This window comes from Rhinopithecus roxellana, chromosome 10 (assembly GCF_007565055.1).
Source record: "Rhinopithecus roxellana isolate Shanxi Qingling chromosome 10, ASM756505v1, whole genome shotgun sequence".
Taxonomy (NCBI): Eukaryota; Metazoa; Chordata; class Mammalia; order Primates; family Cercopithecidae; genus Rhinopithecus; species Rhinopithecus roxellana.
Genome location: NC_044558.1, coordinates 42015875 through 42135176, shown reverse-complemented (window position 1 = coordinate 42135176; position 119302 = coordinate 42015875). Strand labels below are relative to the sequence as shown.

The window sequence follows — 119302 nt, the reverse complement described above, 5'->3', positions numbered from 1 at the left end:
ACCCAGCTGATTTTTTGTGTTTTTAGTGGAGACGGGGTTTCACCCTGTTAGCCAGGATGGTCTCGATCTGCTGACCTCGTGATCTACCCGCCTCGGCCTCCCTAAGTGCTGGGATTACAGGCGTGAGCCATCGCGCCCGGCCCAACTTTTCTTTGAGGTAAACTCTTAATCTGTGTTTTCATTGAATTTAATCTCCATCTATTCTGTCTCTTTTTAAATCTTGGAAATGTAAAAAGGAGTTACAGTGTTTTACAATTAATACTCTTAACTATTACCTTAGAAACCTTACAAGTGTTTGCAGGCTTGTCTGAATCTATTAGTGAGCCTTAACATTGTGATTTGTAAGACTAAAATTTTTTTTTTCAAAAAAAATAAATCTGACAGCCTGGGCAACATAGACCCCATCTCTAAAAAAAAAAAAAAAATGTTTTTTTAATTAGCTGGGCATGGTGGTGCATGTCTGTACCTGTAGTCCCAGCTATTCAGGAGGATTGTTTGATCTCAGGAGATGGAGGATACAGAGAACTGTGTTTGCGCCACCGCACTCCCGCCACGGCAACAGAGTGAGACCCTGTCTTAGAAAAAAACAAAAGTAAGTCTGTTCTATTTGTTACAGTGCATCAATACATTTGATTTTCCTTTTTTTTTTTTTTTGAGACTGAGTTTCGCTCTTGTTGCCCAGGCTGGAGTGCAATGGTGCGATCTCGGCTAACCACAACCTCTGCCTCCCGGGTTCAAGCGATTCTCCTGCCTCAGCCTCCCGAATAGCTGGGATTATAAGCATGCATCACCACGCCTGGCTAATTTTGTATTTTTTGGTAGAGATGGGGTTTCTCCATGTTGGTTAGGCTGGTCTCGAACTCCCAACCTCAGGTGATCTGGCCTCAGCCTCCCAAAGTGCCGGGATTACAGGTGTGAGCCACCGCACCCAGCCTAATCAATACATTTGATATTTCAAGAATACATGAGAGAAGAAAGGTAGATTGAGAACAGAACTAAACTTTTTATATGTTTCCTTGACTATTGGGAGGAAAACGGATGAGTCTGTGTTGGGATACCTGTTGAAACAAGACTACTAAACAGATTAATCAACTAATTCCTTAGGCTTGACATTAGTTTATCTTTGTATTTTTGTACAAGTGAAAGTGCTTATTGCTAAAGTGAAAGTGCTTATTGCTAAATAGGTCTGTATTCTAAATGCTGCCATTTTTTTAAAAAAGTATTCCATGTTACACATATTTTAAACTTGCTTCCTTAAAACATCCCTGTTGGTGGCCTGTAGGTTACTGACCTTTATCCAAAATTAGGGATATCTACCTGATTTTTGTATCTAAGAATCAGTAAATCCATTCAGTATTGTCTACCGTGTTTCAGGTGCTGTTTACAATATCAGAGGTACAGCAGGGATTTTCTGCCCACATGGGGAAAACACACAGCAAATGAACAAAGCTCTGTTGGTAACGGTTTGTTAAACTTTCTAGGAGCTTTCCATTGGAGAAAATTGTAATGATTGAAAAGTGAGCTATCATTTTTCATAAATTTTTTTATTCATAGATACTCTAATTTTTCTGATTTCTCCAAAAGGGTATGAAGACAGTTTTTACTATGTTTTACTGTGAACCTAGTTTAACTTGACTTTCCTTACAGACCCACATAAATGAGACAATTATCCAAATTCAACATTTGGGTCAAAATGCAGGGTTTTTTTCTGAAAACTAAACAGCACATACATATATTACAGGATTTTTATGTGAATAATCACTTAAGTCAGGTTTCAGTTTTTAAATAGGCAGAGATCAAAAGCCTCTAATGTTTTTGTCAGCTGTCATTATTACCCGTTCAAATTTCTATTTATAGTCTGGTAGTTATGTCCCCTGTGAGCACTGATTTCAGAACAGGAAATTCTATTACTGTCAAACTCTTTAATGTGCAGTGCAGTAGGTTTGGAGCAGAGGGGAGTAGGAAGGAGTAAACGATATAGTAAATCCAGTCTCTGGCCTGGCATGGTGGCTCACACCTGGAATCCCAACACTTCAGGAGGCCGAGATGGGTGGACCACTGGAAGCCAGGAGTTCGAGACAAGCCTGGCCAACATGGTGAAACCCCATCTCTACTAAAAATACAAAAATTAGATGGGCATGGTGGTGTGTGCCTATTAATCCCAGCTACTCAGGAGGCTGAGGCAGGAGAATCACTTGAACCTGGGAGGCCAAGATTGCAGTGAGCTGAGAACACACCACTGCACTCCAGCATGGGCAACAGAGACTCTTTGCAAAAAAAAAAAAAAAAAAAAAAAATCCAGTCTCTGCTGGCAAGTCAATGATGGGAAAGACCAGTCAAATAAACTATCAAATCTAGTAACTTGTCTAACCATAGGTGGCTCTTGTTCCATTATCCATACTAAAACAAGTGACCCGTAGTAAAAATTGCATTTTGTAAAATACATGGACCGTTTGATTTATATTCCCAACTGTTATATCTAGTTGATTATTAACAGGTCAGTGTCAGATTTCCTGAGCAAATCAACAAATGAAAAACTATGTGGCTGGCAGAAAAAAATAAGTGCATGTGGTGGTGCTTTCCTGTAATCCCAGCTGCTTGGGAGGCTGAGGCAGGAGGAACTCTTGAGCCCCAGTGGTTTGAGGCCAACATAGGGAGACCCTGTCTCTTAGAAGAAAGTATCTTTCCCTACTGGAAATGGAATAGAATCGGATGGGTATGGTACAGCAGGTAGTTGTGGGGAGCCCTCTACTGTTCTAAATGAGACTAATAGTAAATGTTACATAACTGAAGCAACAGATTTGCCAGATGTGTGAAAGATAACCCAGAGAGGGGTAATGGTAGAGCCAGGATTAACACGGCCAGTTTGTCAGCTACCTCTGAACATGTATTTTCAGTGCACAGTCAGATTTGAATGGTTGGATGTTGGAGTTATTCACATATTGGAGGCAACTGAAACCATGAGTGTGAATGAAATTATTTTCATAAGAATTACATGGGTTAAAAATAGTAATAAAAAGGAAAGCCTGGCCTAAACAGGCTTGGGATGGGGAGAAGGGTTGGAATACAAAAGATTGCTATTACAAAGACATGGGCAGAGAACAAGGCAAATAGCTGAGCAGCAATTGAGAATACAGCATCTTTTATGGCAAAGGGCAAAATACTATTGTTCCTCTTCTAGTATGCTATAAACCAGCAGTAATTTTATGCTCTAAAATGCTTCATTATTTTTATCTCTCTGTATATACTTGGTGGTGAATTTGCTACAAATATAAGGAGATGATGGGATAGTTTTTGGAAATACCATCCTCTAATTAGTACCAGGTCTATGTATATCTGCAGCAACTATAAAGTCTGTTGCAGAGCCAGTATTGGCAAACTTTAAAATTCAGCTGTAACAAGATAAGTCCTTTTTTTTTTTCTTTTTTTTTTTTGAGACGGAGTCTCGCTGTCTCACCCAGGCTGGACTGCAGTGTCGCGATCTCAGTTCACTGCAACCTCCACCTCCCAGGTTCAAGCAGTTCTCTGCTTCAGCCTCCCAGGTAGCTGGGATTACAGGCACCTGCCACCACACCCAGCTGATTTTCCTACTTTTGGTAGAGACGGGGTTTCACTGTCTTAGCCAGGCTGGTCTTGAACTCCTGACCTCGTGATCCACCGGCCTCAGCCTCCCAAAGTGCTGGGATTACAGGCATGAGCCACCATGCCCGGCAAGTCATTTTTCAAATATATGCCTTTGCAGTATTTCTCTACTTCCCCAGTAATGTAAACTTCATTTTCTCTCAGTTTTCATAAGTGGTATTTTGTTGCTTTACCCAACATATTAGGGAGAAAATTCTTTTTAATTGGATTCTCATATGTTGATCTATTTCTATTGTTTTCTAAAAAAAAAAAGTGTCCTAGTTTAAAAGTATGTATTAGTTTCCTAGGGCTGCTGTAACAAATTATCACAAATTTGGTGGCTTAAAGCAACAGAAATGTACTCTTTCACAGTTTTGAAGGTCGAAGGCCAAAATCAAAGTGTTAGGGTGTACTCCTAGAGGCCACATCATTATGACACATCACATGTGCCTCCATCTTTGTATCTCCTCCTCTGTCTAATATTTCTTTTACAAGGACAATTGATTTGACATTTAGGGTTTACCCACATACTTCAGGATAATCTTATCTCAAAATGCTTAATCACATCCGCAAAGACACTTTTTTCAAATCAAGTTAACAGAAGTTTGGGGGTTGGGATGTGGACATATCTTTGGGAGCCATTAATAACCTACCAAAACATTGTAACAAATTTTCAGTACCAAAGACTAGTATGGGTCTGCTCCAGGGTAACTCAAAACATTCTGAACTGAATCAGCAGACCCTCAGGTCTCCCTAGAGAGATCCTGAGGACTTAGGAAAGCCCCAGAATTAAGCTACTCTACAAGGATTCCGAGGGAAGTCTGGGATCAGGTGAGACTTTAATGAGTCCATCAAAGGTTTAGTATGGACTAGTTCTACAATTCCAGAAGCAACACACTAGGCATGGAATACTGTTAACCATTGTCATCCCACAGAATTACCATCTACTTGTGTCAGTATATATTCTGCCTACTCTACACATTTTATATTTATCAATGATGACAGAAACGTCCTCTCTTTTACTTAGATCTAATAGGAATATAACAAACGTATTTTCTTTGTTTTTCATTTTCAGACATATCTAGAGGGTTTTCTCTTCATCTCACCCATTACACTTTTAATCAGACACATGCGATTCATATGAGAGAAAAGTAGTGTTTCTGAGACCAAATAGTGGTGTTTATAAGATTTTGCTTCTGCACTGAATTCAATGTTTTATTTACTGCTTGGTAATTTTGTTTTTGTTTTTTAAGAAATGGGAGGAGTGTCATATCTAGAGGTACATAAAAAAAAGAAGTGGGAGGAATGGACAGGCACAGAATTAAATGATAAAAACTCATCTCGTTGGAATGAAGTACATTGAACATTTGAGGAAGTTAAGAGATTAATTCAACTCAACGGGTTTTGGGGTTTTTATATGTGTTAGTACATTCAGCATTAGGGTTGGGTTTCTTGTCTCTGTAATCACTTCTCAAAAATGAATTTGGGCTTCTCCAGATAGCCTTTTTATCCATTTATTATTTCAAGTAACGGTATAAGGAAATTGTAACCATTTGTGTGCTTTACATGTTTAAGATACAGACTTACAGTTTCCAGAAGTCGATTCAGTCATTCTCTATCAGAGCTGTTGTGGAAAAAGTTCTCGCTTCACTTACTCATTCCTTTGCATTTTCCAACTTTAGTAAAGCATGACTTCATGCCTTGGATCATACAGGATTTCAACTGGAGATTTATAGTCTATTTTGTTAGAATAAAAAGCAATAATACTTCCTGAAATACATCTTGAGCTCCTTGCAGAAGCTGAACTATCTGGTAATTACTATTTAGCAAATAGCTACCAGCTAGCTCTTAATTTTTCAGAAATAAGAGGACATCATTGGCCACTATCATACCACTAATTTTATTCCACCAATGCTTTCACAGAGGATGTCACCAAAGAAAGAAGTGGCGCCCACTACCCCACCCCCATCCTTCCACTCTGAACCAGTACAAGATATTCTCATGGTCAGGGCATTCTCTCCTTGGCAGGATGTAGTTGATGACATATGCAGAATTAATGACTTGGTTGCCCTAGGCCCCCTGCCAAGGCTTTTGTTCAAGGGAGGGTAAAGAGGACAGGTCTCAGGATGTCATCCAAACAGGACGGATACAGAATGCCAACCAGGTTAGCCCTGGCAAGTTAAGACATTTTACAGTGCCACTACCTACCTCCATACTGTCAGAGGAGCCAGTTGCACAGTGTTGATCTCCCTAAGACTATTATAACAAGGAAGGGGTTTTTTTCTTAGCCCAGTTACTACTAAAACTCACTCAGAGGAGCAAGTGGAATTTGTCACAGTTGGCCCAACTGCTTTATCTCACTTTGAAAAAGAAAAGTTACAAATTCTAATAAGCAAAAGATATTCTGTGACCAGGTCTCCCTGACCTGCACAAAATAAACTCTACATGAGTTAAACCAAAACAGATTTAATGTCTAACCTTAAATCTAGTTTGACATTAACTTCTTTTCCAAAGAGAAATAATCTCAACAATCTGAAATCATCCCTATGCAGACTTTCTCGGCTCTTCTTTTCTGCCATCCTATGAATCACAAATAGAAGTTTAAGAAAGCTGTCATGTAGGCTCCCCAAATTCAATTAAAATGGGGAATGATGAAAGAATAAGAAAAACCAGCAAATGATAGCTTACTTATTCAGTCATTTGGCTTGATACAGCTTGAAAGTGACATTTCTAGATTAAAGAACTGATAAGCTCTGATAGTTGAGAAATAATAATACTAGTTATGTCTTGGACACCCTAAGATGTGCCACCATTGCTCTAAGCACGTTACATGTGTTGTTTAACCCTCACAACAATGCTATGAAATAGGGGCTGAGTCTCCTAATAAAGTTAATGAATGCATTATATCAAAAGAATGAAATTTTAAATACAGATACTGGAAAATAAAATTATTTTTGATGTATTATAAATGAATACCTTGAAAGCTCAAAAAAAATCTATTCGAAGTATTCAGGAGCTTAGGGAAGTAGCTGCATATAAGATAAGCACGCCAAAAATCAATAGCGTTTCTTTGTATTTATAAAAAATACCGAGAAGTTGATATGATAGTAAACACGACAGACAAAAACTAAATGCCTTAAGGTATAAGGTTAGGCCGGGCGCGGTGGCTCAAGCCTGTAATCCCAGCACTTTGGGAGGCCGAGACGGGCGGATCACGAGGTCAGGAGATCGAGACCATCCTGGCTAACACGGTGAAACCCCGTCTCTACTAAAAAATACAAAAAACTAGCCGGGCGAGGTGGCGCGCGCCTGTAGTCCCAGCTACTCGGGAGGCTGAGGCAGGAGAATGGCGTAAACCCGGGAGGCGGAGCTTGCAGTGAGCTGAGATCCGGCCAGTGCACTCCAGCCTGGGCGACAGAGCGAAACTCCGTCTCAAAAAAAAAAAAAAAAAAAAAAAAAAAAGGTATAAGGTTAAGAAAGAACTATTATAAAATCTTATTGAAGGACATAAGTCAAGATCTGAATAAATACATTGAATGGGAAGATAATATCATAAAAATATCAATTCCCCCAAATTAGCATGTTAATGTATAATGATTACAATTTAAATTTCAACTGGGTGAGGTTTTGTTTTTGTTTTTGTTTTTTTAATAGACTGGATATTGGTCTTGAACTCCTGGGCTCAAGCAATCCTCCCATCTTGGCCTCCCAAAGTGCTGGAATTATAAGCATGAGCCACCATGCCAGGCTTGGGTGAGGTTTTGAAATTGAAATTAAGCAAAATGGGCCGGGCGTGGTGGCTCATGCCTGTAATCCCAGCACTTTGGGAGGCTGAGGCGAGTGGATCACCTGAGATCAGGAGTTTGAGACCAGCCTGGCCAACATGAGCAAATCTCCATCTCAAGAAAAAGAAAAAAGAAAAGAAATTAAGCAAAATGATCTTCAAGTGAAAGAAGAAATGACAATGATTAACCAGTAGAGTAGAACTAGTCCAGAACTAGATTCCAGTATATGACAAGTTTATATATGACAAAAATATATTATTTTATTTTATTTTATTTTACTTTATTTTATTTTTGAGACAGAGTTTCACTCTTGTTGCCTAAACTGGAGTGTAATGGCATGATCTTGGCTCACCACAACCTCCGCCTCCCGGGTTCAAGTGATTCTCCTGCCTCAGCCTCCCAAGTAGCTGGGATTACAGGCATGCATCACCACGCCTGGGCTAATTTTGTATTTTCAGTAGAGATGGGGTTTCTCCATGTTGGTCAGGCTGGTTGTGAACTCCCAACCTCAGGTCATCTGCCCGCTTTGGCCTCCCAAAGTACTGGGATTACAGGTGTGAGCCACCATGCCCGGCTGACAAAAATATATTTCAGTAGAAAATAATATCAGTAAAATGCTAGCACAACTAACTATCCGTCTAAAGACAATAAAAGTTCAACCCCTATATCATGCAAAAAGCACTTTCCAGATATATTGAAATTTTTTCAACCTATAAAGTAAAACAATACAAGTCTTAGAAGAAAATCTAAGAGACTGGAAATCTAGAGATAGGGCAGAGCTTCCTAGTCAATTTTTAAAACTCAAGCTATATTTAAAATATATACTTCAAGTAAATAACAAATGTATGTGTGTGTGTGTACATACAGATGCTTCTCAGCTTACAATGGGGTTATGTCCCAATAAGCCCATCATAAGTAAAAAATGTAAGTTGAAAATGCATTTAATACCCTGATAAATCCATCACAAAGCTGAAAAAGTAAGTCAGGGACTATATATATAAATTTAAAATTTGACAAAATATATTGCAAAGTCAAATTTGCGAAAGTATAACACAGATAAAAAAACTATTCACAGCCGGGCGCAGTGGCTCACGCCTATAATCCCAACGCTTTGGGAGGCCAAGACGGGTGGATCACCTGAGGTCAGGAGATTGAGACCAGCCTGGCCAATGTGGAAAAACCCCATCTCTACTAAAAATACAAAATTAGCTGGGTGTGGTCGCACATGCCTATAATCCTAGCTACTCAGGAGGCTGAGGCAGGAGAATCGCTTGAACCCAGGAGGCAGAAGTTGTAGGGAGCCAAGATCGTGCCACTGCACTCCAGCCTAGGCAACAAGAATGAGACTCCATCTCAAAAAAAAAAAAAAAATAAAAGATAAACTATTCAAAAGAAAAATGGTTGAAAGATATATAACTAGGCAATTCAGATAAGAACAAATCCAAATGGCCCATCATCATAAAAAGATGCTCTAGGCCGGGCGCGGTGGCTCAAGCCTGTAATCCCAGCACTTTGGGAGGCCGAGACGGGCGGATCACGAGGTCAGGAGATCGAAACCATCCTGGCTAACACGGTGAAACCCCGTCTCTACTAAAAATACAAAAAAATTAGCTGGGCGAGGTGGCGGGCGCCTGTAGTCCCAGCTACTGGGAGGCTGAGGCAGGAGAATGGCGTGAACCCGGGAGGCGGAGCTTGCAGTGAGCTGAGATCCGGCCACTGCACTCCAGCCTGGGGGCAGAGCGATACTCTGTCTCAAAAAAAAAAAAAAAAAAAAAAAAGATGCTCTAACTGTAGCCAGAGAAATACAAATCAAAGTACCAACAAGCCCAACACATGGACGAAAACTGCAGCGAACACTACAGTCCCAGAAGAGGTAAAAGGCAAGAAATGAATCATTTCTTGCCGATGGAAATGTGCATTGTAGAGCTGACATCTATTCAAATTAAATATGCATATTTGACCTTAATTCTACTACTTATATCTACACCAAAGAAATGAAAGGACATATACACAAGATTATTTATTGCCATACTCTAGAAGGAAAAACAGAGTGCATGCCCATCAATAGAATAATTGAATAAATTATGATTCATGCATAATATAGAACATTATGCATTCATTTAAAAATGAGTTTGATGTCTAAAGGTTGACTTAGAGGGATTCCCATGCAAAGTGAACAAAACAGAATACAGAGAAGGATGTATGTGAGGGATGCCTGTGGGTTCCTGGGAAAGGAGCTGAAGAAAGGAACTGAAGGATATTTACCAAGTTGTTAATATGCATTCCCTGATATGGTGATATAGAAGTAAGGGTGAGGAAGTGAAGGATCTAAGTAGGTGGAAGAAGAAAAGAAAAAGTACAACAGTGGGAGAAAAAACAGGATGACTCTTCTATACCCCTTTCTATACATAGGGATACAGAAGAGTTACTTGTCAGTAACAAGTAAATAACATTTTCTGGAATATAAAAAAAAAGCTATATGAATGTCATCATTTTATGTGAAATATAATTGTAAATACATGGGAGGATAATATGCATTAATAAAAATTATTGTGCTGGCAACAGTATCATGGATGACTGTATTATTTCCTTTTCCTTAACATTGTTATGCTATCTTTGAGTAGAATTAATTTTAGAAATTTAAAAATAATTGTCATTATACTTAAACCTTATATTTAAACAAGAAAATAATTCAAAAAACCAAAGTTTAAGTTTCTTTAATTACCTGAAATTCAGCCTTTTTACACAGCTAGAGAACTTCAGTTGATCTTGTGAAGGACAAAGAAGCAGAAGGACTTCTCTAGGATGTTGGGTTTCCTAAAAATTAAACTCAATCATTTAAAATTGCAAATAGGTAGGCAGGATGGATTTTGAAGCACAGATTTCCCAAATGCCCTTTTTGCAGCAGATTCAGCTTCCAAACAAGTTTCAAGGGCAATGTTCATGATAGACACAACTTTTTCTTAGCATTATATTGCACTGCCAACACATATTCCATCATTTTATGCTTTTCAATGCACTTCCATTTATAAAAGCTGCATAGTTTGCTCTTATATGCCAATATGTTTATAGCTTAAAATATACTTGAAATATTTTAAGTCAGTTTGTGCTCTTGATTTATGAACATTTATACACTACATTTTCCATTATTAAAATAACACCTTGGCTAGGTGTAGTGGCTCATGCGTATAATCCCAGTACTTTGGGAGGCTGAGGCAAGAGGATCACTTGAGCCCAGGAATTCAAGACTAGCCTGGGCAATATAGGGAGACTCTAGCTCTATAAAAAGTTTAAAAATTAGCTGGACATGGGGGCACACACCTGTGGTTCAAGCCATCCAGGAGGCTGAGCCCAGGAGATCAAAGCTGCAGTGAGACATGATCGCACCACTGTAGTCCAGCCTGGGCAACAGAGCAAGACCCTGTCTCAAAAAAAAAAAAAAAAAAAATTTAAAGACATCTTGAATATTCTGTTGTTTTTAAAGAGCAGATTCATGGATCACAGATGCATGATGCATCTTCTTAAAGATACATTATCATAGATCCTCTAAGTAGAAGATATTAGCTTATAGACAAAGATTATGTGTATATATATATATATATATATATATATAGTAACTGATTATCCATTCAAATTTTTAATTATTTGTTACATTGTTTTCAAAAAGTTATTTATTCAGATAATGATGTCTGTTTGTTTTCTCTGTATTTTCAGACCCACCCCACCTCACCCCCACGCTCCTTCACTTCATTCAGGATGTGAATAGCACATGCCTTCCATCTTCAGACGAACACTGAGGCCTGGATGATGATCTGCATTAGCTAGATAGAACCTACTGAAAGCTAAAAGCCTTTTTCTGTGTCTTAGCAGCACAGAAGCCACTCCTCCTTCCCCCCAATGTTTGTGCAAGCCCTAGAGTAGAGGAGACAGCCCCTGTGATGTGTGAGGTTGAATTTCCTGCCCTCAACCCATCAAATCAGGCAGAATGAGGGCTCAGTCAGAACTACAGCTACAAAAGAGAAACATTTTTATGTGACTTTTCTTGCCTGCTCAAATTTTGGGGTTAAGGTTCATGCCAGCTACATTCTTAGCATAATAAAATATAAACAGAGTATAAATTGTTCTATTTAGAGAAAACAGCAAAACAATGCCCTCCCAAGGGCCCCAATAAATCACTCATCAGAAACGTGGTTGTGTGTTGGATTTACAGGATTTCTATGCCAAGCAGAGAAGTACATGAAAACAGGAAAGCAAAATGCATAAATTGCAATAATAGTTTTGTGGTTTAGCTGATTAATGTCCTATATCAACAGAGGATAATGATTTTAGTTTTTCAGTTGCCCCAAGATCATTTCCATTACTGATGAGGCTTGAGATGTCTGTGAAAAAGAGTTATTGCAATTGATTTATTTGTCTGGCAAACATTTTGTCAGCAAATTCACCAGTACCTCAAAAATCTCACTAGCTACTCTATGCTTAAGACATTAGAAGCATAAGCCACAGTGAAAACTAACTTAAGACATAAGCATAAGCCACAATGAAAACTCTTACCATTAGAATTCTAAGAAGCAGTAATGTATTTGTGATTTTTTTTTTTTTTTTTTTTTTTTTTTTTTTTTTTTGAGACAGAGTCTCGCTCTGTCGCCCAGGCTGGAGTGCAGTGGCCAGACCTCAGCTCACTGCAAGCTCCCCCTCCCAGGTTCACGCCATTCTCCTGCCTCAGCCTCCCGGGTAGCTGGGACTACAGGCGCCCGCCACCTCGCCCGGCTAGTTTTTGTATTTTTAGTAGAGACGGGGTTTCACCGTGTTAGCCAGGATGGTCTCGATCTCCTGACCTCGTGATCCACCCGTCTCGGCCTCCCAAAGTGCTGGGATTACAGGCTTGAGCCACCGCGCCCGGCCAAGTATTTGTGATTTTATGTTAAAAATCTCCCAGATGTCAGCATTTAAATCACAATTCAGTAATATGAGTAATTTGAAATTAGAAAGTTTTATACTTCACTATTCTATTTTTCTCTGTAAATTGAACACAGTTTGAAAAAATTAAGAAAAGAAGCTGTAAAAAATAAACTGTTCAAGGATTCTTCCTGTTTTTAAACACCATAAGATTAAGATGATAAAGACATCATTTGAAGTGGTAGAGAGTACTGTGAAATATCTATATGTGATATAATGAAAATGAAAAATAATCTGATTTTTTAAAATTAATCTTGTTAGAGTAGTTTTTGAGGAATTGTATGCAAGTGTATTGATCGAAAATGACCTCCTCATTCAAGAAAAATCTATTGAGCACTTACTAAGTGTCAACAGGTGAACGTGAATAAAATAGATATGGTCCCTGCCTTCTTGGAGTTGAATAAAATAGCAAACACTTATTTAATCTTTATTATATGTTGTGCATTATAATATTAACCAATGTTTATTGAGTTATTATATGCCAACTATGCCAATCCTCTCCTAAGCAATTTATGTATGTTAACTAATTTAATCCTCACAATAAATCTATGAGGTAGGTACTATTATTTCTGTCATAAAATTACAAAGGCATAGAGAGATAATTTTCCAAAGTTCCATAGAGTAAGTAGGGGACCCAGAATTCAATTCAAGGAGTCTTTTTTGTTCTGCATGACATCTCAACTGCTATATAAATATTATTTAGTTCCCAGGGCAAATGTTTCAGGATAATATTCTTATTCTCTCAATTTTACAGAAGAGAAAACTGAAGTGTAAAGAGGTGAAATAACTCACCAGAAGTTAACTGACAATGATGCTACCCACTACATTACACTGCCTGACTGGGAAGACACTCAATTTACCAAGTGCCGACCAGGCTCCACATTTAAACTCTGACCCTGTTTGACCTTAAAGTAATGCATTTTTCTTCAAAGCAGACACTTCCCCACGCCCAAAAAAGCCGTATCTGAAAAGACATAATGTACTTAATCAATGGCTTCCTGCTATAATCACCACAACCACATCCTTTCCTAGAATCATATCTGTCTCGTTGAATCCTTCCATTAGCTTTTCTCCTATACATGAAGTTCAAATAGCACACCTGAGTTTTTGAGGGCATACACAACTTACACATTCCAGGCTCAAATACTTTTTCCCCCCCTGACTCATGAACTTTTTGAAATTTAACAGTTTTTTCTATCTTTTGTGCTACCTGGTCTATCTGAACCAAATGTATGTATTTTGCAGTTTCCTCCTGAAATACATTCAAAGCACTGTTTTGTTTCACATCGCCAATATTTAACTGCTTTGCAATATCACTGCTACTTATATTCAAACAAAAATCTGCTGTGTTTTTAAGAGGAAGCCAAACTAAATAAATCATTTTAAAGATCTATATATGGTTGGGCGCGGTGGCTCATGCCTGTAATCCCAGCACTTTGGGAGGCTGAGACAGGTGGATCACCTGAGGTCAGGAGTTCGCGACAAACCTGGCCATCACGGTGAAATCTCGTCTCTACTAAAAATACAAAAATTACCCGGGCATGGTGGCGTATGCCTGTAATCCCAGCTACTCGGGAGACTGAGGCAGGAAAATCACTTGAACCCAGGAGGTGGAGGTTGCAGTGAGCCAAGATTGCACCATTGCACTCCAGCCTGGGCAACGAGAGTGAAACGCCATCTCAAAAAAATATATATAGGTTGAGTACGGTGGCTCACACCTGTAATCCCAGCATTTTGGGAGACTGAGATGGGTGGATCATGGGGTCAGGAGTTTGAGACCAGCCTGGCCAACATGGTGAAACCCCGTCTCTACTAAAAACAAACAAACAAAAAAACAAAAAACAAAATTAGCTGGGTGTGGTGGCACATGCCTATAATTCCGGGTACTTAGGAGGCTGAGGCAGGAGAACTGCTTGAACCTGAGAGGCAGAGGTTGCAAAGAGCCGATCTCACCATTGCACTCCAGCCTGAGCAACAAGAGCAAAACTCTATCTCAAAAAAAAACAAAACAAACAAACAAAAAGAATAAAACATTGGGCAAGGCATGGTGGCTCATTCATGCCTGTAATCCCAGCACTTTGGGAGGCTAAGGCAGGCAGCTTGCTTGAGCTTAGGAATTTGAGACGAGCTCAGGATTTCAAGACCAGCCTGGGCAACATAGCGAAACCCAATATCTACAAAAAAATACAAAAATGAACTGGGCATAGTGGTGTGTGCCTGTAGTCCCAGCTACTTGGGAGGCTGAGGTGGGAGGATCACTTGAGCCCAGGAGGAGTCGAGGCTGCAGTGAGCCATGTTTGTGACACTGCACTCCAGCCTGAGTGACACAGCAAGATCCTGAGGAAGGGGAGAGGAGTGGAGTGGAGTGGAGTGGAGTGGAGTGGAGTGGAGTGGAGTGGAGTGGAGAAAGAAGGAAGGAAGGAACGAAGGGAGCGAGGGAGGGAGGGAAAGGAAGATGAAAGGGGAGGGGAGGGGAGGAGAGGGGAGGGGAAGGGAGGGAACAGAAGGGAAGGGAAGGGAAGCAAAGGGAAGGGAAGGGAAAGGGCATTGTTCAGGCACAAGGCCCTCAAGTTTGTTTGTTTGTTTAAAAGAATAAAACATTGAAGAAAGAAAAAAGAAAAGAAAAGAAACCCAGCCAGTCGTGGTGGCTTATGCCCATAATCCCAGCACTTTGGGAGGCTGAGGTGGGAGGATCACCTGTGGTCGGGAGTTCAAGACCAGTCTGACCAACATGGAGAAACCCCGTCTCTACTAAAAATACAAAATCAGCCAGGTGTGGTGGCACATGCCTGTAATCCCAGCTACTCGGGAGGCTGAGGTAGGAGAATTGCTTGAAGCTGGGAGGTGGAGGTTGCAGTGAGCTGAGATTGCACCATTGCACTCCAGCCTGGGCAACAAGAGCAAAAGTCCGTCTCAAAAAAAGAACAGGGAAGGGGCGAGGGGCAGGGAGGTGAGGGGATTGTTCAGGCCCTAGGCCTTCAAGTTTGTTTTTATTTCTTTTTAAAGAATAAAACATTGCCCTGCACAACAATGTGAATGTATTTAATGTCAATGAACTACAAACTTAAAAGATGGTTAAAATGGTACATTTTATGTACACACTACCACAATTTTTTTAAAGTAAATTAAAAGAGCTGGTCAACATCACAGGAGGGAAAAAAAAAAAGACTAAAACATTGCCAACCATGCACTAATATCAATTTGCAAGATGTAAGTTTTACTAAAAATAGATTTTAAGAATATATATATATATAGCTTGTTTGTTTTGTTTTTGTTTGTCTTTGAGACAGGGTCTCGCTCTGTCCGCGAGGCTGGAGTGCAGTGGCGCGATCTTGGTTCACTGCAACCTCCGCCTCCAAGGTTCAAGCGATTCTCCTGCCTCAGTCTCCTAAGTAGCTGGGATTACCGGCATGTACCACCACACTCACCTAATTTTTTATATTTTTACTAGAGTCAGGGATTCACCATGATGGCCAGGCTGGTCTCAAACTTCTGAGCTCAAGTGATCTTCCCACCCCGGCCTCCCAAAGTGCTGGGATTACAGGTGTGAGCCACTAGGCCCAGCCAATTCTATTACTTTAGATAAAAAGAGTATTACTAAGTTATAATAGCATGTTTGCAATGTTCTGCACTCAAAGAGGAAAATTCCCCAAATATTAAAATGAAAAATATCGGCTGGGAGCAGTGCCTCACGCCTGTAATCCCAGCACTATGGGAGGCCAACGTGGGTGGATCACGAGGTCAGGAGATCGAGACCATCCTGGCTAACACAGTGAAACCCCGTCTCTACTAAAAATATGAAAAAATCAGCCGGGTGTGGTGGCGGGTGCCTGTAGTCCCAGTGACTCGGGAGGCTGAGGCAGTAGAATGGCGTGCACCCAGGAGGCAGAGCTTGCAGTGAGCCGAGATCACACCACTGCACTCCAGCCTGGGCGACAAAGCGAGACTCCATCTCAAAAACAAAAAAAGAAAAGAAAAAAAGAAAAAAATCACACCATCTTATATCTAAACAAGCTGTTAATAATCTAAATACTTAATTTTGTTTTATATAAGCTTCCGTGTATCCTACAACTGTATTCAAGATTTTTCCACTATCTTTTGAACATGGCAAAAATATTTAAGCACCTGCTATAACTTAAATCACTAGATTCACGTCTGACTCACTGGAATTCCTAATGAACTTATTAAAATATTTATTTGAATTTCAATTGAAATTCAATGAAAATAAATTGCTTTAAATAAAGCAAGGCATACTGGGCCAGGTGCAGGGGCTCACTCCTGCAATCCCAGCACTTTGGGAGGCTGAGGCAGGAGGATCACTTGAGCCAGGAGACCAGCCAGCCTTGGCAACACAGTGAGACTCTACACACACACACACACACACACACACACACACAATTTTTTTGGTTTTAATTAGCCAGGCATTGTGGTGTACACCTGTAGTCCTAGCTATCTGGGGGACTGAGGTGGGAGGATCACTTGAGCCCAGGTGGTCAATGCTGCAATGAGTCATGACTGTGCCACTACACTCCAGTATGGACAACAGAACAAGACCCTGTCTCAAAAAAACAAAACAAAACAAGGCATAGCCAAAGTCTCACCAAAGATGATCAGTATGAACTCTGGTATAATTTTTGTTCAGTACTGTTTTATACATTTTACACTATTTCTGAGCATACTGATATATATATATATAATATGACAGTCTGCTTCCCTGATTTAAAGTAAAACATAAACATTTCCAAGTTATCACAAATGGTCTCTAAACTTCCTTTTAATGACTGCATAGCAGTCTATGACGTAGTCTTGGGTTTATTCCTCTTCTGTTTCTACTTAGTAGGAACACAGAAAATACACCAAATGGTTGCAGAATGTTTGGGGAACTGTAGTTGAATATAGCTGGAATATAGAATTTGAGGTAGAGATAATGACAGGTAAATCACGTCCTGAAGGCTGAGTGTAGTAGTTTGAAGTTAAAATTGAGATTGGAAAGAAACTGAAAGGTGACAATCAGATTTGCATATTTAGAAGATCATTCTCTTAGCAGTATAAAGAATGGAATTCAGTTGGAGGACCTACCTTAGAACCGTGAAGAGATGGTGAGTTGGGACTGGAAATGAAGAAGGTAGCGATGGAAATGGGAAGACATATTTGAGATTTGGTGACAAAGTAGATGCAGGGGATGAGAGAAGAATAATTCAACTGGCAAACAGAGAGACATAGCACCAAACCAAGATAAATACCTCTGCCCTAGTGGAACTTTAGTCCTACTGAGATTAAATTCCAAATTTTTGGCAAACTGGATATGGCCACTTGCCAAGACTAAAAAAAAAAATACAGGAAGAGAAGTAGGGTTATTGTTGTTGTTTTGGTGAGGAGTGAGGGAGGGGCAGGTCTATTGAGTTCATGTTTAGAGTTAGAACATGTTAAGTTTCAGGTATCTTATATCTTCAAAGTGAATGTGTCTAGTAAGCCACCAGATGTGTGTCTGGAATATAAAATGGAGATATGGGCTAGAATATAGATTAGACATCTATTAGGAAAATGTCAGTAGTTTGAAGCCTGAAAATAACGCAGAACTGAAGAAGAGAGGGCTTGGGTCAGAACTCTGGAAAAGATTAATTAATGTTTAAGGTAAGGGCAGATTTATAGAGCTCATAGAGAAGACTAGCCAAGAGAAGGTGGAGTGGACTAGGAGAAGCCCACTAACAAAATCATGACAACAAATGGCATGGGGGTACCAAGGAAGAGAGTGGTGAATGGTGTCAAATACTCCAGAGATGCTGAGAAATGAAAAATAAACTTTTTCTGGCAGAGATCATTGGTCACCTTATTTAGTTTTCATTTACCAGTAAAGGCTGAAGTCAGACAGCATTAGGTCACCTTGTAAACCTAAGTGGAGACAAAAAGGAAATGTGACTCTTTCAAATTGTTTTGATAAATTATGAATGATGTAGACAAATAATTTTGAAATAAAAGAGTTCATATTAAGTGAATAAGCAGATTGAAGAACAGTTTTACAATATAATTCCATTTGTTACAGTTTTCTGTTGCTACATAAAAAGCTACCACAAAATGTAGTGGCATAAATCAATATATTATTAACTCTCTTGGTTCTGTGGGTTAACTGGACTTAGTTGGGTAATTCTTGATGAGGGTATTTCATGGAATTGTAGTCAGCTATAGTTGATGGAATCACAGGATTCTTTAATTCTTTCTTTTTGTTATGTCTTTTCTCTTTTTGTAAGAGATACTTATACTGGATTTATAGTAAGAAAACCACGACTGGCTATTTACAATTTAGCAAAACAGATGTTTGGTTGAGAAGGGAATGAGAGAAAAAACAGCAGCTAGAAACGGGCATCAGGTGAAAGGATGCTTTCTTTTGGAGGGGGTCTGGGGAAAGGACAGTTCAGCAGATTTTGAAACTGAGACAAAGAGACCTCATATACCATCCAATGTGATTAAGAAATACTTAGTAACATCTATGTAGTATTCCTGCACTCTGCCTTCCCCTCAATTTATTTTAAAGTGTTTATCAGCTGGGCGCAGTGGCTCACACCTGTAATTTCAGCACTTTGGGAGGCCAAGGCAGACAGGTGGGTCACTTGAGCTCAGGAGTTCAAGAACTGCCTGGGTGACATGGCAAAACCCTAACTTAAAAACAAACAAAAAAATTAGCCAGACATGGTGGTGCACACCTGTAGTCCCGGTTACCTCAGGGGCTGAAGCAAGAGGATCGCTTGAGCTGCAGTGAGCCATGTTCACACCACTGCACTTCAGCATGGGTGACAAAGCAAGACATTGTTTCAAAAAAAAAAAAAAAAAGTAATAATGAGGAAACAATCAGAAATCCAAATGACTAAAAGAAAACAAAAAGTCTGGGGTACTATTCTAAGTTAAAGCAGAATAAAAAGACATGACAAATGCATAATCCAGTATTAGATCCTATATTGGAGAGGGGCAGTTATAAAGGACATTATTGGGACAATGAGGGAGATTTACATACATTAGTTGTGGCTTTCTGTTGCTATTAATTGTTTTGAGTGTTTCTTTTGCTGTGACTAGGTAGGAGAATGTCTTGTCCTTGTTTTAGGAGTGTCAAATAAAAAAAGCTTCAACGAATCAAATTTTAAATTTGATTCATGAATCAGGCAGCATCCAATCTACAAAACAGACAGAGCTGGGCAGAGGAGGTGGGTTTTATAGACATAAAAGGGTTGAAAAGCAAGGCGTGGTGGCTCATGCCTGTAATCCCAGCACTTTGGGAGGCCAATGTGGGCAGATCATGAGGTCAGGAGTCCGAGACCAGCCTGGCCAACATGGCGAAACCCTGTCTCTGCTAAAAATAAAAAATTAGCTGAGTGTGGTGGCACGCGCCTGTAGCCCAGCTACTCAGGAGGCTGAGGCAGGAGAATCGCTTGAACCCAGGAGGCAGAGGTTGCAGTGAGCCGAGATCACACCACTGCACTCCAGCCTGGGTGACAGAGCAAGACCATCTCAACAAAAAAAGAAAACAAATGGGCTGAAGAAAGCTGAAATAAGGAAGAAAAAACAGGTTGATGATTTCAAAGTTACTTTCACATATGAAGTCAAAACAGACCTTATTGCACTGGCTCAGGTAGACTGAGCCTCTTCTGATTAGTTGCTGTGAATCTCCTGGTTTTTTTGGAAAACGGACCCATTTTTATACGTGCTGTTTTTTGTTTTGTTTTGTTTTTGAGACGGAGTCTTGCCCTGTCACCCAGGCTGCAGTACAATGGTGCAATCTCAGTCTACTGTAACCTCTGCCTCCCGGGTTCAAACGATTCTCCTGCCTCAGCCTCCCGAGTAGCTGGAATTACAGGTGCATGCCACCACGCACGGCTAATGTTTTGCATCTTTAGTAGAGATGGGGTTTCACCATGTTGGCCAGGCTGGTCTCGAACTCCTGACCTTGTGATTTGCCCACCTCGGCCTCCCAAAGTGCTGAGATTACAGGTGTGAGCCACTGCGTGCAACCTCTGATGGCGTCTTAACTGTGTTGCCCAGGCTGGACGGGCTTAAGCAATCCTCCTGTCTCAACCTTCAGAGTAACTGAGACTACAGGCACTGTTTTAAAGTTCAGTTTGATTACATGGATTTGGCATGAGCTCAGTCCAAAGCAATGCTCCTCATATCAATTTTATTTAACAGAAGATACATGCTGAAGAATTTAGGGGTGAAGTATCATAACCACAGCTAATTTTCATATGGTTCAGCCAAAAACAAAAAACAAAAAGACAGCAATTGTGGTGAAATATTGTATGTTGATGTCTACTGTACTTTTTTTTTTTTTTTTTTTTGAGACGGAGTCTTGCTCTGTTGCCCAGGCTGGAGTGCAGTGGCGTGATCTCGGCTCACTGCAAGCTCCACCTCCCGGGTTCACGCCATTCTCCTGTCTCAGCCTCCCCAGCAGCTAGGACTACAGGCACATGCCGCCATACCTGGCTAATTTTTGTTTTTTTAGTAGAGATGGGGTTTCACTGTGTTAGCCACGATGGTCCCAATCTCCTAATCTTGTGATCCGCCCACCTCGGCCTCCCAAAGTGCTGGGATTACAGGCGTGAGCCACTGCGCCCGGCCTTTTTTTTTTTTTTTTAAAAAAAAACCAAGTCTCGCTCTGTTGCCCAGGCTGGAGTGCAGTGGCATGATCTTGGCTTGCTGCAACCTCTGCCTCCCAGGTTCAAGTGATTCTCCTGCTTCAGCCTCCCAAATAGCTGGGATTACAGGCACTCACCACCATGCCTAGCTAACTTTCTTTTGTATTTTTAGTAGAGGCGGGTTTTCACCATGTTGGCCAGGCTGGTCTCGAACTCCTGACCTCAGGTGATCCGCCCACCTTGGCCTCCCAAAGTGCTGGGATTACAGGTGTGAGCCACCGCGACTGGCCTTACTGTACTATTTTTATATAAGCTTTTCTGTAGGTTTGAAAATTTTCAAAATAAAAAGTAGGGAGAGACTGAGCAAGGTGGCTTATAATCCTAGGAGTTTGGGAGGTTGAGGCAGGAGGATCACTTGAGCCCAGAAGTCCCAGATAAGCCTGAACAACACAGTGAGACTTCATTTCTACAAAATCATAAATTTTAAAAATTAGCAATTAGCTAGGGGTGGTAGCGCGTGTCTGTAGTCCCAAGTACTCAGGAGGCTGAGGTGGGACGATTGCTTGAGCCCAGAAGATTGAGGCTATAGTGACCCAAGATAGCGCCACTGAACTCCAGCATGAGTGATCCAAAGAGGCTGTTTCTTTCTTTCTCTTTTTTTTTTTTTTTTTTTTGAGACGGAGTGTCGCTGTCTCGCCCAGGCTAGAGTGCAATGGCGAGGTGTTGGCTCACTGCAACCTCCGCCTCCCGGGTTCAAGTGATTCTCCTGCCTCAGCCTCCGGAGTAGCTGGGATTACAGGGGTCCGTCACCATGCCTGGCTAATGTTTGTATTTTTAGTAGAGATAGGGTTTCACCATGTTGGCCAGGATGATCTCGAACTGCTGACCTCATGATCCGCCTGCCTCGGCCTCCCAACGTGCTGGGATTACAGGCGTGATCCACTGCACCCAGCTCAAAGAGCTGTTTCAAAAAAAAAAAATTGGGGTGGAGCGGTGGGGGTGCAAATAATGATATTTGATGCCTCAGCTGTTGGGGATAAGGAAGGTGAAGGATGCTCCGGAGTGAACAGCTGGAGTTTGAGTGCCTCCAGGAAAAACACTTCCTGGCCTTCAGCTCCTGAGGAGCTGTGCTTTCCCAGACCTTTTCTCCAGTTTCTTAACAATTTCAAGAGCTCCTGATGTGTTTCCAGTAAATTCCTTTTAAGTTAACCATAGTCAATTTCTGTCATTGCAACCAAGAAAACTAAACATAAAGCTACCATGTATACAATATATACCACACAAGAAATTTATTTCATATCCTTTTAAGGTAATGAAATGAATATGTTTTGAAATTTTGGCAGGGGTGGTATGGTGTTTATGTCTACTAATTAAATGTGTTAAAAGTGAAACCCAGTGCACTTTCTTTACATATTAACTGAACACAGCGATTTTTTTGCCCCCAATTGCTCTTCTTTTTTATTGTGTGCTTCAGGGTCAATCACCTCAAGTACTCTTCAAGTATATTAAATGACTAAAACTCATTGGAATTCAATTGCTGAGGGACACAGAGCAAGAACATGAACCACAGATCACACTTTGAAGAAACTTGCCCCAGCACTGACAAAAATCATTAGGACTACATTTCACTTTCCATAAGAAAAAGTGAACTTTTGTACAGGAGAATTAGGAGGCTGGGAGAATGAGACCATGCCAGGGCATAATTCTTCAGAAAGGTTATTAAAGGAGAAAAGTAACATTTCAATAACCTGCTATGTACAGTATACATTTGATGTTTCTCCCTTTGGTTTTTTTTTCTTTTTTTTTGACAGGGTCTCACTTTGTCACCCAGGCTGGAGTGCAGTGGCATGATCATAGCTCATTGCAGTCTCGGCCTGCCAGGATCAAGTGATCCTCCTGCCTCAGCCTTCCAAGTAGCTGGGACCACAGGCATGTGACCACACCTGGCTAATTTTTAAAATTTATTTGAGAGACAGGGACTCCCTATGACATCTTGTTTAATCCTTACGACACCCCCGTGACAAAGGTATTGTTTTCTCCATTCTATAGATGAGGAAACTGCAGGTGCAGGGGGCTTGAGCCTAGACGGAGCCCAAAGCAATGTTTTTATCAAAATGCCATGTTGTCTGAGAGGGGATAATAAGGTATGAAGAGGCCTTCCAGAGAACTATGCTTCTCAAAATTATAGCAGAACATAAATGGCTAAGGCAAAACTTCCACTGATTTCCTCTTTCCCAGCTGAAACCATAGAGGGTATTGAAGACAAGAAAAAGAAGATTCCTGCTGTGCCGGAAACCCTTTAAAAATGTGAGGGAAGGCTGGGCACGGTGGTTCACGCCTGTAATCCCAGCACTTTGGGAGGCCGAAGAGGGCAGATCGCAAGGTCAGGAGTTTGAGACCAGCCTGGCCAGCGTGGCGAAACACTGTCTCTACCAAAAATACAAACATTAGCTGGGCATGGTGGTGCGTGCCTGTCATCCCACCTACTTGGGAGGCTAATGTAGGAGAATCGCTTGAACCAGGGAGGCAGAGGTTGCAGTGAGCCAAGACTGCACCACTGCACTCCAGCCTGGGTGACAGGGCAAGATTCTATCTCAAAAAAATAAAAACAAATAAATAAAACACATGAAGGAATTTCACAGAGCTGAAGGTCAAGTGCCTGAGAAAGACGTTTGCCCACAAAATGCTTGGAAAAGAAAGGAGAAGGCCGGACGCAGTGGCTCACACCTGTAATACCAACACTTTGGGAGGCTGAGGCAGGTGAATCATTTGAGGTCAGGAGTTTGAGACCAGCCTGGACAACATGGTGAAACTCCATCTCTACTAAAAATACGAAAATTAGCTGGGCATGGTGGCAGGCACCTGTAATCCCAGCTACTCAGGAGGCTGAGGCAGGAGAATCGCTTGAACCAAGGAGACAGAGGTTGCAGTGAGCCAAGATGGCACCACTGCACTCCAGCCTGAGCAATGGAATGAGACTCTATTTCAAAAAAAAAAAAAAGAAAAAAGAAAAGCAAGGAGAAAGCTACATCTATGAAAAAGCTAAGCACTGTCGGATGTGGTGGCTAACCCCTGTAATCCCAGCATTTTGGGAGGGCCAGGCAAGAGGATGGCTTGAGCCTAAGAGTTTGAGACCAGCCTGGGCAACAACATAAGACCCTGTCTCTCCAAAATATTTTTAAAAAATGGGGTCGGGGGGCAGGCATGGTGGTGCATGCCTGTGGTCCCAGCAACCTCAGGTACTAGGGAGGCTGAGGTACAAGGATTGCTAGAGCCCAGGAGGTCAAGGCTGCAGTGAGCCATGACTGTGCCACTGCACTTGAGCCAGGACAATACAGCAAGACCCTGTCTCAAAAAAAAAAAAAAAAAAAAAAACAAAGAAGGAAGGAAGGAAACATAATTTAAAAAATCAAGTCCAAAAAAGAAGCAAGCAAGAAGAAGAAGAAAAAAAAAGCTCAGCACTGTCACAAGGAATATATGACAAGAAAAGCTGACAATTTCTATATACCTGTGAAATCCAAATTGTCACTTGCCTTAAGGTATCAATGGTGTGAGCCCAAAAGTCTGTCGCAACCTCTTCACTCTCCCCAGATCTTCCATGGCACCTCTGTTAAACTCAACAAGGCTTCAGTTAACATGCTGAGGATTGTGGAACCATACATCGCATAGAGTACCTGAACCTGAAACCAATAAATGAACTGATCTACAAATTGGTTATGGCAAAACCAATAAACAAATTACCTTAACAGATAACTCTTTGATTGATAGTTTTCTTGATAAATATGGCATCATCTGACTGGAGAATCTGATTCATGAGATCTATGCTGTTGAAAAATTCTTCAAGTTCCTGTGATCCTTCAAATTATCTTCTCCACAAGGGAGAATGAAGGACTAACTATTCTGTATTTCTAAAAGGTACAAATGCCAGCAACAGAAAAGACCATATCAACAGGCTTATTAAACGGATAAACTGAAGCATCTAACGTTATTTTTGTAATCCGGTCAGTTAATAGCCAGTTACTACTTTCAAACTGGAAAAAACAAAAACCAAAACAAAAATGTGACTGACTCCTTCAAGATCAAAATATACCACTTTTTGCCTAGACGACACTTTGAAATAGAGGGCAATACCATCATGTTTTACGCTTGCCTTTCTACTTTTTAATACAGGTGAACTGTTTCTCCTTGATAGGAAAGAATACCATGTAAAGAACAAATAGCAGTTATGGAAAATAGTTTCAAAAACTTCAGGGGGCTAGAGAACAAAGGACTGAGTGTAGGGAGAGAGATAAGAGATTCCCGAGGTGTGGGGCAGAGCCCACGCATCTGAATTCCAAGAACAGGCGCTTTCTGACAGAAAATACCAGGAAATGACTTCACGTTTTTCCAGGCTATCAACATGCTTCATTTTTCCCAGTAGGAGAACCCAGGGCCTGTTCCACGCCCACAGACGTTGGTCAGGCGAAGCGGCCGCAAGGCGTCTGGACTAAACGCAACCAGCTCCCGCCCCCGGTCCTGTCTGGTCCAGCCAGGCACACATTGGCAAACTTTTGCGCCTGCGCCCACCGGGCCTGCACCTGTAGGCTGAAGTGGCGCACGCGCTAGATGGGAACGTCGTTTCTTCTCCCCTACCCCTTTTCTGTGGGGCTGTTTTAGGGAGAGACTGCTTCCGGGTCGAAGGGCTTGCTTCCGGAGAGCGGGAAGGCTAAAACGCGGTAGCTGAACTGGAGCCAACGTTTATTCTGTGTGGAAAAGGCTTTAGCCATGGACAGGTCAGTTCTGATGATGGCAGCTGAGCCCAAAGCCTTGCCCCTCTCGCCTGTTGGCGAAACGAAATAGGTGAAACTAGACTCCCAGAAGAAGCCAAGGAGGTCCCGGGTGCTTCCCCTAAGACTCCTTCCCCATGCCGGGAAATTTGTCTACAAATGGGGAAAGGCCGCTTGGCCTGCGTCGGGGTGGGGTACGGATCATAATGGTCCCCTACATTCCAACTACGTTCTGCGATCTATTGGCGCTTTGGGGCAGCAACGCTGATCGCTCCTGGGGTGGGCGGGGTAGGTAGCCCGGCGTTCGAAATGCTAAGTGACCAGCCTGAGATCACAAAGCTAGTCAGTGAAGATACTGGGATCTCAGCTCAGACTTTCTGATTACAAGTGCCAGCATCAGATACTGAGTTCCCTCTATGATCTGGGTACTGTGCTAGCCGCCTGCAACAAAGATCAGTTATTCAAGATCCTTCACCTCGGGGAATTAGTTGTGTAGTGGAGACAACCAAGCGGTATAAAGTGATAAGTGTTTGGGGGCGATTAAGTCTCCCTGTCACTCTATCAGAAAGACCTCTCAAGGGAGGTAACTTTCTAGCTGGTCTTTGCATAATAATGGTACATTATTCGTACTCCAAACATTGAGTACCTACTATGTGACTGCCATTATTGCCTTTGAATATATATTATCAGTTTATTTAATCTTCAGAACAAGAACAATCCTATGAGGATAGGTACTGTTATCCCTTTTTCATATATAATACTGAGACTAAAAGAGGTTAAGGAACTTGCTGAAAGTTAGGAAGCTAATAAATACAAGAACCGAATTGCCAGCCTGCCTCTGTGTATCTCCAGCCTACCTGAGGCCTTTAAGGAGTAATTAGTTGTTGACCAGGTGCCCAAGGGGGCAAATGTAGGTCTTTGTAAAAGAAACATATTCAAAGGTGCTAGGATATGAAAAACAAAAATACATGTAGCTCAGTGGTCACATGCAGTATATGTTTAAAGTGATGTTTGTGGCGGAATAGAAGACTGAACGCCTAAACTGGGGTCACATTGTAAATATCATTTTAGGAAATTTGCACTTCTATAAACCTGAGAGAGCTATCTGAAGGTTTTTTTTTGTTTTGTTTTGTTTTTTAATTTTAATTATTAAACGTTTAAAATTGTTTCTATGTGGTTGTTTCCCATACTTTCCTGCTGAAGGTTTTAAGTGGAGGAAAAGCATATTAGATTCTTGTCTTAAACACAGGCCTTTTAGTCCACACAATTTAGTTTCTAGACCTTTGAGTGAAACTGACAGAGAGTGTTGTGATGGGACAGGAGACCTCTTCGGTTGAAATAACTTGAAGGGTCATTTTGCTACAATTTACCAGAATTCTTTTACTTACTCTTCTATCTCACAAGCTCTGGTTGTTGTTGTTGTCTGGTGGTGGTGGTTGTCTGGTTGTTGTTGTTGTTTGTTTTTTAATAGTACCCATGGTTTAAAGCATTTTGGATTCTGCAGAAAATCTTTTAAGAGAGAATTCCTGCAATTAGGTAACTCCTCAATCCAGCAAGGGAAATAAGATTCACTTTTATGAAGCAATTACCTAAAACAGTGTTATAATATAGATTCCAAGTGTTGAAATAATTCCTTAGGAAAAAAGAACATAGTGAGTACTAGAAAGTCAGAGAAGTCTTTGTGCAGGTAAGATTTGAGTAAGACTTTGAAGAATAAGCAGGATTTGGAGCCACGAGTGCATTCTCAGCAAAAGATCCAAGACTTGGCTACTGGAATGACCTATATCTTAACTTACTTAGGGTCCTTTACTCCAGCTGTGATGATAAAATTCTTTACAAATGCTATATTCTCATTTCACTTATATAAGCTTGATTATACTACTTTAGGAGTGGCTTTGGAGATATATCATCCCCTGTAATCCGGGAGGCAGAGGTGACACGGACTGCACGGAAACAGAGTGCTCAAAAAAGAGTTTTAAGTATCCTTTGCGATTTAAGCATCATTATAAAAATTGTAACATGTTTGGAATCAGTGTTGTACAATTTTCTTTTTATAAGAGTATTAAGTGTTAGCTATAATAAAGTCCTGTAGAAATGTTTTTCACTCCACAGAGCTGTCATTTGGTAAATATAATGCAAAAATTTAATAAGATTATATTTCCTTAAAAATAAAGATATTTCTTTCTTTTTTTTTTTTTTTTTTTTTTTTTTTGAGCCGGAGTCTCGCTCTGTCACCCGGGCTGGATTGCAGTGGCCGGATCTCAGCTCACTGCAAGCTCCGCCTCCCGGGTTTACGCCATTCTCCTGCCTCAGCCTCCCGAGTAGCTGGGACTACAGGCGCCCGCCACCTCGCCCGGCTCGTTTTTTTGGTATTTTTTTAGTAGAGACGGGGTTTCACCGTGCTAGCCAGGATGGTCTCGATCTCCTGACCTCGTGATCCGCCCGTCTCGGCCTCCCAAAGTGTTGGGATTACAGGCTTGAGCCACCGCGCCCGGCAAAAATAAAGATATTTCTTAGTGCTGACATCATATTGTGGTTAGCTTCTGCTGAGATTTTTATTATTTGAAAACTGACTAAAAACATTTAGTTCAGTGTGTAGTTATCTAAGACTGACGTCTGAGAATTTAAATGGCAGAAGGAATGAATTATTTAGCCTTTGCATTGAAAAATGGTAGCCATAAAATACCTTGTTCTTGAAAAATGTATTCACATAATTTGTATAGTAAAAAGATGGTTAATTCTCATTTTAATGATCTCTTTTCTACATGGAAAACTTTTCTTAACTCATTGTACAGTTCAGGCATCTCAAGATGAAAATTTTGGTAATACTACACCAAGAAACCAGGTTATCCCTCGAACTCCCAGCTCATTTCGACAGCCTTGTAAGACTTTTTTGCTTTTAAAGCATTTAATAATAATAATGATAATTATAATAGCAACTAACATTTATTGTAACATAATAAGTATAGTATTTGGTTACAATATCAATAAACACTAATAATAATCATTGCAGTTATTATTTGTTTGAACTCTTGCCATGTACAAGGTACTGTACTTTCCATAAACACACAGTAACTATGACATAGGTATCGTTAGCTCTATTTTACCGAAACTGAACGCGAGACTTAGAGAAGTTAACTAATATAGGCAATAAGTATGTAAATAGGCTGGATGCAGTGGCCCATGCCTATAATCTCAACACTTTGGGAGGCCAAGGTGGGCGGATCACTTAAGGCCAGGAGTTCAAGACCAGCGTGGCCAAGGTGAAACCCTGTCTCTACTAAAAATACAAAAATTAGCTGGCGTGGTGGCGCATGCCTGTAATCCTAGCTAATCAGGAGGCTGAGGCAGGAGAATTGCTTGAACCCAGGAGGCAGAGGTTGCAGTGAGCTGAGATTGTGCCACTGTACTCCAGCTGGGGCGACAGAACAAGACTCTATCTCAGGAAAAAAAAAAAAAGGTATGTAAATAACGGAACTGGGATTCAAACAATGATCTGTTTACTCCAAAGTTTATGCCCACTGTACTACACTGCCTTGGTATGCCTTATAAAATTAAAATATGAAGAATCCATTGACTGATTAGTGGCTTTAACTGCTCAGTTATGCTATAGTGAAAGCATCTGTAATTGCAGTAAAATTTTTCCTGTTAGGCTCAGTAGTACTTACAGCTCAAATTTAGAAAAATAAGTTAAATCCTTGTATCATGGAAATGTTAACATTTAAAGTATTTATTTGGTTAGAGTCTAAAGTATTTATTTGGTTAGAGTACAGTAAAAATTTATTCTTCATTGTTTGTTTGCTTTGTTTTGATAATGAATGCTCACACACTTTAGGTTCTTTCTACCAACCTTTTGTTTATAGTTACCCCAACGAGCCGAAGCTTACTAAGGCAGCCAGATATTTCCTGCATTCTTGGAACAGGAGGGAGGTCACCCCGACTTACACAGTCTTCAGGGTTCTTCGGAAATCTCTCCATGGTATGTAGAAAAATAGGACTAAGAACTCCTTTTGGGTCAAGTGTGGTGGCTCACACCTGTAATCTCAGCACCCCCTGAACTCCTGACCTCAAGTGATTCTCCCGCCTTGGCTTCCCAGAGGTCAGGAGTTTGAGACCAGCGTGGCTAGCATGATGAAACCCTGTCTCTACTAAAAATAAAAAAATTAGCTGGGAGTGGTGGTTTACGCCTGTAATCCCAGCTACTCGGGAGGCTGAGGTGTGAGAATTGCTTGAATCCAGGAGGCAGAGGTTGCAGTGACCTGTGATTGCAAAAGAAAAAAAAAAAAAAAGAGAAAAAAGAACTTCTCCCTTTTTATAAAAGTATAACATTTGATGTAAAAGCCTTTTAATGAATATTGAGTCAGAATCATCATAAAAGTAACTTTAGGTTATATGGATTGAAATAATTAATTAGACATTAAAAAAACTGAAAACCTTATGCATCTGATATCACAGATGGAAACTGTGACACCAGCAACCTTTAGATGCAAATAAGATGTTTTAATCTGTCAGTTTGCTGACCAGAAGAAATACATGCTGTGGTTGGTTGCTGATGGCTATAAAATCTGATCCCTGTTTTGAAGCATACAAGAGTAGGAATCAGAGGGTAATAGATGCAGAGTATCATAAGGAAGAGATAAAATGTATTAAAGAGGATAAAAGAGAAAACTGGAAAAGGTAGATGAGATACTCTTTAGGAATCACTATGGAACAGTATTGAAAATAGCAAAAGAAATGTTATGTAAGCTGTGATGCAGAATGACTTCACCTAAGTGTTAAAAATACACTATAGGCTGGGTGTGGTGGCTCATGCCTGTAATCCCAGCACTTTGGGAGGCCGAGGCGGGTGGATCACGAGGTCAGGAGATTGAGACCATCCTGGCGAGCACGGTGAAACCCCGTCTCTACTAAAAATGCAAAAAAATTAGCCGGGCACGGTGGCGGGCGCCTGTAGTCCCAGCTTCTTGGGAGGCTGAGGCAGGAGAATGGCGTGAACCCGGGAGGTGGTGGAGCTTGAAGTGAGCGGAGATTGCGCCACTGCACTCCAGCCTGGGCGACAGACAGAGCGAGACTCTGTCTCAAAAAAAAAAAAAAAAAAAAAAAGTACACTATAGCAGCCAGGCATGGTGGCTCACATCTGTAATCCCAGCATTTTGGGAGGCTGAGGCAGGTGGATCACAGGAGGCCAGGAGTTTGAGACTAGCCTGGCCAACATGGTGAAACCCTGTCCCTACTAAAAATACAAAAATTAGCCAGGCGTGGTAGCACGTGCCTGTAGTCCCAGCTACTTGGGAGGCTGAAGTGGGAGGATGGCTTGAGCCTGAGAGGCAAATGTTGCATTGAGCTGTGATCGTGCCATTGCACTCCAGCCTGGGCAACAGATCCAGACCTTATCTCAAGAAAAAAAAAAAAAAACACATACATACATATAATTTTTAGAAATCTTACTTGCTTTTAAAGTATCCACTCAGTGACAATAACTCCATCACTTTTCTGTATTTTTACTTTTTTGTTTTTTTTTTAAGGTTACCAATCTGGATGACAGTAACTGGGCAGCTGCATTTTCATCACAGCGTTCCGGGCTCTTCACAAACACAGAGCCTCACAGTGTAACAGAAGATGTAACTATCAGTGCTGTTATGTTACGTGAGGATGATCCTGGAGAAGCTGGTAAAATGTCTTTGAGCTTTGTGACAAGTAGCTTTTCACTTCACTAAGATCAAGGAAATATCTCTTCCTGTTTCTGAACATCATTATGTTTTTTTCTTTCTTTTTTTATTTCCTTTTTTCTGGAGACGGAGTCTTGCTCAGTTGCCCAGGCTGGAGTGCGGTGGCGCAATCTCGGCTCGCTGCAAGCTCCACTTCCTGAGTTCATGCCATTCTCCTGCCTCAGCCTCCCGAGTAGCTGGGACTACAGGTGTCCGCCACCACACCCAGCTAATTTTTTTTGTATTTTTAGTAGAGACGGGGTTTCACCATGTTAGCCAGGATGGTCTCGATCTCCTGACCTCATGATCTGTCCGTCTCGGCCTCCCAAAGTGCTGGGATTACAGGTGTGAGCCACTGTGCCTGGCCATGTTTTTCTCTTTCTTTTCTTTCTTTCTGGCTTTTTTTCTTGAGAGAGTAGCTTAAACAACAAATTTGTGTGTGTGTGTTTTTTGAGACAAGAATCTCACTCTGTTGCCGGGTGTGGTGGCTCATACCTATAATCCTAGCACTTTGGGAGGCTGAGGTGGGCGGATCACGAGGTCAGGAGTTCAAGACTAGCCTGGCCAACATGGTGAAACCCCGTCTCCACTAAAAATACAAAAATTAGTTGGGTATTGTGGCGCACGCTTGTAATCCCAGCTACTGGAGATGCTGAGGCAGGAGAATCACTTGAACCGGGAGGCGGAGGTTGCAGTGAACTGAGATTGCGCCATTGCACTCCAACCTGGGCTACAGAACGAGACTCCATCAAAAAAAAAAAAAAAAAAATCTCACCGTGTCACCCAGGCTACATGCAGTGGCACAAGCATGGCTCACTGCAGCCTTAACTTCCCAGGCTTAAGCAATTCTGCAGCCTCAGCCTCCTAAGTAGTTGGGACTGCAGGCATGTACCACCATGCCCAGATAATTTTTTTTTTTTTTTTTTTGAGACAGAGTCTCACTGTGTCGCCCAGGCTAGAGTGCAGTAATGGGATCTTGGTTCACTGCAACGTCCGCCTCCCAGGTTTAAGTGATTCTCCTGTCTCAGTCTCCTGAGTAGATGGGATTATAGGCACGTGCTACCACACCCGGCTGTTTTCTGTATTTTTAGTAGAAATGGGGTTTCGCCATGTTGGCCAGGCTGGTCTCAAACCCCTGACCATGGGTGATCCACCTCAGTCTCCTGCCTCAGTCTCCCGAGTAGCTGAGATTACAGGTGCCCACCACCACACCTGGCTAATTTTTGTATTTTTAGTAGAGAGGGGTTTCACCATGTTGGCCAGGCTGATCTCGAACTCTGACCTCAAGTGATCCGCCCTCCTCAGCCTCCCAAAGTGCTGGGATTACAGGTGTAAGCCACTGTGCCCAACCTAATTTTTTATTTCTTTGTAGAGACAGGGTCTCACTATGTTGCCCAGGCTGCTCTCAAACTCCTGGACACAAGTGATCCTACCACCTCAGCCTCTCAAAGTGCTGGGATTATAGGCAACAACAGAAATTTATTTTCTCACAATTCTGGAGGCTAGATGTCTGAGGTAAAGGTCTTGGCAGGGTTGGTTTTCTCTGAAGCCTCTTCTCTTAGCTTACAGATGACTGTCTTCCTCCTGTGTCTTCATGTGGTCTGCTGTCTATAATATATTTTTCATTAAGCTAATTAGTTGTGGTTATGGCTACGGTGTTTAATACCGTATCACTAGAAGGTTGTTATCACCTTAGTTCTCAATCAGAGCAGCATCTTGCCATTTTATCTTTTAATATAAATAGCAGCCAGTTAGACAAGTCTCATATTGTAATTTTTTTCTTATTTGTGCTGTTGAAAGTGCATCTCTTTCTTTGGTTTAGTTCTTAAACTAACATTGTTGATGTGTTTTGTTTTGTCCTGGACCCTAATACTGTTATGTTTTTTCGGATAGTGTTATGACCACTGTACAAGCATTAACTCATGTAATCCTTATGGTGGTCCATTAAATAGGTACAATAATTATTCCCGTTTTAGAGAAAAGGAAACTACTGCTCAAAGTGGTTAAGTAACTTACCTCAAACCACCTGGCTAGGAAGTGGTGGTATCAGGATTTGAAACTAAGCAGTTTGGCTCTAGAGCCCTGCTCTTAACACTTTGGTAACTACTACTTTCTTGTAGTGTCTGTCAAAAATAGGTACTCATATTAAGTGACTCAAAATACTTTCTACTTAGGCCAAGTGCTTGTATTTTCCCAGAGTGGAACATGCCATTTAGTATGTATTATAACTTTCTCGACTACTTTGTAATGGTGTGCTTAAAATACAATTCAGGTATTGTTAAATCCGGCTCAATTTCTTAAGTAATTGTTTATAAAATACGTAGTATATCTTTGAGATCTTAAAAGACCTTTATCAAAATAAAAAACTAGATAAATTGGGCTACATCAAAATTTTAAACTTCTGTGCATGAAAGGATACAATCAGTAAAGTGAAAAGGCAACCCCACAGAATGAGAGAAAATATTTGCACATCATATCTGATTGGGGTTAATATACAAAATGTATGAAAAACTGCTACAACTCAACAACAAAAAAATCAACCCAATTTAAAAATGAGCAAAGAAATAGAATAGACACAGGCTGGATGCAGTGGCTGATGCCTGTAATCCCAGCAATTTGGGAGGCTGAAGTGGGTGGATCACCTGAGGTTGGGAGTTCGAGACCAGCCTGACCAGCATGGAGAAACCTTGTCTCTACTAAAGATACAAAATTAGCCGGGCATGGTGGCAAATGCCTGTAATCCCAGCTACTCGAGAGGCTGAGGCAGGAGACTCGCTTGAGCCCAGGAGGCGGAGGTTGTGGTGAGCCAAGATCACGCCATTGCACTCCAGCCTGGGCAACAAGAGCAAAACTTCGTCTCAAAAAATACATAAAGAAAGAAAGAAATAGAGTAGACACTTTTCTAAAGAGGATACACAAATGACCAATAAGCACATGAAAATATACTCAAATGTCACTAATCGTTAGGAAAATCCAAATCAGAACTACAGTGAGATACGAGATACTGCCTTACACCCATTAGTATGGCTACTAGAAAACAAACAACACAACAACAAAAACCCAGAAAATAACAAGTATTGACAACAATGTGGAGAAATTCAAATCCTTGTGCACTATTGGTTGGAATGTAACATAGTACAGCTGCTATGGAAAACAGTATGGCAGTTCCTCAAAAAATTAAAAATACAATTACCATATGATCCAGCAAACCTGCCTCTGGGTATATATCCAAAAGATATATATATATATATCTACTTTGAAAGCAGAGTCTCAGAGATAATTGTATATGCATGTTCATAGCATGATTCATAGTAGCCAGAAGGTGGAAGCAAGCCAAGTACCTGTTGATAGATGAATGGGGGGAACAAAATGTGATCTATACATGCAATGGAATATTATTCAGCCAAAAACGAAGGACATTCTGACACATGCTACAGCATGGATGAACCTTGAGAACATTATGCTAAGTGAAATAAGCCAGTCACAAAAGGGCAATACTCTATGGTTCCACTTACATGAGATATTTAGAAGAGTCAAAACGTGTAGAAACAGAAAGTAGATGGATGGTTGTCAGGGGCTGCGGTAAGTGGGAGTGGGGTGTTAATGTTTATTAAGTACAGAGTTTCAGTTTCACAAGATGAAAATAGTTCTGTGGATACATAGTGGTGATGGTAGCACAACAATGTGAATGTACTTACTGACGCTGAACTATACACTTAAAAATGATTAAGCCAGGGTTAGTGGTTCATGCCTTTAATCCTACCACTTTGGGATGCTGAGACAGGAGTTAGCAAGACTCTCTCTACAGACTAATAAACAATTAGCTGGGCATGGTGGCTGGTATATACCTATAGGCCCAGCTACTGGGGAGGCCGAGATGGGAGGATCGCTTGAACCTTGGAGTTTGAGGCTGTAGTGAGCTATGATTGCGCCACTGTACTCCAGCCTAGGTGACAGAGCAAGAGCCCCCTTTCTTAAAAAGAAAAAAAGAAGAAGAAAAATGATTAAGATAAATTTTGTATTATATGTATCTTGCCAATTAAAAAAAATTTTAAGGCCAGGTGTGGTGGCTCATACCTGTAATCCCAGCACTTTGGGAGGCCAAGGTAGGCTGATAATGAGGTCAGGAAATCGAGACCATCCTGGCTAACACAGTGAAACCTCATCTCTACTAAAAATACAAAAATTGGCCAGGCATAGTGGCATGCGCCTATAGTCTCAGCTACTCGGGAGGCTGAGGCAGGAGAATCGCTTGAACCTGGGAGGTGGAGGTTGCAGTGAGCTGAGATCACGCCACTGTACTCCAGCCTGGGTGATAGAGTGAGACTCTGTCTCAAAAACAAAAAAATTTTTTTTTAGTATAGCAGAGAATTTATAAAAGACTTGTAGCTATTTCAGTTTTCAAACAGGCTGGGTGCGGTGGCTCATGCCTGTAATGCCAGCACTTTGGGAGGCTGAGGCGGGCAGATCACCTGAGATCAGGAGTTTGAGACCAGCCTGGCCGATATGATGAAACCCCATCTCTACTAAAAATACAAAAAGTAGCCGGGCATGGTGGTGCATGCCTTTAATCCCAGCTAATTGGGAGGCTGAGGCAGGAGGATCACTTGAACCTGGGAGGTGGAGGTTGCAGTGAGCTGAGACCATGCCATTGCACTACACCCTGGACAGCAAGAGTGAAACTCCATCTCAAAAAATAAATAAATAAACATAAATAAAATTTAAAGCAAACAATTACCTAGAAGTATGTCACTTAACTTTTCTTTATTCCTTTTTTTTTTTTTTATGTATTCTAGCATCCATGAGTATGTTTTCTGATTTCCTGCAGTCTTTTCTGAAACACTCTTCGAGTACAGTTTTTGATCTTGTGGAAGAGTATGAAAACATCTGTGGTAGTCAGGTAAGCTAATTTCAGTCCATCATTAGTCAAACTTCAGTATTTTTAGTTTTTATAAACAGCATGAATCTCCTAATTTTCATAGTGTTTAAGGGAGATGTCTTAGGGGAACAGTGGCAGGAATGGAGGGAAAGTCAACTAGAGCATCTCTGCATTTTACATATTGAGGGCCCATATAAGATTTCTTTGGGAGAAAAAAGGATTCTGCTGCTTTACAAAAGGAAAATCCAGCCTGATGCAATGGCTCACACCTGTAATCCCAATGCTTTGGGAGGCCAAAGCAGAAGGATCACTTGAGCCCAGCAGTTCAAGACCAACCTGGGCAACATGGGAAGGCCTTGTCTCTACAAGAAATACATTTGCCAAGCATGGCGCTATGCACCTATGGTTCTGTCTACTTGGAAGGCTCAGGTGGGAGGATTGCCTGAGCCCCAGAGTTTGAGGGTATAGTGAGCTGTGATCACACCACTGCACTCCAGCCAGGGTGACAGAGTAGACCCTGTCTCAAGGAAAATCTGAAATATACAAGGCATATTTAGAACTCAACAATAAGAAGGGGGGTAAGGGGAGGGAGAGCATCAGGAAGAATAGCTAATGCATGCTGGTTTTAATACCTAGTTGATGAGTTGACAGGTACAGCAAACCACCATGGCACATGTTTACCTATGTAACAAACCTGCACATCCTGCACATTTATCCTGGAACTTAAACAAAATAAAACTCAACAATAAGAAAATGAACAATCTAGTTAAAAAATGAACAAAAGATGGGAACAGGCACCTCACCAAAGAAGATATACAGATGGCAAATAAGCATATGAAAAATGCATCCACCAGGCGCAGTGACTCATGCCTGTAATCCTAGCACTTTGGGAGGCCGAGATGGGCGGATCACTGCAGGTCAGGAGTTTTGAGACCAGCCTGGCCAACATGGTGAAACCCTGTCTGTACTAAAATACAGAATTAGTCAGATGTGGTGGTGGGCACCTGTAATCCCAGCTATTTGGGAGCCTGAGACAGGAGAATCGCTTGAACCTGGGAGGTGGAAGTTGCAGTGAGCCAAGATTGAGCCACTGCACTCCAGCCTGGGTGACAAAGCGAGACTCCATCTCAAAAAAAAAAAAAGAAAAGATACTTCACATCATATGTCATTAGAGAATTGCAAATTAAAATAGAGATACTACAACATACCTATTAGAATGATGAAGATCCAGGCCAGTGCTGTGGCTTCCGCCAGTAATCCCAACACTTTGGGAGGCTGAGGCAGGAGGATCACTTGAGGCCAGGAGTTCAAGACCAGCCTGGGCAGCATAGCAAAACCCTATCTCTGCAAAAACAAACAAACAAAGAAATAGAATGATGAAGATCCAAAGGACACCACCAAATGCTGGAGAGGATGTGGAGCAACAGGAACTATCATTCATTGCTGGTGGAAATGCAAACAGCTATAGCTACTTTGGAAGGCAATCTGCAGTTTCATACAAAACTAAACATACTATTGTCATATGATCCAGCAAACTCCTTGATATTTACCCAGGTGAGTTGAAAACTGTGTGTACACAAAAACCTACACAGACGTTTATTACAGTTTTATTCATAACAACTTGAAAGCAACCAAGATATCCTTCAGTAGGTAAATGAATGAACTGGTACATCTGAGCAGTGAAACATTATTCAATGCTGAAAAGAAACTGGCTATCAAGCCATGAAAAAACATGGAGAAACCTTAAATGCATATTGCTAAGTGAAAGAAGCCAATTTGAAAAGGCTACGTATTATATGATTACAACTATATGACATTCTGGAAAAGGCAAAACTTGGAAACAGTGACAAGATCATCGGTTGCCAGGAGTTAGTGAGGAGGGAGCAACGAATAGGTAGAACACAAGATTTTTAAGGCATTGGAACTACTCTTTATGCTATAATGAGAGACACATGTCAGTGTACATTTGTCGTAATTCATGGAATGTACACCACCAAGAATGAATCCTAATGTAAACTATGGGCTTTGGGGGATAATGATGTATCAATATAGGCTCCTCGGTTGTAACAGATGTACCATTCTAATGTTAGATATTGATGGTGAGGGAGGCTGTGCTTGTGTGGAGGAAGAGATATTTGGGTACTCTGCTTCCTGCCCCATTTTGCTGTGCATCTAAAACTAGGCCAGGTGCAGTGGCTCACACCTGTAATCTTAGCACTTTGGGAGGCCGAGTTAGGTGGATTACCTGAGGTCAGAAGTTCATCACCAGTCTGGCCAACATGGTGAAACCCCATCTGTACTAAAAATACAAAAGAATTAGTCAAGTGTGGTGGTGGGCACCTGTAATCCCAGCTACTTGGGAGGCTGAGGTGGGAGAATCGCTTGAACCTGGGAGGCGGAGGTTGCAGTGAGCTGAGATTCTGCCACTGCACTCCAGCCTAGGCAACAGAGTGAGACTCGTCCGTCTCAAAATAAAATAAAACTGCACTAAAGAAGTCTATATTTAGAAAGAGGAAAGACTTCAAGAAAATACTGCATTCAGTAGTAATTGAAATAATAGTAATAGACAACTTTTTATCATTTCATGTTTTCATAATTGACCTCTGAATTGTTCTATTATAAATGCAGTAGCTTCACTAAATAACAAAAGCAATAATGATCACATAGTGAATCACTGGAGTCAAGGATTCCAACTGAGAATGTAATGAATGAAGTGCAGATAACACTTTTATGAAGTACTAGTCTTAAGACAGTAGTAACATTACTTTGTGAATACTTATTAAGGGGTGGGAAAACCCATTGTGGTGTTCTGAATGAGAGTAATCTTGTTCCTTAATTCCCTTGACAAGATAATGAGGTACTGTTAATAACCTTTGAGAACGGTTTTCTTTACCCTGGGTCAGTTTTCTTTACCCTGGGTCGTTAAACCTCCTGGTGAATAATTGTGTGTGTGTTTATAGGGGGACCATTCATGCCTTTTCACATGTGCCTCAGTCCTGAAAAGGTGTTTTTGTTTTTGTTTTTGTTTTTCTCCCCAGACAGAGTCTCGCTCTGTTGCCCTGGCTGGAGTACAGTGGCAGGATCTCTGCTCACTGCAACCTTTGCCTCCTGGGTTCAAGTGATTCTCCTGCCTTAGCCTCCCGAGTAACTGGGATTACAGGCACGCACCACTACGCCTGGCTAATTTTTTATTTTATTTTTTAGTAGAGATGGGGTTTCACCATGTTGGCCAGGCTGGTCTCGAACTCCTGACCTCAAGCAATCCACCTACCTCGGCCTCCCAAAGTGCTAGGGTTACAAGTGTGAGTCACTGTGCCCAGCCTCTGAAAAGGTTTAAGACCACTATTTTGGAATGAGGAAGGACTTTGGTGAAGTTTTGTTTAGAAATGATAATGTTTCTGGTGCCAATCTTAGGAAAATATCTTTCTTGATTAGTTACCTGATACAAATTTTTCAAACATAATTTTAAAATAACTTTTTAAATTTCAATTGCTAAAATGTTGGCTTATGTTATGATTTTTTCAGTTATAGGTTTGATTTAACTTATCCTCTGGGTAGATATACAGGGAGAAAAAAAATCCCATCTCTGCCACTGTTGGATCTGAAATCAAGAGTATGTTAGACATATATATACTCAGATAAACACACCTTGTTCCAAATTAGATCCATTTCTAGTGGGAACATCACATTACATTTAATTTAAAAAGACAAAATAGAGAAGGCAATTTTATAATATACACTTATTATATACAATTATTTTAGCACTCTGTTCAAATACAAACTTATCTGTGACTCAAAATTGTAGAAAATTAACCTCTTTACGTCTGTGTTTTTTATTTAGGTGAATATACTGAGTAAAATAGTGAGTCGAGCAACACCTGGACTTCAAAAATTTTCAAAAACAGCCAGTATGCTCTGGCTTCTTCAACAGGAGATGGTCACATGGAGGCTGCTGGCTTCTTTGTATAGGTAATGGCGTCTAGAATTCTTAAGTGAAATAAACATAAGGTAATAAACCAAAAAGCAGATTAATTTAAAAGTTAGGGTAGGTCGTGCTTGGAAATAGGTTTTACTACTTTTGATGCTTATCGTTTCTAATACTTTAGTTGTCAAGAGTGAGTTATGAGGGAAAAGGAAGATACCAGATCATAAAGCTGGTAGTTAACAAAATTGGATGTGTGTAAAGACTTAAGGAAAGTACTAAAAATATTGCAATACTTAGGCTAAATTAAGAAAAGAGCTGAAAGTTAGACTTCATGTATTATGGAAGTTTGAAAGAAGTTAACCAAATTTTCCAGAAGACAAAGATTATACCATGTACATATCCTTGAATCTAGGAATTTTGTGCCCAGAAATTTAACCTAAGGAAATAATGAGAAATATATACAACCACATATGAATACAACTTTTAAATCTCAAAAAATTAAAAACTACTACTAAGGAATTGGTTAAATGAATTACAGCAGCTCTGTTACAACCAGAATAACTTGCAGACATTTTAAATTACCACTTGTGGGCTGGGCGCAGTGGCTCAGGCCTGTAATCCCAGCACTTTGGGAGGCCAAGGCAGGTGGATCACTTGAGGTCAGGAGTTCAAAACTAGCCTGGCCAATGTAGTAGAACCCTGTCTCTACTAAAAATACAAAAATTAGCCAGGCATGGTGGTGGGCACCTATAATCCCAGCTACTTGGGAAGCTGAGGCGGGAGAATCACTTGAACCTTGGAGACAGAGGTTGCAAGCCGAGATCGTGCTACTGCACTCCAGCCTGGGTGACACAGTGAGATTCCATCTCAAAAATAATAATAATAATTTAAATAAATAAATTGCCATTTGTGTATATTCATTGACATGGAAAGATATTCATGACATATTGTTATATGAAAACTGAATTTCATGTTAATGTATAAATGATGTCCCCTCCGCCATTTTTTGTTTTTGTTTTTGAAAAAGAGTCTTGCTCTGTCGCTCACATTGGAGTGCAGTGGCACAACGTTGGCTCACTGCAACCTCCGCCTGTGAGGTTCAAGTGATTCTCCTGCCTCAGCCTCTTGAGTAGCTAGCATTACAGATGCTGGCCACCATGCCTAGCTAATTTTTGTATTTTTATTTTATTTTTATTTTTGAGATGGAGTCTCGCTCTGTTGCCCAGGCTGGAGTGCAGTGGTGTGATCTCGGCTCACTGCAACCTCTGCCTCCCAGGTTTAAGTGATTCTCCTGTCTTGGCCTCCCGAGTAGCTGGGATTACATGCGCTTGCCAACACGCCTAGCTAATTTTTGTATTTTTAGTAGAGACAGGGTTTTGCCATGTTGGCCAGACTGGTCTCAAACTCCTGACCTCACTCAGGTGATTCACCCACCTTGGCCTCCCAAAGTGCTAGAATTACAGGTGTGAGCCACCGTACCTGGCCTAATTTTTATATTTTTAGTAGAGACAGTATTTCACTATGTTGGCCAGGCTGGTCTCGAACACCTGACCTCAGGTGATCCACCTGCCTCGGCCTCCCAAAATGCTGAGATTACAAGCGTGACCCACTGTGCCCTGCCTAATTTTTGTATTTTTAGTAGAGACGGGGTTTCACTCTGTTGTTGGCCAGGCTGGTCTCAAACTCCTGACCTCAGATGATCTCTGCCTGTCTCAGCCTCCCAAAGTGCTGGGATTACAGGTATGAGCCACTGTGCCCGGCATGTTGTCCCATTTTTGTTTACAAAAATACAGGTATACATATTTGAAAAAATAAATAATAAAAAAAATTTAAAAAGAAGTTAGCCAGAGTTTCCTTCTCTCAGATGCTCAGTGGTGAATTCATTATATTCATGTGAAATAAGGCTTTTTTATTTTGTATTATTTTTCCCCAGAGACAGAATACAGTCTGCATTAGAAGAGGAAAGTGTACTTGCAGTTACTGTAAGTTTTATATTAATTTTTTCCTTTATAAATACATAAAAATTAAAATGCTACTAATAGGATTTTTTTTTTTTTGAGATGGAATTTCACTCTTGTTGCCCAAGCTGGAGTACAATGGCGCAATCTCGGCTCACTGCAACCTCCACTTCCCGGGTTCGAGTGATTCTCCTGCCTCAGCTTCCTGAGTAGCTGGGATTACAGGCGTGCCCCACCACATCCAGCTAATTTTTTGTATTTTTAATAGAAAACGGGGTTTCATCATGTTGGCCAAGCTGGTCTCGAACTCCTGACCTCAGGTGATCCACCCACCTTGGCCTCCCAAAGTGGCGGGATTACAGGCATGAGCCACTGTGCCCAGCCAGGATTTATTTTCAACCTTCAATGCTGAGTTTCTTCATTTTAAAAATTTTACAAGTAAATAAAAGGTTCAGTCTCAAAAAATAATCAAATACTGATTTATATTAGAGAGTTAAAGGTAAAAGTCCCTTTTTATCCCACTGACTAGTGTAACAGTTTTGGTATATATCCTACCAGACATTTTTCTATGCATCTTTATGGATACATACATATATACAAACGTACACCCACATATTTGTATACACACACATATTTGTTTTTTAACATAATATGATTGATTTCATTTATACATTATACTGAGAGGATTTTTTTTTTTTTTTTGAAATGGAGTTTCACTCTCACCCAGACTGGAGTGCAGTGGCGCGATCATGGCTCACTGTAACCTCCGCCTTCTGGGTTCAAGCAATTCTTCTGCCTCAGCTTCCCAAGTAGCTGGGACTACAGGCTTGTGCCACCACGCCTTGCTAATTTTTGTATTTTTAGTAGAGATGGGGTTTCACCATATTGACCAGGCTAGTCTCTATCTCCTGACCTCGTGATCCGCCCCCTCAGCCTCCCACAGTGCTGGGATTACAGGTGTGATCCACTGTGCCCGGCTTATACTGAGAGTTTTAAAATTAATATTTCTTAGATTTTTAAAAATTCATCTAGGTTTTACCATATTTTTTCATACTATGTCAGAGTATAAAAGTACTGTAATTTTCTGAGATATTCAGCTGTACATATTTAGGTTGTTACTAGTATTCTTACTGTAGCCATTAATAATGCAGTAAATAGTTTGGTGTAGAGGCACATGCCTGTGGTCCCAGCAACTTGTCAGGCTAAGCCCAGAGGATCACTTGAGCCCAGGAGTTCAAGGCTACAGTGAGCTATGATCACACCACTGCACTCTAGCCTGGGCAACAGAGTGAGATCCCATCTCTAAAAAAAAAAAAAAAATGCAGTGAATGTTTTTCTTCATACATATGTATGTGTGTGAGAGAAAGTCTGGACAAGTAAACACCATCCTTTTGCCCTTAGTATTCAATGCTGTCTTCTACAGCCTCCAGGTCTGGGATCCTGAAAGGACCTTGGGTGATAAAACTGGACTTGGCTGGATTGAGGGTTTGGGAAAGAAACATGCAAATAGCCTCAGATGATTTTTAAATGCAGCAAATAACGTTTCTGGATGAGACTTGTTTCCAAAATAACCAGCTATATCTGTTTTGAAAAAAATATGTACACATATGTGCCTGTTAAACTATGTGTTTAACAGACCAGATGCCTTTTTGGGGGTTAACTTCTGTATATTTTCTGGTTTTAAAAGTAATTCTTTTTTTTTTAAGAGATAGGCACTTGCTCTGTTGCCCAGGCTGGAGTGCAGTGGCGTGATCTCAGCTCACTCCAACCTCTACCTCCTGGGTTCAAGCGATTCTCGTGCCTCAGCCTCCCTAGTAACTGGGATTACAGGCATGCATCACCACACCCAGCTAATTTTTGTACTTTTAGTAGAGACAGGGTTTTAACCATGTTGTCCAGGCGGTCTTGAACTCCTAGCTTCAAGTGATCCACCTGTCTTGGCCTACCAAAGTGCTGGGATTACAGACGTGAGCCACCATGGCTTGCACAGAAGTAATTCATATTTGAAGCAAGTATATATAGTTTAAAAAGACAATGTATATTTATAATAAATATTTTATGTATATCTGTTAGACTGCTTTTTTTTTCTTTTGTTTCTTTTTCTTTTTTGGGGGGTGGCCAGCACGGCAGGGACATGGTCTCATTTTGTCTCCCAGGCGAGAGTGCAGTGGCATGATCATAGTTCACTGCAGCCTCGAACTCTTGGGCTCTAGTGGGCCTCCTGCCTCAGCCTCCCAAGTAGCTAGGACCACAGGTGTGTACCACCATGCCTGGCTAATTTCTTTTTTATATTTTATAGAGATGGGGGGGCCTTACTATGTTGACCAGGCTGGTCTCAAACTCCAAGGCTACTTTTTCATTTAAAATATTTTTTAATATCTTTCCAATCTTTTAATTTGTTTGTCCTACAAATACTTCATTCCAATAAAGTAACATGCACATCTTAGGAAGACTGTCATATTTGGCTATTTATTGACCTCACTTACTAGTTTTAATAGGTTTCCTCTGATTTTCCAGGCAATTCTGTTATCTACAAGTAGTGATGACTTTGACTATTTTTCCATACTTATTGCTAACTTAATTCTTTTCCTGGTTTTATTATGTTAGCTAGACTTTTCAAAGTAAAGTTGAATAATAATGAATTCTTACTCTTCATCTTCTGCATTTTAAAGGGAGTATCTCAATTTACAGTTAAGTATAGTCAGCCTTCCTTATATGGGGGTTCCACATCCATGAATTTAATCAACCGCAGATCAAAAGTATTCTTTTAAAAAAAAAATAATCACCAAGAAGCGGCTTCTCTGCTCCTTCTCTAATCTCCGCCTGGCTCAGCCTGCCTGCCTTCACTCCTGCCCCCACCATGTCCATCAGGGTGACCCAGAAGTCCTACAAGGTGTTCACCTCTGGCCCCTGGGCCTTCAGTAGCCGTTCCTACATGAGTGGGCCTGGTGCCCATATCAGCTCCTCAAGCTTCTCCTGAGTGGGCAGCAGCATCTTCCAGGGTGGCCTGGGTAGAGGCTTTGACAGGGCCAGCGGTATGGGAGGCATTACCGCTGTCATGGTCAACCAGAGCCTATTGAGCCCCCTTAACCTGGAGGTGGACCCCAACATCCAAGCAGTGTGCCCCCAGGTAAAGGAGCAGATCAAGACCCTCAACAAGAAGTTTGCCTCCTTCATCAACAAGGTACGGTTCCTGGAGTAGCAGAACAAGATGCTGTAGACCAAGTGGGGGCCCCTGCAGCAGCAGCAGATGGCTCGGAGCAACATGGACAACATGTTCGAGAGCTACATCAACAACCTTCTGCTGGCAGCTGGACACTCTGGGCCAAGAGAAGCTGAAGCTGGAGGTAGAGCTTGATAACTTGCAGGGATAACTTGTGGAGGACTTCAAGAACAAGTACAAGGATGAGATCAAAAAGTGTACAGAGATGGAGAATGAATTTTTCGTCATCAGGAAGGATGTGGATGAAGCTTACAAGAACAAGGTAGAGCTGTAGTCTCGCCTGGAAGGGCTAACTGAAGAGATCAACTTCGTCAGGCAACTGTATGAAGGGGAGATCAGGGAGCTGCAGTCCCAGATCTCGGACACATCTGTGGTGCTATCCATTGACAACAGTCACTCCCTGGATATGGACAGCATCATCGCTGAGGTCAAGACACAGTACGAGGAGATCGCCAACCACAGCCAGGCTGAGGCTGAGAGCATGTACCAGATCAAATATGAGGAGCTGCAGACGCTGGCTTGGAAGCATGGGATAACCCACGGCACACAAAGACTGAGATCTCTAAGATGAATGGGAACATCAACCAGCTCCAGGATGAGATTGAGGGCCTCAAAGGCAGAGGGCTTCCCTGGAGGAGGCCGCCGTCGCAGATGCTGAGCAGCACAGGGAGCTGGTGGTTAAGGATGCCAACACCAAGCTGTCCAAGCTGGAGGCGGGCGGGCCAAGCAGGACATGGCGTGGCAGCTGCGGGAGTGCCAGGAGCTGATGAACTTAATCTAGCCCTGGACATCAAGATCACCACTTACAGGAAGCTGCTGGAGGACGAGGAGAGCCAGCTGGAGTCTAGGATGCAGAACATGAGTATCCATACCAAGACCACCAGTGGCTATGCAGGTGGTCTGAGCTCGGCCTGTGGGGGCCTCACAAGCCCTGGCCTCAGCTACAGCCTGGGCTCCAGCTTTGGCTCTGGCGCGGGCTCCAGTTCGTTCATCTGCACCAGCTCCACCAGGGCTGTGATTGTGAAGATCGAGACCCGCGATGGGAAGCTGGTGTCCGAGTCCTCTGACGTCCTGACCAAGTGAACAGCTGTGACAGCCTCTCCTAGCCTAACCCTTCTGCAGCTGCCCCAGAGAGGCTGCTGTACAGAGGAGCACAGGGAACAGGAGACCCACCTGAGGCTCAGCCCTAGCCCTCTGCCTACCTGTGGGGGGAGTTTACTGCCTGGGGTACCCCCCTTGCCCATTCCTATAGCTATAAAACAATTCAATTTTTTTTTTTTCCAAAATAAAACCTCAGCTAGCTCTGCCAACTGTCAAAAAAAAAAAAAAAAAAAAAAGTCCAGGTGTGGAGGCTCATGCCAGTAATCCCAACACTTTGGGAGGCCAATGTAGAAAGCTTCCTTTAGCCCAGAGTTCAAGAGCAGCCTGGGCAAGATAGCAAGACCCTGTCTCTGCCAAAAGTGAGGAACTTAGCTGGGCATGGTGGTGCATAGCTAGTCCCAGCTACATGTGAGGCTGAGATGGGAGGATCGCTTGTGCCTAGGAGGTCAAAAATGTAGTGAGCTGTAATTGTGCTACTGCACTCCAGCCTGGGTGACAGAGCGCCACCCTGTCTCAAAAAAAAGATCATTGTGTTTGTACTGAATATGTGCAGATGTTTTTAATCTTTATTCAGTAAGTGATATAACAACTATTTACGTATGTAGCATTTATGTTATATTAGATATACATAATCTAGAGATGATTTTGTTTATGTTGTTGTTCAGTATTTTTTTTGATCACAGCCAGGTCCAATAGAGATGATTTAAAATATACTACAGCATTTTGGCTGGATGAGGTGGCTCATGCCCGCAATCCCAGCACTTTTGGAGGCCGAGGCGGGTAGATTGCTTGAGGCCAGGAGTTTGAGATCAGCCTGGCCAACATGGTAAAACCCATCTCTACTAAAAATACAAAAATTACCCACATGTGGTGGCAGGCACCTGTAATCCCATCTTCTTGGGAGGCTGACATACGAGAATCACGTGAGCTCAGGAGGCAGAGGTTGCAATGAGTCGAGATCAGGCCCACTGCACTCCAGCCTGGGTGACAGAGTAAGACTCTGTCTCAAAAAATAAACAATTAAATAAAATACACTACAACATTTTATATAAGGGATTTGAACATCCACAGATTTTGGTATCCACGAGGGGTCCTGGAACCAATCCCCCATGGATACCAAGGGACGACTATATGTTTACTAGAGGTTGCAGTTAGTCTACTTCTAACTTATGAAGGTATATATATTTTTTCACATCAAAATGACAAGGTAAAATTTACGAAGATATTTTTATGAAATATTCTGGTACCTGTCAAGAAGTCCATGTAGCTTTTCTCCTTTAACCCATGGATAAAATGGATTAATTAATTTGACCCATTCTTGAACTGCTCACAGTATATTATCCTTTAAATATACCGCTTAGTATTACTTGCTAATATTTGCATTAAATTGTCTTTTAAAGTCAGTTGTAAGAGCCTTGAATTGCTCTTAGCTTTTATTACTTATCAACTTCTGTATAGACTATAAAGGATGTTAAAGTTTTTAAATGTTTAGTTTCTAACATGTGACATGGCTGTATTCAGCCCTTTATTACAGTTTTTTTTTTGTTTTTTTTTTTGTTTTTTTGAGATGGAGTCTCATTCTGTCACCCAGGCTGGAGTGCAGTGGTGTGATCTCAGCTCACTGCAACCTCTGCCTCCTAGGTTCAAGTGATTCTCGTGCCTTAGCCTCCGAGTAGCTGGGATTACAGGCTTGCATCACCATGCCCAGCTAATTTTTGTATTTTCAGTAGAGATGGGGATTCACCATTTTGGCCAGACTGGTCTCGAACTCCTGACCTCAAGTGATCCACCCACCTTGGCCTCCCAAAGTGCTGGGATTACAGGTGTGAGCCACCACGCCTGGCCTATTAAAGTTTTTTGTTTGTTTTATTTTGTGTTTATTTTTCCCCAAAACACCAAAACACCATCTCTGGGAATATAGAATTTTAAATTTCAAGTGTAAAGAATCAAAATACCAGGTAAGAGCAGCTACAATTGATGTAGCAGTTTGGAATTTATACAATAGATACTTTTCAATGATGAATATATAGATTTACTATGTGGTAAAATGTTTATGTATAGATGATTAACTGTACTTGTTTCTTACTGGCTTTTTATCTTTCTGTTAAAATAATATTTCTTACAGCATCTTCTTTTCGTTCTGTTTATCCTTTAAATATTTTTCATAATAGGCTCTTAATGCCAGTGAAAAAACAGTTGTGGAAGCGTTATTTCAGAGGGATTCACTTGTTCGACAAAGTCAGGTATGACTAGAATTTTAAAATTTTTTTTATGAAACTTGGAGAAAAGGTTAATGACATACAAAGTACTGAAGTTTTTTTTTAACTTAAAACTTCTCTGAATTTTTTTTCTACTTGATCTTTTTATTTGCAATTAAAAGGAATTAGAAACCTTATTCTTTGATTTTTAAGTAATAGCCCTAGTATTTTCAGGAATAGCCTGTTAAAAACGATTATTCCTATAGAAAATTTTATTCTTTTGCCATAATATTTATTTATCTTAAAAAAGTAAAAATAGTGTTTGGAAAAATTGTTGCATGGTATTTTTAAATTCAGAAACTTCACGCCTGTAATCCCAGCACTTTGGGAGGCCAAGGCGGGCGGATCACGAGGTCAGGAGATCGAGACCATCCTGGCTAACATAGTGAAACGCCGTCTCTACTAAAAATACAAAAAAATTAGTCAGGTGGGGTGGCGGGTGCCTGTAGTCCCAGCTACTCAGGAGGCTGAGGCAGGAGAATGGCATGAACCCAGAAGGCGGAGCTTGCAGTGAGCCTATATCATGCCACTGCACTCCAGCCTGGGCAACAGAGCAAGACTCTGTCTCAAAAAAAAAAAAAAAAAATCTGAAACTGTTTGATTTAAGGGTATTAGTGCCACTACAAATAAAACACGAATAGATTTGGTAGTTAACACTATTTTTTTCTTTCTTTCTTAGCTGGTGGTAGATTGGTTAGAGAGTATTGCCAAAGATGAAATTGGAGAATTTTCTGGTAATATTGAGTTTTATGCAAAATCAGTATATTGGTAAGTTACCAAACTTTTATTCTTGAGGTCACTCAATGTTGATATTGTTCATTCATCTTTCAATAAGTATTATTCAGTTTTTACTTTGTTCAGTATGAGCAAAACAAATAAAGGCTTTGCCTTTGTGGAATTTATAATTGTTTAAGAGAGTTAGATAGCTAATTTGCAAACATACAGTTGACTCTCTGTATTTGTGGGTTTCGCACCCATGGATTGAACAAACTGCAGATCAGAAATAATTGGAATAAAACAAGCCGGGCGTGGTGGCTCACACCTGTAATCCCAGCACTTTGGGAGGCCGAGGTGGGTGGATTACGAGGTCAGAAGTTCGAGACCAGCCTGACCAACAGGGTAAAACCCTGTCTCTGCTAAAAATGCAAAAATGAGCCGGGTCTGGTGACAGGCACCTGTAATCCCAGCCACTTGGGAGGCCAAGGCAGGAGAGTCACTTGAATCCAGGAGACGGAGGTTGCAGTGAGCCGAGATTGCGCCACTGCACTCCAGCCTGGGCAACAGAGTGAGATTCCGTCTTAAAAAAAAAAAAAAAAAAAAAAAAAAAGAAGCAGACTCCGTCTTAAAAAAAAAAAAAAGAAAAGAAGCAATTGGAATAAAACAATAAAAATAAGATTAAAAAAGTAATACAAATTTTAAAATATAGTATAACATTTATTTGCATAACATTTACATTGTATTAGGTATTCTAAGTAATCGAGATGATACAAAGTATATGGGAGGACATGTGTAGGCTATATACAAATAATACAACATTTTATATAAAGGATCTGAGCATCCTTGGATTTTGGTATCCAAGTAGGGTCTCAGAACCAATCCCCTTTGGATACCAAGAGACGAATGTATATTCTGTTGGGTATTCTGAGCTTTGGGGAAGAAAATGAATTAGAGGCCGGGCGCTGTGGCTCACGCCTGTAATCCCAGCACTTTGGGAGGCTGAGGCAGGTGGATCACGAGGTCAGGAGATCAGGACCATCCTGGCTAACACGGTGAAACCCCGTGTCTACTAAAAATACAAAAAATTAGCCGGGGCATCGTGGCAGGCGCCTGTAGTCCCAGCTACTTGAGAGGCTGAGGCAGGAGAATGGCATGAACCCGGGAGGCAGAGCTTCCAGTGAGCCGAGATCGCACCACTGCACTCCAGCCAAAAAAGAATTAGAGTTAATGGATAGATAGGACAGGGAGTCCTACTTTAAATTGAAGAGGTGGCTAGAGAAGGCTTTTCTAAGGTAGTAAGAAACTTTTAAGAAATAAAGGCGGCAAGCCATGCAAAAATCTGGGGGATAACTATTCTGAGCAGGAAAACAAACTGTAATGACCCAGAGAACATAAAGTGTTGACAAAAAGAAGCCAGTGGGAACACTGCAAGGAAAAGAATGGTAGAAAACAAAATTGGAGGAAGCCAGATAGAGGGCTTTTACAGGCAGGCCAATGTGACTATTCTGGACTTTATTCTAAATGTGATGGGAAACCTTGAGAATAGAAGAATGACATGGTCCAATTTATGTTTTCAAACAATCACCTGCCTCCTTTTTTCTTAGTAAGATTATTGAACATATCAGAAGATGATCTTCTGTCAAGAAGATCACTTCTGTCCTGTTTTTAGCACTTGTGTGGGTTTGTTTTGTTTTGTCTTGCTTTTGCTTACACTCTTCAGTACTTCTAAATTATTACAGACCCTTAAAGCCAGAAAGTTCCCCTAAGTTAAAGGGACAGTTTACTGTAAGACTTGCAAAAGATTTTTAAAAGGTCAGATTGCGGCTGGGCACGATGGCTCACGTCTGTAATCCTAGCACTTTAGGAGGCCAAGGCAGGTGGATCACCTGAGATCAAGAGTTCAAGAGCAGTCTGGCCAACATGTTAAACCACGTCTCTACTAAAAATACAAAAATTAGCTAGGCATGGTGGCAGGCATCTGTAAGCCCAGCTACTCAGGAGGCTGAGGTAGGAGAATCGTTTGAACCCAGTTGGTGGAGGTTGCAGTGAGCCAAGATCGCGCCATTGCACTCCAGCCTGGGTAAAAAGAGCAAAACTCCATCTCAAAAAAAAAAAAAAGGTCAGATTGCCTTTGGATTCAGTAACATGTGTGTGCAAAGTCTGTAAGTCAATTATGTATTTTCTCTGCTTAACTAGGAAATTACTGCTGCTAAGCATTTGTTAAAAATTAAATCTTAAGTGGATGTGATTTATTTCTGAAAGGAAGTTTTCATTTTCAGAAAATAAGTTTTTTGGGTTTTTTTGTTTGTTTTTGTTTTTTTTTATTTAAAATGCCCTGTTGGGTTTTTATAATTGTTAATGAGTTAATCTCCTTTTTTTTTTTTTTTCTGATCAGTGGAACAGAACAGAGAACCCCAAAACAGATTCACACTGATATGGTCCTTTGGTTTTCAACAAAGACATCAAAGCAATCCAGCAGGAAATGGAATGCCTTTTTTACAAACTACAGAAAAATATTATCTATGAGAAAGAAGATTAACCTTGATGGCTCCCTCGCTCCATACCGAACAATTAATTCAAGATGTGTCGTAGTCCTAAATGTAGAAGCTAGAAACCATAAAGCTTTTCAAGAAAAACAGGAAGATATCCTAGTAACTTGAGAATAGATGTTTCTTAGCTCATAGAAAGCAATAATCAGGGAAAAAAATTGGTTTGACTTTATCAAAATTAAAAATGTATCATTAAAAAAACACCATTGGCCAGGCGTAGTAGCTCACACCTGTAATCCTAACACTTTGGGAGGCCGAGGCAGAAGGATTACTTGAGGCCAGGAGTTCAAGACCAGCCAGGGGAACATAGTGAGACCCCATCTCTACAAAAAAATTAAAATGTTAGCTGGGCATGGTGGTGCCTGTCTGTAGTCCCAGCTACTCAGGAGACTGAAATGGGAGGATCACTTGAGCCTGAGAGGTTGAGGCGGCAGTGAGCCGCGATTGTGCCACTGCACTTTAGCCTCGGCAACAGAGCAAGACCCTATCTCAAAAAACAAAAAAAAAAACACCATTAAGAAAATAAATGGGAGCAAGCCATAGACTGGGATGTGTAGTTCATAAAGAACTATAACTCAATAGTAAAAAGATAGTCCTAGTAAAAAGGGCAAAAATTTGAACTGATACCTCACAAAACCAGATACATGAATGGCCAGTAAGGACATGAAAAAGCCCTCAACATCATTAGTCATCTGAGCTAAAATGTACTTCTGTATTAAGGATTTTTGCATGTTTTTTCTGGGATTGTAGTCTTTCTTCCTTTGACTTAATTTGGTTTTTTAAAAATAGACCTATTAAAATTACCCCTTTAAAAAAATTTGGTACTTATTATTTCTTTCAGGGAAAATACTCTGCATACCTTAAAACAACGGCAGCTGACTTCTTACGTTGGAAGTGTTCGTCCACTTGTCACTGAATTGGTAAATGTTCTTTGAAATGAAAGTTGCCTTCAAAGTTAACTGATTTTTTTTTCAGACTGAGAATTTTTTTCTCTTGGATCTTTGTTTTGGTTTTCTAAAGGTTTGCGTACACTAACATTTTACTGTAAAACAACTAAGTTGCATTGGAATCTGATGGAATATATTGAAATATATCTGTGACCTTTGAATTGTAAATAATAAGTTGTGGAAAGTGTACTTAACTTGCCAGCATTAAAAACAAATTAATTTTGGTCTTAAGATTTGACTCTGCCTATGTAAGGTAGTGACTGAACTACGAAAGCTCTTTTCTGTTGAAAGCAAGTGAAAAAAAAAAACTAAAGCCTTGTAGTTTGAGGTTAGAATGGTTATTCTAGGATATGAGTAGTAGGAATAACAGTGGATTTGAAAAGAACTGAAGCTGAATTATTCTAGAAACAAAGGAATGAAGCTTTATGACAGGTAGGGCATGTGAAATGTTTATAGTGAAAAGTGAGAGAAATAGGTAACAATTGAAAAAAACTTCTAGAATTCTGTTTAGTAACAAAATGGTTTTGATGAAAATTGGGGAAAAGAAAAAGAAAATTGTTTGGAAACTACTCTTAACAGCTTAAAATTGATTGTAGCTAAATTACATTGTAGCAGGCAACAGCTGAAAATTATTTAATCTTACCAGCTGGAAAGTGGTGATTTCCTTTTGCCAGAAAGAGACCATGTTCCAAAATTGAATTATATGTTTGCAAAATATTTACGAAAGTAGCCAACTGATCTATTATGTATTCCATTTTCTGAATTGATATTCATATTACCATATACTAAGTAACATGTGGAGTAAGAATTCCTTTCTTGAGTCACATTGAAACTGTTTTCAATTGGAAATCCATCATGTAGATCACCTGTGCTCTTTGCTGCTAAAGTGAGAACAACATATTATCCTAAATGCTTAGAAGCACATGAAAAAAAGGTAGGTAGAAATAACTGTTTTGGGGGATTTGTACTTATTAGAAATCTGTTTAAATTTTTTTTATTAGGCATTGGTGTGTTTTATATGGCATTAATCCCAAAATAGGTCTTAATGGGCCCTCTTTCCACACATTCTCAAAAAGTACCAGGTAAACACTTTGTAGTCACAGAACAGAAGGTTTTTGCTTTGTGTTCATGTTCTGTCTAGGTCTAATTCTGTTTAGACTTGACCATGTAGCTGCTATAACAGAGTGAAACTCAAGTCATCTCCTAGTGTAACCTGGGCTAGGATAGGCTAGTAGTATTTCTGCCTTGCCTGACTGAGGCATGCCCTTTGTGGGCCAACTGAGTATGTTTTAAGTGGGGAAGCAGACAACTGTGTGGCTATTTGGAACGCTTGTAATCTTGTGACAATTTCATTCCCTTTGTTACTTAGCTAAATTGAAACTGAATTTGTTTCAGCCAGGCGCAGTGGTTCAGACCTATGATCCCAGCACTTTGGGTGGCCGAGGTGTGCAGATCATGAGGTCAGGAGTTTGAGACCAACCTGGCCAACATGGTGAAACCCCTTCTATACAAAAAATACAAAAATTAGCTGGGCGTGGTGGTGTGCATGTATAATCCCAGCTACTCGGGAGGCTGAGGCAGGAGAATTGCTTGAACCTGGGTAGTGGAAGTTGTGGTGTGCTGAGATCATGCCACTGCACTCCAGCCTGGGTGACAGAACAAGACTCCGTCTCAGAAAAGAAAAAAGAAAAAATGAATTTATTTGTATATAAACTCAGGATAGGTTTATCATCTCTTGATGACGTGTAAAATGTATGTAAGTATAAAGGATTTATGGTTGATGATGACTTTTTTTTTCTTACAGGATCCTGATGCTCCCATAAGACAGAAAATGCCACTTGATGATCTGGATAGAGAAGATGAAGTTAGATTACTCAAATATCTCTTCACGCTAATCCGTGCTGGAATGACAGAAGAGGTCAGTCATGTATACCCTTCTTGTCTAATTTCAAAAGGTCATAGACTCTGAGTTGGAAGAGATTTTTGTGGCTGCCTAGTATGCCTTCTTAATGTAGTAATTCCAATCGTGGTATTTCTAGATCTAACTTCCTGTTCGAACATTTCCAGTGATAAGGCACACGTAACTTGTGAAAACAATGTAATGTAGTTCGTACAACTCTAATTAATAGAAAATTATTTATGACAAGTCATACTTTTCTTCCCCATATTGCACTGCATACTCTAAGTATATCCCCATTATGTATTTTTTTGTTCCATTTGGGATTTTTGTTTTTGTTTTTGTTTTGTTTGAGACCATGTATTGCTATGTTGCCCAGCCTCATCTGGAACTTCAGGCCTTAAGTGATCCTCCTGCCTTGACCTTAAAAAGTGTTGGGATTATAGGCATGGGACACTGCACCTGGCCCAATCTCCATTAATTTTTTTCTTTTTTTTTTTCTTTCTTTCTTTTTTTTTTTGAGATGGGATCTCACTGTCACCTAGACTGGAATGCAGTGACATAATCACGGCCCACTGCAGTCCTTACCTCCCAGGCTCAAGCCCTGCCTCAGCCTCCTGAGTAACTGGGACTACAGGTACATGCCACTATGCCCAGCTAACTTTTTCATTTTTTGTAGAGACAGAGTCTCAATATGTTGGTCCAGGCTGATCATGAACACCTGGGCTCAAGTGATCTTCCTGCATTGGCCTTCCAAAGTGCTGGGATTGCAGGCATGAGCCACTGCACCAGACCCAATCTTCATTATTTCTAATGCTGACTTTTCAGAGTTTAGAATAAACCTAACCCTAATTCTAGGTGATACTATTTAGGCACTTGAAGGCTACAGTGGCTCTCAAACTTCTTCCTTTTAACCTTACCTTTTAAAAATGTGTGTGATAGTTAATATCTTATATGTAGAATGATAAATATCTAATTGGACAGTTTACCAGATGGCTCTTTAGGTGAGATAGTGTGATGTGTAGGAGTTTCAGCCTTCAGTATTATGTTGTACTTGGTTTACAGTACTTTTTGCATTGGTCTTTAGATAGAGTCTATGTTAGTTCAAAGTGTTGTTTGTTCTCTTCTATGTTATCAACCATAAGCATATATTAATTTCTTATGTAATTTCTTACAGTAATAATTTCTTACAGTAATAAATCTTGGTTTATTAAGCATCATTCCTACCGTTTTTATTAAGAAAAGAAGTTGACCAGGCACAGTGACTCATGCCTGTAATTGCAGTATTTTGGGGAGACCACGGCAGGAGGATCACTTGATGCCAGGAGTTTGAGACCAGCCTGGGCACCACAGCAAGACCCTGTCTCTATTATTAAAATATTTTAAATTAAAAAAGTTGATACCATGTATTTGTTTATTCAGAAAATATATAAATCCCAGCCACTCTGCTAGACAGTGTGCAAGATACTAGAAATTGCTATAGTAAACGAGGGATTTATTTTATTTATTTATTTATTTATTTATTTATTTATTTATTTATTTTTTGTAGAGACGGAGTCTCGCTCTGTCGCCCAGGCTGGAGTGCAGTGGCGTGATCTTGGCTCACTGCAACCTCCGCCTCCCGGGTTCAAGCAATTCTCCTGCCTCAGCCTCCCAAGTAACTTGGACTACAGGCACACGCCTCCACGCCCGGCTAATTTTTTGCATTTTAGTAAAGACGGGTTTTCACCATGTTGCCCAGGCTGGTCTCAAACTCCTGAGCTCAGGCAATCCACCTACCTCAGCCTCCCAAAGTGCTAGGATTACAGGCGTGAGCCACTGCACCCGGCCATGGGATTTGTTTTAAAAAACAAAAATACAGTCATATTATTGAAGGCTCAAAAAACAGAAATTCTCAAGGTCTCACTAGCTTTATAAAAACCACAGATAGTGAGCTTTTTGTTTTTAATTATAGCGCTTTTTCTTTTGTCTTCCTTTTTAAGATAGTTGCAGTCATAGTATACATTCAAGTTTTTTCCCTCTTTTTTAATAGTAATTTGAGATTAAATTTACATACCATATAATTCACCCATTTCAAGTGACACCATTCATGTTGTGAATTGTATAATATATATTGAATTATATAACAAAATTTGCCATTTTAATCATTTAAGTGTGCAGTTCAGTGGCATTCATTACATTAACAGTATTGGGAAACCATCACCACTGTCTGTTTCTAAAACTTTTTCATCAACCCAAATACAAACTGTAACCATTATATGCAGTAACGCCTCATTCTCTTCTTCCCTCAGCCCCTGTAACCTCTAATCTACTTACTGTCTCTATGATGTATAGGTAGAATCATACAATGTGCTTTTTGTGACTATCTTATTTCACTTAGCATAATGTTTTCAATATTATATATTGAGTTTTTATCCTGCCTTTTTAAGATACCCTATCAAAACATTTTTCCATGTTAATTCCTACATAACTCTCATAGATTTTAAAGGCTGCAAGTTCAGAATAATGTTAGGGGTATGATATTCTTTAACTGGTTGTATTAATCAGGCTTTCTGGGTTCAAGTGATAGAAAGCCAACCTAAGTTACTTTATGCTTACAAGAGGAGAATTCATTGACTCATGGAAGTGGTAAGTATAGAAGGTATAGCTGGCTTTCAGCAGGATCCAGGGACTCCAAAGATATCACTAGGATACTGTCTGTTTCCAAGACCCATAGCTTTACTCTTCTCTCTGTGCCTTCATTCCCAGGAAGCTACTCCCCATGTTTTATCAGAGATGGATACGAGAAGCTCCAAGCTTACATCCTCCTGCCAGCTAGCAATCTCAGTAAAAGGAGTATATTTTCTTTCCCAGTATCTCCAGCAAGAGTCCTGATGGAGAATCTTGCTATAGCTCACATCCCTAACCTTAGAGTTCTGGAATGGGATCAGGCGTATCCAAAACATAGGAGCTAAGAATGGGGAAAAGGTGATTCCCTAAAGGGATGATGGAACAACAAACATATATTTACCTTACTGGTATATAAACACATTTACTTACTGACTTATTGGTCAGGTTGAACATGCAGTATCATCAGTGGAGTAAATGAGCAGTAACAGCCTTGTCATTAGAGACTGTTTCTGTAGTAGTTTTTCATAAATCAGAGGTCATCAACCTCTTTAATCCCATTTGTTTCTAGCAGAATTAAATGCCAGTGGGTGCCGTGGGAACCTATTGTTAAGCCTAAAGTCAAATAGAAAAGCGATTTTTTAGAAATAAAAACAGGGCCAGGTATGGTGGCTCACACCTGTAATCCCAACACGTTGGGAGGTTGAGGTGGGGGGATCCCTTCAGTCCAGAAGTTCGAGACCAGCCTGGGCAATATAATGAGACTCTATCTCTGCAAAAAATTTTTAAAAAGAAAGAAAAATAAAGGCAGAGGCCACAGAAAGACATGCATATGCTTTAAAAATAGAATACCATTTTTATTTATTTATTTATTTATTTATCGAGACAGGGTCTCACTCTGTCACCCAGGCTGGAGTGCAGTGGCGCAATCTTGGCTCACTGCAACCTCTGCCTCCTGGGTTCAAGTGATGCTCCTGCCTCAGCCTCCCGAGTAGCTGGGATTACAGGTGCCCGCCACTACGCCAGGCTAGTTTTTCTATTTTCAGTGGAGACGGGGTTTCACCATGTTGGCCAGGCTGACCTGGAACTCCTGACCTCGGGTAATGCGCTTGCCTTGGCCTCCCGAAGTGTTGGGATTACAGGCATGAGCCACCGCACCCGGCCAGAATACCATTATTAACTACCTACATCCATCCCTTGTAACATTTGTTCCATAAGTTATCTAAGCTTGTCATATATTGGTTATACTTTACTATAAAGCACCCGGGTTATTGGACTGACTGCTTTTTCTTGTTTCTTAAGGCACAACGACTCTGTAAACGCTGTGGTCAAGCATGGAGAGCTGCAACACTTGAAGGCTGGAAACTGTACCATGACCCTAATGTTAATGGAGGTATTTTAGTAGATTTTATTTTGACAGTTGAGGACAAAGGCATTTCGCTCTAAATGCCAATCTTTGTGAACTAGAGCTTCTCTTTTTAGAAAGGATTGTAATAAGGTTTCATTTTAAACCAGAAATTTTCTTTTACTGTTTTATAGGAACAGAATTAGAACCTGTTGAAGGGAATCCATATAGACGCATTTGGAAAATAAGTTGCTGGAGAATGGCAGAAGATGTAAGATAAATAAAATATTCAGTGATACTGTTTTTAACTCCAATTAATTGAAAGCCTATTCAGGGGCTATGAAACATTGAAAGTAGTGTAAAACTGGTTTTCAAAGAACTTCCAATTAAACTGAGGAATAGACTTAACAACTTATCAGAATTATTAAAACACTGTGTACTAAGAATTAAACATTGATATAAGGCAGAAATGTAAAGGAGGTACCAAATGAATTTAGAGAAAAAGTACTGGACTAAAGCTTAAAGCTGGCTTCCCTAAGGAAAGAATTGAATTGAACTTTTAAAACTTAGTAGGATTTGCGTTTTTGGGAATGAAAAACAAGAGGAAGAAATTCTAGGTAGGATACATAGATTGGGAAACTCAAAGTAAGGTAGGTCTACCAGGTTGGAGTAGAATGCTCATAAAGGAAATACTGTCAGTTCTGTTGTAACATGACATAGGTATTCAAAGTCACCACAATAGGCTGGGCGCAGTGGCTCAAGCCTGTAATCCCAGCACTTCGGGAGGCCGAGACGGGTGGATCACAAGGTCAGGAGATCGAGACCATCCTGGCTAACACGGTGAAACCCTGTCTCTACTAAAAAAATACAAAAAATTAGCCGGGCGAGATGGCGGGCGCCTGTAGTCCCAGCTACTCGGGAGGCTGAGGCAGGAGAATGGCGTGAACCCAGGAGGCGGAGCTTGCAGTGAGCTGAGATCCGGCCACTGCACTCCAGCTTGGGCGACAGAGCGAGACTCCGTCTCAAAAAAAAAAAAAACAAAGTCACCACAATGTGCAGCATTGTACGAAAACCCCACAGGACTTACAGGAAAATGGAGTTAAGAGAAAAATACTCAAAAACTTCATTAGTGATACGTAAAGTAATAAAAAGTTAATAAAAATTGTAGCACAGTTTTACATCTGTCAAACAGTTTAAAAAATACATAAATACTATAACAAATATGGCACTTTACCTTAAAAAAGGCCCAAAGTTTGCTTGTGGAATTGGATGTCAGGGTGGTAGAAGCTTTAGCGCAGATAGCAGAAGTGTTTTTGAGAAGATCAGCATGGCAATGGCAAAATATACTTAAAATTAGATGGACAAAAGGCTGAGAAAGTAATTAGGAGCCTGTCAGAATTATTTGGACACTAAGTCATAAAGGTCTGACCTAGGATGGTATTGATGGGAATGGAAAGGAAGGAAGAGACACTGGTAGGAGCAGTGATTAGAAACAGAAGGCAGAGGTGGACTCAGTTATGCAGTAAGAGTCTCTGAAGTCTCTTGTTTGGATGATAAGAAAACTGGAAATACCAAAAGTAAAATGAGGAATTAGTTAGTTCTACATAGGAATTAGATGCAAACTAATGCATGCCTTGTTTTGATGTTGTACATGGGTCAATATCAGAGAGTATCAGGTCAATATCAGAGAGTATCAGGTATTGAGAAACATTCTAGGAGAAAATAACTATATAGGTTGTATCTGGAATAAAATTTGATTTTAAATATTCAAAGCATCCACTAGAGTTGGATCTGCTTTCACCCGATATTTGGCATTTAAATGTTTTACTTTTTTTCTCCAGATCTCAGAATTGATTATTTCATCACACTGAAGTTCTTCCTTGTTATTACCCCACTAGATCTTTCACTAAAGTTTGAAAACTGTCAAGTGAATAGGTTCAGTCTAGAAGAGATTGTAAGATTCCACATTATGAGGAAAATTGACATACTAAGAAAAACAGTATTTCAAATTTGTTTATATTCATTGTGTTTTAGGAGCTTTTTAATAGATACGAGAGAGCAATTTATGCAGCTTTAAGTGGGAATCTTAAGCAGGTATGCAATCTGTTTTAATGTTTACATTTTTTCTGTGGAATAAAATTAAATACATAAAATATTCTAACAATTGTATATAACAAATATAAACTTAAGTGTATATGCTTCAGTATGTATGTACATACTTAAGTGTAACAATGATAGAGATAATCATAAATGAGATAGTGACTCATGCTTAATTTGATGTATCCCATAACATACATGGTGTTTTAATGAATGAAATCAGATTTCAGTTTTTAACTAAGAATTGTAAATTTAACTCCAACACACATTTATTGATGACTTAAAATACTCATAGCTGTATGCAGAAATGTGCCAGAAAGGCACAGTGAGTCCTTGCGTTGTCTTACATACGCATGTTTTTCTCACAATCCACTACTCCCTACATATTATAGCTATCTTTAGGGATACTACACTAATCAGTTGAAATGTCATATCAGCCTGGAAAACATGTTGTTGTTAACAGTATGAAAAAATCTGAACAGTTCAAACATCTTACAAGGTGTAGTTGGCGGGGGAAAGCTTATTTGGCATAATTTTTTTTTAAATCTGCCATGTTTTATATCATTATAAAGTGATTTTATAGTCTGTATCATTGGATGTAATTGCTTTTCCTTTCTTTTCTGTTGAATATGTCTATATGTTTCTGTTTTGTAATGGGGAAAAAGCTGCTTCCTGTCTGTGACACCTGGGAAGACACAGTTTGGGCCTACTTCCGGGTGATGGTGGACAGTCTGGTAGAACAGGAGATTCAGACATCAGTAGCAACTCTGGATGAAACTGAAGAACTCCCTAGAGAATATGTGGAAGCAAAGTGAGTTTGTTGGATTGTTTTGAGTCATGGTGATTTGTAGCATGCTCTTTGATGTTTCATTTTACAGCCCTTTTTCATATTATTAATATTATTCTTTTCCCCTTGTTTCTTTTGAAGCTGGACCTTAGAAAAGGTTTTTGAGGAACTTCAAGCTACAGATAAAAAGGTAAATGTTAATAGGAATATGTTAGACATCTGGAATAGGAAACAGTGTTATTCTGTTGTGCACTGTAGCTGAAAGGAAAAAGGTGGAACTTTCTCCCTTTTTCTCACCTATTAAAATAAGAATCATTCTTTGAAAGGAAGAAACTCAGTTACATAAATGATACATCATTTTTAGTTTTTTGTTTAGGATTAATTTCATCTACGTATATGCACATAAGCTATATTTATTCCTTTTTTAAAATTTAAAATACGTTATGGAAAATTATTAAGACTTTATTTTCCTAGATCTTAAAATCTAATATTTTCTAAAAATTATATTATTTTAAAAATGCTTAAACAACTGTAGTAATATTGTATGTACTTACAGTAAAATAATTTAAGAATGTATAAATAAAACCTTTATAGTAATATCTACCCCTTTATGGTTATTCCCCTGAGATGATAAAATGTACTGATATGTATCATTCTGTATTTCTCTCCATGATCTTACAACTATGTGTAAATAATGTAGATATTCCAATTTAGAATTTTGATTTTTGTGTTTTTCACATTGTACTACATATATTACTCTATAGCTTGATTTTTTTTTCATTTAATGATAATCTCCAAGTTAGTTTATTCATTTTCACTTAACCTTATTCTTCTTAATAAATAATGTTCTTTAGAATAATGTATGATTTATTTCAATCATTCCCCTTTGGGTAATATTTAGATTATTTCTAGTGCTGTAATGAACTTATGTGTGTGTGTACTTAGCTACTAGTCCTTCTATTTCTTTGGGATAAGTTTCCTGAAAGCAGGGTTACTGGGTTAAGGAGTATAAATAAGTATATGCTTTATACATTGTATATACGTATATACAGTGTTTCTGAATGAATTCTCTGAAGACAGCACATTTGATACCTTAAAAATATATACAATAGCCGGGCGCGGTGGCTCAAGCCTATAATCCCAGCACTTTGGGAGGCCGAGACGGGCGGATCACGAGGTCAGGAGATCGAGACCATCCTGGCTAACACTGTGAAACCCCGTCTCTACTAAAAAATACAAAAAAACTAGCCGGGCGAGGTGGCGGGCGCCTGTAGTCCCAGCTACTCGGGAGGCTGAGGCAGGAGAATGGCATAAACCCGGGAGGCGGAGCTTGCAGTGAGCTGAGATCCGGCCACTGCACACCAGCCTGGGCGACAGAGCGAGACTCCGTCTCAAAAAAAAAAGAAAAAAAAAAAAAAAATATATATATATATATATACAATAAAAATAAATAAAAAGGCCAGGTCTGGTTGCTCACGTCTGTAATCCCAGCACTTGGGAGGCCAAGATGGGAGGATCACTTGAAGCCAGGAGTTTAGACCAGCCTGGGCAGCATAGCAAAACTTCGTCTCTAAAACAAAAATTAGCTGGGTATGGTGGTGCACCCACTTGTAGTCCCAGTTCCTCCAGAGGCTGAAGTGGGAGGATCATGGCTTCAGTGAGCTGTGATTGTACTACTGCATGGGAGCCCAGGAGGTCATGGCTTCGGTGAGCTCTCATTGCACTACTGCACTTCAGCCTGGGCAACAGAGCAAGGTCCTGTCTCAAAGAAAAAAGAAAAATTAAATAGGTAGGTAGGTAGGTAAAGAAACATTTTGAAATGGATGCCGCATGCCTGTAATCCCAGCTACTTGGGAGCCTGAGGCAGGAGAATCGCTTGAACCCAGGAGGTGGAGGTTGCAGTGAGCCAAGATCGCAACATTGCACTCCAGCCTGGGCAGCAAGAGCGAAACTCAAAAAAAAAAAAGAAAGAAACTCAAAAAAAAAAAAAGAAAGAAAAAGAAAATTGAAATGGAAAAATAATGTATTTCCTGGTTGTGGCAGTTAATTCATACTTCCACAAGTAATTTATTGAATTATACATTCTCATCAGCCTTAAATGTCATACTTTTTATGTTTTGCCAGTCCATCAGAATAGGTGGGAAGTAATCTTGCTATTCTACTCACATTTTCTTGTCTGTTCATAAGGCTGAGCCTGTTTCCTTATGTTTATTGACCATTTGCGAATTTTTTGTTCATATCTTTTAGCTATTTTTCTTTGGAGTTTTATATTTTTCTTATTATTACATGGGAGCACTTGATATAGTAAGGAAATTAATGCTTTTTCTGTCAAGTATTTATTACCAGTCTATTATTTTGGAGATTCTAGCTAATGAAATAAAACAAGAAAATTAAGGAACAGATATAAATACTAGAAAGGGAAGAACATTTACATATGATAAAAATATTAGTCTAGAAACTTAAATCTCAGTAAGTTACTAGAATTAATAAGAGAATTTGTTAAAGTAGCTAGATACAAGACAAAGTTTTTTTTTTAAAGTCAGTCTTTCTTACTTGTTATAACTATTTAGAAAAGGATTTAGTACCCCCTCCCCAAAAGTTCCATTTAAATGAGTGACCAAAACTAAAGAGATCTAGGAATAAAAAATTAATCTAGGGTTTCAAGCCCTTCATTTAAAAAACTATAGAATCTTACTAAAGGACATAAAATAAGACATAAATAAATAGATATATCATGTTCCTGGATGAGAGCCTTTAATATAAATGTCACTCATTCCAGAATTAGCATAAAAACCTAATGCTGTGGGGTATTACTTCTGGACAGAAAATTGTCAAGTAAAAGAATAATTGAGAATGGCAAGAGCATTTTGAAAAAGAACAATAGGCTGGGTTTGATGACTCACACCTCTAATCCCAGCAGTTTTGGAGGCTGAAGCAGGAGGATCACTTGAGCTCAGGAGTTCAAGACCAGCCTGGACAACATGGCAAAACCTATCTCTACAAAAGAATTTTGAAAATTAGCCAGGTGTGGTGGCATGCTTCTGTAGTCCTAGCTTCTCAGGAGGCTGAGGTGGGAGGATCACCTGAACCCAGGGAGGTAGAGGCTACAGTGAGCCATGATTGCACCACTGCACTCCAGCCTGGGCAACAGAGTGAGACTCTGTCTCAAAAACAGACAAACAAACAAACAAAAAATCACACTCAAAAGGAAAAGAAATAGAGGGTACTTGCCTTACTCAATAATAAAACTTAATATGAAGATACAACAAAACAGTATAGAACTGACATGAAAATAAATAGATGAGTGGAACACAAAGTCCAAACTAGATCCAAGTATATATGACAACTTAACAGATGTCAGAGGTGACCTTTCATTTCAGAGGGAAAGGGGTGGCTTATTTAAATAAATGGTGCTGGCATAATTGGATTTCCATCCAAAGAAAACAAAGCTAGATCCTACCTCATGCCATGTAACTAAAATAAATTACAGATAGAGCAAAGGTTTGAATGTAAAAATGAATAAATGCTGAAAGAAAATTTAGACAGCCAACTAAATAAAAATTGAAATATGTTTGACAACAAAACATGAACTATATTCTTCAAAAAAATCAAGCTGCAAATAAGTTAGAAAAGGTTTTCTCTACTCTGTACCTGATCACTATTTTGTCTTTTTTCACCCTTGGTGCCGTGTACAGAAGAGAATACTCAAAGAATACTTTCAAGTACTGCTGCTCGTGTTGAAAGAAATCTTAATAGTTTTTTTTGCTTAGATCACATGAGTTCTTCCTTTCTGGTCCACCATGTGTAGTGCCAAGGTAAATAGGAATAAAATATAAGAACAAAAGTTTAATACCATTGAGAGATTAAATTGTTATAACATAGGTCTCTACTTTCAAAGATGCTTTTCAGTTCTGGATTTGTAAGCTATGAGTATATTCCAAAGGCAGTATCCTTTCCATGTTTTATTTTGTTTTGATCTTTCTAAGGCCCTTCATTTCCAGCTTTTTCTTTTTATATGTTCCTTCAAAAGTTCTAACGTTTTTAGTTTAACAATGAATATATACTACAGAATGACCACTAGAAGATTTATGGAAAATTAAAAACTTTTTTTTCAGAGAGTTCTGGAAGAGAATCAAGAACATTATCATATAGTTCAAAAGTTTCTTATCCTGGGAGACATTGATGGTAAGATATGGTTTTATTTTACTTTGTGTTTTTTTTGTTTTGTTTTATTTTTTTTGAGACAAAGTCTCACTCTGTCACCCAGACTGGAGTGCAGTAGCGCAATCTCAGCTGACTGCAACCTCTGTCTCTTGGGTTCACAAGATCCTCCAGTCTCAGCCTCATGAGTAGCCGGGGTTACAGGTGTGCACTGCTATGCCTGGCTAATTTTTGTATTTTTAGTAGAGACGGGGTTTCACCGTGTTGGCCAGGCTGGTCTCCAACTCCTGACCTCAGGTGATCTGCCCTCCTTGGCCTCCCAAAGCGCTATATGTTATAGACATTGTATTACAGGCATGAGCGACTGCACCCAGCCAGTTTTATTTTACTCTTTATGAGTTCTTCATTGTCTTATAGTAATTTTTTAAAGTTATCCAAACAATGCATATGACTTACCGTATCTTTTAATCTTGCTAAATATTAACCTATTTGAATGCAACTATTTACTGTATGTGAGAGGTGACCTTTCATTTGGTTTTTATAAAATAAAGTTTGGATTGAACCCAGACTCTGTTTAAGAGGGTGTAGAGTTATATCATGGCTATTAATTATGAGACAGTGACTTTAAAGCACTATAGGAGTGAAGTAAATATTCTTGGTAATGTTTATTTTTTTCTTTTGATTTTATTCCTATCATTGAATCTTCGCTTTGATGGCTTGTAGATTTGATGGATGAGTTTAGCAAATGGCTTTCCAAAAGCAGAAACAATCTACCTGGACACCTCCTTCGCTTTATGACTCACCTCATTTTGTTTTTCCGTACTCTGGGACTACAGACCAAGGTATATAAAAATGAACGATTTCTTCTTCTCTGTAATGTTGATGCTATATACCTATTGTCAAGAAAACACTACTTTTTTTGTTATTGTTTTCTAGAAATGGTGATAAGGAATCAAAAGTCTTATATAGTCTTGTATAGTCACTCAATGATAACTCACTGAGAGTGGCCCTTTAGGGTTCTAGTCTGTGGCCACAGAATGCTGTTGGCTAACTGGTTTTTAATAGATTCATAATTTTATCCTTGTCTGTACCCAGCTTTAAATCAACCAGCTAAGCTAACTAAACAAAGTGAGTTCTATGTGAGATTTTAAAACTTTGTTGGTTGTTGTTTTGTTGCTTTTTTTCTAAAAAGGAAGATAACATTTTGGTCAGAGTACATGTAGAAAGTGAATGATAAAGTAGTTGAAAGCTTGGGCTTTGGAGTAAGAGTCCTGAGTTTATACCCTTATTCAGCAGCTTCTATCTGTGTAACTCTGGGTAAATAAAACTTCCCTGGTCTTAATTTCATCCTCTGTAAAATGTGAACAATAATAGTAACTACCCAAAAAGAGTTATGGTAAGGTTAAATCAGGCAGTAGATGAATTTTGGTAAGCACTTAGCTTGGTGTATACTTACTGCTCAGTGGTAAACATTACAATTATTGAATTATTTAATAGTGAAATTTGTATTAAAAATTCTATTACTCTTTCATATAAGCAGTTGTATTTATAATTATGTCTTTTTTTCCTACGAAGGAAGAAGTTTCTATTGAAGTTTTAAAGACATACATACAGGTAAACTTTGAGAACCTACAACCTGATTGTTTTTTACTATTTTAATGAAAACAAAACTCAGAATGATACTATTTTAATTCTCAATGGTAAGAAAGCATCAGAATCCATAAGTGATCTTTTAATTATCAGCACAGTTGACCTTTGAACAATGCAGGGATTAGGAAAACAACCCACCCGCCCTGCACAATAAAAAATTCACTATAACTTTTGACTCCCCAAAAACTTAACTACTGATACCCTACTGCTGACCAGAAATCATACCAATAACATAAACACACAATTAACACATTTTGTGTGTTACATGTATTATATACAGTCATCCCCTCAGTATACTTGGGGGACTGGCTCCAGGACCCCCACATATAACAAAATCTTTGTATACTCATGTCCCACAGTTGGCCCTGCAGAACCTGCATATATGAAAAATCTGCCTTCCATATTTGCAGATTTCACATCCAGATAATACTGTATTTTCTAAGTTGAGTTGAAAAAAATTTGTGCATAAGTGGACCTGCACAGTTCAATCCCGTGTTGTTGAAAGCTGAACTGTACTGTATTATTACAATAATGTAAGCTAGAGAAAAGAAAACATTACTAAGAAAATCATAAGAGGCTCGGCGAGGTGGCTCATACCTGTAATCTCAACACTTTGGGAGGCAGAGGCGGGAGGATTGCTTGAGTCCAGAAGTTTGAGATCAGCCTGGGCAACATAGGGAGACCCCTCTCTCTACTACAAAAAATGTTTTAAAATTAGCCGGGCACAGTGGTTCATATCTGTAAACCCAGCTACTCGGGAGGCTGAGGCAGGAAGATTGAGTGAGCCCAGGAGTTGGAGGTTGCAGTGAGCTATGATCTCAACACTGCCCTCCAGCTGGGTGACAGAGTGAGAACATCTCAAAAAAAAAAAAACCAATCAGGCCAGGCATGGTGGCTTGTGCCTGTAATCCCAGCACTTTGGGAAGCCGAGGTGGGTGGATCACTTGAGCCTAGGAGTTCGAGACTAGCCTGGGCAACAGTGAAAACCTGTCTTTTTTTTTTTTTTGTTTTGAGACAGAGTGTCACACTGTCAACCGGGCTGGAGTGCAGTGGCACGATCTTGGCTCACTGCAGCCTCTACCTCCCAGGTTCAAGTGGTTCTCCTGCCTCAGCCTCCTGAGTATCTGGGATTAAAGGCGTCCGCCACCATGCCTGGCTAATTGTATTTTTAGTAGAGATGGGGTTTCATTATGTTGGCCGGGCTGATCTTGAACGCCTGACCTCATGATCCACCCTCCTCGGTCTCCCAAAGTGCTGGGATTACAGGCATGAACCACCACACCTGGCCTGTTAAAAAAAGAATAAATAATAAAAACCATAAGGAAGAGAAACTACATTTATAGTACTATACTGTACCTGTTAATACTGTAAGTTTATGTTGTCTGTTTACAAGATGAATTGTCTGTTTGAAATGGACAACCACAGTTACAGACCTCAATCTACAGTATATCAAGCAATTCACCTTTTTCTTGTAATCTCATGACTTTTCTCTGCTTCTTGGGAGAACTTCCAGTATCAGTACTGGCACTTTGTATGGCTCCCATGCTGTTATTAAGGGTTTATAGTATTGCACTAAAAAAATAGGAGACCTGGGAAAGATTACTTTTTATTGCAGTGTGCAACTGAAGAGACCAGCTGCTCTTCAGAGATGATTAGCATCACATGGCATTTTAAATGGATACTCACAGCACTTGAACTCACCCCAGTAGTGGCAGGAAGTAGCTATAAAATTATTACAGTAGTATAGTACCTGCTGATTTGTTTTTCTAAGACCACCAGAGCGAGCACAAAAGAACCAGCGAGTAGGCAAGGCTAGGAGCAAAACTGCAAATTTATTTTTTGGTCACCTAGCTTCAGGGAAGAAGGTGTGGAGGGTGAGGTCTGTCGGCGTCCGGCAAAGGAGGCCGAGAGAGTCGCCCAGTGGAGCTCTCGGGCGGAGTTCCTGATGCAGTCCCAACAGGAGTGGGGGGCTGAGGAAGTCCGCGTGGCGTGACTGCCGGGAGCGGCTTTTCTGGGAATGGGAGGGCAATAGGCGGGGCACGGGCGTGTCAGGGGGCATTCCGTAGGTGCGGCCAGGTAAATCTTGGTCTCTTTGGATTGACGTCACCTGGCGCATGCCCGGTTGATATGCACCTTCCCAGACGTCGGCTACATTTTTGCGCGCGCGGGAAAAGTTGCTGATGAAGAACCCGGAAGTGTGCTATCTTGCCTCCGTTCGTCCAAACAGTCCAGCCTTTTATTGATAATAGTGATAAGGGGCGCCATGGTCTGTCTGGCTACTTCGTGCTGTTAAGGGGCGTCGTTAAGTTCGGGGCCTATGGTTGGTATTTGGACGTACGGAATCTTGGCACGGAGAAATTTGATTAAAATGGGGGCGAAACGTAAAATAAGGCACAGTATTAGTATAGGAATGAGGAATGGAAGCATTTGTTGGAATATGGGCAAAACCCAGAAGGATGGTCCTGGCAAGGTTAGGGTATTAAGGTTTCGTATTTCAGTTTTTTATTTTATTGAGGGTTTGAATGTTAGTGTCTACTAGGCCTGACTTGTTAACATAATACCAGCACCCTTCTCCAAGGAAGAGACAAGTGCCTCCTTTTTCAGCTGTAAGCAAGTCTAGGGCTCGCCTGTTTTGGGCAGCTACTTGGGCTATTGAGGTAATTTGGTGCTGCAGGGAGGCTAGGCTTTCAGCTGAAGCTTCTATGGCTTTCTGTATTCGAGCTTGTGTAGCTTTGTCTGACTGGAGTGAATAAGCAAGGGCTCCGGTTCCAAGACCAGACGCTACCAGAGAGGAGGCTAGGGAGATTCAATAACTAGAGGGAGGAAAACAGCCCGTTTTTGTAAGCGATTGGCAGGAGGGTGTAGCTGCAGTGTCAGTTCGGCTAGTTCAGCCTTGCTATACAGGGTGAGGCTGGGCACTAAGGATACTGGGACACAGAGAGATTGAGATTGAGTTGTGACAGTTTGGTTAAAGGTTTTAGAAAGGGACCCCTTGCACCAGAAATAGCCTCCAATGGGGGCTGTTTGGCCTCCATTGGGCGCCTGAATATGATTACACCAGGATGAATTTGGGGTTGAATAACAAAAAGGGAGAATTGGGCTGTCTGGGTTTTCGTATAGTGGCGCCTGGAGGGTAGGTGAATTGTGGGAATTGTGGGGTGTCTCACTAGTGGTATCAAAGGCCTTGGGCAGAGGGACAGCCACCAAGGTGGGGGGGCCTCCTAAAGCCGCACAGAGGAAACAATGTGTGAGATTGGTGATATTTGCAGTGTAACTTAGGTTTAGTCCTTGACATATGAGTGAGAGCCAGGAGAGTTGGGTGGGTTGGTGGGAATGGATATGGAGCCCTTTAAGGTGCTCAGGATGTCTCGGCCTAGTAAGGGGGTAGGGCATGAGGGTATAATGAGGAACGAGTGCGCAAATTAGTTGTTGGCCAGGCAGCAATTAAGGAGTGGAGTTTTTCGTGGAGTGGATGGCTTTCCGTCTACTCCTACTACAGAGATATTGGATGGAAGGCTAGGTCCAGAGAAGGATGGCAAAACAGAATAGGTAGCCCCGCTGTCGATTAAAAAATTAATTGTCTTACCCGCTACCAGGAGAGTTACCCGTGGCTTGGCGAGGGTGATGGGGGTCCCCGAGTCTCGGCACCTTCAGTTGTCGTTGTCCAGATGTAGGAGCTGGAAGGAGCTCCCAGGATCCTGGGAAAGGGGGTCACGTTGAGACGTGGCACCTGTTCTCAGGGTGGGGTAATCAGACTTCCCGTGTCCTTCCTGTTGGCAAGCAGGGCAGGGGGTTGCTGGTGGACGAGGGTTAGGACATTAACTGGCCCAATGTCCTGACGCCTTGCACTTATAGCAAGGCTTGCGTTGGGGCTCGGGGACCTTGTGGACACCTGTTGGCATAGTGTCCTGCCTTGCCGCACTTATAGCAGGCTCCTTTTGTAGCCTTGGAGTCTGCGGGGTGTGTGCTCTCTGGTCAGGGGTTACGACTGGGCTGTAAAGCCGCTGCTAGGAGCTGTACCTTCTGTTTGAGGCGAGCCTGCCGCTATGCCTCAGCCGTCTCCTCTCTGGAGTTATAGACCTTAAAGGCTAATTTAACTAGGTCTTGTATTGGTGTCTGAGGACCATCCTCTACCTTTTGAAGTTTTTTACGAATGTCAGGAGCTGATTGAGAAATGAAATAAGACACCAAAATGGTGGCCCCTGTGGGGGAGGCCGGATCTAACCAGGTATATTGGGTTAGAGCCTCAGTCAGCCTATTTAAGAATGCGGCTGGATTTTCTTCTGGATTTTGAATAATTTCTTTTAATTTGTTAAAATTTACAGTTTTGTTTGAGGCTGCTTGCATACCAGCCAGCAAACACTGGAACATTATGTCTCGCCTACGGCGCCCAGGCTGGCCTGCTTGATAGTTCCAGTCTGGGTCTGCCGAGGGGACTGCTTGCTCCCCTAGTGGAATGGCGGCATCAGTTAAATGTAGTTGGTTGGCGTGCTGCCTGGCGGCCGCTAGGATGCACTCTTGCTCCTCAGGGTTTAGGGTAGAGGTTAGGATAACCTGGAGGTCATGCCAAGTTAAGTCATAGGCCTGACAAAGGTATCTAAATTCCTTTATGTATATTGTAGGATTAGATGAGAAATCACCTAAACGCTTCTCAGTTTTGGAAAGATCGGCCAGTGAAAAAGGGACATGTACTCTGACTACCCCCTCTGCCCCAGTTACCTCTTGTAAAGGCGCTAACACTGTAGGAGGGTGTGGGGCAGGAGTGGGGGCATCAGCAGGGCACTTAGAGCGGGTGTGGGCAGAGATAGGGGACTCAAGACAGCCAGTTGGGGGCCCCAAAAGAGGCACGGGACCGAGTGGATTACTAGTAGATGAGGAGGAAGGAGGAGTCTGGATGGGGGGAGGAGGAGGAGTGTAGGGCAGGAGTGAGGGTGCAGAGGCGAAAGGAAGCCCTCGGTCCTCCGGCTGAACAGAAAGGAATGAAGACTCCTCTTTTTCGGGTTTCTGTGAGCCGGCGTCCTTGGCTAGCATAACTTGGGCCAAAGAGCACTGGCTACACAGGTCGGGACGAGAGCATAAGGCCCAAAAGCCTTGTACGTAATTAATTTCGGACCACTTGCCTAGCCGCTGGCAGAAATTGCTGAGGTCGATCAGAACATTGCGGTCTAGGGTGCCCTCTGGTGGCCACTGAGACTGATTGTCTAGTTTGTATTGGGGCCATGCCACAGTGGAAAGGAAAATTAACCGCTTCCTCCTAAGGTCTTGTTCGAGCTGTAAGGTTTTTAAATTGGCTAGGAGGCACCCTAAGGGGGTGCTCTTTGGAAATTTGGACTGGGGGTTTCCCATTTGTTTCCTCTTTACTTACACAATGGACACAATGGAAATGGAAGTGGATCTCTGCCTGGCTTCAAAGCGTCCTTTGGAACCACCAGAGACAGACTGGAGGCTCTTGGAGCCAAGGTGGAGATTACCTTCAGGCGGACGTCTCCGTCCTGAACGGGTCTCCCGAGTCACTTGGTGGCTCAAAAGTGGGCCTCGGACCTGCGCAGGATTTTTGGCCAAGGGAGGTAAAGAGGAGACAAGGGCACTTACCCCAGAGAGGCCGTGAGAGTGAAGGAAGCGGGTCTCAGGTCCTGGTCCGTCTGCGGCGTGGGAGCAGGAGGAGGTTCCTCAACCCTTAGAGGCCTGAGGAGGGGTCTCCTCCCGGGTTTTCGGCACCAACTGATTTGTTTTTCTAAGACCACCAGAGCGAGCACAAAAGAACCAGCGAGTAGGCAAGGCTAGGAGCAAAACTGCAAATTTATTTTTTGGTCACCTAGCTTCAGGGAAGAAGGTGTGGAGGGTGAGGTCTGTCGGCGTCTGGCAAAGGAGGCCGAGAGAGTCGCCCGGTGGAGCTCTCGGGCAGAGTTCCTGATGCAGTCCCCACAGGAGTGGGGGGCTGAGGAAGTACGCATCGCACACCTGCTGGGAGCAGCTTTTCTGGGAGTGGGAGGGCAATAGGCAGGGCACAGGCGTGTCGGGGGGCGTTCCGTAGGTGCGGCCAGGTAAATCTTGGTCTCTTCGGATTGACGTCACCTGGCACATGCCCAGTTGATCTGCACCTTCCCGGGCGCCGGCTACATTTTCGCACGCACGGGAAAAGTTGGTGATGAAGAACCCGGAAGTGCGCCATCTTGCCTCCGTTCGTCCAAACACCTACTACAGTTAGTTTTATGCAGTTATGATTTAATATGGCATCTGTATGCTTGTTTACATTTCTCTAGACCACAATGTATGGTCTGCAAATGTGTATGTATGTTTTGATAAATTTTTACTTTTTATAATAGATTCATATAATTTTATAGTAGTAAGTGATAAAGTAAACCAGAATCTACATATAATGGATTTATGACATACCTAGTTTTTTTTGTTTTTGTTTTGTTTTGTTTTTTGTGTTTTTTGTGTTTTTTTTTTTTTTTTTTTTTTGAGATGGAGTCTCACTTTGATGCCCAAGCTGGAGTGCAGTGGCATGATCTTGGCTCACTGTCACTGCAACCTCTGCCTCCCAGGGGTCAAGCGATTCTCTGGCCTAGCCTCCCAAGTAGCTGGTATTACAGGCGTGCACCACCACGCCTGGCTAATTTTGTATTTTTAGTAGGGACAGGGTTTCACCACGTTGGCCAGACTGGTCTCAAACTCCTGACCTCAGGTGATCCACCAGCCTCAGCCTTCCAAAGTGCTGGGATTACAGGTGTGAGCCACCTCACCCGGCCTACCTAGCTTTTTCTTAATTTACTCAGTATTTCTAGGCTATTAATTTGTTTGTGAGTCTTTTTTTTTTTTTTTGGAAACGGAGTCTCACTCTCACGCCCAGGCTGGAGTGCAATGGCGCAATCTTAGCTCACTGTACCCTCCGCCTCTCAGGTTCAAGTGTGAATTTTTTTCAAATTATCACAAATCTCCAAAAAATGTTCTAATATATATATATTTCAATTGATGTATTTATTTATTTAGAGATAGGATATTGTTCTGTCACCCAGGCTAGAGTTGACTGGCTAGATCATAGCCTATTGTAACCTCAGACTCGTGGGCTCAAACAGTCTTCTCCCCTCAACCTCCCAAGTAGCTGGTATTATAGACACATGCTGCCACCATGGCCAGCAAACTTATTTTTTATTTTTCTTTGTAGAGACTAGGTCTCACTATGTTGGCCAGGCTAATCTCAAACTCCTGGCCTCAGGTGATACTACCTTTTTTTTGAGAGAGAGAGTCTCACTGTCACCCAGGCTGGAATGTGGAGTGCAGTGGCATGATCTCAGCTCACTGCAACCCACCTCCCAGGTTCAAGTGATTCTCCTGCCTCAGCCTCCTGAGTAGCTGAGATTACAGGCATGTTCCACCATGCCTGGCTAATTTTTGTATTTTTAGTAGAGACAGGGTTTCATCTTATTGGCCAGGCTGGTCTCGAACTCCTGGCCTTAGGTGATCTGCCTGCCTCAACCTCCCAAAGCCTGCCACTTTGGCCTCCCAAAGTGCTGGGATTACAGGTAGGAGCTACCAGGCCTGGTCTCAAGTGATGCTTCTGCCTCAGCCTCCCAAAGTACTGGAATTACAGGCGTGAGCCACCATACCCAGCCAATTTTCCAATATATTTATTGGAAAAAATCCACTTATAAGTGGACCCACACAGTTCAAACTTATGCTGTTTAAGAGCCAACTGTACTCACTTTTTGGAATTTAAAATTATTCTAGGCTGGACACAGGGGCCCATGCCTGTAATCCCAGTACTTTAGGAGGCCAGGGTGGGCAGATCACTTGAGCCCAGGAGTTTGAGACCAGCCTGGGCAGCATAGTGAAAAGCCGTCTCTACTAAAAAAATACAAAAAATTAGCAGGGCGTGGTGGCATGCACCTGTAGTCCCACCTACTCGGGAGGCTGAGGTGGGAGGGTCACCTGAGCCTGGGAGACAGGTTGCAGTGAGCCATGATCATGCCACTGTACCCCAGCCTGGGTGACAGAGTGAGACCCTGTCTCAAACAAATAAATATAAAATAAAATTATTCTGTTAGCAACACAAATCCACATCTGTATGAACCTTTCCTGAATACATTTGAAATTTTGAAGTAAACTTTTTATTTTATTATGACATACTTTGATCTTTTTCTATTTTTTAGCTTTTAATAAGAGAGAAACATACAAATCTCATAGCATTTTATACCTGTCATTTGCCTCAAGACCTAGCTGTTGCCCAGTATGCATTATTTTTGGAAAGTGTTACAGAATTTGAACAGCGCCACCATTGCCTGGAGTTGGCTAAAGAAGCAGGTAAAAATGGTTGAAAAGTTTGTCTTTTGGCCTTTGTAGGCAAATATTCATTTTGGCCTTTGTAGGCAAATATTCATTTTGGCTGTAGTAACATTTATCCTTCTAGTTTTAAATCTTATTTCTGTTGAGGGGAAAAAAGGAATAAAATTTTCAGGGAATTTTTGTTTTAGGACTAAAGTTACTTATGCTGTGACTCATATAAAATATCTTTTAATTTTGGCATTTTCTTTTGTATAAATATCTTTCATATTTTACATATTTTATTTTAAGGAATTATTGTTCCAAATTTACTGAATCATTATGACTGTTTAGAAAATATTACTATCAATTATTAATCTGTTTTTTGTTGCTTCAAAAAATTATTTAGATTTGGATGTTGCAACAATAACAAAAACTGTAGTTGAGAATATTCGAAAGAAAGATAATGGTGAATTTAGTCATCATGACCTGGCCCCAGCCCTAGATACTGGCACTACTGAGGTAATTTGGGATGGGGGGCAGAGGTGTTGTGTAACTTCTAATAATCTTTTATGTTATTCCTTGCTGAACTTCTCCCTTCATAAAAGAAGTAGTACATTAGTTTTTCTTTTTTAAGAATGTTTCTTTATCAGCCCAGACCTTTTAAATTTAAAGTCTTACATAAAGGATTACTTATAGTAGTATGTTAAAGGAGCTTCTTAATAGAAAAAAATCTCAGCTTTGGCTTGTTGCTTATCAGGTTATTTTAAATACTTGATTGAATCACTAACTTATGTAGCTTGCTTACTCATATTTTCAGAAAGAAATAGAAAAGTATACCTAAGAAAACTATCTTAGAGTAGCATTTAAAGGAATCACATGGTTAAATTGGTGAGGCATACAATATATAATTCCAGATTAATAATCCAGTAAGTTTTTTCTATAATTTATTTTTATTTTTCTGAGACAACAAGGTCTAGCTCTGTTACCAAGGCTGGAGTGCAGTGGAGCTATCTCTGCTCACTGCAACCTTCGCCTTCTAGGCTCAAGCCACCCTCCCTTGGTCTCCCGAGTAGTTGGGATTACAGGCATGTGCCACCATGCCCAGCTAATTTTTTGTATTCCTTGTAGCGAAGGGGTTTTGCCATGTTACCCAGGCTGGTCTCAAACTCATGAGCTCAAGGGATCCGCTCTCCTTGGCCTCCCAAAGTGCTAGGATTATGGGTGTGAGCCAGCATGCCCAGCAGTATGTTCTATAATTTAATAGAGAGCTGTTAAATATGAAAATACACTAAGGAAAGTTAGATGCTTTCATAATTTTGTATAACTTGAGGGAAAATGATGTTTACTGGAAGTACAGGTATAAGTTAATTCTACTAATTTGTGGAATATCTTTTAAAAAAAAAACCCTGATGTTCCTTTTTCTTTTTTTCCCCTTTCATAAATAGGAGGATCGTTTAAAAATTGATGTAATTGACTGGTTGGTATTTGACCCAGCGCAGAGGGCAGAAGCACTGAAACAAGGCAATGCAATTATGAGAAAATTCTTGGGTATGCTATATTTTTATGCAGCTTCAAACTCCTGGGCGCCATTCTTCTTTCTACCTCAGCCTCCCAAGTAGCTGGGACTACAGGCACCTGCCACCACACCCACCTAATTTTTAAAAATTTTTTTCTAGAGATGGGTTCTCACTGTGTTACCTAGGCAGGTCTCGAACTCCTGGCCTTGAAGCAATCCTCCCACCTTGGCCTCCTGAAGTGCTGGGATTATAGGCATGAGCCACCACACCCAGACTTTTTTTTCTTTTTTAAAACATTTTTATTCAAATCCATGTATTTTTGAATTTGGGGGGTTGTTTTTGATCCTTCCATGGGGAGGGAAAAACCAGCCACTGTTTATCAAACCTGGTATTATGAAACAAAACATTTTAACGGTGAATTTTCATTATCTTAATCAATTTTGCAAATAATCTCAAGGCTATCAGACTTTGAAAAATGAATTGCTTCAAGACATAGAAGTATGTAAAAGTAACTGCATTTGGTGTATCCTTTTGTGATAGTATCACATTGAGATAGGAAAAAGCCAGTCTATCAGGCAGAAAGATCACCAAGACTATTAACAGAGTGCTTTGGGCCCTGAAATAGATAGAGATCACTGTAAAATTTGTAAACCAGTGATTTGACTCCTTTAGAAACCATTACAGGGAAGTCCATGGGTATTCAAAATTGTGTATTTTTTTTCACAGCATCAAAAAAGCATGAAGCTGCAAAAGAAGTATTTGTGAAAATTCCTCAGGATTCTATAGCAGAAATCTATAATCAGTGGGAGGAACAAGGAATGGAAAGTCCACTTCCTGCTGAAGATGATAATGCTATCAGAGAACATTTGTGCATCAGAGCTTATTTGGTGAGACTGTAAAGAAAGCGGCAAATGTGCCTATCTTCATGATGATTTTTCGGATTCACTCTCAGAGTTTGAACTTTTTTCTAGAAGTAGTGTTGGTTCATCTTACCTCTCTTGTGACTGTAGTGCTGACTCATCCACAAGGGGACTGACATCATGACCTTATCTTCATTAGCATGATTCTCTAATCAATGCTAACCAACCAAGATCATCTCACATGGTAGATAGTGTCTATGATGTCTGGAAGTTATGTTTTCTTAAGATTTTGTGAATGCCTATCTCAGCTTTAAATTTCTGCTTTTATCAATAACTGAGAAAAAGCAAGATGCTGTAGGTTTGTTATGACTGAAATAGCAACATACTCATTCAAAATTCATTCAAGGCCAGATGCAGTGTCTCACGCCTATAATCCCAACACTTTGGATGCCAAGGCAAGAGGATCGCTTGAGTCTGGGAGTTCAAGACTGGCCTGAGCAACACAGTGAGACTCCCCCATCTCTACAAAAAAGTAAAAACGAAATTAGCCAGGCATGGTAGCATGTACTTGTAGTCCCAGCTACTTGAGAGGCCGAGGTGGGAGGATCACATGAGCCCAGGGAGTTGAGGCTGCAGTGAGCGGAGATCATGCCTTATCTTCATTAGATCATGCACTCCAGCCTGGGTGACAGAGCAAGGTCCTGTCTCAAAAACAAAAAAAAATTTTATTCAATAAATAATTACATAATTATAGTGGGTTAGGTAGTAGGGCCAAATCTGTGGATAGCACCCTATCCTTGCCCTCTAAAAACTAATAGGCTAGTTAAGAAGACAAGTACACATGCCTATGTTACAGAGCGATAAATGTCAAGATACATATACAGTCAGGGTGCTGATATCGGAGAATATGCCAGAAAACACAATATATATACCTTGTTTGTCACTTGACAAAACATTTATTCATGATATGAATTTTTGGAGGCAAAAAAATACATATTGACAGTTTTATTTCTTGATGCTGCAAAATTATTTCTAAGAATCAAATGTTAAAAATTTTGGAGAAACGATAAAAGTGAAAACTTTTGTTATTTTATATTTTGGTTTTTTATTTTACATTTTAGGAAGCCCATGAAACCTTTAATGAGTGGTTTAAGCATATGAATTCAGTTCCACAAAAACCTACTTTGATACCTCAACCAACATTTACTGAGAAAGTGGCTCATGAACACAAAGAAAAGAAATATGAAGTAAGTTAAGTTAAATATGGATTTGGGATGTGCCTATTGTATCTTATAAATGTATGTTGTATATTTAAATAGATCATTTCTTCAGCACTATCTTTCTATCATAACAGGTAATCTTCCTGTTAATGTCCTGCTTTGGAAGACACAATCTGTTTAGTTACTTTTCTGTAGGTAATTAACCAAACATGAAAAATGCCTTCAGGTGACATGAACATTCATTTACAAAGTTAACATTTTAGCATTTTATTTAACTGCAGTCTGTTAATACTTATTTTTGTATTTGGCACACTGAAATGTCAACTCTTTATGATGTTCTATATGTATGTTCCTGTCTGTACTTTACGAATACATTATTTATTGGGTTTTATACATTATATGTCTGCCTTGTGTTTGTTTTGCAGATGGATTTTGGTATTTGGAAAGGGCATTTGGATGCCCTAACTGCTGATGTAAAGGAGAAAATGTATAACGTCTTGTTGTTTGTTGATGGAGGGTGGATGGTGGATGTTAGAGAGGTAAGCTGTGTGCATTGTTTATAGCCAAAAACCGAAACACTTACCATGTTTTTTTTAAAATGTTCTGTCTCTAAATGGGAGCATCTACAGATTTTACATAATTGTAGATATAGCTAAATCCCATATTTTAAGCTAAATTGAAAATACTAGCTAGGGAATGGGAATATTTGATTCTTGGATAAACTGTTAGTTCACATTTACTATGTTCACACAGGATACAAAAATTTAATTTTTAAAAATTCTGGAGCTAAAAATTTAATTATACATGTATGTGACTCCATTTACAGATATAAAGATAACTCGAGTAGTATCAGTAAGGCATAGCTAAGGTAGGGGCTCTCACCTCTGGGCTGTCCATTTTAATGACCTGGCAAACTTTTTAAGAATACTACAGGGTTCTACTCCCAGAGATTCTGGTGTAATTGGTCTGAGGTAGGGCAGGGGTTTGTTTTTGTTTTTTTAATCACCTGGAGTGCTTTAATATAATATATAGCCTGTGTTGAGAACCAGTTACAGAAGTATTAAGTGCCATAAGAAAGGCACAAGTTAAGTATTTTCTGAATACCGGAAAAGAAAAGATTGTTTCCACCTGAAAGGGAACTGGAAAGTATGCTTGAAATGTATAACATTTAACTGAATCTTGAACATACTGGTAGAATTTGGATGAGCTGAGATGGGGAAAGGAAGGATACTGAGATAATAGTCATATAAGGGAAAGACATTGCAGCCTGACCCCGGTGCATGACAGAAACAGTGAGTAGCTTAGTTTATCCTCTGTAGACCTGATGAGCTGTCTGATAACTGGAAATGCTAGCTTCTTGGATATTCGATGTATTATTTTGAACAAAGAAAATGATAGGAGTGTTCTTGGTATCTTTCCTTTTGCTATTCTTCATACCCTCATCTGTTTAATACTTCTTCTTTAATTTTAGCTGCTGCATTTTGTTTTGTTTTGTTTTGTTTTGTTTTGCCTCTCTGACCAGAAGGAAAAACAATAGAGGCGGGACTGAACTAAATTTGAGCCCCTATTTGCCACTATTACTGATGGAGTAATTATCTCAAATGTCTCCACTTTATTTTTTCTTTTTTTGTTTTAGAGACAACATCTTGCTCTGCCACCCAGGCTGGAGGACAGTGGCTTGATCATAGCTCACTGCAGGCTCAAACTTCTGGGCTCAAGCAGTCCTTCTGCGTCAGCCTCCCCAGTAGCTAGGACAACAAGCACATGCCACCATGCCTGACTTTTTTTTTTTTTTTTGAGACGATATCTTGCTGTATTGCCCAAGCTGGTCTTGAATTCCTAGCCTCAAGCTGTCCTCCCCTCTTTGCCTCCCAAAGTGCTGGGATTACAGGCATGAGTCACTGTGTCTTCACCTTTTTTTTTTTTTTTTTTTTTTTTTTTGAGAAAGAGTTTTGCTCTTGTTGCCCAGGCTGGAGTGCGGTGGCACAACCTTGGCTCGCTGCAACCTCCGCCTCCCAGATTCTCTTGCCTCAGCCTCCCAAGTACCTGGGATTACAGGCATCTGCCACCATGCCCAGCTAATTTTTGTATTTTTAGTAGAGATGGGATCTCACCATGTTGGCCAGGCTGGTCTTGAACTCCTGACCTCAGGTGACCCACCTTCCTTGGCCTCCCAAAGTGCCTGGGATTACAGGCGTGAGCGACTGTGCCCAGCCGAGTCTCCACTTTTTATCCTAACGTTCATAATAGAACTCCCTTGACTTGTTTTAAACCTTCCACAGGTTCCTCTGGCAAAACCTTTCTCATCTGATTCATGCTGATTCTTTTGAAGATAAAATTTTAATGTTGTAAAATGCTAATTAAGTGTCATTTAAATTTTGAAAAGACTTCAATGCTTTACTTATACATAAATCTTTGCTATTCTAATTATTAATTAAGTAGATTAGGTAGTGAAAGCCACAAAATAGTCTGGGGTCTCGTAAAATTGGAGTTGAGGTCAAACGTGGTGGCTCACGCCTGTACTCCGAGCACTTTGAGAGGCTGAGGCGGGTGGATCACCTGAGGTCAGGAGCTTCAGACCAGCCTGGACAACATGGTGAAACCCCGTTTCTACTAAAAATACAAAAAAAAAGCCCAGTATGTTGGTGCATGCCTGTAGTCCCAGCCACTAGAGAGGCTGAGGCAGGAGAATGGCCTGAACCCAGGAGGCAGAGGTTGCAGTGAGCCGAGATCGTGCCACTGCACTTCAGCCTAGGTGACAGAGTGAGACCCTGTCTCAGAAAAAAAAAAATGGAGTTGAGATGGAAGGCAACGAATGATATACCATTTTGTTTCATCAGGGATTTAAAAATCAATATTCAGTCTCAATTATTTCTTTAAAACTAATCCAGAAAAGAGGTTTGTTGAACAGTTAAATGATTAATAACATTTTAATCACCTTTGTTGAGCCTAATACTCCTATATGGTCGATGACGTAGGGCACTGTTCAAGGCTCCTGCTAACACATGTCACTTGTATGTGAATTAGAAAATTGTAATTCTAGCTGGGAGCGGTGGCTCATGCCTGTAATCCCAGCACTTTGGGAGGCCGAGGAGGGCGGGTCACATGAGGCCAGGAATTTGAGGCCAGCCTGACCAATATAGTGAAACCCCGTCTCTACTAAAAATACAAAAAATTGGCCGGGCACAGTGGCTCATGCCTGTAATCCCAGCACGTTGGGAGGCCAAGGTGGGCGGAACACAAGGTCAGGAGATTGAGATCATCCTGGCCAACGTGGTGAAACCCCGTCTCTACTAAAAATACAGAAAACTAGCCAGGCATGGTGGCACGTGCCTGTAGTCCCAGCTACTTGGGAGGCTGAGGCAGAAGAATCGCTTGAACCTGGGAGGCGGAGGTTGCAGTGAGCTGAGATCATGCCACTGCACTCCAGCCTGGCGACGGAGCGAGCCTGTCTCAAAAACATAAAATAAAAATACAAAAATTAGCCAGGTATGGTGGCTCACACATGGAATCCCTCAGCTACTAGGGAGGCTGAGGCAGGAGAATCGATTGAACCCAGGGAGGCGGAGGTTTCAGTGAGCCAAGATTGCACCACTGCACTCCAGCCTGGGCAACAGAGGGAGACTCTGTCTCAAAAAAAAAAAAAATTTAATTCCCTTCCCTTACATAGATAGGTTCCATGGCAAGTGCACACAACTTGTAGAACAGAACATAGGCTAGATTTCAGCCCCACTGACTTGCTTGGCCAGCCACCCTTGTACAAGGCACAGCTGTATGCAATAGCCCTAGCATTATGTGCTGTTTTTATATAGCTACCCCTCAAGTTTTTAAATAACTGGAATAGTCCCCTTAGTGTTGGGGCTGGTGGCACAGAGGGATGGCAGAGAAAATGGAGCAGGCAGATCATCTTTACCTACCTTTCACTACCTCTACCTCTAGTACATTCTAGTCCAAGCCTCTGCTGTCTTCCCTGACTTCTCACTGTTCTTTATACAACCTGTTCCTTATGCAGATGGACTAGTGACCCTTTCAGAATGGAATATATGCGACTCTCTTACTCAGAATTTTCTGATGCCTTCTTATTGCACTTGGAATAAAATCTTTCTTTTCTTGATGTACAAGAGTATACATGCTTTTGTTTTGTTTTGTTCTTTTTTTTAAACTAACCCCCTAATCTTGTGTCCTACTGCTCTCCCCTCACTATATCCTAGCCTTCTGGGCCTCTTCACTGGTTCCGCTCTGCCTAGAATGTTCCTTCGCCAAGATATGTGCATGGATGACTTTGTACTTCTTTCAGCAGTCTGCTCAAATCTCATCTCTTTCAAGAACCTCTCCCCAACCCAACCACCCTATTTAAAATAGCATGTATGCATGTGTGTACACACACACACACACACACACAAATAACACACACACCTGTCCCTTTTAATCTCCATATCCTGCATTAGTTTTCTTTATAGCACTTAGCACAATCTGATGTAATATGTATTATTTGCTTTTTTATGTCTACCCTCATTAGAATATAACCTTCATGAAGGGAGTAACCTTGTTTTCTTTATTTCTTTGACTCTGGCACTTAAAATAATGCTGAGCACATGAGAGGCTTTCAGTGGTACTTGGTAAATGAATGATAATTGCGTTACTGAGGTTAATGTACTGTCTTCAGATTAGGAATAGCTGTAATAACAGTACCAATCAACTCTTGCTATCAACACATATTAGGTAATGAGTTTTTCTCACCTGCAAGACAGTATATATCCCTAGTGGAAATAATCTGTCTGTTTTACATATTTACGGGCTATTTCAAAGGTTTTGTTCATTCAGATGAGAAAAATGTCTTCAGTTGTAGCAGAGCTGTTTATTTACTTTTCCTTGTAGCAAATTGCTGGGTCTGTCAGCCATTACCCTGGATGGTTGCTGGCAGCCTGCCCTCTAGTATCAGAATTCATTATAATTAGCAAAAGAGATTACCTGCAGCACACTCTGATATTATGGCAGCAACAGGATTTAGGAAAAGCAAGTCTGGGTCCATCCTATGAGATGAGAAAGTAATCTGCTGCTTTTCAGGCAACAGGGAGTCAGAAGCCAGGGGCACCCGGCCTCTTTAACATAGACAGAAAGACTATATTGGAGCACAAATGGAAAGGTCCAGAAAGAAGCAGTCCTCTTATTCTTACTGGGTTCTAGGTTGCGATCACTAATATGAATTACAAGTAAAACCTTGAAGTATTTAAAATCCACCTCTGAAGGTAGCAAGTATCTATTTGAGGAAAGAAATACAGGTGCTTCCCTTGTAAAGAAGCACTTTAATATTTGCTTTTATGTATTTATGCTTCAAACAAGACCAAAATATTGATAGTAATTTTTCCTGTGTGTGGAAACCTGACCTAAATTAGCCCAAATCAGTACAATTACTCCTTGGTATTAATTACCAGATTATATTTTGTTGTTGATGAACCCCTCCACTTACATCTTCATTTGAAAAATGTTTTAACAATTTAATATAGCCTCTCACATGAAGATATTTTTAGATATTCCATTAGGCTTTTCAAAGGAGCATTTATTATCTTAGCTTGTCCTGTTTTTATGTTTTTTTTTTTTTTTTTCTGCACTATTAGTGCTATTGATTTCCTTTCTGTTTTTAAGATTATTTCAGAAATTGTAGTATGTCATTCCTGTAATCCCAGCACTTTGGGAGGCTCAGGCAGGAGAATCACTTGAGCCCAAGAGTTTGATACCAGCTTGGGCAACATAGGGAGACCCCATCTCTGCAAATAATAAAATTATTATTTTTTTAAAATAAAAAAATTAGCCAGGCATGGTGGCACATGCCTGTGGTTCTTAGCTACTTGGGAGGCTGAAGTAGGAGGATCGCTTGAGCCCGGAGATCAAGGCTTCAGAGAGCCATGATTGTACCACTGCATTCCAGACTGGGCAACAGAGAGAGACGCTGTCTCAAAAAAGAAGAAAAAGGTGAAAAAAGAAAAGAAAAAAAAAAAAGAAATTATGTGGTTGATTACTTTTTAATTAATTTTCAAATTTGTTGTAAGTAAATGTAGTGGGCATAAGAGGTTTACTCTTTTTTCTGTACTTTTACTGTTCACATCGATTTTAAGAAAGATCCATGTATGTATAAAGGAATGACAATTGTTTTTCTTACTTGTTTTCCTGATAATATCTGTTCTGACTCATTAATTGTATTATTTAAATCTATAGGTTCTGTTTTTCTGTTTTTAAAAATTATATGAGGAAATCATAAATTCCATTTTCCTTGTTTATAAGCAAAGTAGTCTTCAGTGAAGTTGACCCTCCCTGTGTGCCCCTCCCCATATCCTCTTTTCCCAGCAACAGTCATTGCTGTCAGTCTGGTGTGTCCTCTCAGGCCTCCTTAGAGCTATCTTGATTTATATGTATAAACATCCAAGGGAGTGGTGATTGTTTTCTGTTCTGATTTTTGCTCTGATGATGTTCAGTTTCTAACTCATTCTTTTTATGCATGTTTTTATTCAGGACACAGTAAGTTTATTAGAAATACAATTGCAGAAGCATTTTATTTTCACTGTCATACCTCTGACCTCTCTGTAGTCTACTTTGTTCATCTTCACACTTTTTTGCTGTTAAATCTTGTCTACCAATTACATTCTGGATTTGATTCAGTACTTAGCTTTTCTTTTTGTAAGGATCTTTAGCTTAAATTGTTAAATGATTTATTGATCTCTGTTTGTAGGATGCTGAAGAAGACCATGAAAGAACACATCAAATGGTTTTACTGAGAAAGCTTTGTCTGCCAATGTTGTGTTTTCTGCTTCATACAATATTGCACAGTACTGGTCAGTATCAGGAATGCCTACAGTTAGCAGATATGGTATCCTCTGAGCGCCACAAACTGTACCTGGTAAGTTCTAGAGCATTGTAGTTTTAAATTTTAATGATTTGATATGCTCTGTAGTAATATTTTGTGAAGATGTGTTTACATTTGTAATTGTTCTTGGATTTTCTTAAAGTAATAGTCCTGTTTTAATGTTTATGCTTTTTTCCCAAAATGTGTATATATTTGTAAGCAGTTAGAAATATATAGACTGACTCTGAGAATTCGTCTTGAAATTCCTGAACCACTCTAATTTCCTAGCCTCTGGCTACGTAAATCTTAAAGAGGAATTTCTTCTTATATGAAGCTAATCAGATTGATTAGCTAACTAAGTTCATACTTGTCTTTGTTCTCATTCTTATTTCTCTTTTTAAAAATCAGGTATTTTCTAAGGAAGAGCTAAGGAAGTTGCTGCAGAAGCTAAGAGAGTCCTCTCTAATGCTCCTAGACCAGGGACTTGACCCATTAGGGTATGAAATTCAGTTATAGTTTAATCTTTGTAATCTCACTAATTTTCATGATAAATGAAGTTTTTAATAAAATTATTTGTTATTAATTTTTTCTTTTGCATTGCCATGTAAAATTTAGACATTTGAATTTTGTACTTTTCAGAATATTATCGTGACACTTTGAACATGTAATGTATGTATATCAGCATTTCTGTGTATGCTTATTAATAAAACTATATAAAAACTAAAATTTTTCTGTTTTTACAAATTCGAGGATTGTCTCTTTATCATGTAATAAGAAAATTAAATTTTCTATTCTAGTTTTTTCTGTAATCATAAGCATTCTGATATTTTAAAATCATAAAGATGATGGAAAGTAGATTTATTTTTAAGCCAGGTAAGTAATTTTTTATAAAATTTAGTATTTTTTGAATATTAAAATTAAGACTATAACAAGAATGTTTTCCAACGTAACATGCTATTATTATTTTAGTTATTTTGAAGACATTTCTAGTTTAGCTTTCAATTAGCAAACTTCCTATCAAAACAAGAGCATATAAAGACTTAGCATAGTACCTGGCACATAGTAAGCACTGAATACATTGGAGATTACAAATCCAGCTCTTCTAATAGGGGAAATACCATAAGTACATTTAAAAGGTGTCATTAAAAAATACAAGTAGTGGCTGGGTGCGGTGGCTCACGTCTGTAACCCCAGCACTTCGGGAGGCCAAGGCAGGCGGATCACCTGTTGTCAGGAGTTCGAGACCAGCCTGGCCAACATGGTGAAACCCTGTCTCTACTAAAAATTACAGAAATTAGCCGGGCATGGTGGCAGGCGCCTGTAATCCTAGCTATTCAGGGGAGGCTGAGGCATGAGAATCTCTTGAACCTGGGAGGCAGAGGTTGCAGTGAGCCAAGATCGTACCACTGTACTCCAGCCTTAGGGACAGAGCGAGACACTGTCTCCAAAAAGAAAAAGAATTACAAGTAATCTGAGCAGGAAGAAGCTATCTCCAGCTGAAAAGACTCTCAGGAAGTAATATTGGGTTGGGATTTGAGTAATGCACTGAATTTGCAAAGGCAAAGAGAGACACAAGAAGGATGAGGCTCTACAGATTAAGAAATCAGTATGAGCCAGAAATGATAAATGCTGGGCATTTTATGAACCAACAAATACACCAAATAGGCTAGAGTGTAGGGCTTATAAACAGGAGACAACTAAAAGAATGTGATTCTAATAGAAAACAGTAATTCCCCAAACTTGCTAATCATCTAAGGAATTTCTTGAATATGTATTTATAGATGCCACCCCTAAAGAGAGCTGGCTCAGGAAGCCTGAGATGGGATCATAGAATTTGATCAGCTCTATATTATGTGCTTTTTTTGTTGTTGTTTCTCTAAAGAGTTAATCTTGTCTTCCTGTTTTCTTTATTCTTACTAATATGCAAATGATTTTTATAGCTCATGCAGTCCTGTAATCATGATTATTGCTATGCTGCTTTGCAAAAAATAAAAACAAAAAATTCACACCAAAACAAATACAGACTAGATTTGGGGGGGGAGGGGAAAGAAGTGAGTCTTAAAAGTAGTTTTGTTACTTGCAACAAACTATATATATAGAAACTTTGTACAACCTAGGGTGACTGTTTCCAAAAACTATTACCTATTTGTTGAACAACAGTGGAAAACTACTTAGCCTAATGAGGAGGAGGAATATTATATGCTTCCATCCTAACTATGTGGGTAAATGGACAAGGTCTGTCATCTATTTAGGAACTTGTTTTGCATGCCCCCTCACCTCTGTATTCATCTTTTGTTTTGCCTTATTTTTTGAATGTACTTTAAAAAACAACAACAGAAACCCACTAAGGTTGTAGAATTACAAAATTCCTTCAACCTAGACTCGTAATTAGGATGCCCTCAAATGGACTTGTTTTTCATTTTTATTTATTTATTTTTGAGATAGTATCTTGCTGTGTCTCCCAGGCCAGAGTGCAGTGGCATGATATCTCACTACAAACCTCCGTCTCCCGGGTTCAAGTGATTCTCTGCCTCAGCCTCCCTAGTAGCTGGGATTACAGGCGCCTGCCACCATGCCTGGCTAATTTTTGTATTTTTAGTAGAGACAGGGTTTCGCCATGTTGGCCAGGCTGGTCTCAAACTCTTGACCTCAAGTGATCCACTCACCTCAAGTCTCTCAAAGTGCTGGGATTACAGGCATGAGCCACTGTACCTGGCCAATTGGACTCATTTGAGTCCTTAGGTAGTCAATATGTGTGTTGCTGTTTATTTAAATACAGTTCAAGTTGGAGCCCCAAGAGCGCCAATGTGCTCCTCACAATTCCCAGATGCCTCTGTCTTCCTGAACACCAGAAGTGGTGGGCACCTGAGTGGGAAATTTCAGGCAGCTTAATTTAGTTCCTCAGTGCCTACTCTTGAAGAACTGGGTTTTCATTCTAGAGAAGAAACTCTTAACAAGGGCATGTTTCCTATCACAGGTTCACATACTAATTTTTTAAAACTTTTCTTGGTGTGACTTATGCCAAGGAATTATGAAGACTTTTTCCCTGAGTATTGCATTAAGGCTACAGAGTTGGAACAGGCATGTCCTGGGTGTGAAAGTTTTATTTCCCTACCTCATTCATTTAATTTAGAGATGGGGGTCTCACTGTGTTGCTCAGCCTGGCTTCAAACTCCTGGGCTCAAGCAATCCTCCCACGTCAGTCTCTCAAATAGCTGGGACTACAGGCCCATGCCACCATGCCCTACTTGCTCATTTATTTTAATTTTTTGTACCATATTCTTTCTCTTTTTAATTTTGTGACTGCTGAATTAATCCTAGACTCTATCTTAAAACTAAGAATTGATGTATTGGTAGGAACAGCTGGACATTCAAGATGTTTTTATGATTCCTTTTTTAAAAATCCCCTTTTGTACCTGTAATATCTACAATATATAATCTTGCTCTATCGACTTGAGGAGGAAGGAGAAAGGAAGAACCTGACTTCTGTGTGAAGGACCTTACTGCAATGTCGATCAAGACTGTTACTCAAAGTTGTAACTTAGTCATTGCACCTGACTTTAGGATCCAAAACATATGCACACACACACACACCCCTAGAGACAGCTGTATACAGTTTTGCCAAGTTGTGCGTTTTTTTCTCGAGTTGTAATTGAACACAATAGCACTTGTTTACATTGTCAAGGGGACATCTTTAGAGAACACATTTTCTCACTGTTGAGCTAATAATGCTTTGTGAATGTATGATCTAAGGAGAAACCCTTGTAGTTATACCCGATGATGCTGTCTGTTGGAAAGTAAATTTTGAATGTCTTTCTCGAAAAACAAAAAATAAAAATACGCTTTCGATAAGTTCTTTCCCCCTCTGGCGAGGGCTAAATTTGCTCAGCATGTAATAGGTAAAATTGGCTAACAGTGTCTGCACAGCCAGAGGGAAGTTGTCTAGCAAATCGGGTCAGTGACACACGGGAAACAAACATCAAGAAAGGGGTCCTAGATTGGTCTACTCAGGTAGGCGTTAGGTGACCAAGGGGGTTGCGGACCCAGAGGATAGGACACAAAGACGCGAGCGTCGCGCGCCCAGGGCTCAGCGCGCCTGCGCAGGATAGCGGCCGTTCAGCCCGCGACTCGGGGGCGGAGGCACGGGAGCCGCGGGTCACGTGGCCGCAGCCGGAGATGGGCGGGGCGTGGGACGTGCTGCCGTGTCCTCGCTGGCTTACAGGGCGGCGGCGGGGCGTGTGTCGTCTGTTAAAGAGTGCTGCTCGCCCAGGGTTGATCTGTGCATGCTACTCCTGGGTCAGACGGTGAGGTCGGCGTCTGCGAGGACGCGGCGGTGGAGGAGAAGGGCAACCGGAGACAGGCCGGGCGCCCCTTGGGAGGCTAAACGGCTCCGGCTTCGCGGGGATCATGGCATCGCTGGTGGACCGAATGCGGGGCCACGGGCGAATCGCCGCCGGGCTCCTGTTCAACCTACTGGTGTCCATCTGCATTGTGTTCCTCAACAAATGGATTTATGTGCACCACGGCTTCCCCAACATGAGCCTGACCCTGGTGCACTTCGTAGTCACCTGGCTGGGCTTGTATATCTGCCAGAAGCTGGACATCTTTGCCCCCAAAAGTCTGCCGCCCTCCAGGATCTTCCTCCTGGCCCTCAGCTTCTGTGGCTTTGTGGTCTTCACTAACCTTTCTCTGCAGAACAACACCATAGGCACCTATCAGCTGGCCAAGGCCATGACCACGCCGGTGATCATAGCCATCCAGACCTTCTGCTACCAGAAAACATTCTCCACCAGAATCCAGCTCACGTTGGTGAGTAGCCTCAGCTTCCCAAGGCGCGGCTCTCCCGACTCACCTCATGCACTGGCCCCGGGAAATTTGAACGCACACTGGTCTTTCCCTTCATCTTGAAATCCACAAATGAGTCATCTGTGAGCCAGTGAAGTTTCGGGCTTATTTTGGGGAGGGGGAAAAGGCCATCTTGTCAACCCAGAACAGTGGGCTTGTGTGAGTTTTAGTAGCTGCCATTTGATGGAAATCGTTAAATGCTGTGATCGGTAAGAAAAACTGTATTGTGTGGTACAGTCCAGTGTTATCAGAGTATCTGCAAAAGCTCGAACTGAAAAACAGCCTTTCTCCCCTAGGGGAATCAAATCGTGTATGATAAAACGTGAAGAGATTTAGCATTAAGTAGGTCTCAAAATGTCTGCAGCACCATACTGACTGCAGAGCTGTCTGCAACTTTAAATAAAAGGAGGTGGACTCAATTTTAGCACTTAGTAACTTAGTATATTTAAGGTCTTCTTCCTTTTTCTTTCTTTTTTTCTTTTTGAGACGGAGTTTCACTCTTGTGGCCCGGGCTGGAGTGCAATGGCGCGAGGTCCGCTCACGGCAACCTCCGCCTCCCGCGTTCAAGCCATTCTCCTGCCTTAGCCTCCCAAGTAGCTGGGATTACAGGCATGCGCCACCACGCCCAGCTAATTTTGTGTTTTTAGTAGAGACGGGTTTTCTCCGTGTTAGTCAGGCTAGTCTCAGACTCCGACCTCAGGTGATCTGCACGCCTTGGCCTCCGAAAGCGCTGGGGTTACAGGGGTGAGCCACCGTGCCCGGCCTTATATTTAAAGTCTTTATGCTTTTGTTGTTTTATATTTATGCTTATGCTGTTTAGACACTATTTCGGGGATCCATTTACTCACCTTTGTATTCATGTGGTATTTTCTTGCAAAGTGCAATATATTTACCACAAATTTGAAATAGAATTAAATGTGAATATCAATATAGATTTATCATATTTCACGTTTAGGAAATAGGATTAACAACCAGTTTTCCCAAGTGAAAAAAGAAAACATTTATACAGGTTCATTGTTTCCCAGTTATGTGTTTATCATTAGCCTTGTAAGACATTGTGAAAAGGAATACTAAATTTTTGTCTCTTGAATTTAATCTGAACAACATTTACCTCTTTTTCGTTACAGATTCCTATAACTTTAGGTGTAATCCTAAATTCTTATTACGATGTGAAGTTTAATTTCCTTGGAATGGTGTTTGCTGCTCTTGGTGTTTTAGTTACATCCCTTTATCAAGTGGTTGGTAATTTTTTTTTTTCTTTATGTGCCTTTTTAGCAGATTTCATAAATTTTGAAGCTGTATTCCAAGGTTTAGAAAATACAGTATAGAGACAATAGACTGTTGGGAAGAAAGCGTAATTGCTTAAGTTGACTCAAGGTGAAGAGAAGAAAGGAGACAGAGAAACTTGGGTGTGTGATGCTGACCAAATACCTACCTGTTTGTAAGTGTATAATATCCATGCTTAACAGTCTCAGCTTGGGGTGAAGTTATTTTCTGGGAAATCTTTACAAAATATGTAGTAAGACTTTATACTTCCTAAGTTTATTTATGTTTTTTGTGTACTCTTTACTTTTAACATTGTTGTGAAAGAGTGAGTATACTTCCAGAAATCTGAACAGTAAAGAAAAATTTCAGATTTTTAGGTTTTTTTGCCTCAAAAATTATACTGCTGTTACAACTTATTTATTGGCTTTTAATAATTTGTCTAATATAGATTATTATAATATTAATATAATAGAGTAATTTATATCAATGAATATTTTACCATTTGTGCAAGCACAGTGCCTTGCCTATAGCAGATATTCATTAAAAATGTGTTCATGGATTCAGTTACTTCAGTACCATAAAACCTAACAAGTATAGTTTTTGTTTCTTATGTAGTGGAGAAAAAATAACTTGCTGTAGGGGACAGTGAAACGGTATTCTCTCTATACTGAAAACCTTGGTCTGGAAATTCTGTGTGTGCCTGTATGGGAAATCAAAGCCAAAATGTGTAACCAATTTTACTTTTTTCACAAACATCCACTGGTTATTAAACTAAGGCATTCCTGTTAGAAATGTTAGGAGTTCAGTAATAGAGCCCTGCCATCTTAAACATTCTAGTAATGATCATGTCAGAGACGGTGTTTGAAAATATTCTGCAGTGAAATACATTTTCTAGTGACAGAGAAGCAGTTTAAATAAAAGAAGAGGCTAGTGAACATTCCTATTCATCTTTCTTGTTAAATGCACTTGTTTTTGCCTAGTATTGGCTATTAAACAGAGCAAGAAATTGTATTCCTTATATGTAATGGATTCAGAGTACTTACCATCTCTGTCACTATGACCATTTTTGTTCACACAAGTCTCAAAATTGCTATAGATTAGAATCAAAGGTTCTATATCCCTAAGGTAGATATTTGAAATGAGATCGACCAAGGAATGATTGTACATTAATGGACAGTTTCTTATCAGTAAATGGTAAAGGTATTATTACAAAATAGGTATATTCCCAAAACATTCCTCTTAAAGTTGTATCTGCCCACTGTATCTTGGCATAATTTCTATGTTGTTTCTCTTATACTGCTGGAGACATTAAAAGGAGTTAAAAGAGTGCTAATAGTGACCAGCTATTAGCTTGAGTTGTAGAAAGATGGTTGGCTCACTCATTCATTCAGCAGACATCTTTTCTGCATTATGTTCACCGTTGAGGATACAAAGATGAAAAGCAGCTACAGTCCAGCAGTGTAGAAACACATGGAGACAGCTGGTCACAATAGCATATGTACCCCAAGGTAGGAGGAAGGTTCTGAGGAACACCAAGGAGGAAGTGGCAGCTCTAAAAGAGGGGCGGTGAGGTAAGACTTTACGGAAAAGTTAACAATTTAAATGGAAGGGCACACAGAAATGAGCTCAGCAGTAAAGGACAGCTGGTCTTTTCCTTGCAGTGTGCGTGAAAGTCTGGAGCAGTTTTGGAGAACTTGGTTTGTTTGGTGAGGCTAGGCAGTCAGATGTCAGGGTCATGAAGGCATGCTAAAGAAGTGTGTCTTTATTGAGCATGCACCAGGAGAGGGGTTCAGACAGGGACTGACTTGATCATTCCCCTTTAGAAAAGTAACTGATGGCAAGGAAGGGTGGGTAAAAGGGAAGGAAGGGTGAAAGGCAGAGCAGTCAGGAACCTCCCTGTGCTTCACAGGACAAGCAGGAAGGGCCTGGGCTAGGGCAGTGGGAATGGACAGAGAAAGGTTAAAAGGCACTCCAGGGGCCTTTTGGGGAACACATAGGAGAACCTGACTGAATGTGAGAGTGGGAAAGTAAGGCTCTGATCCCTGAGGGAGATTATATCATCAGTTATTGGAACCACACAAGAGGAGCCCATTTGTGGAAGAAAGGCACCAGTTGATTTTAAACAAGTTCCTGCAGATTATATAAGTAGAGATGGCCAGGAGACTGGCTAATACAAGGTTAAGGATACTTAAGGGATGAGGGAAGAGCAGTAGATCTCAGCAAATAGTAAAAGACATCAGTCAGGGCGATGAAAGAGGAAGGCAGACATCTGCCTTAAAAACTAAGTGCAGGAGGCAGTGAGGGAGGAGTGTAAACCAGAGGGTAGTTCTTCCAAGCAAAATTTGCAGGTTCTGCAAAGAGGGCTCGCAGGAAGGGCCACAGGGAGTCTAGACATGGCCATGGAGGTCATGGTGCCCTTAGGAGAGCATTGGAGGGGTGGTGCCAGGAGCCAGGCTGTGCTGCATTGAGGAACAGTGGAGGCCTGAGAGCCCCTGCTGTTCCAGGCAGTCCTGTGGCTGAGACATGCAGCTGCCTGGAGAGGCTCCGAAAGGAAAGTGGGGTGATCACACACCCTCTGTATCCATTTTTGCTCGCTGCTGTGCCCCAAGGAGCAGGCAGCTTAGAAGAATCAGTTCTTTGTCCTTCACATTCACAGAGAACTCTTAGTTAAAGCTGGCAGGAGTATGGTTCAAATTCCCTGCTCTTCTATTTTTGTCTTGATGAATTTCTATAGACTTAGAGTTCATGTAACAAGATACCCAGACCTACAGGAACAAGAAGTATGTAGAAGTCATTCAAAAGCCTAGCTGTTCTTGCCAGATCTGATCCAAACAGTCCTATTAGAGCTTCTTCAGAGCCTCTTTTTCAGTTATATTTGTGAAGCATTTTGTGGACGAATGGGATTTGAGGTCTTGAGATGTTGTTTCTACTGAATGGTACGGTATTTTAGGGTTAGTGATTATCCAATGTATCTAGGTGTATTGGTGGGGGATGAGGAATAGTATCCACAGAAAAGTCATCCAGAGAGAGGACAATGTCTTCTACCATTGATTGGGTTTTCCAAAGCAACTGACAAGACCACACACCTTTTTAAGCCACACACATTGGCAGCCATCTCTAACCTGCCCCGTGCCCCATTGTCATCCTGTCCCCCCAACCTCTGTCTTCCTTTGTTTTTTTTTAGACAGAGTCTCGCTCTATCACCCAGGCTGGAGTGTGGTGGCGCAATCTCAGCTCACTGCAACCTCCGCCTCCTTGGTTCTCCTGCTCAGCCTCCCGAGTAGCTGGGACCACAGGTGTGCACCACCATACCCGGCTAATTGTATTTTTAGTAGAGATAGGGTTTCACCATATTGGCCAGGCTGGTCTCGAACTCCTGACCCAAGTTATCTGCCTGCCTTAGCCTCCCAAAGTGCTGGGATTACAGGTGTCAGCCACTGCTCCTGGCCCTGTCTTCCATTTTTAAATTTTTGCCATTTTTAGAAAGAAATGAAGTCCGACACTGCATCTGTATTCCTAATCACCTGAATTTCCATTTTTCGCTTATTTTCCCAAGATCTTTTATCCTTGTAGGCCCTTATGTGCATTTATTTTTCCCTGTTTACTAGGATCAGGTAGAAGGAAATAGAGGACTTTTCTCCGCCTTCTGAGAATTGAGAAGAAGCTAGATTATCAGAAATTAAATTTATAGAGCTATTTTCATCCATGGTGCTTAAAGGGCATTCATATAGCTTACTGGTCTTTGAAATCCTGTAGAATAATAGACATTTTATCTTCCCCTAGTCTATACCCCACATTCCCATCTTTGTGACTTTAGTTGTTGCATCTTTGATTAAGTGATACTATTTCTTTTGTGCCAGACATGTTTTATCTCCTAATTTTCAGTGGGTAGGAGCCAAACAGCATGAATTACAAGTGAACTCAATGCAGCTGCTGTACTACCAGGCTCCGATGTCATCTGCCATGTTGCTGGTCGCTGTGCCCTTCTTTGAGCCGGTGTTTGGAGAAGGAGGAATATTTGGTCCCTGGTCATTTTCTGCTTTGGTAAGTTCTAATTGTTTTGATAGCTAAGAAACAATAGAATAATAACTCCTCCATTATTAATATAATTTTTAGTTTTCAGAGCACTATGTCCGATCCATTCTCACATTTATCTTCGTAATCACCAAATAAGGAGTTAAGGTAAGGATTCTTTTTCAGATGAAGAAATTGAGGCACACAAAGGTGAAGGGACTTGCCTAGAGTGAGGCAGCTACCCAGTGGCAAAAGCAGAACTACAATTAATGTCTTCCGATGCCTGGTTACTGTTCTGACCATGTCAAGCTAGAGCCCACAAATAATTTGGACATTTAGATTAAGTTAAATTTTTTTTACAATGAAAACATAGCTTTATAATCACTGTGTCGATTTTGAACATATGTAAAAATATAAAGAAAGTGAAGGGGCCAGGCACAGTGGCTCACTCCTGTAATCCCAGCACTTTGGGAGGATGAGGTGGGCAGATCGTTTGCGTCCAGGAGTTTTAAACCAACCTGGGCAACATAAGAAGACCTCATCTCTACAAAAAATTTAAAAATTGACTGGGTGTGATGGCTCATGCCTGTAATCCCGGGACTTTGGAAAGCTGAGGCGGATGGATCACTTGAGCTCAGGAGTTCAAGACCAGCCTGACCAACATGGCAAAACCCGGTCTCTACTAAAAATACAAAAAAATTTGCTGAGGCTGGGTGTGGTGGTTCATGCCTGTAATCCCAGCACTTTGGGAGACCAAGGCAGGCTACTCAAGAGGCTGAGGCATGAGAATTGCTTGAACCTGGGAGGTGGAGGTTGCAATGAGCCAAGGTCGTGCCACTGCACTCCACCCTGGGCCACAGAGCAAGACTCTGTCTCAAAAAAAATAAAAAAATTAGCCAGGCGTGGTAGCACATGCCTATAGTCCCAGCTACTTGAGAGGCTGGGGTGGGAGGATCACTTGAGCCCAGGAGGTCGAGGCTGCAGTGAGCCAAGATAGCACCACTGCATTTCAGCCTGGGCAACAGAGGGAGACCCTGTCTCAAAAGAAAACCAAACCAAAACAACAAAAGAAAGTGAAGGGCCCCTGGAACGCTATCACACTAAGGTAATTACCTTTACCATTTTGGTGAGCATCATTTCATGGATCTCTTTTGTATAAACACATAGGTACACATGCATGTGTGTATAATTTTAGACATGGAATGATATCATAGATGCTGTTTTTATTTTGGATTCCTCTTCCTCAGCCTTCCTAGCCATACACTCTTCCACATTCCATTACCCCCAATCCATGTCCCTTGAAGTCATGTTAATATTCTAAGTGCTTGTTCTTCCATATTTTTCTCCATGCCATATATATACATATAAACACACACACACAGACACACACACACACACCAATTAAACATCTATTTCTTTTTTTTTTTTTTTTCTTTTGAGATGGCGTCTCACTCTGTCACCCAGACTGGAGTGCAGTGGTGCAATTCTTGCCTCACTGCAACCTCCACCTCCCGGGTTCAAGCAATTCTCCTGCCTCAGACCCCGGAGTAGCTGGGACTGCAGGCGCACACCACCACGCCCACCTAATTTTTGTATTTTTAATAGAGACGGGGTTTCACCATGTTGGCTAGGATGGTTTCGATCTCTTCATCTCTGGTCCGCCCGCCTCAGCCTCCCAAAGTGCTAGGATTACAGGCATGAGCCACCGCACCCGGCCACATCTGTTTCTTTGACAAAAGTAGAATCCTATCACATATGCTTTTCTGTATCTTGCTTTTCTGACTTAATAATATCTCCTAAAAATCTCTCCAAAGCATTCTTTTCAGTGTCTGTATGTTTTGTTGTTGTTGTTGTTTTGTTTTGAGACAGAGTCTCACTCTGTAGTGCAGTGGCATGATCTCTGTTCACTGCAACCTCCACCTCCCGGGTTCAAGTGATTCTTGTGCCTCAGCCTCCCGAGTAGCTGGAATTACAGGCGTGAGCCACCACACCTGGCTAATTTTTTTGTATTTTTGGTAGAGACGGGGTTTCACCATGTTGGCCAGGCTGGTCTTAACCTCCTGACCTCAAGTGATCCACCCACCTGGGCCTCCCAAAGTGCTGGGATTACAGACATGAGCCACCGCGCCCAGCCAGTGTCAGTATAATAGCCCCTTTGCATATTCACTTTTTTCCAGTTCTTTACCACTATGAAAAATACTGTGATAAACATCCTTGTACATCATGTATCCTCATGTACTGATACCTTTTTTCCTATGGAAATGAGTCCCAGGAGTGGCATTGGCAAATCAAGGACATATGTATTTTGGGGACTTTTATTTTTTAGAGACAGGGTCTGGCTATATTGCCCAGCCTGGCCTCAAGCTCCTAAGCTCAAGTGATCCCGCAACCTCAGCCTCCCAAGCAGCTGGGACTAATGCTTTGGGGACATTTTAAGTTAGAATGTATAATCCTCCTATGTCTTAGTTCAGGCTGCTATAACAAAACTACAATGGACTGGGTGGCTTAAAGAACAGATACTCGGTTTTCACAGTTCTGAAGTCTGGAAGTCTGAGATCAGGCGGCCGGTATGGTTGGGTTCTTGGTAAAGGCCCTTTTCCTGCTTTATAGATGGCATTCTTCTTGCCATATGCTCATCTGACAACAAGGAAGAGGAGAAGAAAGCTCTCTTGTATCTCTTCTTATCATAGGGACTAATCGCTTTGATGAAGGCTGTACCCTTATGCCATAGTCACCTCCCAAAGGCCCCACCTCCCAATACCATCACACTGCGGGTGAGGATTTCAACATAGGAATTTTGGGGGACACAAACATTCAGTCCATAACACCTTACTTATCAGGAATTCCTGCTTCCCGCAAGAGTTCCCACAACTTTTGGAACACAGTTAGTGGGAATGTCTTGTTTGTTGGTCGCATCAATTTATCAAGCACCTATATAGCCCCTATTCTCTTCCCGGCACTATTCAAAGCACTATGTAAATATTAACTTATTTAGTTTTCATAACTTTATTAGGTTGATGCTATACTAATACTATTTGTATTAGTCCATTTTATGATGTTATAAAAGAATACCTGAGACTGAGTAATTTATAAAGAAAAGAGGTTTATTTTGGCTTATCGTTCTGCAGACAGTACAAGAAGCATTAGTGCTGGCATCTACTTCTAGTGAGGGCCTCAGGAAGCTTACAATCACGGCAGAAGGCGAAGGGGAAGCAGGCACGTCACATGGCGAGAGAGGGAACAAGAGAGTGAGGGGAGGAGATGCCAGTGTCTTTTAAACAACTAGCTCTCATGAGAACTAATAGAGCAAGAACTCATTACCCCTGGGGAGGGCACCAAGCCATTCATGAGGGATCCACCCGCATAATCCAAACACCTTCTTCTAGGCCTCACCTCCAACATTGGTGATCACATTTCAACATGAGATTTGGAGGGAACAGACATCCAAACTATATCACTATTGTTATTATTTTTACTGACAAGGAAACCAAGAGATAGAGAGTTAGTAACTGGCTCGCAATCCCACAGCTAATAAGCAGAGCCACAATTTGGATCCGTGCCTTCTGGGTCCAAAGTCTGTATTCTCCAGTGCTCTGCTCTGCTTCCCATAAGTAGACCAGTAGTTGTTTCAGATTTATATATTTTACCATATACAGTTTTTTTCTAAAGTAGAAGTCATTGGACCATCTATCAGATAATACTTCCACTTACTTTACAAAAGTCCTAGCCATCCTGGTTATCTGGTTTCAAACCATTGCATCCTGGAGACCTTATGCTACAAGGAGAGAGGATTTTTTTGGTCGCCTTCTAACAGGTTGTAAAATGAGGACCGCAGCAGAAAAGCCATTAAAAAAAAAGAAAAAAAAAGTCAGAGAAACCAAGACCACAGAAGGCTGAGGCCATTTAGTGTGAGGGAAAGTCATCTTCATTCATTGATGTCCCTAGGAGGCATCCTTGACTCAATGTAGAGCATTGTGTCAACTAACTTTTTTTTTGCTTATAAAGCCAGCATTACCCTAATACCAAAACCAGGAAAGGACACAACCAAAAAAGAAAACCAAAGACCAATATCCTTGATGAACACAGATGCTAAAATTTAACAAAATGAACTGAATCCAATGACATATCAAAAAGATAATCCACCATGATCAAGCGGGTTTCATACCAGGGATGCAGGGATGGTTTAACATACTAAAGTCAATAAATGTGATACACTACATAAACAGAATTAAAAACAAAAATCACATGATCAGCTGGGTGTGGTGGCTTACGCCTGTAATCCCAGCACTTTGGGAATCTGAGGCGGGTGGATCACAAGGTCAGGAGATCGGGACTAGCCGAGACCATCCTGGCTAACACAGTGAAACCCCTTCTCTACTAAAAATACAAAAACAAAATTAGCCGGGCATGGTGGCGGGCACCTGTAGTCCCAGCTACTCGGGAGGCTGAGGCGGGAGAATGGTGTGAACATGCGAGGCGGAGCTTACAGTGAGCTGAGATCGTGCCACTGCACTCCAGCCTGGGCGACAGATCAAGACTCCAAAATAAATAAATAAATAAATAATCACATGATCATCTCAATAGATGCAGAAAGAGCATTTGACAAAATCCAGCATCGCTTTATGATTAAAACCCTCAGCAAAATCGGCATACAAAGGACATACCTTAATGTAATAAGAGCCATCTATGACACACCCACAGTCAATATAATACTGAATGGGGAAAAATTGAAAGCATTCCCTCTGAGAACTGGAACAAGACAAGGATGCCCACTCTTACCACTCCTCTTCAACATGGAACTACTTTATATTCTTCAAAGTCCCTAACAAAGTAGAGTAATTGGGTTTTTAGTGATGTGATGTGCCAAGTATCAAGAAATAGGTATGTAGCATTCTGTGAACTCAATAAAATTAGCAATGATATATTTTAGATATATTTCTAGAAACTCTTTTTAAAATCTCTAAGCAAATTTCTCTATGTTGGCTATTTAATAGACCTCACTATTGTAAATTAAATGAGGTATTACTATATTTACCTAAGTAGGACCCAAATCCAATTCCTCTGGTCTTCTTAAGACTGCACTGATTTTAACACTGATAAAACCTACATGGGGCTGGACACAGTGGCTCATGCCTATAATCCCAACACTCTGGGAGGCCAAGGTGGTAGGATCACTTGAGCCCAGGTGTTTGAGACCAGCCTGGGCAACATGGTAAAAACCTGTCTTTACAAAAAACAAAACAAAATAACAAAACCCTACATAAGACAAAAAGCATCTTCAAATATGACATGTTTTCTTCGGAACTTAAACTTCTTAATAGTTTAGATCATGGATATTATTCTATCTAAATTCAGAAACAAAATGATTTGATAAGTTGTTGGATAAAATTATGGGATAGATTTGAACAGAACATTGTATGTGTATATAGTGTTCCAACCCATTTGTCCCCGTTTCCAGCCAAGTTATCTATAAAAAGGAATAATATTTTTACATCTACTTTGTGGATGTACGTGAAAATTAAATGAGTGAATACATGTAAAACAACAATTATTGGTGCATAATAAGTGTTATGTAAGTGTAAGCTGTGATCATCATGATTTTTATTATGTCCTCAAGTAGTTTCTAAGCTCTTTGAGAGCAGGAACTTTGTACATATTGCGTTCCTCACAAGGCCTGGCCTAACTTTGTAGATATCCAATGAATGCTTATTGAGTTAAATAAAAATAAAAATGAGTCCAGGTGCAGTGGCTCAGGCCTGTAATCCCAGCACTTTTGGGAGGCCAAGGTGTGCAGATTACCTGAGGTCAGGAGTTCGAGACCAGCCTAGCCAACATGGTAAAACCCCATCTCTACCAAAAAATACAAAAAAAAGTAGTTGGGTGTGGTGGCATGGACCTGTAATCCCAACTACTGGGGAGGCTGAGGCAGAAGAATTACTTGAGCCTGGGAGGCGGAGGTTGCAGTGAGTCGAGATTGCACCACTGCACTCCAGACTGAGTGACAGAGTGAGACTCCATTTAAAAAAAAAAAAAGAGCAATTTAATAGAAAAAGATCTCGAAGGATGTATGCCAAGATGTTAATGTGTGGATGGTTGGGATTATAAGAATTCCTTATATTCTTTCTGCTTTTCTTTATTGTCTAATTTATAATAATAATAATGCGTATGTATACTTTTCTTTAGATTAATAAGAAAAATGAACCTGGAAATTCACAATCACAGAAAGGATGTTATTGCAGTATTTTTCATTGATTCTTGTGGAAAAAATTACATTTCTTCTAAATACTGTTCATTCTGCCTTTTTACTTGCAATTCTTACTGTCTCCCAAATTCTCTTTCTAATCTTATTTATTAATGATTGATATTTGAATTTTTTTAAATGCCGAATGAAATGTATCTTTGCTTGATGACTATAATGATTGCATTGCTTTGCATTAATGGTTCTTTTGTTTTATTTTTAGCTTATGGTGCTGCTATCTGGAGTAATAGCTTTCATGGTGAACTTATCAATTTATTGGATCATTGGGAACACTTCACCTGTCACGTATCCTTTTCATATAACTTACAAATGCATCGTCTTTTATATTCTCCAAAACTTTCACATTCATTACCTTATTTAAATCTCACACTATTGCACGGCCTAAATTGAGTAGAGAGAGTTATTGTTAACCTTTTACTGTATCTTTACACACAATAGGATTTTAAAGAAATATGAACTGAAGGGGCAAGTGTGGTGGCTCACACCTGTAATCCCAACACTTCAGGAGGCCAAGGCAGGTGGATTGCTTAAGGCCAGGAGTTCAAGACCAGCCTGGATAACATGGTGAAACCCTGTCTCTACAAAAAATATATAAATTAGCTGGGTAAGGTGGTGCACGCCTGTAATCCCAGCTACTCAGGAGGGTGAGGCACAGGGAGTCGCAGGTTAAAGAGAGCCAAGATTGTGCCACTGTACTCCAGCCTAGGCAACAGAGCAAGACTCTGTCTCAAAAAAAAAAAAAAAGAAATATGAACTGAGGAAATGGGTTAGCTTTTTGTGTCATGAATGTTTTTGAATTTTCTTATGTAATAGATGACCTTTTCCCTCATAAAAATTAACTCAGAGGAGCATTTCTTACAGACAGTGAAATTAAATAAATATTTTTTGAATGAATAATGAGGTGGAGGTTTGGATTTTCAAACCATGTTCAGGTATTTATAGTAACAAAGTAAAGGAATGGTTAACAAATAACAAAAGATAATTTCAGGCCACTGGCATCTGGCTATGGAGTATGTGTTTGTACTTATTTGGATATGCGTGTGCCTGTTTTTCTCAATATTATTTCAAGTCAAGTAATGAAGTCATTGGCCAGGCACCATGGCTCACGCCTGTAATTCCAACACTGGGAGGCCGAGGCAGGAGGATCACTTGAGCCCAGGAGTGCAAGACCAGCCTGGGCAACATAGGGAGACCCTAGTCTCTACCAAAAAAAAAAAAAGAAATGAAGTTATATGTTAAAGGTCAAATTCAACTGTCCATTTATACCATTCTGCTTGTCATTCTATTTCTCTTCACATTTCACTCTGCCGCCACCCTTAGGCAAATGCAGAGAATGAATTTCCCCAGGAAGTAAATAAGTAGGATATTTGCCAACCAGCAATAAAAAACAACGATGATAAGTTTTTTAGAAAACCAATACTTAACAAATATTTATTTTGTGTCAGATACTGTTAGAAATATTTTGTATGTATTAGTCCATTTAATTCTCAGCAGCTCTGTGAGGTAGAGTCTGTCATTTTAGTTTATAGAAGAAATAGAGGCACAGAGAGGTTAACCAGCTCACTTAAGGCCACATAGCTGACAAATGGGATGTCCAGATTTGAACCCATGCAGTCTAGTCCCAAAATTTGTACATCATGCTACCCAATCAAGACATCCAAATGTGTGCTCTGATTTAAAACATTAGTTTATTCAGTAAGTATTGAATACCCACTAAACCATTCATTGATATAAAAATATTTATATACTGAACATCTACTATGTGCCAGGCACCGGGGATACAGTAATGAACCACATAGACAGAAGTCTTTGCTCTCACAGGCTTGAATTCTGGTGAGGAAGATTAGAAATAGAAAACAATTAAATATTTATATACAGTGTTGGATAGTGTTAACTGCCAAGGAGTAAAAATAGAGCAGGGAAGAGAATGTGAAATGTCATAGACAGCATTGAAGTTCTAGGCAGGGCTAGTCACGAAGGCCTCAGTGGGAAGATGACATTTGAGTAAAGACCTGAAGGAAATGCGGTTGCTCCATGCAGATCAGGAGGGAAGAACATTCCAGGCAGAGGCAACAGCAGGTGCGAGGCCCTAAAAAAACCAGGGAAGCCTGTGTGGTTGGAGCAGGTTGAGCAAAGGAGGGAATGTGGTAGGCTGAGAAGTAATACAGAACTGAACTGAGTAGGGCATTTACGTAAGGACTATTACACTGAGTAAGATGGGAAGCCATTGGCATTTTGAGCAGAGAAGTGACATGATTTTACATACATTCTAATAGAAGCACTCAGTGGGCTGGGCGCAGTGGCTCACGCCTGTCATTCCAACACTTTGGAAGGCCAAGACAGGAGGATCCCTTGAGCCCAGGAGTTCGAGACCAGTCTGGGCAACATAGTAAGACCCTGTCGCTACAAAAAGTTTTTAAAAATAAATCACAGAATCACTCAGGGCTCCTGTGTTGAGAATAGACTAAAGAAGAATTTCTCAACCTCTGGGCTGTTGACTTTTTGAGCTGGACGGTTCTTAGTGCAGGCCTGTTTAGTACACTGTAGGATGTTTTCAGCAGGCCTGGGCTCTACCACCAGATGCCAGTAGCATACATACCCTTTGCCCAATTGTGACAACCAAAAATGCCTCCAAAGATTGCCCACAAAGCAGAATCACCCGTGGTTGAGAACTACTGGACTGTAAGAGGCACAGGAAACTGTCAGGAGACTGCTGCAATATTCTAATTTAGAAGTAATAGTGGCTACCAGTATGGTAGCAGTGGATATAGTGAGAAGTGATTGGATTCTGGATATATTTCTAAGAAGAGCCAACAGGTTTTGCTGCCTAGTTGGATGCGGAGAAAGAGAAAACAAGGCTGATTTACATGGTTTTTGACCTGAGCACCTGGTAGAGTAGAGTTGCCATCAACTGAGGTAGGATAGCCAGAAGGAGGTTTGGGACTGGGGAGGAAGATCAGGTGCTCAGTTTGGGGAGTATTTTTTTCTTGTTTTTGAGACAGGGTCTTGCTCTGTCACCCAAGCTGGAGTGAAGTGGCACGATCATGGTTCACTGCAAACTCAAACTGTTGGGTTCGAGCATTCTTCCCACCTCAGCCTTCCAAAGTGCTAGGATTACAGGTGTGAGCCCAGCCAGGTGCTCAGTTTTGGATAAACAAGTCAGAGTTCAAAGGTGACATCTCAGCAGGAGGCATCACAGGGAGTCAGAAGTATGAAGCTGTGGTTTAAAGTGGTGAGACTGGTTGAGATTACCAAGCAAACAAGTAGAAGAAAATAAGTTCAAAGACTGAGTGTTGGGTTTGAGTCCAGTATTTGGAATTCAGAGAGATGAGAGGAACTAGCTGGAGGATGAGAAGGAGCAGTTAGAGGTGGAAGGAAGGAGGAGAGTGGCACAGAACCAGAGTGAGGAGGAGGAGGAGCGGTTGGTATCTGTGTCAGATGCCGCTGGCAGACCAAGTTCAAGGAGACTGGTCACCAATGAGGGGCTGAGTGAGGTGGAGGGCACTGGGTTTGACCAGAACATTCTGAAGGTTGGGGTGACAGCCTGCCTGGAGTAAAGTGCAGAACTGGAAATACCACATGTAGACTGCTCTTTTTTTTGTTGTTTTTACAAAAGGATTCATGAATAGTTTCTTTAAATTTGACTTCTAGTATAAATATACTTAAAAGAGAAGCCTAGGAGTAAAGAAATTTAAAATGTTAGAGCCAGTGCACATGAAGATAGCTCATAATTGAAAATAAAACATATTTTATTATGATTATTGCCAGTAACCTTGGGAAGATCCTCTGTGTCTCAGGAAGTCACCTCCATGGGATCAAGCCACCACATGCACCTGGGGACACGGCCCGTGCTCTCCCGAGGCACTGCTGCTGCCCAGCAGGAACCTCCAGGCTGCTTAGGTGGGCTTGGGGGTCAGACAGGTCCAGGTGTGAACACCAAGCTCTGCCACTACCTGTGGGCCTGACTAGTGTGGGAACTCTCAGGGTCTCACTCTGATCACTTATGAAATGTATAAAGTGGAGGAAGTGCGATCTATGATGTTGGGTGGTTGTATTTGAGAGAATGTGTCAAGCTCCAAGCAGGTGTTTATGACACATAGGTACTGCTATTGGTAACTATTATTATAGCTAGCACATATGGTGCTTACTATATGCTAGAAGCTTTGTGTATATTATTTAATCCTTACAATAACCCTGGGAGGTATTATTTTGTTCCCCTTTTATTTAGTGAGGAAACTGAGGCACAGAGTGGTAGCTATTTCTAGTGTTGTAATTAGGAAAAGCACATATCATACATCTCAAGAACAAGAAAGTACTTGTTTATATAGAAAAAATAATTATATTTAAATATAAGTAATTGTGTGTGTGTGTGTGTGTGTGTGTGTGTGTGTGTGACGGAGTTTCACTCCGTTGCCCAGGCTGGAGTGCAGTGGCGTGATCTCGGCTCACTACAACCTCCACCTCTTGGGTTCAAGCGATTCTCCTGCCTGTCTCCCAAGTAGCTGGGATTACAGGCATGCACCACCACGCCCGGCTAATTTTGTATTATTAGTAGAGATGGGGTTTCTCCATGTCGGTCAGGCTGGTCTCAAACTCCTGACCTCAAGTGATCCACCTGCCTTGGCCTCCCAAAGTGCTGGGATTAGGATTAGAGGCGTGAGCCACCGTACATGGCCACAAGTAATTTTTAAAGGGGATGTGTGTGTATTTAGTTTGCTTTTTAAATATACAGTGATTTGGAAAAACCTTAATCCAGCAGCATGTTACTGGCAGTATTTTGGATTAGAACATGGGCTTTGGAGTTAAATAGACCCATTTATGTTTGGACTCCAACTCTGCTACTTACTAGCTCTGTAATCTGGGGCATGTTACTTAAAATCTCTGAGCCTCTACAACTGTAAATAGGAAGAGTGAGCCTGCAATGAAGGTAAACGTGATGCCTAACTTCGAAGATTTTGTGTAAATCGCCCAGTATGGTGTTTGGTGTGTAGTTGGTGCTCAGTATTGCTCCCTCTCCCCCTCCTGCTTTTCCCTCCTAAACTCCAGTTAGCTCTCTGGTACCTTATTCTCACTTCATTTCCCAAGGAAACATCACTGTAAAACATAATTATAAATTGCTATACAAAATATCTTCCCTAGACCTTGTTCTGAATGTCTTTCCTTTTATATTGTATCCCTTTTCTTTTTTGGAGGTCAGTAGGAATGGTTGAGGCAGTCTTGTGTCTCTGATTAATCAATCGCTAAAACCTACCTGAAGAAACTAAGAAGTTCCCATTATTCTCTTTTTTTAGACAGTCTTGTTTTGTCGCCCAGACTAGAGTGCAGTTGTGCATTCTTGGCTCACTGCAACCTCCACCTCCTGGGTTTCTCTCTTGTTGCCCAGGCTGGAGTGCAATGGTACGATCTCGGCTCACCGCAACCTCCACCTCCTGGGTTCAAGCAATTCTCCTGCCTCAGGCTCCTGAATAGTTGGGATTAAAGGCATGCACCACCACACCCAGCTAATTTTTGTATTTTTTGTAGAGACAGAGTGTCACCATGATGGCCAGGCTGGTCTCAAATTCCCAGGATCAAGAGATCCACCACCTCAGCTTCCCAAAGTGCAGGGATTACAGGCATGATCCACCGCCCCTGGTCTCATTATTCTTTACATGGGGTGGGCTGCTTTTGAGTTGTTTTATGTAGTGTGAGTGTGTGTGTAAATATACGATCTATCTTGTTCTTCCTTTTTATCCTTATCCAAAAACCTCAGCTATAACATGTTTGGACACTTCAAGTTCTGCATTACTTTATTTGGAGGATACGTTTTATTTAAGGATCCACTGTCCATTAATCAGGCTCTTGGCATTTTATGTACATTATTTGGCATTCTCACCTATACCCACTTTAAGCTCAGTGAACAGGAAGGAAGTAAGAGTAAACTGGCACAACGTCCTTAATTGGGTTTTTGTGGAGAAAAGAATGTTGTCCCAAGAAGATAAAAAATATGGTTAAGTGTGCAAGTTACTAAAAAAAAAAAAAAAAAAAAAAAATGGGGGCTGGGCGCGGTGGCTCATGCCTGTAATCCCAGCACTTTGGGAGGCCAAGGCCAGTGGATTACCTGAGGTCAGGAGTTCGAGACCAGCCTGACCAACATGGAGAAACTCCATCTCAACTAATAATACAAAATTAGCCAGGGGTAGTGGCGGGTGCCTGTAATCCCAGCTACTCAGGAGGCTGAGGCAGGAGAATCGCTTGAACCCAGGAGGCAGAGGTTATGGTGAGCCGAGATCGTATCATTGCACTCCAGCCTGGGCAACAAGAGCAAAACTCCGTTTCAAAAAAAATTTGTGACTGATTCAATGATTGAATGATTTGTCGGAATTAACACAAAGGAAATTTTATTCATATAATGACTTTTTTAAAAGTGTCTCTTTAAAAAAACTTAATTCTCTAAAACCAAAATGATTCATGCTTCTTTTTAAAAATGATTGTATGAAATGTATGGGATGGTTAGCTGGGTGTGGTGGTGCACACCTGTAATCCCAGCTACTTGGGAGGCTGAGACATGAGAATTGCTTGAGCCTGGGAGGCGGAGCTTGCAATGGGCCGAGATAGCAACACTGTACTCCAGCCTGGGCAACGGAGCAAGACTCTGTCTCTCTCTCTGTATATATATATATACACCATCCCATATATATGTGGGACATATATATATGGGATGGTTTGCTTATTCTCAGCAAAGTACATGAAAATTAAAGTTCTATGATAATGACAAAGGAATTGCTGTTACTGTACTGCAAATGTACTATGGGTTCTCAGTGTTCATTCTTCTAAGGAAGGACACACAGTAGTAGCTCTTTGCTTGCTGATAGATGGTTTCCCAATGTGAGATTTGTTATTTTGATCAGAGTATTCAAATTAGAATTTAAATCTAGCATTTCTATTTTAGTTTAGCTTCCTGATGATTTATGTAAATGAAATCTCATTTATAAAGTATAATAAAGATGACTGTAAGACAAAATCCAATTCTAAAAGTATGATTTTTTTCTAGTGGAAAATCAGTGTAAGAAATCATACATTTATAGGTCATCTCTTTGAATTTTCAATGAACTATAGAAACTATATGGAGTTAAAAAACAATAGCGGCCAATTGCAGTGGCTCATGCCTGTAATCCCAGCACTTTGGGAGGCCGAGGCGGGTGGATCACCTGAGGTTGGGAGTTCAAGACCAGCCTGACCAACATGGAGAAACTCCGTCTCTACTAAAAATACACAATTAGCCCTGCATGGTGGCACATACCTGTAATCCCAGCTATTTGGGAGGCTGAGGCAGGAGAATCGCTTGAACCCCGGAGGCAGAGGTTGCAGTGAGTCGAGATCATGCCATTGCATTCCAACCTGGGCAACAAGAGTGAAACTCCATCTGAAAAAGAAAAAAAAAAAAAAAGCCCTCTGTTTAAATGGCTCAAAGAAAAGACTATAAATGGAATTGAACATGTTTGTTAGCTGTGTAAGCATTTTATATCGGTAATTTTTTTTTTTTTTTTTGTCTTACTGTTAACCAAGCTGGAATGCAGTGGCACAATCATGGCTCTCTGCACCCTCAACCTCCTGAGCTCAGGCAATCCTCCTGCCTCAGCCTTCCCAGTAGCTGGGACTACAGGTGCACACCAACACACCTGGCTGATTGTTATATTTTTTGTAGAGACAAGGTTTTGCCATGTTGTCCAGGCTGATCTCAAACTCTTGAGCTCAAGCCATCTATCTGCCTTGGCCTCTTGAAGTGCTGGGATTACAGGCCTGAGCCACCACACCTGGCCAGTAATTTCTTAATCCTGCCTCCCTGCTTCTATTGCCTAGCCCGTACATTTGAGGCTTCCATGGAGCTTTCTGTGGTACTGACACACTTGGAGTGAACTGTGGATTTGGAGTGAACTACGTCCAACCTTTCTAAGGTGGCTGGGGAAAATTCTTATACAGCAAGTTGGGACAAAAGCCATATAGACACTAGGCAGAAAAATTGGTATATTAGAGGAAATACATGATTTCCACCTATGGAGTGCCACATGTTTGCAAAATGTATTTCTGCTTTTCATCTTCTTGACGTCTGAATATTAAAAGCAGTGTTGATAATTTCATATAATAAATTGAGACATATCATTACTCTTGTAATAAATAATTCATTTTCTAAATGTTATTTATCAACTTTGATGGAGAAAACAACTCTTAAGAGAACAAAGACCAGCCTGGGCAACATAGTAAAACCCCGTCTGCAAAAAACACAAAAACTAGCTGGGCCTAGTGGCACGTGCCTGTAGTTCCATCTACTCAGGAGGCTGAGGTGGAAGGATTGCTTGAGCCCAGAAGGTGCAGGTTGCAGTGAGTCGAGATCGTGCCACTGCACTTCAGCCTGGGCGACAGACTGGACTCTGTCTTGGACAAAAAAAAGTGGGGGAAGAGCCACAAAATATACCTTTTGGTAAGACAGTAAATTTTATGTTTTGTGTTTTTTAACACAATAAAAATATGTATACGCACAACCTTTGGGGTTTTTGGGATTTTTTTTTTTCCTGGACTCTGAAATGAGAAGCCTCGCTGAAAATCTGTTTTGGTTCTTCTCATTTTACAAAGACATATATTTTTTATGCTAAGAAGGAGAGAGCAGTTAGTTTTTTACCAGATAAGCCTCAAATATGTTTGTCTTATGTTTGTCTAAGAAACATTCTCTGTGGATGTTTAAATTGTAATTATTTCCCAAAAGCTGAGAAAAGTGTTTCAGCACAGTGAGGATTTGACGTCTGCACTGAGAACAGCTGAGTTAATTTGTGCCATTTAGAAATTCTTAACTGCAGGCTGGGTGCGGTGGCTCACGCCTGTAATCCCAGCACTTTGAGAGGCCAAGGCAGGTGGATCACCTGAGATCAGGAGTTTGAGACCAGCCTGGCCAACATGGTGAAACACTGTTTCTACTAAAAATACAAAAATTAGCTGGGCGTGGTGGCAGGCACCTGTAATTCCAGCTACTCGAGAGGCTGAGGCAGGAGAATCACTTGAACCTGGGAGTCGAGGTTGCAGTGAGCCGAGACTGCACCATTGCACTCCAGCCTGGGTGACAAGAGTGAAACTCCGTCTCAAAAAAAGAAAAAAAAAAAAGAAATTCTTAACTGTAAATAGAACTTGTGGAGGGTGTTATAATATACGTGTCAGTAGGAATGCAGTAAGAAGACTGGAGGAAGACAGGATGGGGTTACAGTTACGTATATATAAATGAATAAACTAAGTACTGCTAAAACTTGAGTCTGATAAACTTTTTTGCCCTGAAGATAATCATCCCACTGAAAAGAAAATGCCCGGGGAAAATGTGCCCGATACTGGGACCAAGCGCGGAAACAAACCAAATACGGTGCTTTCAAAGAGAACATGCTGTCTTTTGTTACCAGTGTGACTGGAATTACTGTTTACTCTGTGTTAAGTGACTGAACTTCAATTTTTACCTGTTAAAGAGAACCTCTTTTCCTTTTGTATTGCATATGAGAGCCAATAGAAGAAGGATGGCATCTGTGTGACATGTGTATGGTAACGCTGGCGTGTTCAGCTGTTCATATTTGGCCTGTCCAAATAAACAGAAATGAATGAAACAAAATTCCATCTCCTTTTAGAAATAACATAAAGGAGAAACCTATCTCTGTGAAATGAAGTAAGCATTCTTTTGTTTCACTTTTAAAAATACTTTTAAAATCTTGCTGTTTTCAACCGATTAAAGACTTCTTAAATTTTTATTTCAAAGCAGAAACATTAAGTTGGGCACGGTGGCTCACGCCTGTAATCTCAGCACTTTGGGAGGCCGAGGTAGGCGGATCATCTGAGGTCAGGAGTTCGAGACCAGCCTGGCCAATATGGTGAAACCCCCATCTCTACTAAGAATACAAAAATTAGCCAGGTATGGTGGTGCACGCCTGTAGTCCCAGCTACTTGGGAGGCTGAGGCAGGAGAATGGCTTGAACCCGGGAGGTGGAGGTTGCAGTGAGCAGAGATCATGCCACTGCACTCCAGCCTGAGCAACAGAACGAGACTGTATTAATAATAATAATAATAATAATAATGACAAGGCAGCAACATTAATCAAGCACTCTATATGCACTCCGTCAGTAAATACTGTTGAGTGAATGACTATGCAGAACGGCCAAAGGTGAAAGTCTGATTAAAAGAAAGGACACCTTAGCCAGGCACGGTGGCTCACGCCTGTAATCCCAGCACTTTGGGAGGCTGAGGTGGGGAGATCACCTGAGGTCAAGAGTTCGAGACCAGCCTGGCCAACATGGTGAAACCCCATCTCTACTAAAAATACAAAAAAAATTAGCTGGGCATGGTGGTGGACACCTGTAATCCCAGCTACGTGGGAGGCTGAGGCCAGAGAATCCCTTGAACTCAGGAGGCAGAGGTTTCAGTGAGCCAAGATCATATCATTGCACTGCAGCCTGGGCAACAAAAGCAAAACTCCGTCTCAAAAGTAAATAAAAAAGAAAGGAGACTGGATTTATTAGATGTAGTCTGTTTTGTCTTTCTGTTCCCAAACTTAAACTGGATTATACCTGCTAATATCAGGAATATAATGATAATTGCATTCATTCAACAAAAATTTATTGAGCATATACCGTGCGCCAGGTACTGCGCTAGGCATTATGGATATAAAACAGTTTTTATGTAGAGACAGTCCTGTATGTCCTATGATCTTAAGGAACATTTGTCTACCATGATAGGACTAATTAAACAAAAACAAAATAGGAATAATTAAACAGCAAACTCAATGAATGCTAATGGGAACATGGTTCTATGAGCACGTAACAAAAGAATCTGGCCCAGGCTTGGCAGTTGTGGAGGGAGTCCATCAAGAAAGTTTGAGCTGCCTTCGTAGATATATGGAAGTTAGCTAGGCAGAGGGAAGGTGTTTCGTTCTGGAAAGAGGCAATAGCACATACAAATGGCCATTGGTTGGAGGAATTGTGATGATTTGAAATAACTATAAAAAGGATGGAGTCTGGAGACTAAATTTGAGAGTGGGGAGATACGGTGTATCACGCGCCTAGAAAGATAGGCCTCAGACCATACAATACCTGGAGGCTATGGTAAGCATCTGTAGTAAGAGCAAGGGGGAGTGTTGTGAGCACTGTCACAGTAAATTTGTTTTGAAATTAGTGGGGGAGAACCAGAGAGATGCCAGGAGACCAGTGAATTGGGAGATGACTGTAGTTAGAGATGGTGGTAGTCTGAAAAGTAGTGGAGTAAGTGGAAATCTTCAAGAGAATTGAGTGGCTGGAATCAACTGGACTGGAGATGGATTGGAAATGAAGGGCATGAGAAGGGTTGAAGTTAAGGATCACACTTCAGCTGGGCACGGTGGCTCACACCTGTAATCCCAGCACTTTGGGAGACCAAGGTGGGTGGATTGCTTGAGTCCAGGAGTTCAAGACCAGCCTGGGCAACATGATGAAACCCTGTCTCTACAAAGAATACAAAATTAGCTGGACATGGTAGTGTGGGCCTGTGGTCCCAGCTACTCAGGAGACTGAGGTGGGAGGATCTCCTGAGCCCAGGAGGTTGAGGCTTCAGTGAGCCATGATCACGCCACCGCACTCTAGCCTGGGTGAGAGTGAGTCCCTGTCTCAACAACAACAAAAAATCACACATGTCTGATTTGCACAGCTTGATAGAGAATGGTGCCATTCTCTGAACTGGGAAGCACAAGAAGAGGACTGAGTTAGGAGAGGGATGAGGCAGAGGAAGATTATGGGCCTTCTTGATAATGAGATATCCAATTACAGATGTTGCCAGGCACAGTGGCTCACGCCTGTAATCCCAGCACTTTGGGAGGCCGAGGCAGGCAGATCACTTGAGATCTGGAGTTCAAGACCAGCCTGGCCAACATGGTGAAACCCCACCTCTACTAAAAATACAAAAATTAGCTGTGTGTGGTGGCACATGCCTATAATCCCAGCTATTTAGGAGGCTGAGGCCGGAGAATCACTTGAATCTGGGAGGTGGAAGCTGCTGTGAGCTGAGATTGCACCACTGCACTCCAGCCTGGATGACAGAGAGAGACTCTGTCTCAGAAAAAAAAAAAAAAAAAAAAGACGTTAATCAGATAATCAGTTTGCAGAGGCACAGAACTCAGGAAAATGTTTAGTTGGAGTGAAGATAAAACTTAGGAATTTCTGGGGCATGCCTGATAAGGAGGAAAACAGACCAAGATGAGCTTGCTGAAGAAGATAGCATAAAGCAAGAAGAACAGACTATAACTGAAGTTGAGGAACTCTGGTATACGATGATAGAACATAATGCTGCTAAAGAAACAGAAAGAACAAAGAGGTGAGAGGAAAATGGGCCAGGCACTGTGGCTCATACCTGTAATCCCAAACACTTTGAGAGGCCAAGGCAGGTGGATCTCTTGAGCTCAGGAGTTCAAGACCAGCCTGGGCATCATGGCGAAACCCCATCTCTACAAAAAATACAGTAATTAGTAGTTTCGAAAGAAAGAAACCTGCCAAGAAAAAGGTCGGTCTCAGCCCAGGAGCTAGTAGCGTGAAGTGGAACAGGTCAGGTCCAGCCTGGACGGCAGCACTGGGACTTCCAGTCCAGACTCTGCCATTCACTGGTATAGCCTTTGGCAAAGCCTTTGGGCAAGTTGCTAGAATCTTACTTCTCAGTTTCTTCACCTATAAAATGAGGGCTTTGATCCAAATAATTTCCAGGGGACTGTACAGCTGCAAAATCCCCTGATTCTGCTCTTTCAGATTAAAATTATAATTTATCATTTGCTTATATTAAAAGCAGATTTGAAAAATTAGAAGGGTTTGGTTTGTTGACTTTATTTTTTATTTTTTATTTTTTGAGACGGAGTTTCCTCTGTCTCCCAGGTTGGGTTGCAGTGGCTCAATCTCAGTTCACTGCAACCTCCGCCTCCCAGGTTCAAGCGATTCTCCCGCCTCTGCCTCCCGAGTAGCTGGGATTACAGGCACCCATCATCATGCCTGGCTAATTTTTTGTATTTTTATAGAGACAGGGTTTCAGCATGTTGGTCAGGCTGGTCTTGAACTCCTGACCTCAGGTGATCCGCCCACCTCAGCCTTCCAAAGTGCTGGGATTACAGGTGTGAACCACTGCACCCGGCCTGTTTGACCTTTATAAGATTAATTTTCTTGTTCACAAGCATTTCTTTACTCATAGATACCATTTTTATAACTGATATGAGATGCATTAAATGTAATCATATTACTTTCTTATATTAGAAGATAGGATTTATTCTGATGTATCCAAGTTACTTTATACTTCATATGAAGTCATTAGGAGGTGAATTATTGCCAATTCAATGAATTATAAGTATTTGGGAAATGTATTTGTTATGCTGCTTTTAATTTGGAAAGCAGCATATCACTCAAACTATAGTAATTCACATTTTTCCATTTAACTAAAAATGTCTCATAACTACTATGCCACAAGAACAAGCATGGATATTTATTTAACCAGCCAAGACTATGCATTTCTAAATTTTTTTTCGGTTATCCATAGACTTTTCCTTTTGAAATTCAACAGTCTGTATCAACCACATGTCTTCATTTTCCTTTTCCTGTTTGTCTTACTCTTTCCCCCAAAAAAGTCAGTTTCCTGTTTTTTCAATTGTCCTTTTGTCAGTTTAAAATTAGAGCCTTATAGCAGGTGCCATGTACAGCTGCAAAGGTGGCAAGAAGCCCTGAGAAAGCTTGAGAAGCAGGTCAAGGGGGTGGATAAGGAAGATGAGACGTTCAAGCAGAAACAAAAAGAGGAGCTAAAAGTGAAAGCCCCCCACCCCGCCCCCGCCAGCCACATTAAATAAATATGGCAAAAATAAATTTTGTTATCTGTGCTTGGGGCGGTGACCCTTGATTCCATTCCTATTTAAACATCTGGATTCTCTGCCATAACATCTTTTGCCACCTATAGCTACAGTAGTGTCGTCTTGGAGTCTGTTGTACATTTAAGAATACACTTTTGTAAGAAAGTAAAGAAGAGTCTACAGTTCAGTGCAGGATAGGGGTGGGTGGGCCTTAATTCAGGAGGTGGGAGGCTCAAAATCAATGACTGTCTTGAGGAGATGGAATCTCCTGGAATCTCAATAAGGATTTCCTTTAGGAATCATTAGACTCATCTGACTCTTCAAGTCTTTCTCTGCTTGGAGTTTTGTTTTGTTTTTACTTTGTTTTGTTTTAGAGATGGGTTCTACCTCCACCCTGGGTAGACTGGAGTGCAGTGGTGCAATCACAGCTCACTGCAGCCTTGAATTCCTAGGCGCAAGTGATCCTCCCACCTCATCCTCCTGAGTAGCTGGGACTACAGGTGTGCACCAACAGGCCCAGATAATTTTATGTTTTGTAGAGACGTGGTCTTGCTATGTTGCCAGGCTGGTCTCCAACTCCTGGCCTCAAGTGATCCTCTTGCTTCTGCCTCCCAAAGTGCTAAAATTACAGCTGTGAAACACCGCGCCTGGAGTTTAAAAGCAAGATTAACCTTTTTGGACTGGAGTTCTTAGAGAATTATGGTGCGACTCATTGACCATATTTGTTAGGATCAGCATTTTTATATGATTTAACACAAAATTACACAGAAAAAAGTGCAAAAATGTTGTAAGGCACAGTTGGTTTCCTAAGCAAATGCCCATTCCTATTTGTTCATCTCCACTCAAGAGGCTAGAAATGCTAAATTCTTGTATTACCTTGTTGCCTTGTAGAGGGATGATCATATGACATCTCACCAATGGCACATAATTCAAAGTCTGCTGAAGACTTCTAGGGTATCCTAATTAAAAGGGACAGATGTGGCCGGTAGTGTCTGTTACCACCTCCTTCCTGCCTTAAATGTAGCTGTGGATGTCTAGAATTGTGCTAATAAGCTTATGACTATAAAAGAGAGGTGAAGAGAGCCAGATCTGAAAGTGGTGAGCTGACCAGGCACAGTGGCACACCTGTAACCTCAGCACTTTGGGAGGCCGAGCAGGAGGATCATTTGAGCCCAGGAGTTTGAGACCAGCCTGGGCAACATGGCAAAACCCGTTCTCTGTGAATGACTTAAAAATTAGGCCGGGCGCGGTGGCTCAAGCCTGTAATCCCAGCACTTTGGGAGGCCAAGATGGGCGGATCACGAGGTCAGGAGATCGAGACCATCTTGGCTAACACAGTGAAACCCCGTCTCTACTAAAAAATACAAAAAACTAGCCGGGCGAGGTGGCGGGCGCCTGTAGTCCCAGCTACTCGGAGGCTGAGGCAGGAGAATGGCATAAACCCGGGAGGCAGAGTTTGCAGTGAGCTGAGAACCAGCCACTGCACTCCAGCCCGGGCGACAGAGCGAGACTCCGTCTCAAAAAAAAAAAAAAAAAAAAAAAAAAAATCAGGTGGCTGGGCATGGTGGCTCACACCTGTAATCCCAGCACTTTGGAAGGCCAAGGTGGGTGGATCACCTGAGGTCGGGAGTTTGAGACCAGCCTGACCAACATGGAGAAACCCCGTCTCTACTAAAAATACAAAATTAGCTGGGCATGGTGGCGCATGCCTTTAATCCCAGCTACTCACAGTCTGAGGTAGGAGAATCGCTTGAACCAGGGAGGCAGAGGTTGCAGTGAGTCGAGATTGCGCCATTGCACTCCTGCCTGGACAACAAGAGTGAAACTCCTCCATCTCGAAAAAAAAAAAAATTAGGTATATTGGCGTGCACCTGTGGTCTCAGCTACTCAGGAAGCTGAAGTAGGAGGACTACCTGATCCTGGGAGGTCGAGGCTACAGTGAGCCATGATCATGCCACTGTACTATATGCTGGGCAACAGAGGGAGACCCTGTCGCAAAAACAAAGAAAACAAACAAAAACAAGCAAAAAAAAAAAAAAAAGTGGGCTGGGCACGGTGGCTCACACCTGTAATTCCAGCATTTTGGGAGGCTGAGGTGGGCGGATCACGAGGTCAGGAGATTGAGACCATCCTAGCTAACACGGTGAAACCCCATCTCTACTAAAAATACAAAAAAAAAAAAAAAAAAATTAGCCGGGCGTGGTGGCGTGGGCCCGTAGTCCCAGCTGCTGGGGAAGCTGAGGCAGGAGAATGGCGTGAACCCAGGAGACGGAGCTTGCAGTGAGCCAAGATTGCACCACTGCACTCCAGCCTGGGTGACAGAGCAAGACTCCGTCTCAAAAAAAAAAACAACAAAGTGTTGAGCAGCTAAAACAATGCCGTTAGATGCCCTGTCTCTAACCAAAAAAAAGAAAGGAAGAAGAAAAGAAACTGGGTCTTGTGGCTGGGTGCGGTGGCTCATGCATAATCCCAACATTTTGGGAGGCTGAGGTGGATGGATCACTTGAGCCCAGGAGTTCGAGACCAGACTAGCCAACATGGCTTCTTGTTCTAGATGAAAAGTAAACCCCTATTTGGCTTACTCAAAAAAATAATAGTAATTAGAGACAGGGTGTTGCTATGTTGCCCCAGCTGGTCTTAAACTCCTGGGTTCAAGTGATCCTCCTGCCTCAGCCTCCCAAAGTGCTGATATTACAGGCGTGAGCCACCACACCAGCCTGGCTTAGCCACTTTTAATTATTACTTGCAGCTGCAAGAATGCCAGTGAGCATTTGGGGTAAAAAGGGGCAAGAATGGAGGACCTGT

The 119302-nt window shown here is 41.0% G+C and overlaps 2 protein-coding genes across 5 annotated transcripts; both read left to right on the top strand.

Moving 5' to 3' along the window:
• Positions 1-25632: 25632 nt before the first annotated feature.
• On the top strand, positions 25633-87005 carry NUP107 (nucleoporin 107). 3 transcript variants are annotated; one of them, XM_010358753.2, is made up of 28 exons: positions 25633-25755; positions 27637-27728; positions 28545-28631; positions 29613-29728; positions 31275-31419; positions 36254-36357; positions 40178-40305; positions 42195-42243; positions 48715-48786; positions 49481-49569; positions 52909-52987; positions 54819-54932; positions 58821-58911; positions 59058-59134; positions 60898-60957; positions 61626-61771; positions 61889-61937; positions 65863-65932; positions 66632-66750; positions 67484-67522; positions 75712-75862; positions 76230-76342; positions 77269-77371; positions 78067-78227; positions 79322-79447; positions 79846-79959; positions 86148-86315; positions 86670-87005. In XM_010358753.2, exons 1-28 carry the CDS (start codon positions 25748-25750, stop codon positions 86775-86777), a joined length of 2778 nt encoding a protein of 925 aa, XP_010357055.1. In that variant the 5' UTR covers positions 25633-25747; the 3' UTR covers positions 86778-87005. The 3 variants fall into 3 exon arrangements, with proteins under 3 accessions (XP_010357055.1, XP_030795412.1, XP_030795411.1); XM_030939551.1 differs by having other exon boundaries at positions 25640-25755; positions 29585-29728; XM_030939552.1 differs by lacking the exons at positions 75712-75862; positions 76230-76342.
• Positions 87006-90396: 3391 nt separating this feature from the next.
• Positions 90397-110790, top strand: SLC35E3 (solute carrier family 35 member E3). 2 transcript variants are annotated; one of them, XM_010358752.2, is made up of 5 exons: positions 90397-91070; positions 92234-92344; positions 96258-96416; positions 102848-102930; positions 108398-110790. In XM_010358752.2, exons 1-5 carry the CDS (start codon positions 90669-90671, stop codon positions 108582-108584), a joined length of 942 nt encoding a protein of 313 aa, XP_010357054.1. In that variant the 5' UTR covers positions 90397-90668; the 3' UTR covers positions 108585-110790. The 2 variants fall into 2 exon arrangements, with proteins under 2 accessions (XP_010357054.1, XP_030795376.1); XM_030939516.1 differs by lacking the exon at positions 108398-110790 and adding an exon at positions 103715-107063.
• Positions 110791-119302: the final 8512 nt, after the last annotated feature.

Bases quoted from the DNA above. Each gene is read 5' to 3' on its own strand.
- NUP107 (XM_010358753.2), top strand. The intron at 54,933-58,820 runs GTCAGTCATGTA...TTGTTTCTTAAG, and splicing joins GTGCTGGAATGACAGAAGAG to GCACAACGACTCTGTAAACG. The intron at 61,938-65,862 runs GTAAATGTTAAT...CTTTTTTTTCAG, and splicing joins TTCAAGCTACAGATAAAAAG to AGAGTTCTGGAAGAGAATCA.
- SLC35E3 (XM_010358752.2), top strand. From the start codon at position 90,669: ATGGCATCGCTGGTGGACCGAATGCGGGGCCACGGGCGAATCGCCGCC. The intron at 91,071-92,233 runs GTGAGTAGCCTC...TTTTCGTTACAG, and splicing joins CCAGAATCCAGCTCACGTTG to ATTCCTATAACTTTAGGTGT. The intron at 92,345-96,257 runs GTTGGTAATTTT...CCTAATTTTCAG, and splicing joins TTACATCCCTTTATCAAGTG to TGGGTAGGAGCCAAACAGCA.